The sequence below is a fragment of the Anolis sagrei genome, chromosome 2, assembly GCF_037176765.1.
Source record: "Anolis sagrei isolate rAnoSag1 chromosome 2, rAnoSag1.mat, whole genome shotgun sequence".
Taxonomy (NCBI): Eukaryota; Metazoa; Chordata; class Lepidosauria; order Squamata; family Dactyloidae; genus Anolis; species Anolis sagrei.
Window position 1 is genome coordinate 73,775,663 of NC_090022.1, and position 121,896 is coordinate 73,897,558.

A 121,896-nucleotide genomic window follows, 5' to 3' on the forward strand; every position below is an offset into this window, starting at 1 on the left:
ATTCCAGCTTGTCAATATCTCTCTTGAATTGTGGTGCCCAGAATTGGACACAATATTCCAGATGTGGTCTAACCAAAGCAGAATAGAGGGGTAGCATTACTTCCTTAGATCTAGACACTATGCTCCTATTGATGCAGGCCAAAATCCCATTGGCTTTTTTTGCCGCCACATCACATTGTTGGCTCATGTTTAACTTGTTGTCCACGAGGACTCCAAGATCTTTTTCACACGTACTGCTCTCGAGCCAGGCGTCCCCCATTCTGTATCTTTGCATTTCATTTTTTCTGCCAAAGTGGAGTATCTTGCATTTGTCACTGTTGAACTTCATTTTGTTAGTTTTGGCCCATCTCTCTAATCTGTCAAGATCGTTTTGAATTCTGCTCCTGTCCTCGGGACTATTGGCTATCCCTCCCAATTTGGTGTCGTCTGCAAACTTGATGATCATGCCTTCTAGCCCTTCATCTAAGTCATTAATAAAGATGTTGAACAGGACCGGGCCCAGGACGGAACCCTGCGGCACTCCACTTGTCACTTCTTTCCAAGATGAAGAGGAAGCATTAGTGAGCACTCTCTGTGTTTGTCCACTTAACCAATTACAGATCCACCTCACCGTAGTTTTGCCTAGCCCACATTGGACTAGTTTCCTTGCCAGAAGGTCATGGGGGACCTTGTTGAAGGCCTTACTGAAATCCAGGTACGCTACATCCACGGCATTCCCCGCATCTACCCAGCTTGTAGCTCTATCGAAGAAAGAGATCAGATTAGTCTGGCATGACTTGTTTTTGATAAATCCATGTTGACTATTAGCGATGACTGCATTTGTTTCTAAGTGTTTGCAGACCGCTTCCTTAACAATCTTTTCCAGAATCTTGCCCGGTATCGACGTGAGGCTGACCGGACGGTAGTTGTTTGGGTCATCCTTTTTTCCCTTGTTGAAGATTGGGAGCACATTGGCCCTCCTCCAATCTCCTGGAACTTCTCCCGTTCTCCAAGAACTCTCAAAGATGGTTGCCAATGGTTCCGAAATGACTTCCGCTAGTTCCTTCAATACTCTTGGGTGTAGTTGATCTGGCCCTGGGGACTTGAACTCATTAAGAGAGGCCAGGTATTCCTGGACGACTTCTTTCCCAATTTGGGGTTGGATGTCCTCCAATCCCTCATCCACTCCATCTTGCTGAGGTTGAAGACTCTCTTTTTGTGAGAAGACCGATGCAAAGAAGGCATTAAGTAGTTCTGCCTTCTTTGCATTGCACTTCCAAAAACAAAAAAATGAGTTTGCATTTTAGAACACATTCTTTGTTTGACTTTATTCTACTCCTGTCATCTCAGGAGTCATTCATTTCCAAGAGCAAACGAATGGAGTTGATGTGTTCTTGACCATGATTTCTTTAACCTAAAGTTTGGTACCAGAGGAACAATAATGTGGGAAGAGTATAAAAAAGTGACAGTTGACCATATTTCAGAAAACATTTTTATTCAAAATTAACATTATGAATATAAGAAATGAAACAACCAGGTCAAGTAAATCTTACACTGGTAAACAGAAATGTCTTCAGCCTGCTAGAGGCTGTGTGAACCATTTCTGCCAAAATGCATTAAGAAATTACTTTTTCTTTTGACAGACTCTATTTTTTCTTGTGATTGCCACATTGGTGGCCAAATTTATAGACTGATCCCTTTGGTTTTTTTTTTTTTACAAAGCAGGGATAGTTGTGACCTTTTCTGTTTTGAAGTTTCACACATTCTCAGCAAGGGATTCTGGAGGCAGCTGCTGCTTACCTTGCCTGCTGTATATTTCGGTAGAGCAGAATCCCACCCTTTTCCAACTAAGCCTTCATTGCTGCTGCAACTCATCACCAAAAGTTTGAAGAAAAGTAGCCTAGGAGCATTAAAAATGTAAAAAGAGCTTAACTGTTAGAAGATTGGTTAATTGAGCTATAACTTTATATGTTTTGTAATTTGTCACATGAAATGGGAATGCTATACTTGACATCTTCCTATAGAGTAACTCAATGTTTGCCACCTTCCTATAGAGTAACTCCTTCATATTCATTGGGGTTAAAGGCACAGACCCATGTGAAAGTGATAAAACTGCAAATAATTAAAACGTTTTTAACCTGAAAACATACCTCTCTAGAAATCCCTAGATCCTCCAGCACATCCTTCCACTAGATGTTGATGAGAGTTGCATTGAAGGACTTGTAAATGCCTAGAGAAGGAACTTCAGTCTAGACCTTCTAATGCAATTCTATGGTCAACCTCCAGCAAAATCATGCTGGAGGTCTCAGAGATTCCTAAAGAAGACATATTAATCAAATCCAGAAATACTCAAATCTGTAACAGTCAACCTGCAAATGTGGAGGGCCAACTGTATATATCTGGAGGGTTTTTTTCTGTGTCCCACCCAGCTGGGAAAAAGCATGTGAGAAGAAGTGGAAGTGGGCCTACTTGTCCTCTTCTTGGCTGTTGAACTTCAGATTGGCAACAACACTGATTTCTGTCCAGTGCCAAGTGAAGTCATAGATTGAGATCCTACTTCAGAGACTACAATGCACTCTTTTATGATGATGTAACAACTATGTCTCTGATATGATACACAACCCTTCTAGTGAATTGTGATGATGTGCATTGCAACACTACATCTGGCATCCCATTGCGTCAGACCCATAATGCAGTGGGACCTCTAGGGCAACCAATCCTGGCCACACTGCAAGCTCTGTGCAATAGTCGCAATGACATAACTCCAGTGCTGCTTCCTTCCCAGGAACAAAAAAGTTGTGCAAGGTGCAACTTTATGTGATCACACCTTGGTTTACAGTGATGTAACTTCCCAACAGGATGCCATCTGTGCCTTTTTATTGATGTTGTTGTAAGTTACTTTTAAATGCATGTGCACATGGTTTTAAAATGTCTTATTTTTAAATTGTTTTTGACGTTTAGAGTTATATGTTTTTTATCCTATCTATATTATTTGATGGTTTTAATTTAGAATTGTTTTTAAATTGTTTCTATGGGGCTGTACAATGCCTTGAGATCTGACAATAAGAAATCAATCAATCTATCCATGCATCCATCCATCATTCTTTTGATAAATAAATCAATTCAGCAAATCTTTGAGGGAGTTTTCTTCTGAACATCATATGAGGGTATTTTTTTCACTTGAAATTTTTCATAAAGGAAAACTGGGGGAATCCAGTGGCTTTGGGGTGTCCACATTTTCCTCGCTGAGGTTAGAATGTGTTCTGTTTATCAGAACACCTCACAGACACCTGGAATATTTAGATAACCTACCCATTGATAAACGGAATTACATTACTTATTAACTATTTACATTGCTGGGTCACCCTGAGACCTTGAACTAGATAACAATAATTTTCTGATTAAGGAGATTTTGAGTACCCGGACTTACCCCATGATATAGTGTGTACAATACAAACATCTTTATTTGTGTTGGTGGACATGGTTGCTCAGTGTAAAAGATTTCAGTTATATAAGACCATTGTTGCTGATAATTTTACCACATTTGCCTGCTTAGCAATATTTGACCTGGTGTTGGATTTTTAAAAAATACCAAATTTAATTATAATTATGCATTAATTCTACAGTGTAGCTACATCTGAATACTAACTTTTAATAGCAATTTGCAATTTGTAATCCTAATCTGCAGGAGGTGCACAGCAGTACTATTGTGGTTTGTGCTATTGGCTACTGGTCCATTGTGAGAAACGATTGTATCCAATAGGTACAAATATGGTGCTGTCCCCTGACATATTGAAGGAAAAAACTCTCTCTCCTTTTCAATGCTCTGACTTGGCCTTCCTTTAAGTGCAAAGTTATTAAAAAGGTCAATGAAAAGAGAACTGAGAGAGATTATGCAGATCAAATACTGTTGTTTTATCTATAGCAATTGCTGTATTTTTTGTTTTTACCAGGAGGTATTGTGAATTTATGATGTTGTGTTAATAGTTTATTATCTACTCATATGTTTTGTTTTGCACTTCTTGTATTTTGCATGTCACACCTTGAGTGTTTTGTGAGCCATCCAGAGTCCCTCTGAGAGATGGTGGCGAGATATAAATAAAAGATTATTATTATTATTATTATTCTGACACAAGAACACAGTATATCACAGCAAACGAAATCTATATGCTGGATTTCATATTACAAAACCACAAGTTGAACACTTCCCAAGCGTCTAGGACTGTGTGATGTATTTTCGAATGATGTGTGCAGATCCAAGTAAGGTGGCCTTTTGTAGTTGACAGATCATGATTTTGTCTATTGTTTCCAAATGCCAGCTGAGATCTTTTGGCATGGCATCCAGTGTGCCGATGACCACTGATACCACCTGTACTGGTTTATGCCAGAGCCTTTGCAGTTCAATTTTGAAGTCTTGATAATGGTTGAGTTTTTCCTATTGTTTTTCCTTAATGCGACTGTCACCCGGTATGGTGACATCAATAATCCAAACTTTTTTCCCACAATCGTGATTCCTGGCGCATTGTGTTCCATAACTTTGTCAGTCTGGATTCGAAAGTCCCACAGTATTTTTGTGTGTTCATTTTCCACTACCTTTGCAGGTTTATGATTCCACCAATTCTTTACTACTGGCAGGTGGTACTTGTGACATAAGTTCCAGTGAATCATTTGGGCCACAGAGTTGTGCCTTTGTTTGTAGTCTGTGTGATTTTCTTGCAACAGCTGAGGATATGATCTATGGTTTCATCAGCTTCCTTGCACAGCCTGCATTTTGGGTCATCAGCTGATTTTTCAATCCTGGCCTTCATGGCATTTGTTCTGATGGCTTCCTCCTGGGCTGCATGAATCAGGCCTTCTGTCTCCTTCTTCAGTGTTCCATTCGTGAGCCATATCCAGGTCTTCTCCTTATCAACTTTTCCTTCAATTTTGTCAAGGAACTGCCCATGAAATGCTTTGTTGTGCCAGCTGTCAGCTCTGGTTTGTAGTGCAGTTTTCTTGTACTGGTCTTTTGTCTGCTGTGCTTTGAGAAGTATTATTATTATCTGAACAAATAGAAATCTCGACATAAATATAAGGCATCTAATTTTTCTGATGAAGTGGAAATCAGTTTGAAAAGAATTCAGAGTAATTGCTTTGTGTGCACATTCCTCTTAATGAAAAATATATATCTGAATATTCATTAAGATTAATATGAAACAATGATGACTTTCTGCTAAGAAATAGTTCTAAGTGCTAAGAAATACCTTCACTGATGATTCAAACTGTGATTTCAGAAAAGGTGTTCTAATAATGATTTAAATCTATTCAGTCTAGATCAAATCAAATCAACCTGTAGCCTTTGGTGCTTGCTAGGACTACTCGCTTTTACAATTTTTCAGTTATAAGGATATTTTAAATTGGTCACTTATATTTTTAATATTGTTCATTGTTTTCTGAGATCTGAGCTGCTTTCAGCATTTTGAAAGAAAAAAAACTGGCATAGACAGAGAGATTTTATGTGTTTCCCTTTCAGGTATTCTTCCTCAGTATCCTTCTAGGATGCCTGGTGGGAATGGGACTTGGTGGTACTGTTCTGAAGTGACTCCGGTCCTTCCTGGAGGGTCATTCCCAGAAGATGTTATTGGGGGACACCTGCTTGGCCCCGCAGCCATTGTTCTGTAGGGTCTTGAGGGTGCAATACTGTCTCCTATGTTGTTTAACATCTACATCAAGCCACTGGGAGAGATTATCTGGAGTTTGGAGTTTGATGTCATCTGTATGCAGATGATGTTCAACTCTATCACTCCTTCCCTCCTGCTACTAAAGCGGCTGTTCAGGTCCTGAACCAGTGCTTGGCAGCTGTAATGGTCTGGGTGAGAGTGAACAAATTGAAATTGAATCCAGACAAGACAGAGGTCCTCTTGGTCAGTTGAAAGGCTGAAACATCTACTGGTACCCTTTATTACTATTATTGAACAAGAAGTTCAATTTTGAAAACTGGACCAGTGGGTTCTATCCATCTCAGTTGTTTCTTATTCCATATAGTTTGCATGACAGCTGGTGGCTCCCATATTAGCGGTGCATGGCATCTGGTCTGAGTTTTAGTTTATTGTTAAAGGAACTATCTAGGTGCTGAATTTTGGCATTCAGGCTAAAATTCAGGGTGGTTTCACTGCCCACCTGACATGGAAACCACCAGCTTCCACATTTCTCTCTGTGTCATTTATCCTGAAGGATCTCTGCTTAAAATGTGGTCACGAGGGTAGACAAAGTAACACCCCTTACGGCCGTGGCTCCCAACCATTTTTTGACCAGGGACCACTTTGACCAGGTACCACTCTCCAACATGAGTACCAAAAGGGTTATGAATCAGAGTTTGGCCAACTTTAGATTCAGTTTGGTTATTTGAGGTGTTGATCCAGAAACTTACATTGGGTAGACCACATCAGCTCTAGTTTCTGATACAGAACATATGCCATCCAGTAGTCACCACCTGCTTGCCCACAGAGAACCATATTTAATAATCTAGAGCTGATGTGGTCTAGCCAATGCAATTTTCTGAATCAGCACTTCAAATAAACGCAGAAACAGGCCTAAAAATGAAGACACCAAGAAAAAAAATGTTTTGGTTGGGCTGTGTTATTATCCATGGATTTTGTTAATGCTCGTGTAAAAAAAAGAAGAAGAAGAAGGGGAGGGGGCTGAGGCGGAAAAAAAGAAAAAGTGCAAGACCCCAGAAGCTGTCACTAATGGCAACAACAAAAACAACAACAACAACTTTGGGGGACTAAACAGGATTTTACCAAGGGATGCTTTCCCATTACAACTAATGTGTGGCAATGAATATAAAAATGATGACTACTACTACTACTACTACTACTACTACTTTGGAGGACTAAACAGGGTCTTACAAAGGGCTGCTTTTCAATTACAACTTATATGTGGTAATGGGAGCTACTACTACTACTACTAATAATAATAATAATAGTAACTTGTGCCATCTGCCTGATGACCACAGTTCAAAGTACTGGTTATGATCTATAAGGCCCCAGATAACTAAGGTCCAGGTGACCTGGTTGCCTGCTTGCTTGCTTGCTTCCTTGCTTGCTTGCTTGTGTGCTCATTAGTATTTATTTTTGTGAGCTTGCTTGGTGCTTTTTAGTGTTACACTGTTCTATTGGGCATAGCCCCAAACCCTTTGCCTGGGCACATGATCTTAAGTGATGTGAAAGTGAGTTGGAGACTTGATTGCAGAAAGAGCAAGCAGCCACTGTCTTGATATAGTGGCAACCCCAGTCCCTGGAGTTCAGTGTGCAGGAGCTAGGTAAGCAGGGAAGAAAAGCATGAGTTATTACAGTCACCTGCTGTGGTATGTTTGTTTTCTTGCTGGAGGATGTATGCAGCTATACCTGTAGAAAGTGCAAGCTGATGGCCCTCTTGAAAGAGAAAGCCCAACCACCTGAGGCCTGCGGCTTGAGACCACAGTCCCTCACATATTGATGGAGTTTTGCTTAAGCTCCCTTGCCAATTGGAAACCATTCTGTATATTCTGTCCTAACAGAAGAATCTTAGGCTAAGTACAGGGTACACATAAGAACACATAGTTTTTCATGGTCTAGACATTTAAAGACTTTGTTAAAACCTTTTCTTAAACTACCAATTCAATAATTTTTTTTAAATGATGGAAGCATGATAGCATGATGGAAGCATGATAGAGGGGATATGATAGCCATGTATAAATATGTGAGAGGAAGCCACAGGGAGGAGGGAGCAAGCTTGTTTTCTGCTTCCCTGTAGACTAGGACGCGGAACAATGGCTTCAAACTACAGGAGAGGAGATTCCATCTGAACATGAGGAAGAACTTCCTGACTGTGAGAGCTGTTCAGCAGTGGAACTCTCTGCCCCGGAGTATGGTGGAGGCTCCTTCTTTGGAAGCTTTTAAACAGAGGCTGGATGGCCTCCTGCTTCTTGTCAGGGGGTTGGACTGGATGGCCCATGAGGTCTCTTCCAACTCTTTGATTCTATGATTCTATGATTCTATGAGCTGAAGTGAATTACTAATGCAATTATTTTGTAGTGATGAATGACCTCCTGTAGCCCACTCAGTCGCTTAGCTTCCTATTCAAATCTTCAATCTTCTACACTCATCAAGAGGAAATGTCGTACTGTGAAAAAGCAAAACACATATTTATTTTCTGTGATCTCTGTTTGCACAAGTAAAAATGGGCTCTTGAAAGGCATCCCAAAATTGTGGGGACTTGCTCCACTGGACTGGGTTACAGTTTGCAACGTGGTCACTTGAAAGCAGTCAGGTGCTCAAGATACCATCAAGCTCTATGTATCTAACTTCAAAGGTTTGATTTAGGACCGTGTGGCATCCACTTTCCAAGAGGTTTTTAGGTTGTCTGACTATTCACAGAGACAGTGCTTCTGTGACCAAAGAAATCCAGCTCTAGTTTCTCTCACTAAATTTAGACAAGCAGACAAGATTAGGTGATCCAAAATAGGCCAGGGGAATTTAATCCAGACTCTTCCTTTCAGGGTCAGATTGTCACATTTAATTAAATGAACCTCTTTGAAGATCAGGGGGAAATTGCTGTATGTTAAGCAATATTCTTTATTTAAAAAAGAAAAGATTTAAAAACCAATGTTGAATGCTGTACATTGAAGAGTGAGGCTGAATTTGACCAGTATCTGCTTCCTCCCCCCTCCTCTCCTCCTTGTTGTTCTTCTTGTTGTTGTTCCTGCCAGTAGTACTATTAATTTTTTTTCTCCACAGCTAGTACCCAAAGTGGCTCACAGAAATTAAAATACATATATTTAACAGCATATAAGCAATTATCGAAAACGGTTTCCTTTAAGCCACTGGTTCTCAACCTGTGGGTCCCCAGGTGTTTTGGCCTACAGCTCCCAGAAATCCCAGACGGTTTACCAGTTGTTAGGGTTTCTGGGAGTTGAAGGCCAAAACATCTGGGGACCCACATGGTGAGAACCACTGCTTTAAACCTTCTTTTTGTGTTTTAATACTTTAATGGCCAATATTTTAATGTATTTTTATAATCTTGTTGTCTTATTTAATGTTAATTGTTTGTATTGTGATTGTTTGTTTGTCGGCATCTAATGACTGCCAGTTGTAAGCTGCCCTGGATCCCCCCTCGGGGGTTGAGAAGGACAGGATACAAATGTCCACAATAAATAAATAAATGGTGTTCTTTAATGCAGATGACAATTCCAAATAAGGAGCAGAGGCATATGCTAGGGATTAAAAGAATATTCAGAATATTCAATCAATCAGAAATGTGTTTCCTGAAAGCTGCAAAACTGCAACAGGAGGAATTTTTGTATCAAGAAACTTTGCATTTTGAGACATCTTTGATTTCCCCCTGTGTACAGAAATATGGTTTCTAACAGAAAAAAATGTGTTGAAAAAGCCTTGAACTGTTAATTCTCAGTCAGTTTTCAAGGACTTTCTTACATCAAGCAGAAAATGGCTAAAATTAAATTAACTATTTTTTCCTTTAAGAATGAAATTAGCCAAAATGTACATGTTCCGACTTCAAATTAAGCTTTGGGTTGCCATCATTTTCATTTCCAAGGAAATGATATCATCTATGTATGAGATTGCATAGCATCACATCCAGTTTTGTCTCTTTCAGTACAAGTTCATTGTGTTTTGTGTGTGAAATACATTGGCAATCATATATTTTTCATGACAGCAACAGGGAATATTTTAAAAATGTGTAAAGAACTTGAGGCATGTGTCAAAATATGCTTTGAACTATCCCATTTCATACATTCCCAGCTTCAAGGAAGCTAACTGTTATGGTTATCTTCCAAAAATGGTTCAAATGGGCTAGATTGTGTACAGAGACACACTTAGCTGAGTGACATACAGATTACCCATTCTGGGCTCTTGCATGAAAAAGCTGTGGATTCCAACCTTAAAACAAGGAAAGAAAAGAGACAGAGTAGGGCCCCTTCTACGAGGCTGAATAAAATCACACATCTGCTTTGAGCTGGAATATATGGCAGTGTGAACTCAAATAACCCAGTTCAAAGCAGATATTGTGGAATTTTCTGCCTTGATATTCTGAGTTATACAGCTGTGTGGAAGGGCCCCTCCCACCCTGGAAAGCACAGGTATCAGAGGATACACACTAAGCTGGTTGCTATATGGAAACAGAGCCTTCTTGGGAGGAAAGATCTTCTAATGAGTAAGCTCAATTGCCTCCTCCTCATTATTAAATTTGATTTCTGTCCTACCTTTCCAAGAGTTCAACGCAGCTAATGATCTTATATAATCAAGCTTCAAGACAAATACATAAATAAAAACTACAAATAGAAAACTGCTAAAATCACAAATTACAATTGTCTGTTAAAATACAGTGCAATCAATACTAGCTAGCAGCAAAGGCAAATTGAATATGGGATTATCTTCATTACAAATCAATTTTAACTTGTACTAAAAGAGACAAACTGTAGGAAACAACCTGACAAGAGTTACAAAACCAAGAAAGCTCTACTGTGCAAGGTAGCCACAACACAAACAGAAGAGCTTTCCTAAAGCGAGAGGTAATGGAGCCCTTAGTGGGTCTGCAGGAACTCAGGTACATATATTTCCATTTTGGCTGGAGGCAGTTAAGGGAGAATTAATCTTGTCTGCACTTTTCCTGTCTGCTTAGCTCTTGAATAATTAGGCCTATTTTGTGTTGGACCTTGGTCTAGATTTTGGCACTGTTTTCAGAATGCCCTTACCTGTAATATTGTTCATCCCTGTTGGCCTAGCCTCGGACTGTCTGGTCTTGCTTCCTGAACCTTGGTCTTCCTGACCTTGACCTTGGCACCAAAATAAAAAGAAGCACTTTCATATGATGCCATGTCATTCTATGGGAGCTTCCATTCTCAGCATTGTAGTATATGCTTGGAATTTGATTCATATTTACCTTTCCCTTCCTTCCCATATTTGGGGTGGGAATTAATTTTTTTTTATTAAATGAAGTTCCCCATATAGAATCCTATTGCGTGAGAGGCAAGATTATTTTCCGTATCACAGAATCTCCAGTGAATTGTTTTCTTTCAGTATTCTAAACTTTATTTTACACCATATTTGCATTCATGCACAAGGTGTCCCAAAAATAATTTCTTTAAACAATCTCTATGTGTTCTCTCATTTTTTCCCCCATTTTGTAGTAATGCAAATACGTACCTTTAAAATGTTTTCTATGAAAACTGTATTCGGCTTATACATCCAGTTGTGCTGAATGCCTATAATAGCAGTCATCCACATTTGCAAATCTGATCATTCATGGATATGATTAAAAATACTCCCTTTAATAATCTCTAGGTCCTCCAGTGTAACTCTTGAGTTACACTGTGCCAGCTTTCTTGAGTCAATAGATCCTCAATTCAATTCTATTGTGAAGAGCCAGTTGAAATTGACCATAAAGTCATGCTAGAAGACCTAGAAATTCCCAGAGAGATAATAATAATAATAATAATAATAATAATAATAATAAATGTTATGTATATACTGCTCTATCTCCCCTAGGGGACTCAGGGCAAATTCCATGTAACAAAATATACAGACACGTACAGAATAAGCATAACATAGGCATAAAAATTTATCAACACACGCATATATATATCAGAACCAATCCCTCATGATTCTTTCATGCAAATGAGCTGCAAAGGACCAAAATTCCAGAAATGACCAAGGCAATTTCAAAGGGCTGGGCTGGGCTAGTGCAAGGAAAAGGTGCATTTTTTTTGTTTTCGTTTTTCACTTTCACAGGGTCCTGTGCACCTAACTCTAGCAAATATGCAGGGTTGGCTATACTCTGAAGTCCAGTAGCAGCTGGTGGTTCCCATGTTTATTTATTTATTTATTTATTCACCACACTTGTACCCCCCCCCTTCTCACCCCAAAGGGGACTCAGAGCAGCCTGACAAAGACAACAATTCAATGACACACATATGCATATTGATAAACAAATGCATTAAAATCCAAAACAGTTAAAAAGTAAAACATTAAAACATCAATTACAATCACACAATCCAAGTTATACTGCAGGGCCGTTCCAAGTTGTCAGTTATGTTATTTGTAATTTCTTATTGCATTGCTCCAATTTACAGACCAAAAGTTTGGTCCCAAAGCCATGGTTTTAGTTTTTTCCAGAAGGTCAGGAGGGAAGGGGCCTATTTAATTTTTTAATGTTGGGGAATCCCCCCTAGATGTTAGACTGAGCTTTGAAGATACTAACTCACCTGGTGTATCTCTTTGTGAAATAGTGTTCAGCACTGTGGATAACTCCTTGAGAGTTCAGATAAAAACCTCAGAGTAGATTTACCACACCCCTAATATGTAAGACACTTACCTGCCTTTGTTAAGGGAATACTATCTTTTATGCTAACTTGCTTCCTTGAAACTAAAGACTTGCTTTATTTGTAATTGAATATTTAATTAGTTTGTGTGCAGGTAGTAATAACTGGGTGTATTTATGTACTTAACAAAACAATCCAAGAAATAACAAGGAAAGTGAACAAGCATCAACAAACAAAGGAAAATTATCAGTAAACATTGGGCTAGGAGCATGGAGTGTTTTATAGTCAAAGAACCCTTATTTTGGATGAAGTCTGTTTGTTTTCTATTACAGTAGACTTTTAGTGATTAGTTGGAGAAGAAGAGCCATAGTAGGGAGTGTCCTATCAGAATGCTTTCTGGCTGGGTGGAGGTTGGTGCTCCTGCGCACAGAGGTGGCCCTAGGTAATTTTCAATGGTAAGTATTTTGGTGCCCTCCCCCCTCAACCAATCACTGATATAAATTTTCTGTTAGTCATGGGAGTTCTGTGTGCCATATTTGATTCAATTCCATCATTGGTGGAGTTCAGAATGCTCTTTGATTTTAGGTGAACTATACATCCCAGTAACTACAACTCACATATGTCAAGGTCTATTTTCCCCAAGAGCGCCTCAAGAGCGCCCCTGGGCAAAATCAACTATACTGCAAATGCTTACTTTGTGTAATGGGTTGAGCCGTCCCTGCCTGTGCACGTTCATTTACATGTTCAATTAAGACAAACCAATCCTCCTGAAACATGTTATTTCTCACTTGTCCATTATATCATTTAGTTGTGTAAGTATGTTTTTCCATTAGCCAGATGTTCCAGCTTCTTTTTCACCAGTTGTTCAGCATAATTTCTCCTGATTTTCAGCATTTGGTTATCTGTATTCAGTGATCCTGTGGCATCTCCTGCAAGCCATTTTCACAGTGTCCTGCACTCAATTTACAAACAAATGTGTGGAAGCATATTATAGTTCTGCTGTCCTCGAGTGGAATTAGGTCTCAAGCAACAAATTGGTCCCAAACCAAGGCTGCAATATCATCACTGTAAACTTGATCAATGTGTTAAAGAGATGTTCTACATGACACACTTTATTGCAGACCTTCACAATTTGTTAAAGTTGTGAAAGATACTACTCAGGGTGAATTAAATCAATCTGCAATAGCTACTTTCCTTACTGTAATAGAAAATTAAGATTGAGGCAATAATTTAAAATGGAAATGGACGTGATTATTTTACTCAAACAGAAACATTGTCTTCAAAATGATGCAAATTACATTTCAACATTCTTTCTTGTGATTATTTTTGAGATGAACAGGAAAATTGAAGATAAGAAATATAATACACATACACACTAGTCTCAATGATGTTCATCCTGTTGAACCAATGACAACTTGGTAAGACAGCAGTTCCACATGTTCCAATGATTCTCAAAATACTGCATATAATTCTGGAACGAATTCCAAATTAAGGAAAAAACAGAGGGATACAAATTGGGTAATTCAGTGTGATCGTGAATGACTGATAACTTTAGGAGTTGGAAATTGAGTTCCTTGGGGCTGCAGTAGTGCAGCAGTTTAAACAGCTAGCTGCAGGAAATCTGCTGACTGGAGGATTAGAAGTTCAAAGTCACGCATCGGGTTGAGCTCCCACTGTTAGCCCTAGCTTCTGCCAACCTAGCAGTTTGAAAGCATGCAATGAAAGTAGATCAATTGGTACCACCTTGACAGGAAGGCAAAAAGGCACCCCATGAAGACATGCTGGCAAACATGATCTGAGATGTCTACAGACAACAGGCTCCTCAGCATGAAAAAATGGAATAGCAACACATCCCCAAGGCCAGAGTAGAGCATTGCCTTCAGACATTGCTCAACTCTGGCATTGGGGATGTGCTGCTGTGTATTGTATGTCATCATTGCTCACTATGTAAAATGCATTGAATATTTGCCTTATATCTGTATACTGTAATCTATTCTTATTCCCTCCAGGGAAATAAAGCAGAATATAAATAAAGAGTGTTGTTGTTGTTGTTGTCATTATTACATTTCTCAATCTACATGGTTAAAACTGCGTGGGATGGCAGAGAGGCTGGAAAGACAAGATAGCCCCCCACCTATGACTTTTTTGTTTTACTCACAATGAAATCTCCACCCGATCATTCCACCCGATGCATAGCAAGTATAATCAATCAACAGTATGACAATGTTTGGGAGGGAAACGAGGACTTGTTTTCATAAGAGTTACAGCACTATGATTTTATAGTAACTGCCATGTTTTAATCCTACGGATCCCGGGTATTTGCAGTTTTGGGAAAGAGTATTTAGAATTCACTCCTGGGGGCCAAGCCTGACTTCCCAAGGTACGAGCGCAACTGGTGCACAAGTTTTAATTGTGCAAATGCTCCCCTAAGCTACAAACCTTAGGATTCCATACCATGCAGCCAAGGCAGCTGAAATGGACTCATAGCACTATGAGTAAAACTACTGGAGAAAAGAAAAGTAGCTAAATGTATGGAATACAGTTACTCAGATATAAATTTCATGAAATTCTGAGACAATTCTGGATAGAGCCTTTGTGGTTCCAGCCCAGTTCACTTATCCAAACATATCTCACTCTATGAACCATCACAGAAATTAAGATCTTCTGGGGAGGCCCTGCTTTCGGTCCCACCTCTGTCACAGGCACAGTTGGTAGGGATGAGATGCTGGGCCTTCTCAGTGGTGGCTCCTCAGCTATGGAACTCCCTCTCCAGTAATATTCAATCAGTTCCTTCCCTGTTAACCTTCAGGAAAAAAAGTTAAAACATGGCTATGGGACCAAGGTTTTGGAGAATAACTGAAATGCAATAAATGAACAATGAATTTGTGCAGTGACCCTGGAACCTTGGAATGGCCCTGGACTACGACTTTGGATGACATGATTTGATAATTGATGTACCTGTTTTTATTTGTTTTTATTTTCTGTTTTTAATGTGTTTTTATCAATTATATGTTTCTAAGGCATCAAATTCTTGCCGTTATGTGAAGCCGCTCTGTGTCTCCCTCGTGATTGAGAAGGGCGGGGTACAAATACAATAAATAAATAAATAAATAAATATGTTTTAATTGTTTTGGCCTTCAACTCCCAGAAATCCTAACAGCTGGTAAACTGGCTGGGATTTCTGGGAGTTGTAGGCCAGAGACATCTGGGGACCCCAGGTTGAGAACCACTGGTCTACACAGTGGTTTCCAACCTTTGTTCTTCCAGATGTTATGCACTTCAGCTCCCACAATCCCCAACAGCTGGTAAACTGGATCTCAGAGTTGAAGTCCAAAAGACCTGGAGGAGCAGGGTTTGAGAAACACTGGTCAAGAATGTAGCCTCTGCGAAGTCCCTCCCAGGTTTCAGTCTGAGTTAGAGAGGAGCTCTCCGGGTGCTGAAAAGGTCGGCCTTCAGCACCTCGGACAGTTCCTTCGAAGTGCGGAGTTCTAAATGGAGCCCATTCCTTTCCCTGGGCAGGGGAGCTGCCAGCCTCCATCGTGGGCGGGATGGAGGGCATCTAGGGCGCCTCAAGGCGGGTCACGCCGTCCTAAAAGGGGCGAGATTCTTCGGGAGCCACGGGGGGACCACCAATGTGCCTTTTTCTCTCCGGGAAGTGAGTCCCATCCCTAACGAATCGTCGCCTGGCCAGTGCGGGGTTTTTGCGCGCCTCGCTGTGAGCGCAATCTTTGCCCGGCGAGTTGGGCAAACTTCCGCGGCGGCGCGCAGGGAAAGGAGCGCTCCTGGTGCGGGCGCGCGTTCTTCTTTTGCGCGCGCGCGCCCCCGCCTCGCTCTTTCCCTCCCTCCCTCCCTCCCTCCCTCCCTCCGCTGCTGTCCTGGGCGGCCGGTCCGGGGCGAGGCGAGGGGGGCTTGGTGACGCTCTCCCTTTCGGCCGCGGAGATTGGAAGGCGGCGCGGGGGCGGTCCCGCCGGGCCTTAATCTGCCCCTCCATTGGGGATTATGGGCTCACACTCTCGCAAGGGCCAGCCGGAGAGAGGGACGCCCGCCACCAAGGACGCACCAGCCAGGAAGGGGTTCGCCCAGCCCAGGAAAAACTCGGCCCGCCACCGACGCCGCCAGGTAAGCAGGCACGGACCCCCGCCCGGGTGGGAAGGAGGAACGAGAGCGGATCGGGCGGGCGGGCGGGCGGACGGTTTAGAAAGGAAGGGCTGGCGACCTCCGTGGCACCGCTTCCCGCCCTCTTTGCACCCTTCTTCCCCCCTTTTTTCCTTCCTATTCGCCCTCCTGGACCCCTTTTGCCGGAGGCCGTTCTCTCCTTTGCCCTCCTCTCTCGCCTTATTTGCGTCTTAATAATACCCGCGTGGGTCGGGCTAAGCGTGTCAGGAGTTTAGCTGGAGGAGAAACTCAGGATTGGACCGAGATGGCGACAAAAATAAAGAATGCCTTTGAATCTGCAAGGCTATTCAGTGCTAATCAAGGGGGCCAATTGCAACATTCACACTTGCCTCAAGCAGACCAGAGTTCTTTCTCCCACCCTGGACATTCCACAGAGATATAAACCCCACTTGCCTAGTTTCCCACAGACTGCTCAACTTCTGAGGATACCTGCCATAGATGTGGGTGAAAAGTCAGGAGAGAATGCTTCTGGAACGTGGCCATACAGCCAGGAAACCTCACAGCAACACAAAGTAGTCTTCATTCAATTTTGTTTTAAAAAGCATCTCCAATTTTTCTAATCCAAGGACTCCTTCTCTCCTCTTTTGAGAGGGAGCAGAGGAGAGGGTTCAGTCCATGGGGAAGACTTTCCTTTCTGGAGGAGATTGGAAGGCTGTCACTGACTTCTTTCACACTCTTCCCTTCCCTTCCCTTCTCTCCCCTTCCTACGCCATTGTACCACTTTGCTTTATTTTTGTTTCCTTGGGAACTTTTCTCACTTTTTCTTTGAAAAAGTTATAAATACCGCTTGAGCTCCCTGCTCTCATTATGTCAGAAGAGAACAGAGATTTTGAATAAAAATGGCTTCATTCCTCCCTTCCCATCATGGAGAGACCCTCCAACTGCCAGTTTTCAAGAGCAGGGATATGTTTCTGGCAATGCCTGTTTGTGGCCAGGGCCACAAGTGTTCAACATCTCAGAAGGGGACAGAATTTCTCTACATCAGTGACTAGCCAAGTGATTTGGTAAACTGGATTTTAGGGCTGGGGACTGAATCCCAAGATAGAAGACTCTCAACAGGTCACCCTCTAGTAAGGTCTTGTTCTAAGTGTGAATTAGGGGTCAGGTCAGGCTAGACTACAGGAGTCAATGAGACTCATGAAAGTGTTTTTTTGTCAAGAGAGAAAAGTGGGGAAAGTGGGATATAACAATATAATAAACAAGCAATCAATGTTGACTTACTTTCAAATAAAATGATATAATGGGTCCACCCTAGTTAGGACTAGTAACTACGATTGAGACCAGGGTGTCTTAGGGTTATCCTACCTACATAAAGGGCATCACTCCTGACATTGGGCAGGCACCTATCACCATATTTAAACATCTTTTTAAAGGATTCATCAGGGAGGTAGATGATGCTTCTTGTACTTCCAGTGTGTAGTTGACCCACAGTTATGCACTGTGGAAGCACGGCCTCTGTCTTTGGGCATCAAGTCACCACAGGCTCATAGAGGCATAAAACTGGAAGTTTGTGCCTATCTAGGCCAGGGAGAAGAGAGACAGCATGATGTATTGGTTTGGGCATTGGCTCAGGACCCTTGAAACCAGGGTTTGAATCATACAGAGCATTAGGGAATAATTTTCACTGTCTAAAATGCCAAAATATAATTTTAAAAACAACAATAAAGAGCACAGACTTGGTTTTGAGAAGTCTTTTTTTTTTGTTTTACATTCAAACGTGCAGGTGGAGTGTGATCTATTTAAAACAGTGGTTCCCAACCTTTTTTTGACCAGGAACCACTTTCACTAGGGACCACTCTCCAACATTAGTACCAGAAGGGTTATGAATCAGTTTTTGGTCAATGTTAGATTTGGTTTGGGGTGATGATTCAGAAAATTGCATTGGATAGACCACATCAGTTCTAGTTTCTGATACAGAACATATGCCATCCAGTAGTCACCATCTGCTCACCCACAGAAAACCATATTTAATAAGCCTTGGCACTATAAGAGGGTTTCATGAGTTGCTCTCGTTGAAATGGTGTAGTAGCAGACCATATTTTGCAGACCACTGGTGGTACATGAACCACAGGTTGGGAATTGCTGATTTAAAAGGAGTGTTGACCTAATGCTAATGCCTGAATCAGTCCAACCCATGACCCTGAGCAGGATCTTCAGTGCTTACTTCTTCACATCAGTCCTTTTCAAGTCAATGTTGTGCATGTATGAAACATATTTAATCTTATCCTTTGAGCATGAGGAGGAGACTAGCTGTTTGAGAAGTTGAGGGAGACTTTCAGTTTGGCTTATGTCTACGGTGCTCTTAGTAGAAGCAAAACAGGCAGTGCAAATCACAAATGTTTTGCCACTTGTAGTAAATGACAATCTTAAGCCCCTCTGAATTCTATATACAGAACCTGACTGGACTGGCAAATAAGTTTCACTTCAGTACTTGGAATGGGATAGTACCTGCCACTGCCAAGTGCTAGTTGGTGACTCTACTGTTTCTGTGGGGTGGTGAATCCACTCTGGGTTGGAGTCTGAATTTTTAAAAAGCTACTCAAAGTGATGAACATATTTGGGGGGTCATTTTCAGGACCTTGGATAGTTCATTTAATGTACAGACTAAAGCCCAGTACTGATTCTCATGCTGATTCATAACCCAAATGTGGAAGCCACCATTGCTTCCAACACACCTGAGAGTGACCAGTTAGTTTAAAGGAGGTAACTTGTCACATTCAGCTCTGTCTTTTATGAAATGGTCACTTCCCTCTTCCTAATGGTATTTGCAAGGTTCCTTTCATGAGGAAAGTTATTTCTGGGGTTCTCATGACCACAGAGAACTCCCTGGTTGATTGAGAGCCACATTTTTAGAATGCTAATAGCTGTCTGTGAATATTTATCTGAAATAACCAGGCTTGTATTTTTATTCAAGACTTCTAAACATCCTCTCCTCAATTCAAATACTAATAATTTCTTTATGAAATTGACTGTCTCAACTCTGTATTTATAATCCAACTTCTGCTGCAAGTCAGAGTTTGCCCATGTCTGTAGTAAATGGCTAAATAAATAAATATTTATTAAATAATTAAGTAACATGAGAGTAGATTCAAAATGTCTTTCATTAGAAAATTAGTTAAAGGATAATTCAGAAGTTTGATTTCATGTCCTTGTCCTGGAAATCATTTCATGCCCTTGTCCTGGCTGGGTGACCTCCACAGTTTTCTTTCAGAGTTACATTTTGGCAAATCTGAAAAATGGATTACACAACTGTTGAGAGTGGAACTTGGGATCTGTGAGGAAAGCTGGTCCTTTGAATACCAGAAAGGCAAACTATAATGGAGTATATATAGGAATAAATTTTACACTGTTTGTGACTGGGCTGTGTATGGTGGGTCAAGCTCCCTCTCATAAAGTCTTTTTGAAGGCTGTATAGCTCAGTGAATTGTCTTAAGTGCCATGAGATGTGCCGATTTAATGCTAAGACTACTTGATCCATATTTGAACATAATGCACTGCTTATAGTAAAATCTTTGAAAGTGCTGTCCATTGAGTGGTGAGTTATCAGGAGTTAAGAACTGTTCTTGCATTTGCTGGGCTTATATGCATTCAAACAAACCAAACACCACTTTTTCCAGCTTTAATTTTTAATTGGGCCAGGAAATGACATGTGTTTCCTAGCTCTGGAAACTGTTGCACAGCATATCAAATATCAGGACCTCCTGGTTTAGATATGAGCTGGGTAGAGCCTTAACATCCCTAGGATCCAGCATAGCATTTTCAAGTTTCTGCTGAGATATAAGAGCCTCCCCATCCCACCTTGTGTGCATTTTTAGTTGTTTGGCTTTCAAGACTGAAAAATCTTCCATTTCACCACCTTACTGTTTGTATGTGGCTCTGTCTCTGTCCTGGGCTGGGAGACTCTAGCTGTTACTATGGCTATGGGCAGTCTGCCATGCTCTCAGTCCCTGGGAAAGGGGTGGGGAGTCCTGCAGGAGAGCAGGCGAGGGGAGAGACTAGCTGTGGCAAGCAAGGGGACATGCCTATAGGAGAGTATTTATAGAGCTTAGCTTATTGATGCATTTTTGGTCGCAGCAGGAATCACATTGCATTCACTGGGGGTGGGCTGCTCAGCCCTACTACCAGAAAATCCCTATATCCCCACAGTCAGAATAAAGGTGTGCATGGACTCAATGGATGCACAGTCTAAGGAGTAAGTTTATTCTATGGACAGGAAGGGCAGGGAACTACAGCAAAATCAAATCTGTAACAACTTTGCCTCCAGATGTAATACATACAACTGAAATAATATAGCCTTTTCCTTCCGCTTCTTTAGAAGCCTACTTTAAAAAATGAAATATATTACTTCCTTTGTATAATGCAACATGGAGCAAGGAGAGGTCTGTTCCAAGTATCAGATGCTTCATGGTACCTTTTTTGCTGAAGTCGAGGGGTATTTTTTAAGTAAGGTCCGTTTTGTTGTAGACACTAATAGTTCACGCGCATACCGCAACGAGCGTGTGCGTCGTGTACCAGCATGCCTCGGGGACAACTGTGCTCAGTTTCCACTCTGAAGCTAACCTGTACGGTTCTGTTCTGTGCTTTAAAAATGTTTAAGACTATCAACTCACCCTCCGCATGTGAGGTTCGCTCAGTGATACGGTTTTAGTCAGCAAGGAACCTGCCTGCTGCAGAAATTCATCGACAGATTTGTGAAGTGTACGGTGATACTGTTATGAGTGAAAGCAAAGTGCGTAAGTGGGTACGACAATTCAAAGATGGCTGTGACAACGTCCATGATGAGGACCGCTCCAGTTGCCCTTCTTTGATTACAGACGATTTGATTTGATCTCACACTCAAATCTTTGGTTTTTGTAGTCCTCTGTTGGGAGTTTCAGGACCCAACAGGAGCACAGTTTCCTAAACTTTAGGTGTTCAGAAACAATGTTGTAAAGCACTGATCTCGACACATCAGGAAATTCGTTTGAGAGACCTGTTATTGTGAAGCGACTGTTCTCACGAATCCTCGCTTCAACTGAAGCCACCAAATCATCTGTAATCAAAGAAGGATGACCGGAGCAGTCCTCATCATGGACGTTGTCACGGCCATCTTTGAATTGTCGTACCCACTTACGCACTTTGCTTTCACTCATAACAGTATCACCGTACACTTCACAAATCTGTTGATGGATTTCTTCAGCAGGCAGGTTCCTTGCTGACAAAAACCGTATCACTGAGCGAACCTCACATGCGGAGAGTGAGTTGATAGTCTTAAACATTTTTAAAACACAGAACAGAACCGTACAGGTTAGCTACAGAGCAGAAACTGAGCACAGTTGTTCCCAAGGCATGCCGGTACATGACGCAAGCGCTCATTGCGGTATGCGCGCGAACTACTATTGTCTACAACAAAACGGACCTTACTTAAGAAATACCCGTCGTACATTCAGATGGGGATAGAATAGTGTGCTGTTTGCTTTCACTGTAAGGTCAGATCTGGATTTCCGTATGAGGCCGAAAAACACCCCTTTTTGAGCATGTGAATGGTTGTAAAGCTGTCTGACAATTCCCTTGCATTTGTGTACACATATGTGTGTGCATGTATCTGCATGTGTGTGCATGTGCCAGGTGTATGAATTTGAACAAAGCTTGAGTTGACTCCAGAAAGGGAATCTATGGGAAGGAGAGGACAAAATGAAGGCATTGACTCCTGAATAAGAATTCTGCCCCTCTATGAAATGTTTCTTCAGTCTCATTTTCTTGCATTTTAGTAACTTGAAAATGTCAGTGGAGAGTTAAGCAAAACAGGCTAGACATTCAAAGAAAGAGGACAAAGTTATCAAGACAATGTGAACATAGCAAATATAAGTTTTCAAGCTGTGATCAGTTTCATGTCTTGTTTCTTGTGATGTTCAATAATTTGGGGACTGCAAAAACATTCATAGGAGGTAATATTATTTATTTGGGAACATTGTTTTCATTACTCTCACCTATAATCCCATACCAACAACCTTAGGCGACTGATCTCTTTTTTCCTTTTCCTTTTTGCTGAATTTGATGTAATGAAGCGACAACCCAATACTTTCTCATTGGATTGAGATTGGAACAGCTAAAATTTATGTGGCAGAGCAAAAATGATGGTAATGATGAAGAGCCTATGTACGTGGTATGAGAAGGATGATTTTGTTTTGTCAGGAGAATAAGCAAACAAGCAACAAAAGGGGACCCTCATATATTCCAAGGAAAGGGTACAAATGTGAAACCTTTGATATCATGTAAGGTAGCCATGAGTTATATCAAGCATAGTAAACCAATGTCAGTTTATTCTGGCTCCCATATTAGGAGTTAAGGGAAATCTCCTGGAATAGTATTTGTGCCTTTGAAGATGTGTAACAGGCAGAAATTCAACCTTATATGGTAGGGGTGCCTAACCTGTTGAATTTCTAGTTTTTATTAATTTGTTAAGGTCACAGACACCCATTCAAGCCAAGTCTTGGTGCCTTCAGCATGCAAAAGGATGTAATTCATTTAAAGGGAAACTCCATCTACTGACCTACTCCTTTTCTGCCAAAGAAAGATCACTTTGTCACTTCTATCTAAGTGCGTCATTGGATTTATCCTAGGAACGTAAACACCCAGTCTTTCCTCAGGTTGTTAATGGGAACCCCTCTGTGGGCTCTAGTCTGAGTGCCAAGGCACTCTTTTATCTTCCAAAGACTAGTGTGACATGAATACTTAGAAACATTTGCCTGCTTTGTCCCCAGACAAGGATGCAGTTGTTTGCTCTAGGGAACAATCAAAGGTTCATGTTGGAGGATAGGCCGGTTACTAGTGATTCCCTACAGCTCTTCCTGTGCCTCATGTCATCTGATCTTCTCTAAAAGCCTCATGCTCATTCATTCATTCTCACATCATCCCTGCAGGCACTGATCCACATCCCCATTTCACTGGCAGGTACTGTAGAATAGTGGGATGGGCGGTGGCACAGCCAGGGCTAAGGACTTGGTATGCCCACTGTCTTTAAATGTGGCATTCTCATAGTCACAAGAAGCAAAATGGAGCTTTTTGATGTGGTTTGTTTCTGGCTCAGAAAGTGGGCATATTCTTTTCATTTGTTGTACACAGTTCACTAAGCTTCCCAAAAATGTACATGATCTTCTAGGGAGAATGGGCTGAAAATTTCACACTACAGAAAATATAGCCCTTTTGCTAGCCTCTTGAAGTAAAAACCAAAATCACAGGTAATCTAATCATGTTTATCAGGATCATTAAAGTGTTACAAAAGTTATGGATCAATGGGATGAATTTCTGAGATCTACAAAACTCTTTATTAAGCAAACAAAAAGTACAGCTGACTCTGTACTCCAGCCAAGTGCCTCGTCCAATTTCATTTTTTTTTATTTTCTTCTACCATCAACCCCTAATGAAGAGGTCTGAAATGCTCTAGTTAATACAAAACTTGTGTAACTCTTTAGTGGGCCTAACAAAAGACATTACCCATTTTTGGATTTTGTTCTACTTACGGATTTTTTTTTTGTTGTTCTTGATGATGCATGATCCTACTGGTATCATGGATGGATGCTTCCACACTTTGTTTTTGAGGTTGCTCCATTTTGTACAACTTTCTTTAAAACTTATTTTCACTTTTTGGAAGCTTTCCCCCTTTTTGGTATTTCTAAGGGCAAACACCAGCATGCTGTCCTCTGCTCATGTTTTCATGACAAGTGTGGCAACATAGTTCTACCTGGAAGAGCCAGATTTTGTGCTGCAGTGTGGAGCTACAGAAACAGGACTGAGTGGAATTTGTCTCCTGTCACCCCAAAATAATGGAGAAAAGAGTAAAAATATCTTCATTTTTTTTAAAAAATGAAGCATGGTTAGAATGTATTGTCTCTGATATAAATATATTTACATTTTAAAAAGAACTCCAAGGTCTGGGATAGACTTATCACCCTTGACCTGGCTCTCTTAGAAACTTGTCCAAATTAGTGACTATTAGTATGGCTTGTGGCAGCAACCTATTTTAACTTTTTGGTCTGTTCTGAATATTCTGTCAGTTATTTTCATTTGAAAATTCTCGGTTCTAGCATTAAACTGATTAAATTTTAATGCACTTCTTAGTTTTCTCAGTGCTGCTATCTTTCCAAATTGGCTTGACGAGATAATGAAAAGGATTCAAGTCCTATTGAGTGACTAATTATCCCACACAAATAATGATCAGTACTAGTATCCCATGGAGGGAAACCAGCTTTTAACAAGGGAGGCAAGTCGGGACCATATAAGGGAGAAATTAAGTCCATGTATATACTTTCCAGATTAATTCCCAAAGACTGTCCACACATCAGCCAGTGTGAGGATAGAGCACACTGGAGCTGCCACTTTCTTGCCAGCCACAAGCAGCTCCCTACCAGACACTTGCTGACCACATCATATTTGTGGCTGGGAGACAATGTCACCAGCAAGCCATTGGAGTTGTGGATCATGCCAGACACAGACCATTTCATTTGTCCACATTGCCAAAACATTCCTGGAAGCTCCAGAGTAAATCCCATCTCCTCTTCAGCCACATTAATGGGTGGGTGCAGCACTTCTGCTGTGAATCCAGCCGTGCTTTGTTTAGACTTCTCAGCAGCTGCAAGGTGAGTCCTCATTATTTGGACCATGTTGATATGATCTAAGAGAGCACCTTGTCATTTTAGGTAGGCTTAATGTATGTAGGACCAGTTTTGATTGACTACAATAGTTCATGCATTGTAGTCTTCCTGATTAGATTTCATATTGTTAAAAATCCATAAACAATTTGCAATCTTTCAAAAATTAGCTGATCCTTTTGAACCCAATTTAATATGGCCATTTAGCCTCACTCAGCAAACTTAACAATCCATTCTTTGATTGGAGCATCAGTCTGTTTTCAAATCTGAGCACACAATATTCTTACAGCAGTTGTCAGATATTGGAGTAATCAATTGCCAACCAAATTGTAAATGCGGCCATTGAGTCCCAAGAGTCTCACATCTGTAGACAATACTAATTCCTTCAACCATATAGAACAGTAGGCCTTGTAATACAATTTGATATCAAGGATTCCCAAGTTCTTCCTTTCTTAAGATCATACAATGTTTTAAATTTTATTCTCAGTCTTTTTGCCTGACAGGCAAATATGGAAACCTCTTTTGGCCATTGTAAAAAAAAAATACTATTTTTTTTATAATAGGGATCATTTGAAAGAGAAATGAAAGTCTTGGCAAAACATTTTATTTTCTTTCTGCAATTCTACCCAGAAGGGGAAAAAAATAACTTTCCCCATTTTTAAATCTATTTAATTTTATTTACAACCTTTTTCATGATTGTTTTGAAAAAATAAACTGTTGTTCTTTGTGATCATAAGTCATGAATATTTAATCCCTTTATTCACTTTAAAATTTGAAATAGCCGTTAGTTTATTGTTTTCTTAAGCCATCATATTTTTATTCAGCAACTTTGTTTTGTTACAATTCACTTTAAACTGAACAGCATGTCCCAAAAGATCTTTGTTTCTTCTGCTAGAGTCTTAATTGAGTCCAATAGCCTTTGAAGGTTTAAATTGCATGATTATCAAGTTTGCAGATGACACCAAATTGGAAGGGATAGCTAATATGCCAGAAGACAGCATCAGAATTCAAATGATCCTAACTGATTAGAAAGTTGGGCTAAAACTAACAAAATGAATGTCAACAAGGAGAAGTGTAGGATACTTCACTTAGGCAGAAAAAATGAAATGCAAAGATACAGGATGGATGATGCCTGCTTAACAACAACCCATGTGAAAAAGACATTGGAGTCTTTGTGAACAACAAGTTGAACATGAGCCAACAGTGTGATGCAGCAGCTGAAAAAGCCAATGGAATTTTGGGCTGCGTCTAAAGGAGCATAGTGTCTAGATCGAGGGAAGTCATGTTGCCCCTCTATTCTGCTTTGGTCAGACCTCACCTGGAATACTGTGTCCAATTCTGGGCACCACAGTTTAAAAGAGATATTGTCCAGAGGAAGGCAACTGAAATGATCAAAGGTATGGAGACCATGCCCTGTGAGGAGCATCTTAAAGAACTTGGGATGTTTAACCTGCCAAAGAGAAGGTTGAGAGGAGACATGATCACCATGTATAAATATGTGAAAGGAGGAAAGCAAAGGTTTGTTTTCTGCTGCCCTGGAAACTAGGACTCGGAGCAATGGTTTCAAATTACAGGAAAGAAGATTCTAGCTGAACATTAGGAAGAACTTCCTGACTGTAAGAGCTGTTCAGCAGTGGAACTCTCTGCCCTGGAGTGTGGTGGAAGCCCCTTCCTTGGAAGCTTTAAAACAGAGGCTGGATAGTCATCTGTCCGGGGTACTTTGTGCTTTTCCTGAATGGCAGGGGGTTGGACTAGATGGCCTATGTGGTCTCTTTCAACTCTATGATTCTATGATTCGAACTACTAGTTTTGTGCCTACATTTGAGTCCCTGTTGGACATATACGTAAATGGTGCATTTGCATTGAATTTGGCTTCTTTAAAAATAAGTCCTATATAGAAGGAGTATGCTTGGAAGTCCCTAAGGTGGAGGGCTAACTTTGCATCCTGGTGGAAAGGCCAGATTTCCTTACTGGCAGCATCCAAAACAATGCAGCTGGAGGCACATAAGCAATTCCAACATGGACTATTTTCTTTGGCGGATGCGTAAATAAATAAACCCCTTAGCTCACAAGATTGTTTTCAAAGCTGTGTTATGCCTGGCAAGGTGATGAAGCAATGCGTTTTCTGGTTATTCTACAGAAATGGGTGGCTTGTGGCCGTATGTGGAGGTGTCCCCTGCTGCGACCCCTCATTTCTTACCCAGATTTCCCGTCACCTCCATTTCATTCACCTCAGTTACACAGTGTCATAGCTCAGCAGGCAGTGCAGTTGAAATACATCTTCAGAGAGAACACTCATTATGAACATGCTTTCATTTTTTTTAAAAAAAACCCTTCTTTAGATTATTACAATGCTTGAAAGACAACGTTTATGTTGTTGTTGTTGTTGTTTTCTTTTTAGAGCCTCACTAAAGCCTTTTTGCAAACTCTGCTCAGTTAAGTTTTCTTCCCTGGCCTTGGGAGCTCCTTACCAACACCGCAGAAAGAGTTGCTTTTTAAGAGACGAAGGCATCATTTTAAAAACAGAACCAGAACACCAGCTAGGAGGAGAACTTGATACATGAATGGGGAAAAGGATGTTGGGCAAAACTTATTTCTGTATTTGGTTTGGTGATATAGACAGGAACATTGTGGAAGCATTTGGAATTTGGGGTAATTTCACATTACACAAGTATAGTGTAATGTGCTGCCTACAAATGTTAGAATTTGTGCTTGTGGGAGGGACATTTAGAATTCTCAGCCAGAGAACTCTAGTGCCTCACTAAACTGCAAATCCCAGGATTTCCACAGATCTGCTGTGATTGTGTTGAGTAGGGGCCAGAGATGTGGTTCCTGAACAGATTTCATTTAGATTAGTATCCATGACTCTTTTATCAGATGCTACTTCTGAGGGTAATGGTGATTTCCAGTCTTTTTCCAAATCCAGAACTCAAGGTGGCATAAGGCAGAAATAAAAAGAGATGCAGTAAAATAAATAAATTCAAATACAAATCATACAAAAGTTGAAAATATATTTTAAAATGTAGACAAAAAAAAACCCAGGGCAAATGTGTCAGGAGCTTGCAGTAGGGTTTACTTAAGCGGAGAGGGGGATGAGGACATTGTTCCTCTAAAAATAAGAATTCTGCTTTCCTGAGTGAAATTTTCTTCTACTAAATTTCTAGCATTGCAGAGAGTGAGACACTAAAAACTGTTCACATTTAGAAGTTTTAAAACATTCCCTTGGTAACTTTTCTGCCCCTTTTCTTTGGATGCCTAAATTGTATTTCAGAATGTTCAACTGAAGTTTTAAGTTCTACACTGCTAGAAATTTGAGGACTGAAGGAAACTTTCATTAGCAGGGAAGAGGTACTTATTTGGGGGTCAGTGCTCAGAAGTTGAACATGAGTATGATAATTCAGCAAAGAATACTGTTTTAGCCTGTATTAAGAGAAGAGTCAAGTCCCACAGCATGCTGTGCTAGTCAAGACCCATCTGGATTACTGTGTTTAGCTCTGGGCCCTTCATTTTAAGGAAGATATAGTTGAAGCAGGGTCAGAGAAGTTGAATCAGGGTCAGAGAAGGACCACAATGATGTAAGGCCTGTTCTCTACTGCCTCCATGAGTAGACCAAATATAATGGTTTGAAGTTATAAGAGAGTAGATTTTGATGAATCATTAGGAGTTTCTTGACAGTACGTGTCATTTGGAAAGGGAATCAATCACCTAGAGAGATGGTTTGGTATGTCTTCAAAAAAAGGTTGGACAGCTACTTGCTGGGGTTGATCTAGTTGGAGATCCCGGTCTGATAAGCATTTGACTTCTAAGTCATAGACTCACCATGGCCCTACATTATACAAAACCTATGTTGTTCATTCGTTCAGTCGTCTCCGACTCTTCGTGACCTCATGGACCAGCCCACGCCAGAGCTCCCTGTCGGCCATCACCACCCCCAGCTCCTTCAAGGCCAGTCCAGTCACTTCAAGGATGCCATCCATCCATCTTGCCCTTGGTTGGCCCCTCTTCCTTTTGCCTTCCACTTTCCCCAGCATAATTGTCTTCTCTAGGATTTCCTGTCTCCTCATGATGTGGCCAAAGTACTTCAACTTTGTCTCTAGTATCCTTCCCTCCAGTGAGCAGCCGGGCTTTATTTCCTGGAGGATGGACTGGTTGGATCTTCTCGCAGTCCAAGGCACTCTCACAACTTTCCTCCAGCACCACAGCTCAAAAGCATCGATCTTCCTTCGCTCAACCTTCTCTCAGCCTATGGAAGAACCCTAAATCAGAATAAGGAAACTGACAGAAACAGCCTAGGAAGAGGAACAGAATGAGTGCCCACAGAGACGACAGCAATCAGCAAACCTTGCAAAATCCAAGGGGCTATATTGCAGGGACTCATACTTCCTCAGACTGGAAGAACAATTTGGTCTGTAGTGAACAGTGAAAGAACACTGATTGATTCACCCCTAGGAACTGCCTGTCAGAAGGTGCTTCTAGGAAAATCTTAGTATTTTATCTCCTCTGTGTAATGTATTTCAGTGTATTTGTTTATTTCAAGGACATGTATGTGTATGCCATCAAATTGTTGCCTGTTGTAAGGTCACTCTGCGTCCCCTTTGGGGTGAGAAGGGTGGGATACAAATGCGGTAAATAAATATGTGGATCAACTTCTCTCTCTTTCATTTGGGTTTGGACTATATACTAGTAGTTTTAGGCTGTCCTTAATTTTCTGAAGAGATTTGTAACAGAGCTTCCCAGTTTTTCCCCATTATCTTCCAGCATTGCAGGAACTGTCATATGAGCCATAGTGGCTGTGTTCATCCTTTTACAAGCCGTGATTGCCGCACGCCACAATTAGTGAGCGGCTGTATTTTCTTCCCAGAGGCATCTGAGGACATGAGGATGGGGTTTGTGTTTTTCCAGATCGGAGTGACCACTTTGGCTCCTGTTAGTAGAGGAAGGAACTGGAGCAACGGTCCTGGGCAAATGCAGGGCCTTCGGCTGGCCTGGTATGTCAGTCTGGAAGTCACGCAACAACAAATGGTCATTAACAACAGAGAAGTTGAGAGTCAGCAGTCCAGGCCAAGATCTAATTGCCACTTTGTAGGGCATGTTGTTTCAATTGTCAGTTGGACACTGAATAGTCAGGAAGCATTTTGGGCCATGATTTATACTATAAAATTTGTATAGAAGCCTTCAGAGAGAAATCTGAGGCTCATTTGAATTCAAGCGTAGAAATCAGTGCAGTGGAAAATGAGGCATGTGAGACCATTAAAGCATACAAGATAGGAAGTCACCAAAAAGTTTTTGTATTATTTGAAAATTATAAATTGTCTTTCCCCAAACCCTCACATTTTCTTTAAGTGCATAAATGCAGGTGTGTAAACACAAAATGTTTTATTGGTATAAGATAACAAGATATCACAGTATTCTTTCCTTTTCTAGTGTCTACAAAATTATTAAAACGGAAAGCTGGATTCTCAGTTTCATCATGTATAGTTTTAAGAAAATACTGAATGTTCTGAAAAGTTTGAATAAAACCCTTTGATTTTCTTTGAGAGTTTGTATGAATCCCCCAACTTTTAGGGTTTATTCTTTCTTTTGTCTCTTCTACCGTACATCCAATCATTACACACGTTCATTGAATTCAGTTTCACTTATACATGAAGAGCATATTGGAAGACATAGCAATGCCTAGAGAAGCATTCTCTCTAAGGCCATCACAGTTCTATGGTCAACTTCCACCAGAAGTTCTACCAATGAGACATTTTCAATTTCTGTTGCCATTCACCCATACAAACTATTTGTTCACAACAGATAATAAGTGTGACTTCATTCTATGCATCTTATAAAGTCAAATTGATGAAAGCTTCTGTGATCAACATCTTTCTGTCAGTTAGCCTTAGAAACCTCTTTGCATTCCTATGTCCCAGTTTTAAAATCTGGGAGCATCCAATGAAGCTGGATAGTGGAGAGTTCCAGACACAAGGGGAAGTATTTATGTCTGTAATACATAGATAAATGTTGGGTTTTACTTCTTCAAAACATAATGATGGCTGCCAACTTGGACAGCTTTAAAAGGGGATTAGACCAATTCACAGAGGATAAAGCAATCACTGACCATTAGCCACAATGAGTGGATTTTACTTCTGGTATCAGAGGCAAACTTCTAAGCTCTGGGTAACATTAAGGGACTGATTAAACAGTATTCACACAGTTAGTACACAGAAAGCAGGGTCAGGGGTCTCTAATCTAAATCAAGGCCCCTATTGGGAAATCCTCTGTCTAATTCTATGACTCGATTTTAGATCAAGCTTCTGTATCTGTGTAAGCTCACAGCAGCCGCTCCCAGAAAAGACACAGGACGCCAATCCGTAATCAATCAGGAAACTTTTACTACTGGACGCATATACACAATGAAAGCCAGGATTGGCACATAGACGCAAGTCAACCCTTATATACCCTCCCCCACATTCGAATCCCCTCTTCCCGCCTGACAAAGATCCCGCGCAATATTCCCCGCCAAACCACCAACGGCCCCTCCCAAGGCCACCAGCTGCAATTCCTTATCAGTTCTCCATGTCAGGAATCCGGTTTTTTGCGCCAACATCCAAGGCCAGGAAACCGAGTCCTGACATAATGTCCCCCTCCACCTCTTCTTCTTCCTGGAAGGGAAACATACGTCACCATTATGTTCCTTCTTCGTCTAGCGGACCTTGGTATTTTTTCAACAAACTACAATGAAACGTTGGGTGTATTTTCCCCAATACCTTAGGCAGTTTCAGGGTATATGTCACTTCATTTACTTTGTCAGAAATCCTAAAAGGACCGATGTATTTGGGAGACAACTTCCGAGAGGGGGTATTTAGCTTAAGGTTTTTTGTGCTCAGCCACACTAAATCCCCTTCTTCCAATTTGTCACCTTCCCTCCTTTTCCGATCTGCAAACAACTTATATTTTCGTTGGGCCTCTCGTAGTGATTTTGCCACTCCCTCCCAGTTCGCTTTCATTTTGTCTGGCCATCCTTCCTTTCCCTCCAGTTCTTCCCCCCAACTCGGCAGTTTGGGTAAAGGGGTTACTTCCATGCCGTATACTACCTCAAATGGGGATTTCCCTGTGGATGCGTGACAGGCCCCATTGTACGCAATTTCTGCAAACGGGAGTAGATCGGCCCAGTCAGTTTGGCATTGGTTTGTGTATGTTCTTAGGAACATTCCCAAGGTCTGTTGTGTGCGCTCGACCCCCCCATTGGTCATGGGATGGAACGCCGAGCTCAAGGTCCTTTCCACCCCCATCAACTGCATGAATCCTTCCCAGAACCTAGCTGTAAATTGTACCCCTCGATCACTAATCACCTGGTCCGGGCAACCATGCAACCGGTAGATATGTTTGATAAACAATTCAGCCAATTTCTCTGCAGATGGCAATTTAGGCAGCGCTATGAAATGTGCTTGTTTTGAGAACAAATCCATCACTGTCCATATATAGCGCTGACCTCTGCTGACTGGGAGTTCACCCACAAAGTCCATAGCAATCACCCTCCAAGGTTTTGATGGCTCTGCCACCTTTTGCAATAACCCCGTTGGCTTTTGTGTGGTTGCCTTACTTTGTGCACACGCATTACATTTGGATACATACACTTTGGTGTCACCCCTCATCCCGGGCCACCAACACTGACGTGCCAACATTTTCAGGGTCTTCGTCACTCCCCAGTGTCCTGCTCCCTTGTTGCCATGGCATCTAATCATCATTTTTTCCCTTAGGTTGCCTGGGATATATAACTTCCTGTGCACAAATCCCAATCCATCCTTCCATTCCACCTTTTCCTTATTTCTTTCCAGCCACTCATCCTCCCTGCATGCTTGTCTTATCTCCTCCTCCCATCCCCCGTCCTTGCTCTCAACTCCCACCAGCCTTTGATTGCGCTCCGTTTGCGCTCGGGTTTGTACTGCCATGCCCCACTGCTGTTCTGAGAATATGCTCCCTTTTGGGCCTCGCCCCCTCCCTCCATCCTCCGGCATTCTTGACAACGTGTCTGCGACCACATTTTGGTTCCCCTTTTGGAAACGCAGCTTAAAATCAAATCTGCTGAAATACTGCCCCCATCTTATTTGCTTCGCTGACAATTGCCTGGGTGAAGTGAGGTATTGTAAGTTTTTATGGTCGGTCCACACTTCAAAGGGGATGCCGCTTCCTTCTAATAAGTGCCTCCATGTCTCTAGGGCCCTCACTACTGATAGAGCCTCTTTTTCCCACACCGGCCAGTTTCGTTCAGTTTCGCTGAACTTTTTTGAGATGAACCCGCATGGTTTCAACCTCCCTTCTGGGTCCCTTTGCATCAGGGCCGCCCCGTACGCCCAATCTGATGCGTCACAATGGATCACGAACGGTTTGGTTAAATCAGGGTGGATCAATACTGGTTCTTCAGTGAATCTGCGTTTCAGTTCTTCAAAAGCCCTTTGGCATTCAATTGACCAATCTAACTTTGCTCCCGGGGATCGTACCTTTACTGTTTCCCCCTTTCCCTTTGTCTTTAGCAGTTCAGTTAAGGGCACTGTTATCTGAGCAAATTCCTTTATGAAACCCCGGTAGAAATTTGCAAACCCGAGGAATGATTGCAACTGTTTGCGCGTTTGGGGAGGGCTCCACCCCCTGACATCCTCCACTTTTGCTGGATCCATTGCTATCCCTCCCTTGGATATTCGGTATCCCAGGAAGTCTATCTGTTCTTTATTGAACTCACATTTTGGCAGCTTTGCAAACAGTTTTGCCTCCCTCAATTTCTGGAGCACCTCTCTCACCAATTTGACATGAGATCGTCTATCACGGGTAAACACAATTACATCATCCACAAAGCAAAACACCCCGCGATACAATAGTGGGTGTAACACCTCATTAATCATTTGCATAAATGCTGATCCAGAGCCCTTTAAACCGAAGGGACAGACGGAGAATTCAAAATGGCCGAGTGCGCAGGTGAACGCCGTTTTCCACCTGTCCTCGGGCCTTATGCACAGTTTATGATAAGCTTCGATTAAGTCAATTTTCGTGAACACCCTTGCTTCCGACAGTCTCGATAGTAAGTCCTTAGTCAGTGGCATGGGGTAGTTGTTGGTGGTGCTCACTGCGTTCAGCCCCCTATAGTCCACGCACAGTCTCAACGAGCCGTCCTTTTTGTGCCTAAACAGCACTGGGGCTCCCAAGGGTGATTCGGAGGGCCTTATAAACCCTCGGGCCAAATTTTTATCAATATATTTCCTCAGTTCCTCCATCTCCTTGACCGACATGGGGTACAATCTACTCCTGGGCAACTTGGCGTCCTCATTGAGTTCAATCTTTACTTCGACCCTCCTAGGAGGGGGAAGCTGGTCCGCCTCCTTTTCGTCAAACACATCCTCAAAGTCTCTGTATTCAGGGGGAATTTCCTGCACCCCACCCGCCGTGTTTTCTTCCCCCTTGCAACAATTTCCTCTTTCTTCGCTCTGGAATGTTATGCTGCCTTCCCTCCAATTGATCTGTGGGTTGGCTTCCCTTAACCATGGCATCCCCAGTATTACATTGTAAGTAGCCATAGGGGATACGACAAAGGTTATGCTGCCTTCCCAGCTCCCCACTTTACATCTCACTTCTCCCACTTCAAACCGTGCCGAGGCCCCAGCCGCCACTGACCCATCTAGCTGCGAGAATGCTATGGGGCTCTGCAAGGGGGTTTTCTCACATTTCAGTTCGTCTGCTAACTCTGGGGCCATAATGTTTCTTGAGCAGCCGCAATCCATGAGAGCTTTGCAGCTGGCCCACTTCCCCTCCCCTTCTAGCCTGATCGGGAATACTAGCATTCCTGGGCTGTGACTCACCAGATCTCCCACCGGGGCCCTAGAAGGGGGGCTCTCCTCCTCTCTCTTCCCTGCAGCCGGTTTGAACTTTGGGAAATGGGACTCTCCCCCTTTCCTTTGTCTGCATTCGGCAGCCCGATGGCCCAGGCGACCGCATACATAACAACCGCCCCTCTGCTCCTTGGGCCCTCCGGTTGGGGCTTTTCCGACCGTGCTTCTCTCCGTTCTCCGACTCTCCTCCTTCGCCCTCGTCTGCTGCGGCGCCGCTCCTTGATGCCTCTTGACCTGTGCCAAGGTCGTCTCGATGCGGCCGGCCAGCTCAATCCATCCGCCTATCTCCTCCGGGTCGTCGCGATGAAGCGCCCAGGTCAGGATTTCCTTCCGCAAGCCCTCTTTGAAGATCTGGACCTTGGTGGTGTTGGACCACTCTGGGACCTTCTCCGCCCTCAACCGGAATTCCTCCACGTACTCAGATACGGAACGATGTCCTTGGGTTATCGTTTGCAGCTTTTCCCTCGCTCGGACCCTCTCGAGCGGATCCCTGAAGCGCGCCTCCATCGCAGCCAGGAATCGCCTTGTAGATCCCAAACATGGGTCGTGCCTGGCGTGGAGCTGGACGTACCACTCCGCTGCTCCCCCTCTCAGTGCTGCGCCCACTGCTCGCACTCTGCTTGCTTCCGATCCGAAGGTAAGGGCGTTATCTTCTAGATATCCCCTCACCATAGTCAGGAAGTATGCGAGGTTCCCGGCTTCTCCTCCGAACTCGATCCTCAGCTCCTCCCTCCTAGGTTGGTATGGAAGGAGCTGCCTTCCCCGGTTCTCCGCTCGCGGTGGCCCTCCCTGGAGCCTTCTCTGCTCCGGGGGCAATTCCTGACGCCCTGTGCCGCGCCCGGCTCCGGCCGGGGGCACCAGGAACGTCTGCTGGGGCGCCAGTCCCCGGGGTCGTTCCTCCTCCTCATCGCTCTCCGCAGCAGCCCTCCAGCTCGTCTGTGTTTTAGGACGTGCCCCGGGTCCCCGGTCACTCCTCTCCCCTGCGCTCCACGTCGATTCCCCTCGGGGTGGTGGTTCCTCTAACAGGGGGGTCAGCCTCTCCATCACCTTCGACATCACCGCGAGGGTAGTCTCCATTGATGCCATCTTTTCTTCCAGGAAATCCAATCTCTGCGGGGAGGGAAACTCTAGCCCACTGCTTTCTCTCGTTGCTGCCCCTGCCCCCTTCACTCGCCTCTGTGTGACTCCGTTGGGCTGGGCATATGCAGTCGATGAAGCCAAGGCATTCACTCTCTCCAGCTCCTCTTCTGCATTTTCGAAAGGGGAGGCTGGTTCTCCCCCCTCCGTTGGATCTTCCTCCCGTTGCATAGGGGTACCTCACCACAGCCGTGGGATGGTACCGAAGGAATCCTGGCTTAATGTAAGCTCACAGCAGCCGCTCCCAGAAAAGACACAGGACGCCAATCCGTAATCAATCAGGAAACTTTTACTACTGGACGCATATACACAATGAAAGCCAGGATTGGCACATAGACGCAAGTCAACCCTTATATACCCTCCCCCACATTCGAATCCCCTCTTCCCGCCTGACAAAGATCCCGCGCAATATTCCCCGCCAAACCACCAACGGCCCCTCCCAAGGCCACCAGCTGCAATTCCTTATCAGTTCTCCATGTCAGGAATCCGGTTTTTTGCGCCAACATCCAAGGCCAGGAAACCGAGTCCTGACAATCTGTTATTTGCATAATATGGGGGCTCATTTTGACATCAGAATTAAAATAGAAAACGTCTTCATCTTCCCATGAGACTGATTCTGAAATACTCATGGCATGTCAGGTTCAGTGCCAGGTGTTCCCAAACAACTTTTGGGGTTTACAACTCCCAGAACATACCACACAGCTTGGTCATGTCCAGGAAACTGTGGGATTGTGCGATTTATTGTCTGAAAAGGTAACATTTTCAAGTTCACAATTTACATTTTAGAAATTGAGCAAATGTTTTCAGTACAAGTTGTTCACTACATCATGCAGTGGTGTAGTGCAGTTTTTGTGCAATGTTTGAGCAGTTTTTATTTTGTGTAAAAATACCCCCAAGTTAAATATGACCATAGAAACATTTTTTGTATGCCCAGTTTACACGTACTGTAACAATATACATACAAGTATATTGGTTACTGATATTGACAAATTATTACGGTATGGTATGGTACCAGAGGTAGCCTATGGGAATAACATATTGAATTACTGCACTGGGTGACACCAACCTTAGTGACACTACAGACAACACAAGTATAGTGCTTTGATTCTGCTTTGACTGCTGTTTCTCGGTCCTGTGGCATCCAAGGAGGGACAATCAGAAATCTGAGCCAGAAAACTCTAATGTTTCAAAAAACTCACAGGATTCCATAGGATGTTTTCATGACAATGAAATAGGAATCAAAGTTCTATAACTGTGTAATGTGACAGGACCCTGAGTCTTAATAAAATATGACACGCAGAGTGCGACAATTAGTGAAAAAGTTTGGAAACTGAGACAAGAGGGAATACGTGTATATATCCCAGTTTGCCAAACATTTCTTTTCTTCTCCAAATGCACTTTATGAATTCTAGAGGGAAGATGGGAAGGAATGATTGCAAAATGGTTGGCAAGCCAGTTTTGGTCTGGAAGAGTGACAGGTGGGGAAAGGGTTAATCAATTCCACCAGCTGGCATTTCTGCCTCACATGCTCACTTCTTCAAGCTGCTTTTTCCCCTAAGCAAAGCAGCCCCTGGGGCCTGAGTGACATGCTTATGCCCAAAATGTGTGATTCTGCCCTAAAATGGAGATTTGAGGCATAGCATACTTTCTTCTTTCATATCTCTCGGTGACTCCACGTCAGCAGGCTGAAGACCTCTGCTTTGAGATTAGATTGATGCCCACAAATTTGTGCACGAGGTCACTGAATAAATCAAGAGAGAAGGAAAAAATCATCTTCATAATTTCCTTATTTGAGAGCAACCTCATTCAACACTCTCTCACTCTTGACTCCTACTTCATTTTCATGGAGATTATCTGAGAGTATGCCAAAGCGTTTCAAATTTTGTGGTCTCTCCCTTCTCTTCCATAACTTTTCATGTTGCCAGTTATGTTTAACAGGGAAGCTAGAAGCATGGATCACTTTAGGTCTGCTATGATGAGGCATCAGACTTTTCCAAAATTAAAGGTGAGAGAAGGACTAGCAGTGGACCAGAGAAACGAAATGTAACTCCCAAATTTTGGACTGAATATACCATGCTAGTAGGAGTGGGATTTGAAAGTTGTGGTCCAGATATATTTTCTCACTCCACACTGAACATCAGATTCTTATTCTGCCAGAGATGCACATGCTTCTGGTCATTTAATTTGCCTATCCAAGTTCCTTGTTTCTTATAACTAGTGATTTTATAATTTACCGGACCGTAGAATAATTTACTGGACCCTGGAATTTAACAAATTGCTAGACACTAATTCTGAGCTTGAAGTTACTGGAGACAACATGTATTTCCTTTTGCCTTTTACACTCTAACCTACTCTTCTCACTGAAACTTACTGGAAGACACCAGTACTGTGCCTGTAATTAGGCCAGAAATTCAATTCTGACACCTTCCTGTTCACAAAAGGGATATCAGGAAGCTCTCTCATGTATTATATGGTAAATTCTTATGAAGCCATATTTATAGGTGAAAAGATTAAAATATGAGAATAATCAGATAGGCATGTTTTGCAACATGTCAGGAATCCATGAGTGTACAATTGTAGAAAAAGATTTAGCCATCATTTCAAGGATGTATATCTTTTGGTCTTCAAAAAGTTGAATGTCGGTGTTGACTACCAACTCTTCTTTATGGAGGACTAGATTTCTATATGACATGCATTCAGAATTGGAAAATGGGACAAAGTTACAAGCAAAATTGGATTTCAAGAAGCAAAGTGGGATCCTTTATCACTTATGAGAAAATTCCTTAACATTTAGTAAACAGACAGGGCTGGACCATATGATGGAACTCAGAGTTTAGAAGAATAATTGAAAATGTGCTTGGGAGAAATGAAATCTGAAAGTGCAATGTGGATAGATAAATATTAGGTTTGGTCGTGTCAGGAGCGGCTTGAGAAATTGCAAGTCACTTCTGGTGTGAGAGAATTGGCCGTCTGCAAGGATGTTGCCCAGGGGACGCCCGGATGAATTGATGTTTTTATCATCCTTGTGGGAGGCTTCTCTCATGTCCCCGCATGAGGAGCTGGAGCTGATAGAGAGAGCTCATCCGCCTCTCCCCGGATTCGAACCTGCGACCTGTCGGCACAGGGGTTTAACCCACTGCGCCACCGGGGGCTCCATATTAGGTTAAGAATGATCTCTCATCCCCCAATAATATCACTTCTGTTTCTTAAGAGAGGGAACATATTCCCAAAATATCCGCCTGTGACAATATTCATCCTACCTACTCATTTATTTATCTTACTACAATTAAACCCTTTGAGATACTTCACATGATGACAGATTTACTCCAGGGTTATACAAAACAGAGACTTGGAAGAAAGGGCAAAGGGGTGTTGTAATTGCAAGGACCTCAGTCACAGAGAACTAATTGGTAGGATGTGCCTAAATGACTCAAGGAAGCAAGCCGCATGGCCACACGCACACTGGGAAGTTGTGACGATAGTCTTCTAGTGTAGAGTTATCCCTCTCTTCAATGCAAAGCTTTGCACTTGATTTTAGATACTTGAACATGCTATGGTCTTCTGGAGGAAATATATTAAATACTAGGGTTCTTTAACTGAACTGTGGACAAAGAGAAAGCAGACATTTTATTATTTTCTAGCAGTGAAAATAATAAAATTGATACTGTTCCCATGGGCATCAGATCTTGTCTGATCTTGGAAGCTAAATAGAATCAGGTCTGATTATTGCCTGGATGGTGCCCACCATCAAATATCTGAAATATTTATAATTTTGAAATATACAATGTAGTATATTTCAAAAGAAAGCAATAAAACCTCTGAGTAGTTTTTGGATAAGAAAAGTATATGAAATTAATGGGACTACCATAACTCAACAGGAAACTTGAGGGCACATGCAGAGAGAAAGGAAAGGAGGGAGGGAGGGAGGACAAAGTATTATTTGGCTTCAAATACCATTAGTATTTCTTTTTGCCTGAGATTATACTGGAGAGTGAGCCTGCTTCCAAATTACTGTTTTATTATATAATTTCCTTTCCTCATTCATGGCATTCTGACACTCATATTGTATTGAAACGTTTTTGTAGAGGAATACACTATGATCTGCAAGTATGTATAGGCATATTAGTATTCCAGCATTAGTATCTTATACTGTCCAACACCAGAAAATACCTGAAATAAAAAGAAAAAAACCTAAAACTCAACAATGCTTAGAAAAATTGCTTCAGAAACCTCAGTAACAATGAACCATAGCAAAAGATATGGAGGTTATTTTTTATTTTTTGGCTTATAGTTACTTTTAAAAGACATTGAACCAGAGAAGAGGATCGTATGTTTTCCTGATTAACTGATATGTTGTTGATTGATGTTGTTGATTTTGTTGTTGTATTTGTTGTGTTTTTAATTGCACTGACATTGTTGTGATAACCTGTACCATGTAAACTGCATTGAGTCGCCTGTTTGGGCTGAAAAATGCGGTATAGAAATAAAGCAAATAAGCAAATAATAATAAATGCGTCCATTTGTCTCCCTCTACTTTAAAATACAACGTTGACACAGTGTCTTCTCTTCCTCCAGTTGGAATTTTCCTACACTCTTAGCTATATTTTCTAATGGATTCCAAATTCCATTGAAGTATCAGAGTAAATATGACCCCTATGCAAGGGAATGAGGTCTTTCGGGCTGATTATCTAAACAGTTCCCCATGTCTTTTTGCAGTGATGCCAACTACCTGGAGTCAAGGCTGACATGAAGAGAACTTTTATTTCTTCCTTTAAAAAAAATCTCACTGAAGCATTTAATGTAGGACAAAGCTAAGAACCAGGACCCTTTGCAGAACAAGAGGTGATGGTTTAAATCCTTGTCTACTAGAAAATGGAGAACCCAGGAAGACAATAGCTCCCAGGATCTCACGGCTAGCAAGATTATTGAGCACACTAGCTGGGGGATTCTTGAAGCTGCTATCCTAAATATAACAATTCTAAGCTCTTAAAATATTAAAATAAACACTACCAATTGCACAGATATGTATGTATGCACTGAAATAGATTATATTTAAAATTCTGCAGTAAATTTGAATTCTGGAACTACTGTGATTTTCCTCTGCTTGTCTTAAAATGGTTTGTTGTGCATAGTTGCCTATAATGGTGGTTAGTTCCTCCACTGGAGTGGAATGGTGATGCCTATCCAGGGTTAAAACTGGACTTTAAAATTGCTATCAAAGGTGCTGAACATACCTAGGGAATAGGGTTCAGCACTGTGGGCAACTCCTCAAACTAAAACCTGGAGCAGAATCACTGTCCCACTAGCATGGAAGGAAAAGGAAAATACCTATGCAGGGCAATTAATCCTCCTTATCGGGACACTTTTAAACCCTAAAGTTATATATTCTTTAGGGTTAATAATCATTGTATCAAACAGAGGTTCATATAATTCAGCTTCCTGCTTTCCCCAGCGACCTAGCCGAACAAGCTAGCTCAAGCACAAGACATAACAAAAACAGGGAGAAAATATCCCTCACAATGCCCTTGTTCCTTACTGAATGACATTTAAGAATAAGAGACTGCATGCCTGTTCAAGGACCATCTTGCTGCTGTGGATGTATGAAGACCCCCTTATCCATGAACTCAATATCCACAATTTCCCTTACCCATGCTCCAAAAACTATTCCCTCACTTCCTTGTGAGTCTCACTAGGTCCTCCAATGTGATTCTATGGCATGCATCTGGCACTAGTATAGTCAAAACTTAGGATTTGCTATTATATGAAGTTTCAGGTATCCATTGGGGTGGGGTGTCTTGGAAAGTATACCATGTGGATACATAGGTTGAACTGTATTGAGCTGCTGAGAAGAAAATGGCATTGGTAGGGACATGATTTCCCTGTTGCTTCAGCACTGTGAGAGAGGAAATCTGTGTGAGTTGGTATTCTTTCTGTGCTACTCTTTGAAACCAAATCCCTCTTGGAGGCTGGGCCCAGATCAACATGGCTCCAGAAGATGAAAGAGTAATGTTATCATTGTATGGAGATCTTCCACTGGCTTTGCAATGCTATGGGAGCAGATTTGAATACTACCTGAGCAATATCTATCATGGTATGTGTTGGAAGCTGACCACCAAATCCTGCAGCATGACTCAAAGAAGTCACACTGAAGGGTCTAGAGCAGTGGTTCTCAACCTGGGGTCCCCAGGTGTTTTTGGCCTACAACTCCCAGAAATCCTAACAGCTGGTAAACTAGCTGGGATTCCTGAGAGTTGTAGGCCAAAAACATCTGGGGACCCCAGGTTGAGAACCACTGTGTTAAAGGCTCCTCCCTAAACTACAAACCCCAGAATAATACAGGAAGCAGCAACTGGATTTAAAGTGGATTCATTCCCTAGTGCAGTGGTTCCCCAGGTGTTTTGGCCTACAACCCCCAGAAATCCCAGCCACTTTACCAGCTGTTAGGATTTCTGGGAATTGAAGGCCAAAACATCTGGGGACCCACAGGTTGAGAACCACTGGTCTAGAGATTCATAGAAAAAAAGTTTTAAAATCTAATCCATGAATAACTAAATCTGCAAAAGTCAAAACTGCAGATGTCAAGGGATGATTGTACAGTATTTCTTGAACAGTGATAGTTATACCATTGTTAATTAATTTATTATTATTTATTTACTTAATTTCTATACCACTCTTCTCACCCCTCAGAGGACTAAGATTGGCATACAACATACACCTAGGCAAAAATGTAATGCCTCATTATACAAACCATATAAAACATAACATAAAATCACTAGAAACAATAGACATATAAATACAATTTAAAACCATTAAACATATTAAAACATAATAACCCCACACACAAATAACACATTGGGCCAATCCCTTAAGCATCCTATTAGGCCCTCCCCCTGTCATGATCTTAAGGTCTTCTTTGGCTCTCTTGGATGGTGCTGTGTGATCTTCCTGACAAACATCTTTGTGGGATGGTGCAAGATCTGAGTTATTTTGTCAGAGCCCTTGTTTTGAGATCCAATTCTAATATTTTACAATATCATTTTATAAATTTGTCACCCTTTAACAATATATTTGGTATACCGAACCAATATTCTGTTCTGTGCATTAATGGTTCATCCTACACACTTGATCCATAGCTACTTAATTTATTGCATTGTGTTGCATTGTGGAGCGTCCCATGTAATTTTCTTTAATTTTCTGCTAGAACATGGCCATAAAACTCAGAAACGACATAAGTGTCCAGCAAAGATGCTCACTGTTACAGCAGGCAGGTTCAAGGCAACAAACAACTGAACAGCAGATGTCTTATGCCTTTGCAAGTGCATGAAGCTGTCACATGTGACCATTGTATTACTGTGACAATCTAATCACCTCCCAACTCAAGGGAGCCTTTAGAGTGATTGTAACAATGCTTCCTCTAAAGGTGATTACACTAGTAGCTCATTGCTTCAAATTGCATTTGTAACAGTGCCAGTGGATTACATAATATACGGTAGACCAGAAATTTTACCTAATAAAGTGACCACTATAGCCTTCCTGTTAGCATCTTTGTTCTGCACTTCATTTTATTTGCATTAAATCTCTAGTGCTGGAAGGAACAGACTACAACAATGCATCTCATTGAGAAGCCCAGTTTTTGACATTAGATAACCTCAAATGCTGCAAATAAGACCAGGGGAAGCGTCATGAAATCTCCAGTGTGTGTAGTTATGGATACCTTTTCTTCTCACACGCTTTTGAGTTCCTGCTCAAGAAGATTTTGCGCAATCCCAGAAGTCTTAATTGAACTAACAATCTCTTTCCACCTGAAATTGTTTCTTTTTTTCCAGCAAAGATGCCCTCTAACTGTGAACTTACTTTGTGAAGGTTATGGAAGCTCTAATAGTTTCACTTCACTGCAGGGGCTTCTATCAAGGTGAGAAATTACTCATCACAAAGCATGATAGCATGGTGCAGCCTAAGACAAGTACAAAAGTGTCTTTCCAATCTCCCACATCTTTTTCCCTCCTGTGGTATTATCTTGTTTCTTTATGGCTCCCTATCTTGTGTGGTCCATTGTGCCACACTTGCCAATTTTCTTTTACCTCATGTACACATACACTGTGGGTTTTTTTTTCTGAACTCATGTGGCCTCCATCACACCCTGGCACTAACCTGCCACCAACTCATCGGCTCCCCTTTCCCCATATTTTGCACTCCCTGTTCAGTCTTATATGCCTGCAGGACATCTTCTCTCCTCACTTTCTTCTAAGCCCCTGATACATCACTGAGCCTCCTCCTTCTGCATTGTACTCCTTGATCTTGGAACTGAAAACTTGCTTGTGTGTCAATCACTATCAGCCCAATCCAGACATGCTTAATTCTCTAACAAGCAAGTTGTTAAATACAGTAATTGAGGCTTTTAAACTGAGGCTTTTAAATTGAGGCTTACTAAATAGTAGCCCTATGCAGTTCTTTGGGGGAGAAGGAAGGTGTTGTTGTTCTATGGTGGCAGTTCTTTCTCCCCTTCTACTAGCTCTGTATAGGAGAGATAGTGGGAAGAAGCCAGGAAGCAGAGATCATGTGTTCATACTGTGTGACCCCAAGGTTGATAGACTCTACTGTGGTGATCTAACTAGCATGTGCTTACTTGAGTCCCAATTGTGTAGGAAAGTCACAATATAAAAGTATAGTTAGATAGCTAGCAAGATAGATAGCTAGCAAGCTAGCTAGATAGCTAGCTTATTAGGGATCATTACAAACCTGTTTAAATGGCTTTGTTTAGCTTCCTGTCTCACTGCATGTGCTCCAAATGTGGCAGGTATAAATGATTAGTTACAGATCAATTAGATGCTAGGTAGAGAAAATGAGAACAAACAAATACAATAGACGCTCCACCTCACCCAAAGGCTCTTGTCTGAATCCTCCTTTCTGTTAGATAATGAAAGGGTGGAATTTTTTTTACTATTTTATCACTAGTAAATACTTGCAGCCATGCAATTGGAGCCCCACACTACTAAGCTGCAGGAATCCAATCTGGGTGATGTAGGAGTGGGTGAGGCAGGGGTGTGAGTCACTGCTTCCATTCTTTGTGCCACGTAGATGGCAGCCGGGCTACCTGACCATCAGCACGCAGCCAGTGCATGTCACTAAAGCTGGATTATCATGGGTAATAGCACTACATCCCAGGCTTCAGGAGTGGAAAATTAGCAGGAGCTCACAGCTAAATTGGAAAGAAATAGTAAGTAGTATTCGTGCTATTGGCATTTGGCCATGGGCTAGGCATTTAGCCTTAATAGCAGCTCCACGTGGCCCTTTTATTATGTTAGGTCTGCTATATATCATGTTTACTCTCCGGTGTAGTATATCAGGATACTGAAAAAAGCTGACCAGAAGAAAACCAACTCATTTCAGATGTGGTGGTGTAGAAGGATTCTGCAGATAACATGGACTGGTAAAAAGACAAATTGGTCCTAGAACAAATCAGGCCTGAACTCTCCCTAGAAACTGAGATGACTAAACTGAGGCCATCATACTTTGGCCATAGCATGAGAAGAATTGTTTCCCTTGGAAAAACAGTAATGCTTTGTAAGGTGGGTGGCAGTAGGAAAAGAGGAAGACTGCATTCCAGGTGGTTAGACTCAATCATGGAAGCCACAGCCCTGAGTCTGTAAGTCCTGAGTAGGGCTGTTGAGGATAAGCCATGATGTCTCAAAGTCATGTTGAAGGCAGTCAACATACATAGTTGGATATGTCCTTCTCCCACACAGGCCTCATCAGAAAGGCCATGCAAAGTGTCCTGCTTCATCTGGCTTTGCAGAGAAAAGAGATGGGCAGCAGGGCGAATCCATCACCCCGCGTCCAGTTCCATCTTGGTGATGCTTTCCCCATCACATGGGGAAAACATTGCCCTCCTGGCGAGGCCCCATGTTGTCTCATTTGGAGCCAGCACAACACAGGAAGGCTCCTGTGTTCTGGGAAAAGCATCCAATGACACTTCCACCCCAGTTGGGGCCTCGCCAGAAATCACACGATGTCGTTCCACCCACAAGACAAGGAGGAAGCATCCTAGGATGCTAAATTCCTCCCATCTGATGAGGTCAACCATAAAATAATAACATTTTTTTCATCATAAATAAATATAAATGCTGGGGCTTCTTTTTTTACTTTGTGTGGTGTGTTTATGAGCGAAGGCTGCATTAAAGTGGCTCAGATTCTGGAGCAGTTCCCAAACAGGACATGCTCCGTTATGCATATCCCTTTTATGCTTCCAATAACACGATAGGGCCTCCAGTCACTGGATCCTGAATGATTTACTCCATTGAAACCACTTACATCAGCAAATTGCTTGCTATCAAACTCAGCAGGCAAGAGATCCTAAATACAGTATTCTCTTGTTTCCTTTTGTGTATCCAGAGAAAAAGTCTTCCCACCTGCAGATTTGGGCTTTGGGTTTCTATTCCTTTGCTAGACCCTGAGAAAATGAAGAGAAAAAATCCATTGGCTTTTTATCTGAGAGCCTTTATTGTGACTTCAGCTTCTGGAATGATAATTGCATAATGCAATTCTGGCTGTGCAACCTAAAGCAAATTATTTCAGGTATTCATCTTAGAAATATCACCTACCGTAGTTCTTAGTGGGCACTTTCTGGAGGAGGAGAATACAGAAGATCTTTTTTCCCCTCCCCAAATGTGGAAACATTTGGAATTGTATATATGCAAGCAGTTTTGACTTTTCTGAGTACCTAATGTATGTGTGTATATGAGTGTATAACATATTTGTAGCCTACTGTGACCTCGCCATTCAAAGTCTCCAATCCAATGAATTGGAGCTGAATTATTCCCACACAATTTAATTCAAGCAAGGTTGTGCAGATAAACGTCTAACTGAATTAGGTCTTATGTTGCTGTAAACTGCTGCTTCATCTGTGCTTGTCATTACGGGATATACAAACTACTTTCTTTCGCAGTGGACATTTTGAAGGGGTGGATAGAAAGATCATAATGCATAATACAGCACTTCAATTCCACTTTAAGTGTCATGACTTAATCCTATAGAATCCTGGGATTTGCTATTTAAGGAGAAGCATTTAGAATTCTTGGCCCTAGTGCGTCACCAAAATATAGATCCTAAGATTCTGCAGGATCTTACCATGAATTAAGTGAAATCATTGTGCTCCAAAATTTGGAGTGTGAAAAGGACCCCAGGATTTGAATGTGACCTCATACTCACATTACTCTCATTTATACCTGGTTGTGTTTCAATGGGAACTTATTCACAGCACCTAAAGTGTGATTTCTTCCTTTCTTTCCACCCACACTTTTCAAATGAGTCTAATAATTATATCTAGGAATAGTAACGTCAATTAGTTTTGTACTGCCCCAGAACAGTAACATCACGGAGAGTAAGTGAAGCTAATTTAGAATGAAGGTAGTACCTTCATTCTAATTTCTGTGTTCCCTGAACCAGCTCTGCTCTGGGTATCTTGAAACAGTTGAGTGGGACAATAAATCAGTGTTTTTCAAAAATAATAAAAGCTAGCCATTATTTGATGAATTTTTAAAAGTACCTGAAAATCTCTTTCATTAAGAAACCTGTTCATCCCTAATATTCAATTCAGCCTTACTTGTCATAGCCATCCCTTTATAAATCCCATTTAACATCAGGAGAGGGGCAGATTAGGCCAGGAAATCATTATGATTCATCAGCTTCTGTAATAAATCCCCTCTTTAGATTTCACTGCTTTACTGCAGCTTGGAAGGCAATCATAAGGATCTGTACATAGTGTCATCAAATTCAAGAACTTTTTGAAACAGTTATGGATAGGAAAAATATTCATTACAGAGATGGGTTTGTATATTTAAAGGCATTTAAAAATCCTGTGTATTGAGCATCATAAATGACAGCTAGCATGGTGTAATCATCTGAGTGCTGGATTTGAGACCTCATCACATGGATGAGGTGCAGTGTTATGATTCACCAGCCTCCGTGATGAATTGGGGCAGCAGCGGGGCAATCCCAGCACCCTGGCCAGCAGCTGACACTTGCCCGTCACATATGGGGAAGCACCGCAGCATGGCTTAATCCCACGGTATCCCCAGTGTTTCTAATGGAACACAGGGAGGCTGCAAAGTTGGTCTGCCCCTACCATGCTGCTGTCCCAGTCCACCCACGGAGCCCCGCCGGAATCAGCCTACATCATCTGATGGGTAGTGTGGGGCTCTGTGAGTGAACTGGGGCAGAAGCATGGCAGGACACTTATTTTTTCACATGTGATAAGGCCATATGATTCAATAAGATATTGCTGCATGTCTTCAAGTTGTGTCTGACTTATGGCAACCTTAAAAGAAAACCTATCATGGGGAGTTCTGGAGCTAAGACTGTATGACTCACCCAAGGTGACCCTGTGAGTTTCTATAATTGAGAGGGGAACCAGACCCAGATCTCAAGAGTCATAGTTAAACATTCAAACTACTACACTATGCATGTTCAAATCCCTTAACCATGTAGAAACCTACTGGGTCATCTTTGGCAAGTCACTTTCTCAGCCTCAGAAGAAAGCAATGGCAAACTCTCTGTGAAACAAATCTTGGAGAGAAAGCTCTAGGATAGAGTTGTTATTGTGTTGACTTAAAGACACATATCAACAAAAAAGAGCAGCATAGAAGAAGCCCCAAAGGCCTGCAGACAGGGTTTGGTTGATAAATTATAATGCTTCAGTTCATTATATCCCTTGCCTCTTATTTACTATATCAACTATTAAAGAGTTTGTCTTTCTCTCCAACTTCTCTACCCAACCTTATTTAAATACATGGTATATCTCTTCATTTTCTCTTTCATCCCCTTTTCTCCTTCCTATGTCTAGCCCCTCTCATTCATGTTTTCTCTTTCCCACTTCCTTTGCCCTGTGTGATGTTTGTAGTAAAACCTGAGTTCACTAGGCCAAGGACAACACCATGTTGATATCTTTACAAAGGTTTCTCTGTACCCAACAGCTGGCTTTTTCTAGGTGGAAATCAAAGGAAGACATTAGCATTTTTGTGAACCAGGATTTAACAGGATGACCATCAGCATGATACTTTGGCATTTTTCACTTATGATTTGCACTTGAGTTGATGCAACTGGCAAACTTATGCAGTCAATGATGCCTCATTTGACTGAGAATATGGGATCCGCCACTTGTAGTGTAGAACTCGGCATTTTAGAGAAAATGAGTGTTTTAAATGTGACACTCATGAGAATTTTGCAGAAATTTATGAGATTCTTTCATCAGTACTGAAGTCCCATTATGTACAATAGCAAAACCAAGACCATTATCTGTGTTTATTGTTGGTTTTTCCTCTCAATAGCAGGGGGCAGGTTTATCACGGGAAGGCGGCAGATTGGCAATGCGATGTGCATGCATCATGCATCATGCTAATTTGCCATGTTTGTGCGAATAATGCCAGCAGGAATGGACAAACTCCAATTTTGAAGATAAAGCAAGAAGAAACTCTATGTTCAGCCTCTGCTGGATAGCTGATGGAAGTTGACCATAGAATCACCCAGAGGAACCTAGTGATTTCTAGAGAGAAAATATTAATACAATCTGAATATACAAATCTGCAAAAATTAAACCTGCAAATGTGGATGATACACATCCTGGTTAGATGTGTACCATCCAACAGTCCTACCTGGTTAGATTTGTTGCGGACTGGTGAAAGCTTCCCTCTCTAATCCTCAAGACTTTGTGTACCAGAAAAGTTCCTGGTTCAAGAATAGCAGTGGAGTTGGGAGTAGAGAAGATTCTATTTACACCATACACACTCACATAAAGTGATCACTTCATTCAGCTCAATTACACTTAAAATCCTGTGGGATTTATATAATTTCAGGCAGGCAGCATAGCTAATTCAGAAAATCAAGAATTTCCTTGGTAACTAACATCTGCTCAAAACTCATGAGAAAGAACAGGAAAGAGCAGAGTGATGGCCTCTATCATCTAGGGCTGACTGATTCCATGTTTTCAAAGATTTGTGTAGCTGTGATTCCCTCATTGAACATTTTTAATGGAATGTGTTCATGGAAATAACAAATTATCCTTTAAAATAAGGGGCCCCTGTCTACAACAGTGCAGTGAGAACAAACAGCAAGAGACCCAAAGACTTGGGTTAATAAGAGTTTAAGCAGCAGGCTACTGGGGATTATCTCTGTGCTATACACACCACAACAAACTGTGTGTTCCACAGCTCAGTGGGGGTGGAAGGCAGTCTGGATGCTTGGGTTCTATTTGTGGCTCCAGCTCTCAGTGTGTCCTGGGACCTATCCTGTAATCCAAGTTATTCAGTTTCTCCATTCGCCAACCAGGATAAGAAAATAATGTAGTCTCACTAGCGGAGAGAGGGTAAGAGCATGACAAGAGATGACCACTGCTACATTGAAATAATCAGCCAATCCGTATAGTAGTCTAGGCAAAATCCACCAGCAATGAACATCCCTTGTTCCTGAACGCTAAGGCAGGGGTGTTAAACTCATTTTCAATGATGGCCACATCTGCCTTATGGCCAATTTAATTGAAAATTTGTATAAATGCAATGATTTTGCCTTGGCATTGAAAGCCTTGTGGGCTGCATAAAATGACGTGGTGGCCTGGATTTGGTCTGTGGACCTTATATGTGATACACGTAATCTAAGGACAAAATCATCCTTTGTAAAAAGATATCCTTCCTGGCAACAATCAGAATTCTAACGTATTTCTGGCTCAAATCTACCTTTCCCAAATTAAATTGAGAATATGAAATGTTAGGACCGTTTTTGGTCAAGGGAGATGAATCTACATTAAGACTCCTCCAGGACATGCTCACATGAAGAAGTGACTCATATGTTATTGCTGTAATTATTTAACAGTGTCATATGCTAAAGAGTAAAGAACGCAAGCCAGCAATGAGCAGCAGAATGGAGTTAACTAAATTCCATGTTTTTTTCTGTTCCCTCCTGTTTTTTATGCATAAGATTACTTTTTTTAGTCAAAATTAAACATAATGAGGCACATCCCAAACATTGCATGAAGTAAAGGTAGTTTCTCTGTAGCAGCCCCACAACTGCGAACCTCCATGCCCAAGGAAGTTAGGCAGACTGCATCTCTTTTCAATTTTGAGGAGGCAAAAAAAAAAAACATATTCTGTTTCACATAGATTTTAATATTTGAAATTACTCTGTTTTAACTATTTTAAATTCTAATTTAGTGATGTTTTTAGACTAGATCTTAAATGTTTGAAGAGTATTTTAATCTGTTTTGTATATTTTAACATTATACTGTTTAAACTGCTTTTATTTGTCATGAGCTCTTTTGGGCTGAGAGATGATAGATAAACATAATATGTAAACAAATAAATACTGCAGCATTTTTAATTAGTTTTTGTACATGGAGTCAAGAGGTGTGTCACTTTTATTTTGCTTCAGGTAACAAAATCCTATGGATAAATGCTACTAATGCATGATTGGGAAATTAAGTATCAGAAAGACATTAACCAAAACATGTACTGAAAAAAAATCTAGTTTCACTTTTTAAAAATTGCTCTCAAACTAATTCCATTTTTCTCAGTGTAGCTGGGATCTGATGGCACTTTGTGCGTGGCTAAAATTATACCAATGCCCAAACACCATAAAGGAACCAGATCCAGTCTGATTTTGGGAGCTAATCAGGGCAAACTACCTCAAAGTTTGCCCTGATTGCAGAACTTCCTTTGAAGTTCTACAATAAATCAACAGGGAAATTTCAAGGCACACAATATTACACGGAAATCAGAATGGTATCGCAATCACTTAGCTTCCTCTGTTATTACCAAGTCAGAGAGTATGGGATGCTGGAAAAGAGTGCAGTTTATTTATGTTATTTATTCATTTACCGCATTTGTATACCGCCTTTCTCAGCCAGAGGCGACTCAAGGCATTTCACAGTCGGCAGCGGTTCGATGCCATAACAAATATCAAAATACAGTTATAACAATTATAAAAACAATTCAATATTTAAAATGTAATATAAAAAGCAAATATATTTGTAAAAACAAGATCTTCGGCCTCTCCTTACTAAAATCGTTGTCCAGTTACATCGTCAATCATTTCATATATTCACTTACATCTAATTATGCTCCAGTAGAAAAAGCTTGCTCGAAGAGCCAGATCTTAACAACTTTGTGGAATGTTAGAAGGGAGGGAGCCAATCTTATATCCCTGAGAAGGGCGTTCCATAGCTGACGGGCCACCACTGAGAAGGCCCTGTCTCTCGTCTCCGCCAAACACATTGGCAAAGAAGGCGGGATCGAGATTAGGGCCTCCCCAGACGATCTTAAAGTCCTAGATGATTCATAAGGAGAGATACGTACAGATAGGTAAGCCAGACCAGAAACGTTTAGGCTTTATAGGCTAAAGCCAGCACTTTGAATTGTGCCCAGTACCAGACTGGCAGCCAGTGGAGCTGGTGCAACAGAGGATTTGTGTGCTCCCTGAATGCCGCTCCCATTATCAACCCGGCTGCCTCTCGTTGGACAATTTGAAGCTTCCGGACAGTTTTCAAAGGCAACCCCATGTAGAGAGTGTTGCAGTGGTCTATGTGGGATGTAACCAGAGCATGGTCTACCATGGCCACGTCAGACTTCCCAAGGTACAGGCGCAGCTGGCACACAAGTTTTAATTGTGCAAATGCTCTCCCGGTCACTGCTGAGACCTGAGGTTCCAGGCTCAACGATGAGTCCAGGATCACACCCAAGCTGCGAACCTGCGCCTTCCGTGGGAGTGTAACACCATCTAGCACAGGCTGTAACCATATGCCCTGTTCGGCCTTAAGACTGACCAGGAGTACATCTGTCTTGCCTGGATTCAATTTCAATTTGTTAGCCCTCATCCAGACCATCACAGCAGCCAAGCACCAGTTCAGGACCTGAAAAGCTTCCTTAGTAGCAGTTCCCATTCTTTCTGGAAAAAGTGGGCACCAAATTGGCCAGGTAGGAATTTACCAGCCCCCACTGCTCTTTGGTCATGCCTCCCCTGATCAAACAATCAAAATTTGCTTTGCCATGAAGATTAAGGAGACTGGGAGGGGTTGTATTTACCAAAGCCAGCATCAGTGGCACAGGGCCCGGAGAGAATGAAGGTGCACAGAATCTCTGTAGGAACATCCTGTACTTCTGGAACAAATAAACCCCATTACAAATCAGTCTGTGTGGGATTGAAAACCATTTTTGGGAACCCTATAATACACTGTGACCCAGGCCATATCTGTCGGAGGTGGCTATCTTTGTGTTACCATCATTTGTTTGACCTAATCTCTAATATAGAGTGTGAAACAGAGCAGGAAGGCCTGGTAATAGGGTGGGAAAGAAATTAGTTGATTCACATTTCCCTACATAACTATTCATTTTGCACCTATTGAGATTGGCAATGGGACAGACTGGATCTCTGTACTTGCTGCGTGTTTCAACAAAGAAATAAATGTGCACAAAATGTATATGAACATTTGAAAAAATACATAATACATTTAAAAAATGTGAAGCTGGGTGCATTAATAAAAATGCACATAAAACTGCATTTTTAAAATAGATTCCCACTACATCAACTTTCCAGGAAAAAATAAGTATCTCGGACTCTTTTTCTGCAACATGTTTAAGATGTGAATGCCACTAGAGTTTGGACAAATATAATAAAAGTGAGTCTGTTAGATTTTTCACATCTTTATTAAGTAGACAGGGGCAGCTAGACTTCCACTGTCTTGCTGCCCTTAATTCTGTCACATGAAATTGTTGTTTTAGGTCACTTTTCCATCAGAATATGGCTGAGGAGAAAAATGTCTATAGTTATGTTGTTTGTGCCTACAAAGGGTTTCTCTTGCTCAAGCATATTTCACACCACTACACACATTATTGCTCATGTACACCCAAGAATAATATGTATTCTCCTTGACAACCTTCCACAAATCTCCTTTTAAAAGTAAAAAACATAGATCCCAAAGTACATGCATGCAACACAATAGCTCTCAGCAGGGGTTTCTTGCACAGAGAATCAGGATACCTTTCCATGTAAAACAAAACCTTATATGAAACACTCAGACTCTCAGAGACAGGACACCCACAGATATTCACATGCCCCTTTACATACAAGGTTAGTTTTATTTACTGTTCTGAAAGACCTTATCTCCATGCAAAGCAAACAGTTTTGCGGAAAGTCTGCCTTCCCATTCCATCAATTTTACTTAACTCACCCTGTTTCCCATTACCCACCTGATTAAAATAGTTTAAAAGTGTTTAAAAATCATTAATATCTTTTGTGACCATCTCATTTCCCCATTAATATTGCCAATCAGGTGCCTTGCTGAATTGCCTACTGGGAAAAATGCCAGCTTAGGAACAGAATGCCGTCCCTGCCAGCCACTGCCAGCTGTCAAGTAGAGCCCTGTCTCTGTGGATTTCAGAGTCAGGAAGGAGGCAGGAACCTTTTCTTGTGAATTAAATTAACTAAAGAGCAATGGAAATCAGGCTTAGCAGTGGCACTTGCTATTCAGAACCAGATTTTTCTCAAGTACCTGATAGTTTCTGATCTGCATGAAGAGGAAGAAAGTTATTACATCACAGGATGGTAAGGCGCCGGAGCTCAAGACTAAGAGATTTTGGTCTCCTAGGAGACAATATTTCCTACAGTCCAATTAACCATTTCATAATGGAAAGGAAAAATTGAGCAATCGCTGCTGCCCTTCAAAGAAGCCTGGTGAAGTTCTGGAGGAATTTAAGTGTATTCCCTATCAAACATACTCAACGAATACTTCACGTTCTTTGACACTACTACCTTGTAATGTGCTCTGTTCTGGGTAAGGTAGAATAAGATTCTCACATGTCCTCCTTCATTATTCAACCACTAAGGAAATGTGGCCTCCAAGTGTGCTCCTCACATTGTAACTCCCAGTTTCCCCATATTTTCAGTAATGTTTGGGAATGCTGGCAATTGTAATCTAGCAACAATCCGTCGGACTGCATTTTGTCCACTCTTGTACTAAAGTGATAAAAGATGAGTCATCTCCTTCATCTTATGTGTCCAGGTCTCTTAGGTATGTTGCAGATACACCAGGTCCTGCAGATAACTCTTGCAAGAAGTTCCCATCCATCCATCCCAATTTTTGATTGAGAAGCATAAAAAAATGTAAAAATGTACTGTTAAGGTTATGTTTTGACAAATGAGAAATGGTTGCAACTTACTGGGAAGTTTCATCAGATCTTCATTTGTTCTGGACTCAGCTCAAGGACATTGGCTCTGCACCGCTCTCTTGCTCCCTGCCAGTGTGGGGCATTTCTAATTTGCTTCATCATTCTGCAGTTATGTCACTGGTGAACTTTGCATCTCAGTTGCATCTAGATCATTAGATTTGACAGCTCATGGAAATCTAAATTATGGTAGAAAGCCTTTAAGAAATGAGGGAATACTTTTTTAATTAAAAAGTTTATAATACCCACAGTGGTAAAAAAATAAATCCTTACATCAGCATGGGTGGTAGACTTGTTCTCACTTGTTATTTTGAAATAACAAGTTACCATATTTTCCAGAAAGATCTTTTGATCCAGCAGTAATACAACATACTGTCAAAGCTGTTGTTTCTGATTTCAACATTCCATATCTACTTTAGTTGTTATTTCTGAGTTGAAGAACAATTCTTGAAAAAGTTGGAAAGTGTGTGTGTTCTGGAAAGATCACTAAGCCATTGGTGGGCAAGAGGTTTTCCATTCTTTTTCTGCTGAAACCACTGCCACCATTTGATGTCTCCATAATTGTGTTTTGGAAGTTAATAAACTTCTGCCATTGACAAAACCACACCAGAAGAATGTGGTTTTAATTTCACTTGTGGAAGAGAAAAGGCCACCCTGTCGCACAGACTGGCAAGATTCTGTGGTGGAAAATATAGAGTTGCCATCTCTGGATTTTATCACATGGATGAGGGACAGCAGGCTCATTCACCAACTTTCATAGTGAATCAGCAGAACCGCAAGGTAATCCCAGTGCCCTACACCCTGCTATGCAGTTGAGCCTTAAGCCCTGTCGGAAGTGAGCCTGCATCATCTGCTGGGTGACATGAGACTCCGCGGCTCAACTGGGGTGAAAGTGTCCTACGACGCTGCTGAAGACCTATCTAATGAGGTTAAGACAACTATAGTTGTCACCAAATTGCATTGGTAGAGGCAGTGGAAAACTAAGCAGTGGTCAAATCTGAGGGTTTGGTGCACAGCTGTCGTGCACTCCAGTGGATTCTGAGGGGTCCCGTACAGCCTGCCAGTCTGGGAGACTACCTACTACTAACATAGACAAAAGTAATTATGGGCTTGGCTATAGATTGAGTTTATCACTGATTAGTGCTACCATGTAATTTCTTTACTAAAATCCTCTGAGTGCTTTAAAGCATTGTGTCTGCAAGTTTTAATTTGCACACATGAAAAGCCAAAGTATTATGTTCATAGACGACAAGCAAGGTAGATGCTTGGAGAGAGATAACAGAGATATTTTCATGATCCTCACTGCCCTGTTTTTGGTGGCAAGTTTTCCCATTCAAGAAGCCAGATATGCTAGCTTTTCAAGAGGCTGAAGTGACTGAATAAGGGGCCACAGTGGCTCAGCGGGTTAAACCGCTAAGCTGCAGAACTTGCTGACCGGAATCTGAATCTGCAGGACAGGCTGAGCTCCCGTTATTAGTTCCTGCTTCTGCCAACCTAGCAGTTAAAAAAATGCAAATGTGAGATCAATAGTTACTGCTTTGGTAGAAAGGTAATGACACTCCATGTAGTCATGCTGGCCCCATAACCTGGGAGGCGTCTACGGAAAACGCCAGCTCTCCAGCTTAGAAATGGAGATGAGTACCACCCCCTTAGAGTTGGACTTGACTAGACTTAATGTCAAGGGGAAACCTTTACTTTTATGTATGACTGAATAAAACAAATACTAGATCAGTCTGAAAACAGTGTGGGTAAACCTGAGACTATTGGGGGGGGGGGGGATGCACTCCCAGCAATTGGTTTTGCTTACCTTTTGCATTTATTTTAGATTTCAACTTACATTGCATATTACTTCATGAAGAATTCATAGGGCACAAGATCTAAAGAACAGAATTTGAGGGTCCATTGAATTTTTTCATCTACTTTTTAACTTTGTCAGATGCCCCCCCCCCCCCCCCCATGGTCCTTTGGACCTCCAGTTGGAGTTAGGAGAAATTTGGGTTTAATGAAAGGAATATTGTGAAATAATATCAACTTTCAGTAAAGACAATATCTTTCTATATTTGTGTGTGTGTGTGTGAGCTCCAATTTTAGCCTAATATTAAACTAGCAAAACCATCTCTCTTTTTCGTATATAGGAATAGTGCAATACAGTCTTAACATCTCTGCAGATATTATCTTAGCATAATAAGTTAAAAGAATTTTGTCTCAAAGCAAAGTAAAACCTTGGATTATAGTAGAAAGCTGTTAGGAAACCTGTCTACATTTTTTCAGCTGCTCAAATCACACATGGGACCACCCTTGAAAAAGCAATTATGGTATTAACTGAGATTTGCTGAACAGTAAACGTGAATTCAAAAAAACAGTCATTTGAGTAACCTTGACACATTTGGAGGAGGAGGAGGAGGGGTAGAGCAATTGGTTGACATGCTAAGGGCTTGATTTAAAGAAAACCTTTTTTGGTACCATTTTGCCTGTAGTATCAAGAATATATTACAAAACCATTTTTTTCTGTTGCTCATTATGGCATTGTATTTGTTTCATGGAAAGGTGGTATGAATAAGGGGTTCCCATATGGTTGTATATTCCAGCATTAGTCAGATCTAGACCGGTTTGCTGTATTGTATGCTTTCAGACTACATCTATTGCCAAGTCCATTTTAGCATCCCATTACTTTATTTCTCGGGAATTTCAGTGTTCACTGCACCTATAGCCCAAAAGGATTGGATATCTTTATATTATGTGAGATGAAGAGCTAGTTGGCAATGCTTGACTGAATTTTACTATTGACCCATGCTCTGAAGGGGAGGGTATGCATCTCATCCCAGGTTAAACAAAAAAAGATAAAGAAAAAATGAATGATAGAATCATAGCTTTGGAAAAGACCCCAAGTACCATCCAGTCCTGCCATGCAGAAGCACACAATCAAAGCACTCAGGATAACCTCTGCTTAAAAAGCCCCAGATTCCACCACACTGTGGGGCTTTGTTCACTGTAACTTGTACAATACTTCTTAGCATGCATAAACGGGATTATGGTACTTTTTGTATGAAAATGAATGACTTGATGGGCACACACACATCATATAATTCAAAGTGCTCTTGCTACTGAAAAGTTCACTATGTAGAATCATATGTTTGTTTGGGATATCACTCTCCAGTAGCGAGGTCACTTGGAATTATGTGTTATGTGTGCTAGATTTTTTAAAAATATATAAATACAATGACTCAGAAAATTTGTTTAATAACTAGCCTGGAAGTTGCACTCCCAGTTCCTAGCAAGTCACTTGTAAAAGTTTGCTGAAGTGTTTATAGCTCCATTTATATATTTCAAAATATGAGTTCAGTTTTTCTTTACTGATGTGCTCATTTCAGTGTTTACACTCAAGGTACAAAATGAGTTTACTAGATTCCAGGAACAACTTTTAGCCCAGTTTGGTGGCAAGAAATAGGTAGGGCTAAGAGAATCAAATTCTTTACATTTACATTACGCTGAGAAAGAAAAGTTAATGGTAGTTTTCAATAATTTGCTATAGTGCCATTTGAGGTAAGAAGCTTTTCGATTATACTTTTAGAAAGAAAAGTAACCTCCCTAAGCATATGAGAAGAGAACATATTTTTCAGCACACCTTTCCAAAATATCCTGTTGTGATAGAAAGAGAAATAGCAAAGAGTTTCTTGTGCCTATTACTCCATGATATTTTACATTTCCCATGATGGCATATGCCATAGTTATATCTCATTTGGATTATTGCAATGCTGCCTTTGGAAACTAGAAGAAAATTTCAACGACAGCTGCAGCCAGATTGTTTAAAACAAATCTGAAGACCTGTCTTGTTTTAATGACGAATTTTAAACTTGCATCTTATGTTTAATCTTTGTTCTGTGTATTTTAATATGTATTTTGTAAAAATATGTTTTCATATATGTTTTTACATAATGTTTTTAGATGATTGTGTGTTTTAGTAATGTTGCAACTCACCTCAAGCCATGACAAGAGGTGGGTAAGAAATGAAAATATTACTACTACTACTACTACTACTACTATTACTATCTGGGTCTGGCTGTAGGGAATGATGCTATTCCTTCATTGCTAGAGATCCTTGGGTTGTTGTCCTGGTTCTAGACACAATTCAAAGTGCTGGTTGTGGCTTATAAAGTCCTACATGGCTCAAGTCCATGACAAGTCCATCTGAAAGACTGTATTTTCCTATACAGGAAAATTAAGATATTTTCCTGATATTAAGAAATCAAACTGCCAAATTATGAAATATATAAAATTATATGAAATGGAAACCATGGCTTTGCAAAACCTAGTGAGCCTGCACTTTTTGTCTCACAGTAACCTTTTGTATAAATTGTCTCTAAAATGTTGTCTTGTTGCAACATTCTGGAGAGCCAAAACCCCTTCCCCTAATTTCCATAATCCCCTCACAATGGACTGGGAGATGTGGTGGGGGAAATACTCAATGAATGTATGCCAGAGCTCCCGTTTCCTGTACCCATTGATGAGATCAGGGCTATCTGTGGAGAGAGATCCGGCACCCATGCCTCAAGCTAGCATCACCTATTGAGATGGGCAACATCCCCAAATATCCAAATACAATCCTATTGTATCAACCAGAGCCAACCCATTAAACCCATCAGGGACACATTACAGATTGCCACACTGCATTGCTTTCAGAGGTGGAACATTACATTATATGACTGATGAGTCAATCAGCAAACATATCCAACATGGTCCTGAACCACTCAGGACACAGATACTAGTTGGACCATTTTTTGACCAGTCAGAACTGGCACAGGTTTTTTGAATAGCTGTCAAATGAAATAAAAAGGCTCTGCATTCACAATTACTTTGTGTCAGTACAGGCAGTCCCTGAGTTACAAATATCCGACTTGCAAATGACAAAAAGGGGTGAGACAACAGGAAGTGAGAGAAATCTACCCTTAGTTAATTAAATGCATTTCTGGAAGAGTCACCATGGGGGAAAAAGGTGAAACTTTCTCACCAATCCTTGTTTCCACAAGTCTTTTTTTTTCAAAATCCAGTTATCACAGGGACAGAAAGTGAGTTGACATTTTCTGAACAGGGGTACAGACAGCAAAACAAACACCACAGGGGGGATAACCCTTCCTTATGCTATCCAAAGCTCATACACACACACACAAGCTTTGGATAGCACGGGGATATATTTGGCTAGAGTTACACTTAAAAAGTGTACCTGTTCTGACTTACATACAAATTCAACTTAAGAGCAAACCTACAGAACTTAGCTTGTTTGTAACTTGGGGACTGCCTGTACTTTGGAGTGCTTTCTGTGCTGACATTCCCCTTGGCCATCAAGAATAAACTGGTTTTGCCTTCTAACCTGTCTGTGTCTGATTTGGCCTTTTGGAATAGCTAGACACACCAGGTTTCCAAACCTGTGGTTCTTGTGCTACCTGAAATTGCACAACAATCTTTCGCATGTTTTGAGCTCTCTGAGAGCTGTCTCTCTGTCATGTCATTCTCGCAGGTCCATTTTGTGGGACATGAGAGAGATGTTTTGGGTGTCTGCTTCAATACTCTGAAAGCCCCTTTGTAGAGGAGTTAAACTCCTTTGGTAGACAGGGGAAGTCTTTTTTTATTGCTTTGGGAGCTCTTTGAGAATGGATTGCTCAATGCTGAAGGGTCATTGCAATGTGTTGTATTATCTGTAGATTATTTTTATCGTCATGATTTTACTTTTATTGGTAGTCTGATCTAGAAGCTAAGTCCTGTGAGAAGCAGCTTAGGGAGCTGGGTATGTTTAGAAGAGAAGGTTAAGAGGTGGTGTGATAACAATGTGCAAATATTTGAAAGGATGTTACATTGAAGATGAAGCAAGCTTGTTTTCTGCTGCTTCAAAGACTAGGTGAAAATTCATTTTCCATATTTAGAATCCGTTCTCCACCTCAACATTAGGAAAAACTTCCTAATAGTAAAAGCTGTTCGACTGCTATCTTAGATTTGGTGAAGTCTCCAACATAGGTTGGATGCCATCTGTCAGGTGCACTTTGATTGTGTGTTTCTGCATGGCAGAATGGAGTTGCACTGGATGGCTCTTGGGGTCTCTTCCAACTCTATGATTCTACTTTAACTTTTTAAATGATTTAAACCTTTGTCTGTATCTGTTTTAAATTTTTTAACTGCCTTGTGTCCCAGACTGGAAAAGTGTCAGATTATAAATGAAAACAACGACAACGTTAATCGACTTCTGCTATGTGACTATTGCATTTCTATGTGCCTTGTTTGGATCTGCTTGTTGTCAACCATTCAGCATTCCTTCTGGTTTCATGAAGATTGTTGGTCTAGGCCTCTACCATTTGGCAGTACTAAACATAGAGCTATTCTAAGATGTTTTGTTTATGACATTCAAAAGCAAGCCCTTTTACTTAAGCATTGAAAAACCCTGCTTTGCATTAAAAAATAAATCAGAACCCTTGGAAATCAGTGGGAGAAGATAAGGGGGCTGGAATTTGCCACTGGATGTTTATCACAAATCTTATGCTTTCAGAATTCATTAAAAAAAGTCAGCAGCTGCAATTCATTCAACAGTATTGTGGGCATGATTTATAGGAATAGATTGGTTTGTAATTGGAGCAATTTCTTGAGGGTTTGTTCATATTGATAAGTACAAAAAACATCTCCCAGGGTTCTGTCACATTGTGGCATCACATAAGGAAATGAAATTAATGGTAGAGATAGAGTCTGGCAATGACTCAGTGGGGAACAAAGAAAATCACAGTTGCATGCCATACTTAAACCTCTTTTGTAAGGACAGATACAGTGGTCACATATATGAGAATGACCCCCCATAATGAAAGAAGTCAATTTAACATGTAGGAACTATGTTTCCCAATAGTCGTATTGGACTCCAATCCCCTATCACCCCAAGCATATATGATCTTGCTGACCAGGAGTAATGGGAGATGAAGTACAACTACATTTGAAGGGAAGTAGCACAGGCAGGCTGCCCTCTAACCTGCTTCCTTTTGAAAAATAAATAGAATGTATGCCTGGATCAATAGGGCAAAGTAAATAGGGAGGCTGGAAAACAGTATACAGAAGAGATGCAGTCCTGAAGTGCACATTAGATCACAGACTACTGGCCTCCTTGCATACAACCTTTTGCTTTCTTTTACAATAAGTGCATAATTATTGTTCTCTTCTCTAGATAACTCTTTTGGATCACAACTCTTTCAGCCAGAATTACCAATGATGTTGGGGGGGATTGTTTCTATTGCTGATGTAGAAAGATGACATTTATGTCACGAGGATTTCTATACCTAAGCATACAGGCTAACCCTTACTTCCATCATAATTGATAAATGAGCAAAAGTGGTATGCAGGTACTTGGATCGCATTAGTAAAGCAATGGCCAATAAGAAGGCCATTGCAAAATGGCTCCGCCATGGAGGTGGACCTCAATACCCAAGGGGTATATTGCTGATCTGAACAGGACATACTTCAGCACAGAAGAGTCTAACTTACATCATACAAGGATGCCAAGAAAACAAATGATCTGCTCCTGGTTGTCATGGAATCTATAGCAAAGATTAGAACTAAACTTCAGTCAGTTACACATCAGTCCACATAAAGTGGTTTTTACATTGTTCCAAAAGCAACACTATTCTATTTAAAACAGGCCAGCAAATGCTCAAGAGTCCAGGGTGGGTGTTGGGGGAGAGAGAAAGCCAGAGGGAGTTGGTGTGGGAAAAAAAGAGTGAGTGGGAAGGTCCTCATTACTCTGGGCATGAGCTGCTGCCTATAAAGATGCTCTGTCTTAGAGAGCCACTTCCCAGATATCAGCAGGGAAGGGCTGTGAGCCCAAACAGAAGGGACTTTGTGCTGCCAGCCAACACGTCCGGCTCTCAGTGCTTTCAGAGCCTGGCAAACATCCTCTGCTGGGGACTTGCTTCCAGTCCCTCTGGCTTCCTTCACTGTGGTCAGTCTTCAATGTACCCATGCATTAATAGGAAAGAAAAGGACAACTCCCAGCTCCAGGTGGGCAAAAGTTTGGTTTCCCTGAGCATATAGTACAGGCTGCACAGCAGTAGCTGGTGAAGGACATGTTGATGTAAATAATGAGGCTTGGGTTCTTGCTTTTAGATATGGGGGGGGGGGTGAATTTCACTCCTACCCACTGACGCACAACTGATTAATCCCTCCTGGGACTGTCTCCCCCACTCCATTTTTAACCCAGTCCTTGGAAACCCCACAGCCCTGCATACCAATAAAAATGCAATTTTCCATGTGTGAAAATTCTTGATAAAATTACAGTATTCTCTCATGACATGTTGTTAGGGCAATGACAGCTAGCATAGTGTAATGATAAGAGTATTGGATTGGGAATCAGGAGAAGTGGGTTCAAATCCTTGCTTGATAATGAAACTCATTGGATGGCCCTGGGTCAGATCCTATTTATCAGAATTGTTGCATAGATGAAAGGAGGGTTGAAGACCATATTTGCTTTGAGTTTCTTGGAGGAAAAGTGCACTATAAAAGAAAAAGTATTTGCTGTTAACATTTGTTGTTAATTGTGTAGAAGTGCAAATAGTCCTGGAAGTTCCAGTTCTGCTATAAGAACACTTTTTTTTCGAAGCTCTTAGAGGTCTTCTACAAATGTCCTAAAACGTGGAAGGAACTGGGATAAAAGAGGGTGGTGGCTAAAAGGTGTTCAAGGAAAATGCGCCCTGATTCAGATTATTAGCTGAAAAACACATGTTAAAAATGTGCTTGAAACTCGATTTCAGCTGAAAAATGTGTATATTCGCATCACTGTATATCCCTGCAGTCAAGGAAAACATGTGACTTCGTTCTTATAAGCTGCTGTGTACTGCTCCAAAGCATGCATGCATTTTAAAATCCTGAAACAGTTGATCAAGGCTGTAAACAAATGGAAAAACGGACACACAGGTGGCTAAAGGGAAGCACAATTGGAAAGCTATTACAGTGAGAGCTCTCTGCAACTATTGTTTTGTTCCGATCTTTATGAAATTAAACAGGGCTTGAATTTACAGAAGGGTGAGGAGAGATAATAAGAAATCTGCTTGTGTGCATATTTAGGTATCTACATCAGTGCATATGAGATCCAGTACATCTTGGAGAATTAATTTTTTTTTAAAAAAGTCCCCCATCCATCACAGATTTCTAAAATCCACTACAAATGGAGTCAGGACAGCGGGGGATCATTTACCAGGACTGACAGCTCTGTGTTTGGACGTGCTGTCAGGTCCTGCAAATTTTTGCCTCACTTCCTTAACCCAGATTATGACACTGTCTCAAAGTGCCCTAAGATACTAATATTTTATAACTGGGGAGGAACTACATTCAACCTGAAAATTTGAATATCCTCTACTACTAGGAGGTTTGTAAGAGGAGGCTAGGTTGCTTCTCTTTTATCTCATATGTCTTCTCTTTAGCTGGATTGTTAAGCCTTGGCAATTTGTGAGATGTAACAAGATTTTTTGAGGCCTCAGATGGTATATTTAATATAACAGGATTATGCTAGTATTAATTCTGCTGATTATGCTAGTGTTAATTCTTCTGTGATTCATGGGGGGGGGGGGGTATCTGCTTATCTCATTACTTTCACTTCACTTCACTTCACTTTATTTCTTAATTAGTCGCTCTCCACCAAGGTGCGACTTAAAGTCTAAAATAGCATTTACACAATTTAAAAACATTCAACATAAAAACATTCAACAGTGACTATTTGGCAAATTAGCTCTGATTACTTAAATGCACAACCAAACAGCCAAGTCTTGAGTACCTTTACAAAAGGTCGCAACTCCGACATTGCTCTAATGTATGGAGGCAATGAATTCCACAGAATTGGAGCATAGGTCGAAAAGGCTCTACGCCTTGTAGCTTCCAGGTGTACCTCTCTAGGGCCCGGTATATATAGGAGATTTTTTTGGGTGGATTGAGGTGACCACTGATGGAGAAAAGGAATGAGGCAGTCCCTAAGATTTCCCCCATTTTCAGGGTGGCTGTTGCAGTATGCAGATATAACAAGATTTTTGACAGGGTTATCTTGCTTTGTCCCTCTAGAATTATGTGAATCTCTCAGACATCTTAACAGCTTATTCAGAGCTGACCCAAAAGCTCAAGAAGCAAAGAAAAAGAACTTCATAGAGGTTTCCTACCATGTAATGTTTGGGTTCTGCGTCCAGCCATGCCTACAACTTGGAGCCTATGTTCTATTACATCATGCAAGGATAGGCTAGGCTAGACTTAATAAGACATGTAACCACAGTCCGTCTAGGTAGTTAAAAGGCCAACTCTTGTCTAACCCTAAAATGGAGGCACCACACTGTTCTATACTATCCTCATGTTGGGAGAAATCACATTGGTTTAATTTCAGCTTGCAAAAAAAAAAACAAGGATCTCCCAGAGCAGGCAGTGACAATCTTTCTAAATAAGCACATTGGATTATTTCAGCAAAACCAAATTAGATGCAGAGTTCTGACTGAACTGACAATTGTGACAAGCCTAACGAGCAAGCTTTGGGCTCTATGTAGATTTACTTCAATGTCTGGATTTTTTCTAATGAGAAACAGGTAATGCCATTTTCCATGCTTATTTAGGGGCTTCTCATTCTGTTCCCAATGTGTTGCTTGCCTACAGTGAAATACATTCATTTTCCTTACTGCTGCCAGTTCCTTTTTGCCTGTCCTGAATTATTTTACTTTGTGTTAACATCACCGAGCTTCCACTAATGGCTGTTACTACTGTTGCTTCTGTCTTCAGTCATAGTAAGATAGGAAAATGTCATATACAATACTGAGTCAGTCTTGAAAGCTGCTATTCTCACGCCTTCTCAGACACCAAACCGAGCACTTTGGTTAGTTTTGGTTCACTGGTGATTGTGAGCTTTTCAGTGTTGTGGCTTGCTCTACTTATAGCAAGAGATTTAAGGACCTTAGTATATTTTAGCATGTTAAAAAGTGAAGGTTAAGAGATAACTTGGTTGTGATGAACAAGGGGAACTGTGATGAGCAAAGAGAAATGTGTAACAAGAGATAGTCACTCCAAACGGTGAAATCTAAACAGACTTAGAGCCCATCTGCACAGCAGCTAAAACACAGAAGTTACCGGGTTAAAAAGGAGGTGGCTACATGATGCTAGAATTAAATCCAAGCTACAATAGACAAAAAACACTGGGTAAAAAGGTGCCTTTTATCCCGATTTTGGCTGAAAAATGAGCATATTCACCTCACTGTATATCCCTGTACTCATGAAAAATATGTTATTTCCTCCCCCCCCCCCCACCCCACCCCCACCCCACCCCCACCCCGGCCCTCTGGAGGCTACTCTAGCACATGTCTGCTATTTTAAATGCCGAAACAGCTGATTAGCTGATTGGGCTGTGATATGGACACACAGCTGATTTAAAGGAAGTACAAATGGAGTACAATTAGAACCTCAGAAATTATTTTAAACTTTATAATATTGAAAAGAGCTTGAATAAACAATTGGATGGCCTGGAGAGAATGGTGACCTGCTTCTTAGGAAAGGAGTTCTGAAACAATGTGAGAGGGCTGACACTTTTCCTGCTAAAATGAGGATTTGTCTTTCTTAAAGAAAACTCAATAATGCTTTAAGATTACTTAAATTATGAAAATCCCATGATCACAAATAATGGTTAAGACTGACTGATGTATCATCATGTGCCACCCTCTGGTCTGAATTTTCCAGTGATAAAGCAAAAGCATCATCACAACCTTGTACAGTCAAAACCTTCTGCAGAGTGCTGTTCATATTGTACTGATTCTCTTTTCTGTTATACCACAGCTAACTCTTTTCTGTACTTGTCTGTTCCTGCTTGTCTGTTCCCGCTGGCTTACTTCTTATCAGTTGATTTATGCCCTAAAAAATCAAAGAAAGGGATGTGCCTGCGAACAAAAACTTGTCACCCTGCTGGATTCTGAATACAATGACCTGACTCTCAAATCTGGCAGGATGGAAACATTGGATCAGTAGTTTTCTGCCTAAACTATTGTTATCATTTTTTTGATATGTTGAAAGGAGGTTGCAATTAAGCCATCTGGAGAGAGTAACTGGCAGTATTGAATAACAAGTAAGCTTGGGATTGATTTTATTCTTTATTTTCTGGTTTATTTGCTTTCTATTCCACTGAAAAACAAAACAGGAACTTTTGCTTTGGCCACCACAAGGTGGTTCAGTACCACATCTCAGCTCTTGCTCTAGAGTGAAATGGAGAGGGGAATGTGTATGTGTATAAAATAGATGGGGAGAATTAGAAATAGAATAATTTAACAGCTTATGAAAGATATTTTTATACAGCTGGTAGCTCTTGAAGCATTTTCAATGATCTTGACACATTTCCTCAAACACTGCTGATTCTTTTGTCACCATAAGATAAGACAGGATTCTCAAAAGCACAGCCGGGCTTTTTGTATTCCCGGGTGCTCGATTCTGCAACAAAAAGCCATCTCTAGCTCTAGGGCAAGTGAAAAGGTTTATAGTGGTTAGTGAGAATACTAAAATAACATAAAATGGCCCTTTTCTATTTAAAGCAATGCAGTTGAGAACAGCATATTTAGAGTCGATTGGGGTAAACTGTAGAGGTGATTCAGATATTTGATTTGGATCAGGATCTTGTTAACAGCTTGTTTATTTTAACTTATGTTGTACTGTATGTGTATGTGTTTATCAAATGTTTTTGATATGGCCAATAGGCTAATCAATAAAACATACTACTACCAACTGGTGGTTAGTGAGACTTAGGGTTTGTGTGGCTAGACATTTAGCCAAAGTGCGGTGGAATCGGGTTAAAATGGGCTGCTTAAAACCCGATTCTGTCTGAAAAATGTGCACCTTTGCATGACTGTATATCACTGTAGTGATGAAAACACATGTTTTCCTTTCCATGTGTGGACTGCTACAGCGCATGTGAACATTTTAAAAGCCCAAAACAGCTGATCAGCTGATTGGGCTGTCAAAACATGGAGCCAAGGTCACCCAGGTGGCTCAAGGGAAGCACAAATAGAAAGCAATTACAATTCTCTGAAACTCTTTCCTTTAAACTTTATAATATTAAACAGAGCTTGAATTAACAACTGGGTGACAAGAGAGAGAAGAAATCTGCTTATGTTTACATTAAGATATTCACATGTGAACATATGAGGTCTAGCACATAATAGAGTGATTTTTTTTAAAAAAAACTTCCACCTGATGTTTCCCATTCACCCATCATCTTGATCTGCTTTAAAGGGAAAAGTGAGAATAGCAAGGGACCATTTCCTGGGACTGACAGGTCTGTGTGTGGACCTGCTGTCAAGTCCCAGTCTTTTTTCTTTTTTTTTGCCCCAGATTTAAAATGTACATTTTGGTGCTGCCTGGAAGCACACTAATAAGACCTGGTTCAAATTCCAATTCAGGCATGAACCAGGTCTGTGAACTCTGAAATGTTCAGTTCACAAATTAAACACGAAGGGGAAGTGACCCAAGCCTCTTCCCTGCTCCTAAGCTCAATCACTGCTGATTTTGATAGAATATTGGCAGGATGAACAATACATTTAGTGCAGGGTCACTCCGAGGCAGTGTCTAAAGGAAGCCATATGGACCAATAGACCAGAGATAGGCAGAAAAGTTTGGATACCGAGTGGAAGAGGAAGAATAGAACTTGAATAGAAGCAGGAAACAAATTCCAAGGGGAAGAAAAGGTAACAGGGTCTGTGACCAGCATACAACTGTTCTTTGTTCAAGATGAGGATGCTAGCAGGAAATTGGTTTTATGAAGTTGTGAAGGGCAGCATGTGTCCTTTGGGCTGCCATTATCTCAGTTGGAAAGAGAGAGAACAGTATCCCATGGAAGTAGGTGTGGAGAAGCTGAGCAGTCAGGAAGTCTGGGTTTGGTGTTCTAAAAGAGAGAAGGAATTGGGTTTGAAATGTCTTTTGACAGGAGAGCCTAATGTTCTTACAGAGTTGATCATCTTGCAACCAGAAATTATTCAAGAAACTTGACATGCTACCGATTTTCACATTCTTGGCTCTTTGGTCTCCAGATTCTCTGACTCAACCCTTCTGCCTTTTCTGTTTACTGTTTACTATGTGATTGACATAAACGTGAAGGCCAACTAGTCATGATGTCATGACTTTGTTTAGCATTGCTTACAGTGGAAGGTTATTAGCACACCTAAATTGGTTGGTACACTGTGTGCAAGGAGATCGGTATTAGGATTCTACTGAGAAACACTAGCAGGTGGAAGTGTGGGAAACAGGCCAGCCCAGAGCCAATGGACAAGGTGACCTGTGAAAACATAAAAGAGGAATCCCCCATGGTTTAGTAGATATCAGATGACCACTCATATAATCTCTTGCCCAGAGCTTGGATAAGATATATCGAGCACCAATCATGTTATTTTGTGAATTGAAGTCTGAAGAAGTCCAAGATGTTCTTCAGTTTTTGCTTTCCCCAAACCAGTATTAACAGTATGGATTATATTGTCTGTCCAGGGATAGTCAACAGTTTCCAGCAGGATCTGTTAAGATCCCACTTGGAAGCACTTAGATTATGATTGATTTTTATACTAGATTTTTATAGTTTTATCCTGCATTAGCTATTTAAGTGTGTAACTGAGTAATGTCTCTTGGCACAATCCTCCAAACCCACCTTAGTAGGCAGCAGTTGCATCAGGAAAAGGAGATCTGTTCACAATGGAATATATAAAGGTACAAGGAAGGCAATGTTTTCAGCTCCCTGCTGCCAATTAGTGGGACTGTGACAAGGAATTTCAAAAGTAGTCCTGCTTTGGTTGTTGAACCTTGCTCACTAGGAGGAAGAAGGAGATGTCATCCTCCATGAATCCCAGTCAACAGCTGAACATATCTCCTTTGACCAGTGTGGCTATTGGCTGTTAAGGTAGGTTTGGAGAGGCATTTACAAGTGTAACAGTAGTGCCATTTTCATGACTATGTAGTGTTGCTGAAGCATTTACAGATCCCTAAGTCTAGATCACAAATATAGAATGCTAGCCATTAATTAATTCACTTTATTTATACTACGCATTGCCTTTATAACTGGAGATCTCTGACAGTGTATAGTAAATTGTAGACATAAAATACAGTCAATAAACAGTAGTAAAATGCTACATACTGTAAAACCAAGTTAATGCCAACAGTACAGTTTAAAAACAATACAGCAATGGAAAAAGAGACAAAAAGTAAATCTAGTTAATGCCCTTTTGACTGAGTTATCCAAAATTTTATATTTAGGCCTTGAATACATACAACAGTGTCGGTGTTTCTCTTCCAGACTTTAAATGCTCTATTCTAAGTCTTTGATGTGTGCATTTTTAATTGGGACAAATATCTGATTGACCAATGTTTCTTTCCAGAAACTGCATCATTACAGAGACTGGCCTCTGCAGATTTGAACTTCACACATTGACCTGCTGCTTGTCTGAAAACTCAGTGTCTAAAAGATCAGCTGCTTGTTGAAAGGTTAAGAGTCTGCTCACTACAGAGTGCAGAGATGAACTCCACAGAGATCCCCATTCAAACTGAGATGGTAGAACTGGTGCCCAATGGAAAACATACAGTGATGAATTCTTCTGGTCCATCTATGGGAAATGACAGGTAAGCTGGTGCAGAACCAGAAGTCCTGGACTGTCTGACCAAGAGGCAGATTGTTGGACAGAAATTCCCTTAAAGCAATATTCTCTCCTCTTTGAAGACAATTGGGAACTGCAGCTACATTTATATCTTAGACACATGTTGAAAAACTTTGTTTCCTCTAATCACAAATCCCAGACTCTCTCATTTAGCAACTATGTTAGCAGAGGGGATTCTTCAGATTGCAGTCTGAAAAACTGGATGATGATGATGATGATGATGATGATGATGATGATGATGATTATTATAACTGTTTGTATTCTGCCCTATCTCCCCACAAGGGGATTCAGGGCAGATTCCAACATAACAATGCCAAACATTCAATGCCTTCATAAAACAAACAAATACTGCCATAAAATCCTAGGGAACCCCCACATATGAAAATAGCATTAAAACTTAACATCAAATTAAAGCCTAACATCAGTAAATTAAGCATAACATCAATAAATTAAACTACATCTAGTGAAACAAAATTATATAATAACATCAAATCTAAACAAACATCCACATTAATTTACAACAGCCAACTAGGGTTCACAAACAGTGTGGGTTGGTTGTGTAGTCAAACAATGGTAATTGGGCTGGCATGGACTAGGTGAGTCCAATTATTAAATAGTTCTCAACCAGGGCCCAGTAGTAATATCTCATTATCTACACCTCCTCCTCTCCATATGCTAGTGAGCATAAGTAGGTCTTCAGTTGTTTTTTGAAGGAGACGAGGGAGGGGCCCAGCTTTATTCTTGAGGGAGGTAATTCCAGCGGTGGGGGATAACCACGGAAAAGGCCCTCTTCTCTCGTTCCCACCAGCCATACTTGAGATAGTGGTGGGACCTAGAGCAGGGCCTCCTCCGCTGACTTAGACACTGCAGGCAACATATTAATGTGCTGCAACACGTTTTGGAAAGTTCTGCCTCAGGCCAAGCTGCATTGCATATTCAGAACCATCTAAAACTATTTTAGCATGTTATAAACTGTTTCATTTTAAAATTTCAGATTCTTTTAATATATAATTAAGATTTTTTTTAAATTGTCTTAAATTTATTTTATTGTAAGCCCTCTGAAATGTAAGGTTTAACAGTAGAGGAGAACGTGTGTGTGTGTAGAGATACTGCTATGTCTCCCATTACTTCTTCATGAAATTTGAACTCCTTGGACAAGTGCAGAACAAGTGTCCATTATTCTTGCTCATCTGTCCAGCCATAATTTAGTGTTCAGATGTATGAGTGCACCAAGCAGCTAAGTAATCTAAATTCCATTAACAAGTGGAGGAGAAGCAATGAATCTGAATAATGGGGGCATAGTTATAACTGAGATTGTGCAACTTCCTGTGGTTTTATTTATTTCTTACCTGCTGCCAGAGCAACTTCCTGTAAGGTGTAGCTGGACATGAAACTTCTGGGAAAGCTTCATTTGTTAGGATAATTTGTTGGTATTCAACGTGCATTCTATAACTGTGACAATTCGGTCATCACCCTATTTGTTGGTGCTATCTGGAATGTCTATGATGCGGAGTCTTGGAACATCTTTGGGACAAGTGACACATTTTCCTGAATCATTTTATCAACTGTTATATTTTTAATTCTCAAGACTTGCATTGTTGCAGCATATTATAGGAGGGATTATATCAAGAGAAATCCTTTCAGGAGGTCAGAAAAGTACGGCTTTTATTTCCAGCTGGGGCTCTGGAGTGGAGCTGTGTCCAAAAGCACCCAGAGCAAATGATAAAGGCGTTGACTATGGCTTGTATACCCTCCAATTGCAGCCAAACAAAGAAACATGCTTCTACATACATTGACATCATTCTCTGCGTCACTTTAGCATCATACGAATATCAAATTCTATCTTCCAACATACAAAAGGCATGTTCTGCATTTCTTTCTAGGAGCAGCATACAGTTTACAGCTTACATTCATCAATCAAGGGGCCTACTTTGACCTGTCATGAGGGAGATATAGGCTCCTCTCTTAGAAGTTAGACACTGGGCTCGGTACCAGTCTCTGGAATGTTCAGATAACATGTCCCCCTCTTCTGAAATGTTCAGCCCCCCTCTTGCTGTGCCTGGACAGCAGCTTGGATTTCTGATACAGAGAGAGCCTGATTTTTCTATACATTTCAATGCTTGTAAAGTACATACAATTTTTACATAAATATCTATTTTTCCAATATCTCCTCATCAGCATGTCAGTCAAAATATAAACAGATTTAGGGGAAAGGCTCTAAGATCATGGATATTCTGATTCTTCCCCATTGTTGACTAAGAAAACTGCAATATGAGGCATAGAAGAAATCAGTCTACATAGTTTTTTGTTCCTGTTCTGTAAATCAGAGTTGTTAGTTTTGCAATGGAGGCTGCTATTTGAAAGAGGTTATCCTTCTTTGTGGTCTTTTTCCAGATTTGACGAGAACCAGCCAGAGATGGAGGAGTTCCTTCCTCATGGAGCTGAAAAGAAACATACTCATTTCACAGATGTAAGTTTTGATGCACACAATTGAATATGGGCTTGGACATCCATCCAGAAATCTCTGGAGAGTATAGAACAAGATTGGGGAAATGGTCATCTACACACCCAATGCCCCCTGGACTCCAACTGGTATACCCTAGAAGTCCCCTGATGCCTTCCAACCTCCCACATATTTAAAAATGGAATTTCAGTATGATTTCAGATAGTTTTCTTCCTGCAAACCACATTAAAACACTTCAAACTGCCTTTAAACATGTCAGGTGCCTTTTTTCACCCTCCTAGAACCCTCAAACTCTCTGAAATTCTCATATTTGAGTGTGAAATGGCTTAAAATGATGGCTAACACAAAATCACTATTAATGTGCCCAGAAGCGGCCTGTGGGCAGTGGGCACAGAAGTGAAAATTAGGTGCTCCTTCATGTGCAATTGCCCACACCTAATATGGATCTTGATTATTTTAGCTGGGGAACTGCCAAAAAGTACAATGCAAATTCATTTGAAAGCAATGCTATAAATCCATTCCAGAAAGTTATCCTCCATCATTTGCTACCTTCTAGTATAGAAACAGGCAGTCAGTGAACCAGGTGTAAACTTATTTCTGATGGAGGTGTGCACCTTTTCCCTGTTGTCTTCAACATAGAAGCAAAATAAGGAGCACTATCTTTGGCAATGCTGGCTCTTTTCAGAGTAAGCTATAGAAAAACTTATTGAAATCCAGGATTTAAAACAATCTTCAAGTTGTTTTTAATTTATGGCAACCCTGGGGCTAATGCTCATGGTTTCTTCTACAATATATATATATATATATACTCTCTCCTATATATGCACTCTTCATCTCTCTTCCCTTACAGTTTGAAGGAAAGACCTCTTTTGGAATGTCTGTCTTCAATCTCAGCAATGCCATTATGGGAAGTGGGATCCTTGGTTTAGCCTATGCCATGGCCAACACTGGCATCCTTCTTTTTCTGTAAGTCTTGCTCCCAGTATCACAAGAATATATCTAGGCATTTCCTCCAGATACCTTGAAAAGTTGGTGTGGTCTTCTCTGGCACTGCCTTAAATGCACATTTGCAGATTGTTCTCAACTTATTGACTAATAAAACAGGGACCAATGTTACTGTTTTGATGCTCTGTTAGTGCTGTTTTAGATCAATGCTTCACCACCTTCCATTTGTCACTGGCTGTATTCCTGTTCAGTGTTTTGATTGGGACTCTGTTTATCCTGGTTTCATACATATTGGTGACAGATGGAAGCTCGCCTTACAATGAGAACAATTTGTTTTGCACACAGTTTTATATGATATATGAGGAGACCTATGAAGCCTGTTTTATGATCGTTTATTTATTTATTTATTTATTTATTTATTTATGCAATCAAGTGGTGTCCAAATTATTTTTACTATTTGCCATCAAGTTGACTTCACCTATGTACAGTATATATATGAATGAGATACCTCCAAGAGCCCCTTTCATCAATACTTCTGGCCATGTCTTGGATGCTCAGGTCTTATTTGGGGCCCTTCCAGACAGGCCCAAAATGCAGAACCTGTCTGGTTTTTACCTTAGGCATACAAATAACACCTCAGATAAAAGAAAATTAATGCAGAGTAACTCAGGTTTTCACAGTTTACTCTTAATTAATTAAACATCTCTAAAGATCTGGACCTTAAGCTAGGGTCTTTAGACATGAGGGCTTCTGCGGTCCTTGTGGTCTGTCCCCACAGCCATCCCACTTCTTTGGGCTCCCAAAAGCCCGGAGAAGCAGGATGGTGCCCTCTCCCCTTCCATTCTCCCATTTTGCCCCCAAAACTTACTGAAGGGGCCTGCAGGCAAAGTCGGTCCCTCTCTACAGTCCCCCTGAAGCAAGAAAACGATGTCAGGAGGTGGGGTGGGGGATAGGGAAATCACTCCTCCCCTCACACCTCCTGACATGCCATTTTCTCATGCCAGAAATCCTGTAGAGAGGGGTCTGCACTGCCCACAGACCCCTTGATAAATTTTGGGGGTGAACTGGGGTGTTAGAGAGGGGCTGGATGGCATCCTTAGTCAACCGTTGTTTGACCCAGAGTGCCATCTAGCCACCTCTCCCAGGAAAGCTCGAGGTTTGGGTTGGGGGTGGGGACCAGAACCCAAGAGGAAGTGGGTTTTTTAACCCACTTCCTCTAGGATTTAGCATAGTGTAGAAGGACCCTAAGTTTAATTGATTCGGTGTGTCTCCTCTACTTGGAGTTAACAAGAGAATTGAGGCTAAGATCAACAAAAACACAATCCAGAGATTTATGCCAATAGCACAAAACTGGAAAATGAATGTTGAGGTGTGATTTAACCTTCCTAAGGCTACAGACTCTGAACTTAAATTCACTGAAAAGGTAGACTGAGTGTCCCTGCTAATTGGTAAAAGTGGCCCCTGGGATAGAAAAGAGCTCTGCTGTGTATACAGTCAGCCTAGGAAAGGAAGAGACAAAGGAAAGCTTGTTAAATTTATACTGTGTGGGTAGCAGCAGGTAGGAGCTGGGGTAAATTGGGGTCTCCTGCTTAAGGACATGCAGGACTGTAGCCTTATTGATGATTTGGGAAGGAGAGGGAGTGGAGAGTCAACTGCAGTGCCATTCTTCCCCACCACAGCCATTGTGACACTGAGAGTACAAGGCTTGGAGAATAGAAAAAAAATGTCCCCTTTAGCGAAAGAAATCATAGCAGCAGACCACAGCTAGAGAATGGTTGTTGGGAAGTGAAGGGTGGAAAATTGTATCAGGACCATGGAATACTCTGTCTTCCATACCTACTTCGTATGCTGTTGGTGAGAAATACAGGAGTATTATTATTATTATTATTATTATTATTATTATTATATCCCGCTTTATCTCCCCCTAAGAGGACTCATTATTCATTCTGGGGTCATCCAAATGCTCTTGCAACAAGAGAAAAAAATAGTGCTTAATAAGCAGGAAAGAACAGCAGGGAGAAGTATATGGATACAAAAGGTCTTTGCAGATGTCTCTCAGCCTTCGTTGGGACTGGATAACATTGCCTTTTGAATGTGTGTACTCTTGTTAGGACTATTACACCTTTATTTTATTTGGCAGCTCTATGTGTATTATGGTCATCATTAGATGTCTGACTTTCCCCTTGTTTGTTATCAATTTCTCTTCTCCTAGCCTACCCTGATCTGAGATGTGGGAACCATTGAGAACTATGCAAACAAAGCAGCAGGCTGAGGCAACTTTCTCTAGCAGAAGCTCAGAGAAAACAGTCTGCTTTGAGGGGTCTTTTTGCCCCAATCAACCTCTAGAAAAAGAGCAGGGGAACCATCTCTGGGAAAAGAGAATAATTGAACAGCATATCAGCATCATTTCATTTGTTCCATCACACACCAAAACAAATCCGTAAATTCTCAGAAGAATCCAAGGAAACTGAGACACCTTATTACATAGTGCTGGTGGAATAAGAATGATTGTTAGTGTCTTCAGACATGTGTACGTTACCACAATTAAGTCACTCTCACCACACCCCTCTCATTACCATTCAGGCAAAGATCCTTCTACAGTCTCTTTCCGTGAAAATACCACATCAGCTCCAATAATTGCTAAATGGAGTTTCTGTGTTTAGCGGCATTATGCTTCTAAATAGCATAGCCTGGGCACAAATAAAGGAAATGTTATTGTTTTGCTGCCCTTTGAATGCTGGATTCCATGGAGATGAGTGACTTCTCTAAGGATACAAACTGATTATAAAACAGAAGTGGAGACTGACTGAAAACAATACTCCTCTTCCACAAACTAATGCCCCTTTGTCTTAAAGGGTTTTAAACAATAATAATCATCCCAAGACACAATTCTATGCAAAATTCTGGCACTCAACCTTAAACATCACAGTTTGATAAAACACAAAAGTGTTGTTGTTTTTAAATTTGGTGGCTTCCATGTTAGTTGATCTGTGGATCTACAGTGGTGCTTCATGTACACCAGGGATTCCCAAAGTGGTGTTACCGCCCCCTGGTGGGCACTGCAGCGATCGGGGAGGGGGGGAGGGAAATGGCCACAGGTGCATTAGAGGGCGATGAATAACTGTAAAGGGGTGGTGAAAGCATAAAAGAAAGAAGAGAAGATTTAGAAAAAATGATTTCCAGGGGTTAGGCCAAATAAGTTTCGGAACCTCTGAACACCCTACCCCAATTGAGTGCTCTCCATGTTTAATCACCATATGCCCTAGCATTCTCAGTGTAGACTGTGGTAATTGGGAGGTTCAGGGAGTTGTAGTCCAATGCTCTTAGAAGAGTCTCAAGCAAGAAATGAACAAACTCTAGTAAGCCACGTGTATTTATTTTCTTTTCATAACTTCACTTCCTTCCCACCCTACCACAATTACCTCTTAAGCATTTAGAATTCATCCCACATTTTAATTTTTGGTTTCTATTTTGACTAAACACAGAAAAAATATTGTATGCTTTCTGCCTCCTTCCTCCTCTTCCTCTGGCAGTTCCAAAGAAAACAAAGTGGCAAAACCCTAAGCTCTAAATAAATCAGGTTCAGACAGGAAGGCTATAAAACACACACAAAAGTAGTCAGGCTTTGAATTTGAGATTTGATGGAATCTGAGATTTGATGGAATAACTGGGGCGTTTTGTAATTCCAGGACATTAACAAGCCTCTGTTTGCTTTTGTCACATCAGGACTTTTCCTTCATATGTATTTTAGAATGTTCTCATTCAGCAGTAGTGGCCACAGGGAAAGTTGTGATCAATGTAATTATTTTGACTTTGACAGAGTTGCTATATGTGCATCTATTGTTGTATGCAGGAATGTCACTAGGTTCTAGAGATTTGGTCCTTAGGACACAAACCTGGATGTTTTGGTTTTGATAATTAATGCCTACATTATACATGGAGAAGGTCAGATATCAGTTTGATGCATTACTGGAATTAAATGAGTATGTGAATAGAAATCCAGAGCACCGTTGGTAACAGCTGACCTCTAGTTAGAGCACTCAGGACCAGGGCTTCCCAGTTCTCAGTGTCTATGCCACAGTTTTAATGGTTAGTTTTAAGCCCATCTTTAAATCTCTTTTGCTGCCCACCAGCAGCAAATTCAGAGTAAAGTAACTGGTTTAGGAGATGGTGATTGGGCATTCAGACAACGTGGGCAATCCAGTGAAGTTAATGGCAGAAGATCATTGCTTCAGTGCTGGTGGTCTTTGCTTCTTCCAGAATGCTGACATTTGTCTGCCTGTCTTTCAAGAGATTTGCAGGATTTTTTGGAGGCAACGCTGATGGAATTGTTCCATAAGTTGAGAGTGACATCTATAGATGGTCCACATTTCCCAGGTGTATAACACAGTTGGGAAGACAATAGGTTTATAAACAAGCATCTTGGTATCCCTAAGAATGTACCAATCCTCAAACACTCTCTGCTTCATTTGGAAAAATGCCGCTCAGGGAGATAGGGTGGAATACAAATAAAGATGATGGTGATGATGATGGTGATGATGATGATTATTATTATTTCCAAAATCAGCAGCAGGTTGTTGATCTCATCCATTTCTTTGCCCTCTCCACCATGCCATGTTCTCTGGACTCCATCTCTCAAGTCTATATGTTCTCAAGGCTTCAGCAGAAGAGTGTTGAAGTCTCGTGATGTTCAGTGAAACACAGTTCCTTAGCTGTAGTGATCTGCTGTGTCCTCCAGAAACCGCCTGAGGCTGACTCTCAGTTCTCATTTTTCAGACTGAGCTGTTTGGCTGTTAGGGAGAAGCTTGGTCTTACATGCTGCATCTACTCACCCGCTTGCCAAAAGCCTGGGGAGCAGGTCAGTGCTCAGTTGCCCCGAGGAGAGTTTTTGTTCTGTTGCTTGACTACACACAGGACGGGTCAGCTGGGGACAGTGCTGAGACATCCAGTCTGTCTCTCCTCAATCTGTCAAGCCACAGTCCCTTTAGCCAGAGCACAGCAGGCCTCATTCAAAACAAAAATTAGTATGGGACTGTTTCTGAGGTCTTCTGATGGAGATTAACCACATTAATCTCCCTTCACATGATGCCAGCTATTTTTGAGGAGCTCCTAATTTTGGAAAAGGACTATACTGGAAACTTGTTAGATATCCCCTATTTCAGAACATTCCTCACTCTAGATCTACCTGCAAAAGCATCCTTTCTTCTGTTCCTGATGGTTTAGAGCCACAACAGAAGCAAACAAGAAGGGGTTTTTTTTTGCCAGTGTGAAAACCCTACAGTGAAACAGGGCAACCTGAAATTGACATTGAGTCTGTGAACTCCTCCTCCCAATCCACATATGAAACATGATGGGAAGGAAGGACAGACAGAAAGAATAAGTGAAGGCTGAGGAAATGTGGACGACAGAAGTGATGCAGTTTGCATCAGTCAATGGAAACATTTTGGATTCAGACTCTGTAGTTCCCAAAATATCGTTTATTTGAGAAGAGTGGGCCTTGTTGTCATTCCACTGTATTCCCCTCCAATTGAGGAAGGTGTTTTTGTCCCATAATAGTGAATACCACTTCCCCAGGTGTCTGGAGTAGGGTTGTTACTGGTTATCTTGCCATATTTTTCAGACATTTATACTGAGATGGTACTCAAGAGTTTATTGGAACAGATCCTGGACGTTCAATTCATTTTTCTCCCCTCTGAAAGTGTGCATGTTTGGAGATCTGAGCAGTATCAGAAGGCTGGATCTCTTGCTCTAGAAAAGGAGGAATGAAGCATAATTCCTCTGTCAAGCCAGATTACTCAAGGGAACCAAGTGTTCTCCTTTTGAGTATAGCTTGATTTTTCCATTCATAATCATTCTGATTCTGGGATGAAAAATCAAGCACAAAAAGAATCCAAATTCCATCCTAGGATATAACAGCTTTGGATTTAGACATTTTCCTGACTTCTGAAATTGGCTGTCATACCCTGCTAGAGGGCTGAAGAGCGCCCAGAACTAGAAGGCTGAGATAGCCTGGAAATGGTACTTGGCCTCAGTGATATTCTCATATGATGTTCCATTGTCTTATACTTTGATTAGGCTTCGTACAGGAATCTTTCTTCCTTTACTCAGAATGAAAATGGAGAATAACGAAAACAAATGGGTGAAAATTGTTTAGCCTTGTTGGGAGAGAGCACTGTAGAAGTCCAAGAAACAGCCTCTTCTATGTCCACATCATAATCTTTCCTAAAAATATTTTGTATGTAAACCAAGCAACATAATTTACAGTGTGTTAAAATTCAATGATACCAGGGATCCTACCCCCTCTCCTAGTTATTTCAACAAGTTATAATGTATCTGATTGGCAGTCTTCTTGACTTATTGTCAAGAAGTCATGCAATTTCATCACTCTTTTTTCTAAAATCTGTGGAAAGCTGTGTACAAATTCCCCACCCCAAATCTTCATATGTGGTATAGGCTGTCTCCTCATCTGCAGGAAAAGTTCTATCTTCTCTGTGTGCCTGACAACTAAGCAAACTCCCTGGAGATGAGTGATTATTATGACATGGGCATGAAAGTCTTTCTCCCTTGATGATGAGAGACTGAAATTGAACCCAGCTAGATTGGAGTGGGAGACCTTAATAAATTACAATCTGACATGGGTGAAACAGAAATATACATTCTCCAGATATCTTTGCCTCTGTCAATCGGCTCTTCATGACCTTTTCTTCCCAGGACTAAGTTCTTTCAGTCCTGTGTCATAATAAGCTACACAGTAGTGTTAGCACGATAGGCTGCCCCAGGTACAACCTGGACCAATACAAATATGACGTTTAAAGGTCACTGCACATAGGATAAGATGTCATATCATTTAAATAGTTCTATTTTCAAATCGCTTCTCCAAGTGCCATTATGTACCCATTACAGCAACAGCCTTGTACCAGGGATATCAATAAAGGCAAGGCAATCCCGGCATTTACAGGAATAATAAAAAAATGGGACTGGGAAGAAACTCCCCAAAAAAATCCAATGAAGAAACACATGGATGCAAGCACCAGTTCATTTTTAGAGAGGTCATATTCTGATTCATAGTGAGGAGCTGTTTGAGGTCCTTTCTACAGTGCCATTTAATCCATATTATCAAAACAGATAATCCACATTATCTGATTTGAATTTAATTTAATTTAATTATATGAGTCTACACTGACATATAATCCAGTTCAAAGCAGATAATCTGGATTTTATATAGCAGTGTAGAAGGGGCCTGAGAGACTTTTTGGGATATATATCTCCAATATAAAGACATGAGACATCTCCTGTAGCACCCCCACCCCAAAAATGCTACATTTTCACTGGGGCATTGAAAAGGTTTCTAGGATGTCTCTGAAGAAGATATTGCTGTGTGTGAAAAAAAGAATTGGGAATATCTCTGCAACATTCCCACTCTCCTTTGACACAGAAATGGCTGCTTTGGGGGGGGGGGGGTTTGCCACTCTAACAAGTTGGGATTTTGTAGGTTTGAGCATTTCATGATGCAAACAGAATTCCATTGCTGCAACAACCCAAAAAGTGGGTTACAATTCATATGCTGGGCTAACGCCATCATAAATCACTAACAGTTTACCAGCCAACATATACAGGAATTTGAAGTGACTGCTGCTCACAGAAATGGACAGAGAAACAAAGAATGTCCATAAAGCACACTCCTTGGGAGAACCAAAAGAGGTATCTCATTTATGGTGGCATCATTTTAGGTCTGTCTTTCCAATTTCTCCTTAAACAAGGTTGGCCATTGCCTTCCCATTAGATGGAGAGAGAGAGTGGCTTACCTAAGATCACCAAATTGGTTTCTTAGAACTCTGGCTTTTTGGAACCTCATCACATGGGCAAAAAGCTCCATCCTAGGAAACTGTCAAGATGTTGCCAGGACAGATCCCATCATATGATGCAGGGCTACTTCCGCTAAGACTCCATCCAAGCTCCATGCACATTGTGTCTTGGCAGCATGCTAAGCAGCAGCTCCCAGCTCATTGAGTAAGCCTGGGACAGCGTGGGTCAAGCCAGGCACAGACGGGAAACCACATAGGAGCTTAGAGGGCAATGTGGGGTGCTGTCCAATGGTTTCCAACAGTGTCTAAGAGATTCGTCCCTCTGCCCAATGTATTCCCCTGCTGTCCCCTGGCTTAAGGACCTCCATGTGATGGGGTCCCTGGACTCCCAGTCCAACAATTAAACAAAGCATCTGGCCATTAACCTGCTCTTTGTATTCCCAAATCCCTGTCTGCCAGTGCTTGCCTCTTCTCTCATCATGTGCAGTCTGAGAAGAGAGAATTTGCAAGCACATGTAGAAACATGTGTAACACAAATGCACACCTACACATTTAATTAAGAACCTCCCTTTTTAGTTTAGACTAATTAGGCATTTCTAAGATGCTAAGTGAAAAATGAGGTAACAGCTGGCTGGAAAGCTTGTTAGGAGTATTGTCGAAGGCTTTCATGGCCGGACTCACTGGGTTGTTGTAGGTTTTTTCAGGCTATATGGCCATGTTCTAAAGGCATTTTCTCTTGACATTTCGCCTGCATCTATGGCAAGCATCCTCAGAGGTAGTGAGGTCTGTTGGAACTAAGAAAGTGGGTTTATATATCTGTGAAATTACCAGGGTGGGACAAAGGACTCTTGTCTTCTGAAGCTAGGTGTGAATGTTAGGAGTGTCTGTGAGCTGAAAGTACATTAAACCATTTATTATTGTAGTGGGGATGGATGGAATTGACCCAGGCATGTAGCCGGGGGGGGGGGGGCTTGAGGGGCTTCATCCCCCCCCCCGAAATTCTCATGGTGGTTCGCGAAAAGGCCTTACTGGTGCATTATTTAAACTGTTATGTTTATTCATATCATGATCTGATCACCCTACTCAATATATCCCATATGCGTTATGGGCGTTAGATACGATCGCACCTGAACGCCCCATCTCGTTGCGCCGTGACAGGCCATCTCCTTGGTTCACCGAGAAGCTGGCTGTGATGAAGCATACGAGAAGGGGGCTAGAGCGCAAATGGAGGAAATCTCAAGTTGTATCTGATCGAGCACGGGCTAAAGCCTCTCTTAAGGCATATTCCGTGGCTATACGGGTGGCCAGGAAATCATTCACGACCACCCGTATAGCATCTGCAGCAAATAGATCATCGGAGCTGTTCCGGGTCGTGGGGGAACTCCTCCACCCACCTGTGGTGGAGGAGGTCGCTGATGACCCTGCAGCTCGGTGTCGCGATTTCGCACACCATTTTGCAGGTAAAGTCGCCCAGATACGTCTTGAGCTCGACTCCAATTCCATCGTAGTGCCAGAAGAGGTGACGGAGGCACCTGCTTGTCCAACCTTGTGGGATTCTTTTAGGCTTGTTCTTCCTGAAACCGTAGAGGAGATTCTTGGGGCTGTGAGGGCGACCACCTCTTCTCTGGACCCATGCCCATCTTGGCTCATTAAATCAGCCAGAGGGGGGTTGCTTGACTGGTTTGTACCGATTATCAATGCATCGTTGGAGCAAGGGATTTTTCCATCTAACTTGAAGCAGGCTGTGGTTCGCCCACTCCTCAAAAAAGCTTCCCTTGACTCCACGGTGCTGAGTAACTACAGACCGATCTCCAACCTCCCCTTTCTGGGTAAGGTGCTAGAGCGGGTGGTCGCCTCCCAGCTCCAGAATTTCCTAGACAACACCAACTACCTAGATCAGTCACAGTCTGGTTTCAGGCCTGGTCATGGCACCGAGACAGCCTTGGTCGCCTTGGTGGATGACCTCCGCAGAGAGCTGGACAGGGGGAGTGTGACTCTGCTGGTTCTCTTGGACATCTCAGCGGCTTTCGATACCATCGATCATGGTATCCTTCTGGGTCGTCTCTCCGGGATGGGCCTTGGGGGCACGGTTCTGTCGTGGCTCCAGTCCTTCCTGGAGGGACGAACTCAGATGGTGAAGCTGGGAGACGCCTGCTCTGACCCCTGGCCTTTGACCTATGGGGTCCCGCAAGGCTCTATTTTGTCGCCCATGCTTTTTAACATCTACATGAAACCGCTGGGAGAGGTCATCCAGAGTTTTGGAGTTGGGTGCCATCTCTACGCGGATGACACACAACTCTACTACTCCTTTCCACCTAATTCCAAGGAGGCTTCTCAGGTGCTAGACGAGTGCCTGGCCGCTGTGTCGATCTGGATGAGGAAGAACAAGCTGAAGATCAATCCCGACAAGACAGAGGTCCTCCTGGTCGATCGTAAACCGGATCGGGGTATAGGGTGGTCACCTGTGTTGGACGGGGTTACACTCCCCCTAAAGCCACAGGTCCGCAGTTTGGGTGTCCTCTTGGATTCTTCGCTTACACTTGAGGCTCAGGTGTCGGCGGTATCCGGGAGGGCCTTTGCGCAACTGAGACTTGTGCGCCAACTGCGACCATACCTCGTGAAGGCTGATCTGGCCGGGGTGGTCCATGCCTTGGTCACCTCTAGAATGGACTGCAATGCGCTCTACGTGGGGCTGCCCTTGAAGACGGCTCGGAAACTTCAATTGGTCCAGCGGGCAGCAGCCAGGATGCTAACCGGGGCTCATTATCAAGAGAGGTCTACCCCTCTGTTTAAGGAGCTCCACTGGCTACCATTTATTTTCCGAGCCCAATTCAAGGTGCAGGTGCTTACCTACAAAGCCCTAAACGGTTTGGGACCACCCTACCTGCGTGACCGCATCTCCATCTACGAACCCACACGCTCGCTCCAGTCATCTGGGGAGGCCCTGCTCGTGATCCCACCCACATCGCAAGCGCGCTTGGTGGGGACACGGGACAGGGCCTTCTCTGTGGCAGCCCCCCGACTTTGGAACGCCCTTCCAAAAGATCTCCGACAGGCCCCTACTCTAGCTGTTTTCAGAAGGAATTTAAAAACTTGGCTATTCCGTTGTGCCTTCTCAGACTAGGAATCCCCACCCCAAGTCCTAGTAGCACCTTAGCATAACTAATCGTCGCTGCACACCGCACTTTTAATCCTACGTGCCTCCTGCCATTTCAGCACTTGTAACCTTTGTACCCCATTGCGCCGGCCGAACCAGTTTTTAATAATGTCTTGATGTACTGCCATTGTCGTTATTTTGCTTATTGTTTTGATTTGCTTTGCTATTGTTGTGTTATGTTTTCTATTGTATTGTGTTTTGAGGCTTCGGCCTGTGTAAGCCGCATCGAGTCCTTCGGGAGATGCTAGCGGGGTACAAATAAAGTTAATAATAATAATAAATAATAATAATAATAATAATATGCATGGGGGTATTGGGGTAATGATACAAAAGGTTTGCTAGGCTAGACCCTCTTTCACTCAGACTCAGCCCCCCCCCCCCCGAAACGAAATCCTGGCTACGGGCCTGAATTGACCACATGAGTCTCTGGCCAGTTCATGCTGTTAACTAATACAACTTAGCATGATTCTCACCCCTCTGATTTAATTTATGTTTCACATTTCTCCCAAAACTGGAAATATTTTGACATCTGTTTTTTATTTAGGACCCTTTGCAAGAATTATCCTAAAGGACACAAAGACTATCTTTAAAGGTCTTCATCACTTGCCATAAGACAGGACTGGGCAAAGCTCAGGTTCTGTGCTACATGCTACCTCTCAGACACTTTTTGAAGCCTTCAAGGGTGTCTACGCCCTCATTTCCCCCACCTCAAATAGACAAATGTGTAGTAGTTTGAACATTGCACCAGGAATCTGGGAGATTAGAATATGAATTCCTCCTTAGTCCTAGAAGCCACTGGGTCACACTGTTAGCATCATATGAAGGCAAGAGCAAATTTCCTCTGAATAAAACTTTCCAAGAAAACCCCTGTGATAAGGCTGCCAAAAATCATAAACAACTTAGAGGTACATAACAATAAACGGTGGAGGTGGGACCAAGCTTATTTGCCCGTTCACCATATTTTCAGGCATTTCCCCATCTGTAAGCCTTCCTTCAACCTTTCTTCAAACCATAAAGTCCATTGAATATTTAAGCATTAGGTCCCAATCTTAGAATGTAATAGACTGCCTGTTATGGCTCAATTTGGCATGAATTATAGTTCAACAGCACTTAGGAATCCATGGGTTTGAACCATTGAATGCTTTATTAAAGAAAATTCATGCAAAGACTTAACAGATGAGTATATTTCTAGCATAGTGGTGGTATTTATGGTTCAGTTACAAGATGCAATCATGATTTTTATGTGTATGTGTGTGTGTTTTAGTCATGTGCATATGTATGCATATACATCAAAAATAGACTGAGGCTAGAAATAGCTTATAAAGAGCTAAAAAAAAGTATGCGGCCAAGAAAAATAAAACAAGTAGTGTGACTATGGTTCAGACAGTGAACTTGAAGACCTGGGAAATGGGATCAGTGATATGTGTAGAGATTTGGATAGCTACTTCTGGACAAAAAGGAAATGAAATAAACACTGGGAAATGCTTCCATTAAGTTTGGCTTATGATAAGATTGCTGTCTTAAATATGCATGACAAATGGAATATTTCGCCATTGATACTCTCATCTGAAGTTAACAACACAATGAAGATTGTAGGTCAGCCACAATGAAAACTGGTGGGGGGGAGATCTGTTTATGGTTGCATAAAAAGGAAATTATAGTAAGTGATGCTTGTCCCATGACTATGTAAGAAGCAACACTTGCTGAAAACATGTCTTCTATACAGCCATTAAAGGGATAGGAGTCCTTTCCAGTTGGCAATGATTCATTGTTGTTGTTGTTGTTGTTGTTGTTGTTGCTGTTCTTTTCCTTCAAGTTGTTTCCCACTTATATTAACACCAAGGTGATCCCATCATGGGATTTTCTTGGCAATATTTATTCAGAGTGGTTAGCCCTTGTTATCTTTCCCAGTGGAGTAACATGAAGGGGTGGCAAAATGATACTGTTTGAGGCACCAGATCTAGGAATGTTACGTCATCTGGCATTCAGGAAGGGATCTGGCATCTCTTAAAAGGCAGCTGGGACACAATTATGCCTATAAACGTCATTCATTAGGGGAACTAAACTGTTGTTCTGGGCAACCCCTGAGCCAGTGGATTCAGTGCAGATCTGAATCGGAAGCACTCATTGAGTCTTGAATGACTCACAGACCAGAAGGAGAGGAACTAATGCTGGAAGAGTGGCATTACTAACTCAGCTGGACAGGGGGTTGTGATACCTTTAATGCTCCATGACAGGACTAAACCCTCACTCTAAGCAACATACAGCCTTCTCCTGTTGCCAGAGCATGATGCTTCTTTTCCCCTGTGTCCACGCACAGATCTTGCTCTATATTCTCTTGGCTTATGCCCCAGTACTCTATCCCTTGGATTTAATTTCTCACCTTTTGCAAATGAATTGTTACATAATAAAATGGTATTAGAGCAGTGAGCAAGGACCTCTTCCTACAAGATAGTAAAATCATTATAGGTACCATAACCTATTAAATGCTGTCCTTGTGCTGGATCTTCATGTCCATCATGCTGCCTTTCGCTTTCCGCACCCTGACCTGTGAGCTTACATAGTATCGAGGAAGAGGAGTAAACAACATAAACAGATGGCAGAGCCTCAATGTACTTTTTTAAAAAAAAAACACATTTGTTTTTCATCTGCTCCGTACAATCTAGGCAGTGTTTCTATTGTGGAAATGTACCTTTTCCCTTATATACTGCAAAGAGCGTTTGTTTTTGTTTTTAAAGGGGGGTGGATATTATTCCTTCCTCTAATGTAGGAGTGCAGCCCCCCCCCCCAAGCCCTCAGAATTGAAAATGTTCAACTGAAAGAAAACTTTAAAAATGAAAAAATCCAGTGTTTTCATGAAAAAAAATACTTCCCTCTCTCACAAGCTTCCAGTACAGTACAGTAGGAATTAACCAATTCCAGCCAATTCCACAACCAACATTGCATGACTTCCCATCACTCCAGGAAGCAAGCACGTGAGGGATGCCCCTTTAGTAGTTGCTCAACAACCTCCTTGCTGGGCCCCCCTGGTGTGTTGTTGTTGAGCTATAGCTAAAACCCTAAGCACACTCAACCAGCATGTGATCACCATATTGTGAAACTTTTTTTGTAATCACTCTCTCACATAAGTCCAATAAGCATTCAGATCTCACGAAGTAGCTTTGCTCTTTGGATGACAAGTGTTCTACTCCTCTGTTGGAGGCCCTCTGTTGGGGGTGCTTTGAAAGCAATTGTCCTGCTTTTTGACAGGGGGTTGGTCTGGATGGCCCACAAGGTCTCTTCCAACTCTATGATTCTATGATTTCTCCCTACATCTAACACTAAAGACAACCACCAAGACTAGCATTATGCAACATTTAGTCTTAGCATGAGGTTCCCAGGTGCAGACACAGATGTCTGTGTGTCTTCTTACAAGAAGATTGTCACTGCCGTACCTCTAGTTCAGCATTCCATAAATGGATGCCCCTCCAGAGCTGTTTATCTTTCCATTAATCAGAGATTGCAAAGCCTGATGGGAGTTGTAGCCTAATCTCCTGGAGGGCACCAAGGTGGGAAAGACTGTTCTAGCTTGTGTGAATATATGAATGCCCTTGATATTAAAGCTTGTGGGAGTACTACATCAAGGTCAAGGAGCTCGTGGGAGTTTTACATTGGTATGTGTTTCTGCTGGACCTGCAGAAAACTCTCAGAAGTTGAAGACCACAGCCATTCTATGTTAGAAGAGTTCTGTGATTCTATGAAAATTCTCTGTCCTGTTGGTTGGGATCAAAGCTTGAAAAGCTCCCCAGATGATAGTTTCCTCTTTTTCTTCTAGATTTCTCTTGACTGCTGTAGCACTGTTGTCCAGTTACTCCATCCACTTGCTGCTCAAATCCTCAGGAATTGTCGGTAAGTGTTGCAAACCTGTATAAAATACCATAATTGATTTAGACTCGTCTCACTTTTCTCCCATGGTATAATCTCAGGGCATTTCTCATAACTATCTTGCTGGAAATGAGTAGGCTTCACTTGGGGCCTCATCATAAAGGCCAGGCGAAGTGTCCTGCTTCACCTGGCATCTGGGAGAAAAGAGAAGGGCAGTAGGGTGAATCTGTCACATGCACACAGCTCCCTCTTAGTGGTGCTTTCTCCGTCACATGGGGAAAGTGTTGTCCTCCCGGCAAGGCCTTGTGCTGGCTCCATTGTAAAGCATCCAGCAATGTTAAATTCACCCTGTCTGATGAGGTCGATGCCAGATTGAGATGGGAGACTACCTGGGGATTCCACATATGCTCCTGAGTACCATGAAGGAACAAGCTGGGCATGAATAAACTAAATGAAGTAAAACTGTGGCCTTTTGCATCTTTGACCTCCTATGAATTTGTGAGGTTTATGATCAGAGAGTTGTTGCCCTTCCAGTTCTCACTCTAATTCTATCGCAAGTGTTACTCTGCTATAATCTATACATATAAAAATGCTCTGTGCATAATGAGTACCTTAAAAACAAAAGAACCAATTAACGAAATCACACCAAATTTGGCAACAAAACGTCTCACAACATAAGGAGGGACCCTCACTCAAAACATTACAATTTTGTCATTTGGGAGTTGTAGTTCCTGGGATTTATAGTTCACCTACAATCAAACAGCACTCTGAACTCCACCAATGATGGAATTGAACTAAACTTGGCACACAGGACTCCCTTGACCAACATAAAACTCTAGAAGGGTTTGGTGGGCATTGACCTTGAGTTTGGGAGTTGTAGTTCACCTACATCTAGAGAGCACTGTGAACTCAAACAATGATGGATCTGGACTAAACTTGGCACAAATATTCCATGTGCCCAAATATTAACATAGATGGAGTTTGGGGGAAATAGACATTGACATTTAGGAGTTGTAGTTACTGGGATTTATAGTTCACCTACAATCAAGGAGCATTCCGAGCCCCACGAACGATGGAATTGGGCCAAATATCCCACACAGAACCCCCATGACTGTTAGAAAATACTGTGTTTTCTCATGGTCTTTGGTGATGCTTCTGACCCCCCCCTGGTGACCCCCCCCCCGGTCTTGACTTCCCAGGTTGAGAAATGCTGTCTTAAGGCCACCCGGTCCAACTCCCTTCACCAGGGCAAGAAAACATAATCAAAGCCCTCCTGACAAAGGGTCATCCAGCCATTCACACACATACATATATGTATATGACAGATGCAGTATCAAAGATTTGAAAGTGGACCCTAAAGAAGTCGCCTAAGGGCTGAGAAGAGCGGTATACAAATAAAGTAAATAAATAAATAAATAAGGACAATGATATGTTGCATGTTCTGGAGTAGGCAAACCAGACAATCTCCACATCTACACTGGCAAAGAAACAGCAAGAAATACTGTTTACCCACAAGCAGAAAGAAATTACATATATTAGAAACCAACACTTTCTCATTACTTTATTTTCCAGATCACCAGACTGGGCCACAGCAACGCGTGGCAGGGGATCGCTAGTAACATATAAAAATGGATCCTATAGTGCCTGTCAATGTTTTCTCCTATATTATTTAGCAGTAGAATAGTTCTTTACTTGAACTTTTAGGGACTGTGAAGAATTCGGACTGCTGTCAATTCACTGTGCTTGATTTCTTAAAGTCACCTTCTAATAATCACTTTCATTCTTGCTGTGTTGCCTGAGATTTTGCCCAAGAGCGATGTGTCTTGTACAAATATGAGTCACTTATCCTCTCCCTCCCTCCCTCCCTCCTTTTCTCTCTCTCTTTTGTCCTTGTCTGTTAAATTGTGATGTCGTGTAAGGAATCCGCGCCTATGAACAGTTGGGCTACAGGGCATTTGGAACTCCAGGGAAATTGGCTGCTGCTGTTGCTATAACACTACAGAATATCGGAGGTAAGAAGGAAATGGAGACTGCGCCTCTGTTTTCTATCCTCTGTGAATGCCTCTTATCTATTCTCCTAAGATAGCAGGGCTGGGGATGAGGTAGTCCTCCCAGTGGTAGCTCCCATCATCCCTCAACATTTGTTGTGCTAATCAATGATGATGGGACTCGAAGTCCAACAAAATGTAGAGCTCTACATGATCACCACCTTTGTTGTCCGGGAGTGAATAATCAATGACACCAATAGGGACAGTGTTGCCAAGCAACTTTTCTTCTGATATTATGTCTCCCTCCCTCCTCAGCCATGTCAAGTTACCTGTACATTGTGAAATCTGAAGTGCCTCTGGTTATCCAGACCTTCCTCAACCTGGAGGAGAAAACAACGTGAGTGTCTCTTGGCTGGCTCATCTCCCATTTACCTCAGCATGATTATTTTTTCACCAGTAGACCATTGTGTTCATCACTGTACTCAGCAGAGGCTATGTTGTTTGGGGGTGACTATTTGTATCTGTACTTTCAGATGGATTCTAGGTCGGGGCTGTAGGTCTCCTGGACATCCAATAATAGGCCCTTATTAAGGGCCAGAGGGATGGGAAAATCTTGGAGCTGTGGCCCTCAAAATACTTATGCTAAGCTTTGCTAAGGCCTTTTTTCATCTCTTGCAAGCACCTTTCCCCACCTAGTTGATTGTTTCTCTCCCGCCCACACCTCCCCAGCTTTCTCCCTCCTTCCCAAGGGCTCAGCTCTAGTTCACATCTTTCTCTCGTAGCACAGAGATTTGTCTCCTGCTGGGCAGCCTGTCACAGGGATTAAGCCACTACTATTTTTGATTGACGCCAGTGCTGAATAAACCCTTTGCATAGGATTAAACCAGAGTGAACTTCCAATCCTTGCACGATGCATCATTTCCTCCACAGCGTCTGTCCTGGATGCAGCAGCTGTATTCGTGCTTCTGCTCACAACACATCTTCTGCTATGCAGCATTTGAGAAAAAGAGACCAAACCTTTCTGCTTATTGATGCATTAATATTTCTATTAGGCAGTGGCCATTTTCTAGAATAGAAAATGGGTTTGCAGTATTGCTCCTAAAAATACTTTGTGTCCACCTTAAACAAGGTGAGAACATGACTACTTGGATTCTTCTCACATTCTGTGTGATTGACATTCCATCTAATTCTACAACCAGCCATGTTTATTGTAGCTTTTGTCTAGGAAGGAGTCAATAATTCACTAAAATGGTAACTCTTGAGTACTAAGGATCAGGCATTCAGTACCTAATCCCATGACTACAGGGTCTGGAAATGCACATGACAGGAGGGCATTTAAGTGAATGTATATATGTATCTATATATGTATGTGGGTGACAGTGTATGTATGTTTGTGGCTGATTTCCTCCAGAGCGTCCTGTGTCCCCCACCAATGGTGGATGTTTTAATGCATTTGTTTATTTATTGATATGTATATGTATATTTGGCATCTAATTGTTGCCTTTGTAAGGCCTCTCTTCAGGGTTGAGAAGGGTGAGGTACAAGTGTGGTAAATAAATAAATAAATGCTTTGGAAAATAGTGTGCATTTGGAAAATATTGTAAAGCAGACTTTTCTCATTAGAATACATTAACTCCAGTTTCAGTTTATCATAAACTTTGAGGACACCCCCCCCCCCTTTGCACACAAACACAGAAACCTCTTTTATAGTGACTTATATCCAACTCACTCCTCCATGTCCCTTCTGAAATGATCTCTTTTAAGCCTTACAGCTATAGTCCAAAAATTAGCTTTTCCAAGTTTTGGTTCAAAGTGAGCAGGAGAGGCAATATAGGAGAATCATTGATACTATGTTACCCAGGGATATAGATGACCCGCAGGTTTGCAAGGCAAGCTTTTCAGATTCAGACTGAAGGGACTGTAAGACTCTATAGGCAAGAAAGGTCTACTGTCAGCCCCTACTTTCCCCCTTTGAAGATCCCACCTCCTAGCTTGTGCCACACTGAGGTGGTTTCTATTCTGCCCCTTCATGTTCAAAAACTCAGTGGTGCAGAAACCAAGACATTTTGAGAATCACCATTTTTGATTGTACAATGATTTTTTAAAATTATTGTATGCCTTAAAATAATTTTTAAATTTATGTTGGTCATAAGGCAAACAAATCCAAGGGTTTTCATGGCAAGATTTGTTAGGGAGGGGGAGGTTGTCATTGCTTAACCTCTGCAGCTGAGAGGGTGTGATTTTCCTAAAACCACTCACTGAGTTCCAATGGTTGAACAGGAAGTTCTAGTCCAACACTCAAACTGCTACACCACATTGGCTTTCAAGGAATTCTTTACCTTTTAAAACATTGTGCAATGTATACATTTTTTGCATGTGCATCTTAGTTGTAGGGATAGAGGTGTAAAAAATCCCAGTCTCTATTTTGTTTGCTTTCTCAATTCCACCTTCATTGTCTTCCCAGACTTGTTTTGTATCAGGTTGTTGCACTCTTATGTTTTTTCCTCAGACTGAAAATAATGAATTTTTAAAAACACATTTCCCCTCATTTGAGCCTAAATTGCACAATTTATCTAATTTATTCCACTGTTCCCATTGTCTAAAACATGTTTCTGCCTTTCCCCCCTAAATCTTTGACAATTTTAGCTTTTGCATTTTAAAGTTTGCACTTTCTTTTGGGTGCACCTTGCAAGGCTTGAAATATGCAGATGTTTTGAGGAAGGTGAAAGTATTTTGCAACAAGTCTCTGGAAAATGCTAATGCTAAGAAAATGCTAAGAAAATGCTATCTTGGATGACAGAATCAAGTCCAATGCAATTTCTTTTCTTCTGCAGATAGGGCATAACTCTCTGCCTAACTAAAACTATTTGCTCCATGGCTACCTCACAAAAAGATATGTGAAATAATGAAAAATAAAAGAACAAGGATCATCCTCAGTCATATATAGACCATATCACAGATTAAAACCAGGTTATATGTGGCAAAGGAACAGCAGAGTATGAAGAAGATGGAAAAAGTTGCTAATGAGAGATCTTGGCGCTTTGCTTTCACCAGCGCCTCTTAGGAAGAGCATGATTCTGCACCCTCCTCTCCTCCCACTGAGATCTGCAGCAATGAAATTAGCTGGAGATGAAGGAGGAATGTGGGAGATGGAGAAAGAAACTGGGTTATTTGAAAAAGAAATGAAAACGTAGGCTGACAGAGGATTAAATGGGACCGACCTTCTTGAATCAGGACAGTTAGAAGATATAGTAGAAGAGCAAGGAAGAAAGGAGGGGTCAAAATGAAGGGAGGAAGATCAGAAATACAAACCTCGCCTGCCCTGGTTCCCAAAGCAAACCATCTCATCTCGCTTACTCGAAGAGAAGCTGATTTTATGACAACTGACAAGGAGAACAGCTATGGGGCAGAAAGGTCCAGCATGATGAGTAGAAATTAGTGAGGCAGCCTATATCCAGAAAGGAAGACATATTGAATGTCATGCTGTACACAACTAGAAGTCCCTGGAGGGTCTCTGCGGTGAGCAGCTTTATTGATCTTCAAACCAAGGAGTTTAGTGCAAGCTGAGCCCCACTGAGATCCAAGGCATATCAAAGCTGTTTGACACTGATTTTCAAGAGAGTCCATGCAAAGGTCATTGTTTGTCTTTTCCACAGGCACTTCAGGGCTCAGCTTAGCCAGTTACCAGAAGTGTGTGCGGGAGCTAAAAACAATAGGCCATTTCATTTCCTCTAAAAACTCATAGAAACATACTTTTTGTTCCCACGTTGGGCCAAAGCTCAAGGTCAACAAGATTTTTACATTAGGGGCTTCCAGAGTATATCCTGCATTGTCCCTCACTGGCTAGAATTTATAGCAATGACTCAAGGGCTGACATCTAAGGCAACCAAATTTAGAGGCAGATCAGTACATCTGAACTTGTAAACATTAGATTTTTTGGACTTCAGCTCATAGAATTCCTCCATTCAACAGGGAATTGTCATCCTCTAAACATAATTTTCTCAGCTCTGTCTTAAGCAGGGCTCATACTGGAATTTGAAACATGGTTGCTAATAGGAAAATTATTTATTTATTTATTATTTATTTATTATTTACACTTGTTAACCGCCACTCTCAGCCCGGAAGCGACTCGTGGCGGTGTACATAACACAAAAAGACAACAATTTACAGTAGCATAAGACAATACACAACATATAAAAATCTGCTTCGTCTAGTTTAGGTCACAGCCAGTCTCATAGTCATAGTCCATTCCAGTGGTCATTCCAAAAACATATCCCTAGTTGAAGGCCTTTTCAAAGAGCCAGGTTTTCAGGCCCTTGCGGAAGGCCATGAGGGAAGGCGCCTGTCTGATTTCAACAGGGAGGGAGTTCCACAGCCGGGGGGCCACCACCGAGAAGGCCCGCTCCCTCGTCCCCGCCAGGCGTGCCTGTGAGGCAGGCGGGACCGAGAGAAGGGCCTCCCCGGATGTTAGTAGTGTTCAAGAGTTAGTTTGCAGATAGATCCTTACTTAAAGCCTATGTTCAAGGTCACAAAGAGAACAAATACTATCTAGAATGTAGATCAAGCTAATTGTAATTGCTCAAGAAACTAACAGGGTCCATCATCAGAACATTATTTTTATGTGACGTGATGTATACAGTTACAATATCTAGAAAAGTGAAATTATGTAATAAATTAGATGCTGAACAATAGTGGCATCTAATGGAATAATGCAATCAGCTTTAGAATATTGAGCTTGTTTGCAAAATGTCAAGTTTCCATATAATTTGGAATTGGGAGGAAAAACGTGATACAGAAACCAGGGGAGTGAAAGTTCCCAGGAAATGGTATTTCTGCAGCAAGGAAGGGAATAAGAAATAATAGCTTTGAAAACATGTTTAACTTGAAGACACTGAATTACTTTTCTTTCCTTAGCCACTCCTTATCCTCAAGCCCCATATACAGGTTGAGCATCTCTTATCCAGAATTATGAAATCCAAAATACACCAGAATCCAAAATTGTCCACATAGGTGGCTAAGATAATGACATCGTTGCTTTCTGATGGTTTAGTGTAAAGAAACTCTGCTTAATTCACAAAATTCTTTTATGAATTTTATGCTTAGACATTATTTCCATCTCCAACATAATTCATTATATATTATAGCAAATATTTCTAAATTTTAAAAAAATCCAAAATTGAAAACACTTTTAGTCCTATTGATTTTGGATAAGGGATACACAACCTGTACTGACCATTTGAAATACTACTTGGAGTCAGTTTTAGTTTTTGAGACCTTTCTGTTTGCTACCAACACATTTCCATTATATCCTTTATTATTGCATTTTCTGGATTCTACACTGTAGGGAAGATAATACAATTTCTCATTCCATTTTATTTTTGTTGAAGCTTTTAATCATATTATTTACAATTCTCAATTGAGTATTGATGCTAATAATTAGATAAATATATGTAATGCATAAATTTACAATTCTTGTGACTGCACTTTATCCTTTTTAAACATTCTATTTAACTGACTCCCTGCTGTCACTCCAGGATACCTAAATAAAGATTAGAAAACATACTTAACTATAAACTTGGTTTTGTTGGACATTTTCCATTTAACTTTCCAAACTCAAGTAGAAATATAAAAGCATTTATTTTAATTATCAAAGCCTGTTAAGAGCCAATACTTTGTTTTATTTTTTTCAAATACAATAAAAATGGTGTCCAATTGTTCTGAAAGTTCTGTATAAGTTTGTCTTTCAATATACATGAGGGTTTATCCATCTCTGTCAATTGAATCCATTTTAAGTAGCTAATCATCCACTGAATCATCAATTTCATTTTCTATATTAGAAAGAGCACTTAGGATATTCAACATAGGCTGGTTCTGATGTTTGTGTAGGTTAAGATGCAGCTTAAGGGAGATTTCCACAAAGTGCAACAAAGAAAGGCACATTACTATTCAATCAGAATAGTTTTCATTGATGAACTATATTATGCAATTGATAAATGTTCAGGTGGAAACTCGTAGACTTTTCCTCAGATCCTCAAACTATTAGGCAACATTCTGAAAAAGCACAGAAGTCTGAATCCTCATTTCCACTTGGTGCTACAGTCCAGGTTCAGGGGCAGTTTTTTCTACTTTGGAGAAACCTAGGTGCTTATGGTTTAATGTATAGTTTTAAACATATTTATTTATTTATTTATTTATTTACGATATTTCTATCCTGCCTTTCTTGAACCTGAAGGTGACTCAAGGCAGCTTACAACCCAGCAGCCATTCAATGCCATAACTATATACAGTATAAAATTTAAAGATTGAAATAGATTTATCAAATCATACAATAAAACCATTTTAAAACATATAAAAACCAATTTCTTCACTGTTTATCATGTTGTCCAAAAAACATCGTCTGAGCCATTCCATAATTCAGTTCCATATGAATCTGGATTTAATTCTTGTACTGCATTCCCAAAGGCTTGTTCAAAAAGCCAGGTTTTTGCTTTCCTGTAGAGGGTCAGGAGAGAGGGGGATTATCTAATATCTCTACGGTGGGAGCTCCACAGCTGAGGGGCCACCACTGAGAATGTCCTGTCTCTCATCCCCGACAACCATGTCTGTAAAGAAGGTGGGACCAAGAGCAGGGCCTCCCTGGGAGTTATCTTGTTTACATACAAGGGTAAAACAGCATTAAAGTAACAACACAATTAAATCCAGTCAGAATGTTACTTTAAAACAGATTTTTTTAAAACAGCACAGCCTCAAAAAAATACCTTTTTGTTGTTAGCAATCATTTCCCAAAGACTTGATGGAGCACAAAGGTCTTCACCAGTCACCAAAGAGACAGCAAAGAAGGAGCCGTCCTAGCTTTATTATGGACAGGTCCAAATCTTGGGGCAGCCACATAGAAAGCCCCCTTCCATGTTCACATTAAACATGCCTGTGAAGGTGGCAGGACAGAGAGAGAAGAAGTGCCTCCCCTGAAGATGTTGGGGCTGGGCAGGCTGATATGGGAAAGTACATTTCTTCAGATAGCTTGGACCTGAGCCATGCAGGGCTGTATTGATGCCTCATTCAGTGTTACATTTTCTAACCAAACTCTGTTTATATATAACCTCCTTCAAAATCCTGCAGATAATCTAACGTTGGCCTGTGTCATTTTAGGGACTGGTACATGAACGGCAATTACCTGGTGATCATGGTTTCCATCTCCATCATCCTCCCTTTGGCTCTCATGAAACAACTTGGTATGTCTTCCTAGGCAATGGGTGGGGAATCTAAGCATAACTTTATGATCTTATCTCACCTGCTATTTGAAAGTGATAAATGACTGAGTTTGGTCAACTGGGAAAGATCCAAACAGACTACTTGGAAGGGTGTTTTCTGTTTTTAATTTTGCTAAAACATGAAAAACATCTGTTTTTTTCATAAATACTGCAATGTCTTTCTCCAGTCCCATGTGTTTCTAGGGCAATTGATGGAAGAACTTTGTTTAGGGCTGTGGAACCATCAATTGGTTCCACAGTTGGTTCCTCTGTAAAGGGAGAAGACTAAAACCACAGCTCTTCATGATCAAAATATTCTCCACTATATTCAGGAAAGTGTACCTGAAAAACTGTTCCAAAAGCACCATTACTCCACTGAAGTTGGTACATATCAAGAAATTCAGCAGTGGATAGAAAGAATTAATGACAAATACCTTTACTCCATGGCAGTATCTTGGATCAGTGATTTCTAAACTTTGATCCTCCAGGTTTTTTGGATTTCAACTCCCAGCTGACTTGGCCAACAGTCAGACATTGTGGGAGCTGAATTCTAAAACATCTGGAAGACCGACATTTGGAAACCACTACCTTAGGTTCTGCCTTTGGATTGTGTTCAAAATCTGAGATTCAGGGCTCATAGGATCACTTCACACCTAAAAGGTAGAGAGATAAACACTATCCAGGGACTTTTCTGAAACTTCCTGTTTTCTCTTTTGCCAGGTTACCTTGGTTATGCAAGTGGTTTTTCTCTCAGCTGCATGGTCTTCTTCCTTATTTCGGTGAGTTGTTGAATAGTGAAATATTCTTTATGACACTTTTTGTAATAACTTACATTACCTAAGCCAAGAAGGTCACTATGTAGCCTGGGGATCACAATAATGTCTCAGACTAACCTCCCAAGGGAATGGGCAATTTTTGGTAGGTACATATTGAAAAGGGGGGCCTCGGAATCCTGAAAGCTATATGCCAAAAAGAGAAACATTTTGATGTTCTCTGATTTGTGAAAGTGCAAAAAAACAGAGTTACAGTTAAACAGCAAGAAGACAAAAATAATGAATGCAGAAGATTTCCATAACTTTTAAGTGGACAGTAAAGACATTGAAATGGTTAAGGATTTCCTATACCTTAGCAAAGTCATTAACTAAAATGGAGACTGCAGTCAAGAAATCAGAAGATGACTAAGACCTGGAAATTCTAGCTATGAAGGAGCTAGACAAGATTCCCAAATGTAAATTTCATGGGAAGATCAACTCATTACAATCATGGAGCAAATGAAGAGTTCTACTAATACCATGGACTGCTAAAATACTCTAAATGAATTTGTTTTATAGCAAATCAAGGCTGAATGTTCATTAGAAATGAAAATGGCTAAACCGAATCAGTTGTACTTAGGACATTTCATGCAATTATCTGACTCCTTGGAATAAAGCTGAGGAAAATAGAAAGTAGTAGGAAAAGCTAGAAACTGTCCCATAGGTGGATACAACCAGTCAAGGAAATTTTGGCTTTGAGTTTTCAAGAGCTTAACAGAGCAGTTGATTATCAGTTGCAACTTAAAGAGCTGGGCATGTTTATCTTGAAGAAGAGAAGGCTGAGAGGAGATATGATGGCCATGTATAAATATGTGAGGGGAAGTCATAGGGAGGAGGGAGCAAGCCTGTTACTTGCTGCCCTGGAGACTAGGATGCGGAGCAATGGCTTCAAACAATTAGGAAGAATTTCCTAACTGTGAGAGCTGTTCAGCAGTGGAACTCTCTGCCCTGGAGTGTGGTGGATGCTCTTTCTTTGGAGGCTTTTAAAAAGAAGCTGGATGCCCATCTGTCAGAGGTACTTTGAATGTGATTTTCCTGTTTCTTGGCAGGGGGTTGGACTGGATGGCCTGCGAAGTCTCTTCCAACTCAATGATTCTATGATTCAGGGCTCATAGGATCATTATACAGTGATCCCTTGGTATGTTCTGTACATTAGTTCCAGGACCTCATCCCCTTCACCCATGCTAATATCAAAATCAGAGGATGCTCAAGTCTCATTATATACAATTGTGAAGTAAAATGGAGTCCTTTATATCCAATGGCAAAATGAAGGTTTGCTTTGGGGACTGACTGGAGGGCAGGGATAGTTTCAAACATGGGTTGTTGGATTAGAATGCAGAACCCAAAGATATAAGGGGACAACTGTAATGTTAGCTTCATGGCAAAATCAAGGTGGGGAGAAATTACGCTCTCCTAAGCTTCTTGGAAGAAGATTGTGACTTTAAAAAGTAATATCACTAGAATAAATAAAAAGAGAGTTCTTGCTGACATGACATAGTTATTTTGCTACTAGAACTGAGCTTTAATAAAGCGAAACCCATGAATCTGCACTTGAAATCTCTCCTGTTCTGGTCTGTATTCATAATTTATTTAGTTATTTATTTACAGTATTTGTATACCGTTTTTCTCACCCCATGGGGGACTCAAAGCGGTTTACACATAAGTAATGGCAAAAATTCAATGCCAGTACAAACAATTACAATTATACCCTACAGTTAGACATAAATTAAATTTAAAAATACATCCATGAGCAATAAAACAATCATTAAAACAATAAAACAGTGTCATCCGTCAAATCGCTGTTCCAGTCATTGTCAGTCAGCCAGGCAAGGGGCAATGTCTGGATGCTCCTGCTGTGCTAAACCTGGATGGCTGTGGCCATATCTACACTGCCATATAAAATCCAGATTATCTGCTTTGAACTGGGTTATATTAGTCTACAATTCCATATAACCCAGTTCAAAGCAGATAAGCTGGATTTTAAATGACAGTGTAGATGGGGCCTGTGTTTTGCACGTGTTGTTGGGCTGTCACAGTGAATAGCAAGGGAGCTGCCCCGCAGCCCTTTCAGTAACCGCCAGAGAAAGGCATGTAACAGCATTCTCTCCTTGTCAGCAACACTGATCTATTTTTGGGCAATGAAGTTGCATGCAAGTATGTAGAGTGACAGGAGGAGGCTAGAACCCCAAATGGTGGCTGCTCAGACAGACAATTAACTGGGAAGGGGGTGCAAGTCTGAGAACAGATGGGATACCTGTTACCTCCGACTGTTTCCCCAAGTTGTTATGAGGTTCCAAGGCAGGATTGGTTCTAAATTTAGATAAAGTAAACAGTATCCTATGGATTTCACTTTGAATATCACGTTGCTTGAAAATGTCCTCTTTTTCATGCTTAATGATTGCTTTTGCATCATTTTCCTGACATCTCATAAGAACAATACCCCAAGGGAATCAAACAAGAAAATCTTCCTTTTTGCAACTCTCACAGTCTTATAAATATGTGTAGCTGTGTTATTTTGCAGAATACAAGCCAGGGGCATTACTTACTTACTTACTTACTTAGGCGATCCCTCGTTGGACGAGTAAGATGGTCTTCCATTATGGATTTCCTTGTGGGTCCGTATGTGGCTGTGGAGCCCTATTCTTGCTCTGCATCTTCTTCCGCAGTGAGGGCATTGGTTTCCAGGTGGAAGGCGTTCCCGGTCGGGGTTGGCTTGACGCGCCTTCCTCCTGGCACGTTTCTCTCTTTCACCCTCCACTCGTGCCTCCTCGAATTCTGCAGCACTGCTGGTCACAGCTGTCCTCCAGCTGGAGCGCTCAAGGGCCAGGGCTTCCCAGTTCTCAGTGTCTATGCCAGAGTTTTTAAGGTTGGCTTTCAGCCCATCTTTAAATCTCTTTTCCTGTCCACCAACGTTCCGTTTTCCGTTCTTAAGTTCGGAGTAGAGCAACTGCTTTGGGAGACGGTGGTCAGGCATCCGGACAACGTGGTCGGCCCAGCGGAGTTGATGTTGGAGGACCATCGCTTCAATGCTGGTGGTCTTTGCTTCTTCCAGCACACTGACGTTTGTCCGCTTGTCTTCCCAGGAGATTTGCAGGATTTTCCGGAGGCAGCGCTGATGGAATCATTCCAGGAGTTGCATATGACGTCTGTAGACTGTCCACGTCTCACAGGCATATAGCAGGGTTGGGAGGACAATGGCTTTATAGACAAGCACCTTGGTCTCCCTACGGATGTCCCGGTCCTCAAACACTCTCTGCTTCATTCTGGAAAATGCTGCACTTGCAGAGCTCAGGCGGTGTTGTATTTCGGCGTCGATGTTGACTTTGGTGGAGAGGTGGCTGCCAAGGTAGCGGAAATGGTCCACATTTTCTAATGTTACACCATTAAGCTGTATTACTGGCATTGGAGAGGGATTGGCTTGTGACTGCTGGAACAGCACCTTGGTTTTCTCAATGTTCAGTGACAGGCCGAGCTTCTCGTATGCTTCTGCGAAGGTGTTTAGAGTGGCTTGTAGATCTTCTTCTGAATGCGCACAGACGACATTGTCATCAGCATACTGGAGTTCTATAACAGATGTTGTTGTAACCTTGGTTTTGGCTTTCAGTCTGCTGAGGTTGAATAGCTTGCCATCTGTCCGATAGATTATTTCCACTCCGGTGGGAAGCTTCCCATCAACAAGGTGAAGTATCATAGCGATGAAGATGGAGAATAGAGTTGGGGTGATAACACATCCCTGTTTGACACCAGATTCCACCTTAAATGGGTCACTTTGGGAGCCACTGCTGTCCAAAACTGTTGCCATCATGTCATCATGGAGGAGCCGCAGGATGTTCACAAATTTGTTAGGGCACCCGATTTTGTGGAGGATGGTCCAGAGAGCGCTGCGATTCACTGTGTCAAATGCCTTTGCAAGGTCGATGAATGCCATGTACAGGGGTTGGTTTTGTTCCCTGCATTTTTCTTGGAGTTGTCGTGCAGTGAAGATCATGTCCACGGTTCCTCTGGAGGGGCGGAAGCCGTTCTGGGATTCTGGGAGGGTGTCTTCTGAGAGGGGCAGAAGGCGGTTTGCAAGGATTCTTGCGAGGATTTTCCCAGCGGAGGTTAGAAGGGAGATACCTCGATAGTTTCCGCAGTCTGTTCTTTCCCCTTTTTTGAAGAGGGTGATGATGGTGGCGTCCTTGAAATCTGCTGGGATTTTCTCGGTCACCCACACTTTTTCTATGAGCTGGTGGAGTTGGTGTGTTAGCTCAGGTCCTCCCTCTTTAAAGATTTCAGCAGGGATCCCATCTGGTCCACTGGCTTTGTTATTCTTCTGTTGGCTGATGGCATTGCTGACTTCTTCCAAACTAGGCAGTGCTGCAAGCTCATCCCTGGTTTGTTGTTGTGGGATTTGTGAGAGGACCTCTTCGGCCACATTGGAGCTGCGGTTCAGGAGGCTTTGGTAGTGTTCTTTCCAACGTAGTGCAATTGAGTTTTGGTCCTTCAGGAGTTTGGTTCCATCTGATGAGCGTAGAGGCTGTATGCCATGGTTTCTTGGTCCATAGATTACCTTTGTGGCTTTGAAGAATCCCTGAGCATTATGGGTATCTGCCAGGTGTTGGATTTCTTTGGCCTTCTTTGTCCACCAGATGTTCTTGAGTTCTCTTGTCCTTCTTTGGACCTCAGCTTTTGCACTAGCATAGATCTTTTTCTTAGCAGCACAGTTGATGTCTCTCTGCCATGCTTGGAAGGCTTTCCTTTTCTTGTCAATTAGCTGTTGGATCTCGATGTCATTTTCATCAAACCAGTCTTGATGTTTCTTGGCTTGGTATCCAATAGTTTCTTCGCAGGCTTGGATGATGGAGGTCTTCAGTTTGTTCCAATGTTCCTCAACATTTTCGGGGTGTTCTGTGGGTAGATGGTCCTTGAGTGCTGTTTGGAGATGGGCTCGTCTGGAGGGCTCCTGAAGGGCTTGGGTGTTCATTTTGCGCCTTGTCTTCCTTCCTTGGAGTCTGCGCTTGGGGGCAATCTTGATAGCCATCGAGGATCGAATTAGCCTGTGGTCAGTCCAGCAGTCGTCAGCACCTATCATGGCTCTTGTGAGGAGCACGTCACGGCGGTCTCTGGCGCGTGTGATTACATAGTCTAAGAGGTGCCAATGCTTTGACCGGGGGTGCTTCCATGATGTCTTGAACTTGTTTTTCTGGCGGAAGAGCGTGTTGGTGATGACAAGGTTGTGCTCCGCACATTTGGTGAGAAGCAGGATGCCATTTGAGTTGCTGTTTCCAACCCCGTCTTTTCCAATGGTCCCTGGCCACAGGTCGAAGTCTCGCCCGACTCTTGCATTGAAGTCCCCCAGGAGGATGATTTTGTCCTTCTTAGGTATCCCCGATAGGACGGTGTCCAGCTGACAGTAGAATTTCTCCTTGATGTCTTCATCAGCATCTAGCGTTGGTGCATAGGCACTTATGATGATTGCCCGTTGGTTTTTGGCAAGATTGATTCGGAGGGTTGAGAGTCGTTCGTTGATGCCAGTGGGTGCTTCGGACAGATGTTTCATCAGATCATTTCTGATGGCGAAGCCAACTCCGTGCATTCTTTGGTCTTTTTCGGGCAGTCCCTTCCAGAAGAAGGTGTAGCCTCCTTTTTCTTCCTTCAGCTGTCCCTCTCCTGCTCTCCGGGTCTCCTGAAGGGCTGCTATGTCGATGTTGAAGCATCCCAGCTCCCTTGCAATGATGGCAGTTCTGCGTTCGGGGCGTTCACTGCCACTGTTGTCCATCAGAGTCCGTACGTTCCACGTACCGAAGTTCATTTTTCTTTTTGGCCGCAGGGTGGTGACCCCACTGGACGCGGCAGTCCAGTCAGGGATGAGTGAGGCAGACTATGTTTGGGGCACCTTTTCTAGCCCCCTCCCCATGTGGGGTGAGCAGAGTGGGTCCTCAATAGGGCTGCTCAGTCGCGGATACAGCTGCCGAACTACTCAACTGCCTCGGACCTTGAGGTAGAACGACTGAGTCCGTACCCACCGCCCATGTGCCAGTCTGTGACTAGGGGCTTCCAGATTTCACAGTCCTGCCCCCGTCGCCACTCGCTGATCGCCATGGGACTTTGGTTGGTTGGTTTTTATTTTCTTTGGAAGACGCCTGTGCGTGGATTTTTTTTAATGTGTGGAGGTCAGTGCACAAGTGATCAACACACAGACTTCACAGAGTGAGGTTCCACTGGTGATGTAGTTTAACACAATGACCGTGGCTTCTCAGTCTGTTGCAGCCTTCTTCCGCCTTCGCAGCCGTTGTAACATGTACCATGTTATTCTCCGCCTGCTCCGCCGTTGAGGTCTTTGGGTCTTCAGACTGTGCTTGGTCTGGAACCTCCCCCGCAGCCACTCCTGGGAGTGCACGACTCCAGTTGTTGTGCCTACAGGTTCATCGGAACACGCAAGCCCCCTCACCACGACAAGGTGACAGTCCATCGAGGGGGCCAGGGGCATTAGGGCAAGTCCATTCTGATGTGCTACTTGTATTCCCTACTGACAAGGGTTGCAACCAGACATGAGGTATGAAAAGTACATTGCTTTGTGATACCAAAACCTTAGCGCCTAGGGTCTTCACTCGCCTAATTTTTACTCAGATTAGTTATATTTTTCCTTAGATTGACAGTCGTCCAGAACTGACTACAGGGCTGTACTGATGGTATCTTGTGTCCACTTTAGGTCATTTACAAAAGGTTCCAGATTCCCTGCCCACTTCCAGACAGAGACAATGGCACAAGCAACATGAATTATACTCCGGTCAGCACAAGCAGCTATCAGAATGACCACACAGTCATGGAGGAAACCAATGAAGAGATCTGCTCCGCAAGTTTGTTCACACTCAACTCTCAGGTTGGTGGAGTGGGTTCATTATCTGACTAACTTCAATAATAAATACTTTAATGTGTACTAATATGCTACAGGTTTATATCAAACTTAGTAAATTCTTAAATACAAACTCTACTTATATGTTTAGAACTACAGTACTTATCACTCCTTACCATCAGGCTTGTTGACTGGGGTTGATGAGCATTGTAAACAAAAGCATAGGGAAGGACATAAGCTTGCCTATGCCTGCTTGTCCTTGACAGTTACCTTGTATCTCAGTTAAATGATTCTTTGGTTATGGAGCCAACGCAAGGGCTAGACACAGTACAGCCTGTAGACATGACACCAAATCTGTGTGATGGAAGTGGACCAGACTGACAGAGATGTAACATAATAACAAAAGAGCCATGCTAAATTGGCCCACAGATCATTACAATATGAAAACACAATTCAAGCATTACATCTGCAATATCGCAGCACCTTCCCCCTTGTGTTCTAGTGTGTAGTAGTAAGAATGCAGTAAGTACAGAATAGATAACATAGGAATATGATGGCTTCAGAAGGCTGGGAGGAAGAAATTTTTAAAGGGGAGAACTCAGGGAGGGAGGATTGAAGGAGAAATCAATAGAATGAAAAATTGGTTGACAAATTAATAGCATGTGCACAAATTGTTTTAGTGAGGGGTTGGAAAGATAAAAAAATGGACACTGACTAATTGGCATAAGTATATAGTTAAAATGTTAAATGTGGAAATTACAAATTGCAAATGGAACAATATAGATAAAATTGAAAAGGTTACAATAACTAAGAGGATGTGGGACCCAGTTAGGAATTATTTAGAGAATGTGTTAAGATGTGGAATGGAAAAATTAAGGTTGAGATTGATATTTCAAATGTAACTTCTGTAGTTTGCTGTATAAATTGCATGTACAAGGAGGGGAGGGTGGAAGTGGGATAAGTACAATCAAACAACAAGGGAGGGAGGACGTGATTTTGATTGCAAGGGATGAAATTTAAGGGGCTAGAAAAGCCAAAGGAGAGCTGAATGAAGCTAGGAGCAGTATCAAACTGGGAATGTGAGGCAAATGCTTCCTGACCACCCTACAGGCAGTTGTAAGAGTGACTACAAAAGTGTGGTTGTTGTTGCTATTATCTTTATTTACATTCCATCTTTTTCCTCTGAGGCAAGGATCAAAGTGGCTTACAAATTAAAGCAAGTACAATGTAGTTAAAATGCCTTAAAGCAGCATTAAAATTGAATACAATTACCATATAAATAATGCTAAAAACAATTAAAAATGCTGAAAAGCAGTTTTTAAAAATACAGTTAAAACAGTACAGCACAGTCCCTAAACTCTTTCTTCAAAAGCCTTTAATTCTCAAAAGTATGTCAGAAATAAAAGTCTTTGCCTACCGATGGAAGGCAGTGATTATATGAATACACAATTCTACTCAAACGAGAGCTCAGTTTCCACTAGTAATACTTGCCTCCATCCCTTCTGCTCATGGAAGTTGCTAATACATGTAATCTTGATTGATTTCATTGGTACAGGCAGTGCTTCGGTTAACAAAGACCCCAATATTTCACTTTACTATGTATTCATAGTTGTGTCCATGTTATTGCTTGGGGCCCATTCACACTGCATAATTATAACAGTATTATTTCCCTTTATTCTCATGGTTCTGTCCTTTGGAATCCTGGGGTTTGTCATTTGGAAAGGTTCCAGAGGAACTCTCTGGCTGAGAATTGTAGCACTATAATTCTGCAGTGTGAATGAACCATTGTGACAAATCTTCTGATTATGGGTGTCTCCATATTTATGGTCCTCAGGAAGCAGACATTCAGATTTATCTGCTTGGTAGAACTTGGTAGAGTTTGCTAGAACATATCTTTTGGGAGCTCATTGTCAATTTCATGATATGCCAAAGTGGACGTAGTGAAGGAGAATATTCATTAATGTGAGGTGTTTCCAATTGGTATTTCTCCAGCTCAGTGCTTCTTGTAGAAGTTGAAAGGCTGCAAACCTACAGCCTTGGGATGGGGTTGTGGGGGCAAGAAAGAGAAATTAACTCAACAGTTCCCTAATATCTATCCTCTTCTGTCTTACAGACAGCTTACACCATTCCTATCATGGCATTTGCTTTTGTGTGTCACCCTGAGGTCCTGCCTATTTACACTGAACTGAAAGAGTAAGTATTTGAGCATATGCTAAAATATGACACTGAGACAGGATAAGAGAAGGTGAATGAAACTGGGAGGGACAATGGAATAACCTATATGCACCTGCCTTGTGTGCTTCATATATCAGGTGAATTTTAATGGATTTTCTGTATAACATTGCATTTCCAAGCCAAGAAATAGATGGCTTATTTGATTGGTTCTCTAGAATAAGGAGCCATTGTGGCATTTTATAGTGTTACTTCTAAGGCTTTTTTCTTTGTGTTACTGGCATGCCCATTCTCAGTACTCAGGGTAATTGATACTTGCTAAGGGCCACAGCTGGTACTATGTTATCAACTGTTGTGGCCTTGCATAATTTGACTTCACAGACTGGATTGGGATGCTTTCCAATCTTGGCTCTTTTTGTTATATATTTATTTCTGACTTGAATGAATGTGAAGGAAAAGAGATTTCAGCAAACAAGGACATGTGCTTTAAAAGTGTCAAGAATGCTTCTCCTCACTGTGTTTCTGCATGTCTTCTTCAGTCCATCCAAGAAGAAAATGCAGTGCATCTCCAACATCTCCATCACTGTCATGTATGTCATGTATTTCCTGGCTGCTCTTTTTGGCTACCTCACTTTCTATGGTAAGTCCTTACCACTAGGATCAAATGACAGAAAGATGAGTGGGGAACACTGGGGTGATCACAAAGAGCCACTGAAACCACATGCTTCTGTCCTTGGAGCATAGCACTCACCCACTGATACAGATTTGCAAGGATACTGTGCAGATGCCCAAACCATTTGTTAGTGATCACCATTATAAAAATGTCAGTAAGTTCTTCTACATTATAAAGAGCCTTTCCAATAGTCATACAATATAGCCTCTAAAGGATTGCCTACACTGATAAAAAAATGTACTCACTTCATAGTTGCTGAAATCCAGACACACAATGCTGTGGACAATTAGCTTGCAATGCAATTATTTGCACTTTAATCTGGTTCAAAAAGCCTTGCCTCATTATTTCCAGAAAACCTGGAATTTTTGGCATGTGACCAGTCCTTCAAGCATCACTATGGAGTAAGGGGGAGAAGACAGCAGGGGGTGAAACTTTTTGGAGGGAGGTGATAACCTGATCATTGGTTCTTTCCCAGTATGAATTTTCAATTTGCTGACATGGTCGACATTATTTTGTTTAAGAAAGCATATCAGTATTAGTGCATTCATGCTTAACAGGGAAAACATACATTTGCACGCATGACAAGGTTGGGGAGAATATGGAGCAGCCATTTTCGTGCGAAAAATAATAGATATGCAAAAGTTTAGAGATATGAATTGCTTTCTTACACCCAAGTGAGTTCACCAGGGAGAAACATGTTATGGCTCTGTCACCATGATGTGTGTGATGTAGGTGGTGTTAATGGGGAAACTGTGGACTGTGAAATGTGGTATGAAACAGGGTTTTTTGTCAGTATAGACAAGTCCTAAGAGATCCCATATCATCCTTTTCCCAAGATGATTACATCATGGAGATCATTTACTACAAATTGTTCATAATAATTTAATATTCTACTAATCCTATGCAAGTACACTTGGAAGCAAGTGTGTATGCATTTAATATGATTTACTCCTATACTAATGTGTATAGGATCCAGACCTTAGAATCTAATTATTTTTGGACCTTATCTCCAATGGCCACATTGGCTGGGGATTCCATGAGATGTTGTCCAAAAAAGTAACCTTTTCAAACTCTTTATACCATTGCAACCTATACCATCTCTGTACCATTAACCTCTATACCATTGCATCCTCACATTTTGGTGCAAGAATATAGCATGTACAACCTGCTTTTCTAAGGAGTGATTGAGTGATACAAACATGTTCCATGCTGATGCCTAATCAGTAATGATGTTGCATTCTTGTCTGCTCCTTCTAGGCCAGGTGGAATCAGAGCTGCTACACACCTACAGCAGAGTTGACCCATTTGATGTGCTGATCCTATGTGTGCGGGTGGCTGTGTTGACAGCAGTGACATTGACGGTGCCCATTGTTCTCTTCCCGGTATGTTCCTTGCTCAGCAAACTGATGGACAAAGAGTTAATGAAGAAAGGGTAGGGGTTTCCCTATGCTGCATACCAAAAAACCAATCTAACACATAGTCCAATTCTGGACTGTATACCACTCTAACTGGGAACTTAGCGAGAAAATAAATATCAACAGAGTTCAGTCTGGTAAAGGTAAGTATTTTCCCCTGACATTAAGTCCAGTCGTGTCCGACTCTGGGGTGTGGTGCTCATCTCCATTTCTAAGCTGAAGAACCAGCGTTGTCCATAGACACCTCCTAGGTCATGTGGCTGGCATGACTGCAAGGAGCACCATTACCTATTGATCTACTCACATTTGCATGTTTTCGAACTCCTAGGTTGGCAGAAGCTGGGGCTAACAGCAGGTGCTCACTCCGCTCCCCGGATTTGAACCTGCAACCTTTCAGTCAACAAGTTCAGCAGCTCAGTGCTTTAACCCACTGCATCACCAGGGGCTCTGGTCTATATACCATTAATATCGGGGTCACTTCAAATTTCCACAAGAATTATATACCTTGTTTGCAGAAGGAAATAAGAAACAAATGTAAACACTAAAGCTTGGGGAATTTATGTTTTTAACTATTCCCTGAATCCCCAGTGGCCAGGTTTACAACAGTTTTAAGAACTGTTGTAAAAAAAATTAAACACTTTTCTAAGCTCTGCTAAACAGCTGCAGAAAATCAAGTTGGAGAATAAAGCATTAATGTTGTATGATTACTGTAGCAGAACTACCAGTGTCATGGTAAGGAAATTCATCCTTGTCCTGCTTATTTAGCCATTCCTGTGCATAAGTAGAATGGGCTTGATTCAACTGCACAGGATGTACGTATGTACTGCTTAACTCAGTGTGTCAACCAAAGGAAAGAAGATGTTGTGCCAAGCAAGTTCCAGGCAGCCACCACAGTGCTAGTGTAAGGTACATGTAGGGCTCCCATTTTAATCATAAACATGGATCGTCTGCCATGATTTTCCCACTGATTGTGAAACAGAGCATTGGCTGAGGCATGGAGAAAAGAAGTCAAGAGTTTATCAAGAGGCAGCTTGGAAATGAGCACTAGAATTTGATATTAAACCAGAAGATTGTGTTTAACTAGTGGAGCAAGGGGACAAGTTAGGCTTGAACTAAAGTATGTTTGATTGAGAGTTATAATCTATTCCTGAAGGGGGTGAATCTGACAGTAGTCTCTCCTTCTGTCTGCCAGGTGCGCCGTGCAATTCAGCAGATGCTCTTCCAAGACAAGGAATTCTGCTGGATCCGACATACTATCATTGCGGTTGTACTGTTGACATCAATTAACCTGCTTGTCATTTTTGCCCCTTCTATCCTGGGCATCTTTGGCCTGATTGGTGAGTCTTCCCTTTATTTGCCATCTTCTTTCTCGTGACACTTTAGCTTTCCTATACATAAACCCATGTTTGTTTTAGAATTGATGATCGTTTCTTAGTTCCTTAGATATTTCCCAACACAGGTTTATGTTGACTCCATTTGGCTTTCCCCCCTTCTTTCCTGTCCTTTTCTGATTTTTTGCTTTTGATGAAGGATGACTATAGGGTTACAAAAATGGAACAGTTTGGAATCTTCAAGTAAAATTGTTGGATAGAATAGTAGATCTATATGTGTCATGAGTAAATCAATCATGTGTCTGGACCTCATTAGGGATGTGAGGCAAGGGCAGGGGTCCTGCCAACACAGCTTGTTGATGTTGTTTCCTAGGAAAAACCACTGAGGAAGGGCTGTGGGATGGGCATGTGTATCTTCCCTTTCTAGACTTCCCATAAACACACATGTTCTGTTGATCTCTTCAGGTGCCACTTCGGCTCCCTGCCTAATATTCATCTTCCCGGCAATATTCTACATCCGGATCATGCCCAATGAGACGGAGCCACCAAAATCCCCTCCCAAGATAGTGGTACGTAAAATCTAAAAATACAGCCTGACCACATGAATGTACATGCACACAGTCTTGTGGTGTGTGTGTGTTGTGTGACTCCATGCTACTTCCAATGGATGTTGACCCTATCACAGGGTTTTTCTTGGTAAGATTTGTTCAGAGAGAGCTAGCCATTACCTTACTCTAAGGCTGAGGGAGTGTAAATTGTCCAAAGCAACCCACTAGGTTTCCAAGGATGAGTAGGTATTTGAACACTTTTTAGATTCATAGTCCAACATTCACACTGTCTGTCACACATATATACATTGTTAATTTGTGAGAGAGTCAAAAGAGACTATAGTGAGCAATTATCTAAAGCAATAGCCAAAGAGTGTCCATTGATGCCTATTTTTAATGCCAATTGCATTTTTGAACTGTAAGGCCTCTTCCACAGAGCTGTATAAAATCCACATTGAACTGGATTATATGGCAGTGTGGACTCAGATAATCCAGTTCAAAGCAAATATTGTGGATTATCTGTCTTGATATTCTGGTTTATAAGGCTGTGTGGAAGGACCCTTAGTTACTATTGCACCAGGGCTACAGTGTGTATGGTTCACAGTTGCAGAGCGTAGATGAGTGGTGTCAAATTTCTGGTCCTCCAGGTGTTTTTGACTTCAGCCCCCAGAATTCCTGACCATTGGACAAGCTGGCTAGGGCTTCTAGAAGTTGGAGGCCCAAACATCTGGAGGGGCAGAAGTTTGACACCTCTGGCATAGAACAAATTATTCCTCCCAATACATGGACAGTAGCTAACAGTAAGGAATCGTTGGCATGGTCATGTAGTCTTGGCATATGTTTTGTCATGTCTGGGTAGCACATCCAAAACCTATACCAAATATGAAATCTGGATTATTATTATTATTATTATTATTATTATGTTTATTTATACCCTGCTTTTTCTCTCCATAAGGGACTCAAAGTGGATTGTACACATACATGCTTCATGCATTTCTGGGAGACCATTTTCTTTTAGGAGTGAAATGCCTTCAAGTCATGGATTGAACTAAAAATTGGCAGACTGCCAGGGAACAGTGAACATTTCTTGGAGAGGCAGTAAGACTAGGCATTCCCATGGTTGTGTTTGTGACCATCTCTTTACCCCATTTCTTCTCTTCACAGGCAGCCCTCTTTGCGTGCCTTGGTGTGCTGTTCATGATCATGAGCCTCAGCTTTATCATCATTGACTGGGCCACTGGAGGTGGGAAGAGTGGAGGCAGCCACTAACAAGGCAGGGCCTGGAGCCTTGTGACGTGGATCAACGCCTTGGGAAACTAAGCTGGCTTGGATACCTTTCCTGCCCCCCTCCATGTCCAATAGTACTGTAATGTAATTTAGTCCCTTGCTCCATTCTGAGCTGGGGTGCTGTTTCGTTACTTGGTCTTTACATCCATGCTGAGCCAGGGGATGCTGCAGGCTGGACCTGACCAGAAACCTGTTTCTAACTCTTTGAAGCATTTGATTTTATCTCCAGGTCTGGGATGGGTCAGACCAATGGGCAATGAACACATAAACTGGGGAAACTGTCCGTTTCTGAGGGGTTGAGCGGGGGGAGGGGGGAGCTGCCATGAGAAGCACATCCAGCCCTGTATATCAAATATGGCTGTCCACACTGAGGGGGCTGGGGAATCAGCAGCAGAAGATGATGGGAAGGGCGGCTAAAGAACCTAGGTACAGAGAGCTCACCTGAGGTTCACAGCTGGCTGGAAGAAATGACAGGTTTCCCTAGCAGAGGCAAAAAGTATGAAGTGAATACATTTTGGAAAGGAATATTATTATGGAATGTTATTTGGGAATATATAATATTAATATATTTTGAAATCATATTCCAGGCCTTTTATGACTTTGACTATAGGGCTTCCGTCCCTCTCAGATGTCATTCCTCAGCCTTTATTTCTTGGTGGATTTTCTCTCTCAAACTTGGTTTTTCTTCTGCAAGAGCCTCAAAAGCCTTATGATCAATGGTCCTCTCTCAGGACAGTTCATTGTTTTGTGTAATAACAAGGTGAATCTTGCCAGTTTCCATATGTGGACCACACTCTGCTTCTACTCCGACCCAGAGGTCTGGTGCCAGGAAATGGTGTAGGTGTAGCCACCTTTTTGAGCTACCATTTGAGGATTGTGCTACCTTCCCTAGGCCCTTTGTCAGAATTCAGTTTTCCTTAGACAACTGAAGTCAGCTGGACAGATACAGTAATATTTTGGATACATGGATTGGTGAAAGCAGGAGATTTGCTGATGAACATGGTTTTTCCTTCTTTGGGGAGAATGGAGCTTGAATTTGGGTTAGAGAATTGGCCTGTTTTTGGTGACATAAGATTCCTCTCAATTCATTTCATTGGAAATGTTGAAGTGTAGATTCCTACCATTATGAGGCTTTTGTGTCCAAGGCTCTTACATCCTGAACATTTATGCTACCAATTATCCAATCCTTTCATCTGAGAGATCATTCCCTCCTAGCTTATAAATATATCAGAGTGGTCTCTGTCCCCATCTACTAGCAGAGGCTATACTTACTGGGAAATGTAGCCTTTCCACTAAAGTGGTCCACCAGTCTAACTACTTGCAAGAATTTAACTGCTGCTAATTTTAATGGTTTTAAAATAATTTTCATTTGTTTGTACATACTTATATTACTTTTTCCTTCTGTTTATTCCATGAGATTCCAATGGAATTGTATTTATGTAGCTGCCTTCATGAAATTGGTTTTTCCTTGGCATAATTTACATAGGAATAGCTGGATATTCAGTACAACTGTGAGCAATTTAGAAAGAAATAATTAATATTTTCTATTTCTTCTCTCTAATCTTGTCATTTTTTTAAAGAAACTGAGGAAAAATTATTGTCCCCCCATCCCCATCAGAGATGAACTCTAAGATCCACATTGATGTGCAGCACTCTGAAATGTTTAAGCCTCTTCTTCCTAGATCTACCCACAAATTGGGAAGAGGAAACATATGTAAGAAGCTATTGGGTGTGTAGAAAAAGCATGATGAAGCCTAAACCAGGGCGAACAGCATGTTTTGGCCCCTGGGACTCCCTCCAAGGGTTTCTAAGGCAGCCAGAATTAGAAAAAACTAACCAGAAGTGAGCTGGAGACCATGCCTGCTATGGAAGCAAGAATCCTTTTTTTTTTAAAAGGTTCAATAGTATAAGGAAGCTTTGCAATTTATTTAAAAGTGAATTCCTGAATCTCCTGGAGGCTTTCGGGAGAGGTAATCCCCCATTTTTCCTCCAGGAAAAGAGGGGGAGAATCTAGGCCTTCTGGAGAGATGAGGGCCATTAAAACATCCTTGGTGACTATATTGGAGCCAGAACCATGCTGTCTCTGCTCCTGGACTAAGTAAGGAAGATTGAGAGGGTTAAGTTGCCCAATGATTTTCAATGGTTGTCTATTAATACGTTTTCTCCTCCAGGTCAGACTATTTGACCATGTAGCCCAATTATGTTGATTTTGACTCCTTTCCGGGATCTCCAGTAGAGGAAAATATCTCCTGTTACTTAGAGGGAATCTAGCCAATAGATGGAAGTGGAGGGGTCTTCTGTATGCACAACAAGTATAGCTCTGCTCCTCAGCTCCAGTCTCTGTCCAGTCATGGGCTGTGATTTCCCAGCACAAGTAAAGGTGGAAGGCATGATTGATGCATTGTTACAAAACGGAGAGCCATTTGATCCTCTTCAAACTCAAGAGTGATAGAGAAAAAGAAGCAAGTGATTCTGAGTTCAATTGTGAAAATGAAGTCTCGGAAATTGTTGTATTTCCTCCATGGAAAAAAAGACAATAGCTTTGGCCAGCAAAGCTAGGAACAGAATAGTTAATCTGCCTCCTTCTGTACATCTTCAAAACATGCTCTGGAGGGCTGAGAAAACATTTGGAACAGGTTTTCAGGTGACACAGAGGGCTGGTGGGGAGGAAGAAAAGCAATCCCATCAATGCAGAGCTGGTTGTAATGCTGGCAAAATCACCATATTTGCCTCCCATTACACTAAAGAACTTTCCCCATACCTTCCATGTAAAAGTAGTTCCATGGATTTAACAGGAAAGGAAAAAAAATGTCTTCATTGTGGGTGATGCTGGAGAGATTAAACTCACTTCTGTTTTGAATCCTTAAGCAGAGATACCCCATCAAAATATTGTGAAAATTTCGAAGTGCACTTTTCTCTAGGGATTACCAAAATCTTATTCTTAAGACATATATAAAATAATATATTGTATAAATTGAGGATTTCATTGCTTGTTGTGTACCAGCAAAACCTCTTTGAACCATATCTGAGCAAGAAATTTGGTCTTCCAGGAGACAAGCCAAGTTGATATTCAGCATGAATATTCTCTTTCAATAAGTACAGATGGTAAGATTGGTAGCTTAAAATATTTAATGGATACAACTAGAAAGTAGACTTCTTGTTGTTAAGCTCTCAGAGTGGGTGGTTGTACTTCCTTGTTCCAAGCCTAATTAAGAGCAGGATCCTTAAGTGACTGATACAGTAAATCAACTATATTTCTGGAATAAAGTCTCAGAAATGAAGGGAAGGTCCACAATACTGTAGAAAGCCTGAGATTTAAACACTCGGACCTCAATTTTATTATTGCAGTACAATTCTCGCATCTATGGGGGATACGTTTCTGGCAATAGTTAACCCTACTGAAATAAATGACTTCTGCTGGAAGTAATTACAGAATTGCCTCAGAGGACAAAGAAAATTCCTAGAGAGACAACCTGTCTCAGAATTCGTTGAGTCTTTCAGGCCAATCTGTGGTATCTTCCAGCAGAAGTATAGTATTGCCTGGAGAACCTAGAAAATTCCTAGCGATTACATATTTTGTCAGATATGGATAGATGAAGCCATTGCTTTGCCAGTTCATATGGCCATGCATAACAGCTGGACCCCATGTGGGTTTCTATGTACAAAAACAACCTCTAATTTTCCATGCACAGGGAAGTTCTCCCTCCTGTACTGAACTGCACATTTGGGACAACTGTGGATCACAGCATTGCTGAAAAGTAGCGTTTGGCCAGTTTTTGTGATACACAGGAGCGATCTATATAACATGCTGCAATAACTGCTGTGTTTTGCACAGATATATCCTAGCATTACATGAAACTACACTGCACCCTGCTGTAACTTGTGGGTATAACTGCACCTTAAAAGGCTAATATTACTTCATTCGGTCATATTCAAAAATTGCGCAGCAGGGAAACGTTTTTGTTTTTTTAAAATACTCTGAGGAACATAGTTGGAGAGATTTTGTAGCATTTTGGGGCTATGTGAAAAGAAAGACATTTCAAGGTTGATGAACCAAGTTTATGCTTCTTCCCAGATAGCCTCAAATATGCCAATAGAGTTTTTTTGTGTCCTTTTATGCTGAAAGAAGGCTAACACCACTGTCACATTGATGGCAGTGAAGTCACACACTGAAGAGCGTTTTCACTCAGAGATCGAATGCCCCACCATCCTGTGTCTAATGCCCTGCCCTCCTGCACCAATCCTCAAAGAGGTCCCATTGAACTCAACAGCCTTGGCATAACATCCTTTCCTTTAAAAAGGCAGTGGTATCTGGCCTACATCACACTGTGACATTTTGCTCTAGGAATACTGCAATTTTTTTTTAAAGCAGTGTGATAAATGTCTGTGGTTTTCAACCACTGTTATGGAAGTAAATTTTCTTTAAATGAAAACACATACTTCCATGTAAATTGGTTCAGGGATCTAAGCTGAAAAGTTAAAAAAAGAAGCATTTCATACTATCTTGAGCTAATCTAGCCTGACTTGTAGTCCACAGATTTCTTGCAATCTTCCCCATTATGTCTGACATCTTCTACTCTTTTTTGCCAAAAGCCAAGAAGAAAGATTCTTTTTTTAAAAAAAAATCTTTTTATTCAGAAATTGCACCTTACGAATTTCAAAACTGAGGTGGGTAGGGAGGGAGGGAGGGGAACAAATAAATCAAGGTGAATATTTTTACAGGGGTTGCGAGAATAATTTTAAAGTCCACAAATGATTGTTTCTAGAGTTTAATAACTATAATGGGCATAAAATAAATATGTATTTTTGTACTGGGGTGGTGGCTCATCAATTTGCTTTTTATAAATACTGTATATAAGAGTAGATCTTTTTTAATGTATTTGTTGTTGCGCCCAGTAACTCTGTATAGTGTATATATTTTATGTTTCACAGTGAATAGGGAATGGGTGCCAGAAGACCTATCTGAGCTGGGGAGGAAACATACTGCCAACTTTGCAACTCAGGGTATTTGGGCTGTTTCTACAGTCTGGTGTCCAGCTAAAAAGAAAAAGAAATGGAGAGAGGAGACTTCATTTGCTGATCAAAAATGGGGACTAGAATTAGCTTCTTATTGCCATCCAGCTGATTTCAGCAAGATTTTACTGATTGTGGCATGGATCTAACAGAAGCACAGGCAAGCAATCCCAACACATTGTGTGTGGGCCTAAAACTGCAAGCCTCACAGACCATGGGGAGCTTCTGGTTTTTGGAAGAACAACTGCAATGGCTCCCAGCCAGGAGTAAGGTGTAGCATGAGGAAGGGGAGTATAGGTACAGACTGTGAGTTGTTTATGTCTTTTTCCACCAATCACAATAGAATTGGGCAGCCTTTAGATCACATGGAATTTCAAGAATGCTTTGGGGCATGTGGAGGTTGAGGAATGTGGTAACATATCATAAAGAATCTGGGAGAAGTGATCCAGCCTCCCATGATGAAAAATGGAAGAAAGGAGAGAAGGGACCTTAAACTCACTATTTTGGCGGTTTGTTTGTTTTTTACAGTCTATCAAGCAGCATTTTAAATGCCATGAAAAAAAATCATCCACAGTTATCCTGTGGATAATTGTTTGCCACTTTGCAATTTGTTTGGTTATTAGTTCAGTGTGGGGCAACCCTATTTATTAACTGTCTGCAGATTAGACTGTGGACTTAAGAACAGTTTCAAGCATACGAGGCATTTTCTTTGTGAAGCCTGCTACAGTGTCTGCACTGATAAAACAAAGAGGTAATATAAAGGGCCAGGAAAATGAAAGGGAAGCAACCGTGCTGGATTCCAGGACTTGCTAGGAGTATAGCAAGTGCCGGCTGGGCTTGAATGAGGAAATTGCCTCCTCAAATAAAAACTTTGCCTCTATGAATTTTTCCTACAGTCTCTAAATTTCTAGCACTGCAGAGAATGTGACTTTGAAAATTATTCACATCTAGAAATTTCATCTAGGAATTTTCCTACCCCTTGCCCCTGGATGCCTAAATTCTATTTCTAAATGTTCGGTAGTTTTAGGTTACTGCAGAGCCATTGTGGCACAGTGGTTTGGGTGTTGGTCTAGCACCCTGGAGAGCAGAGTCCCCTCCTGACTATGGAAGCCAACTGGGCAGTGTTGGGCAAATTACACTCTTGGCCTCAGAGGAAGGCAATAGCCAAAACTCTTCTGAATAAATCTTGTCAAGAAAATCCCATAACAAGATTGCCATAAATGGGAAATTACTCAAAAGCACACACCAACAACCATCAGTGCTGGGAGCTAGAGGACTGAAAAAAATGTTACAAGGAGGTAGAATTTTTCTCTGGGACAGGCAATGCCCCCATTTGCCACTTCCTCTACTGCACTTATAGCTAAATCCATGACCTGAGCCCTTTATGTAAGTCTCTCCTCTTCTCTTCTTGGAGCTTCTTAGCAGGTGGCAAAGTATTTTATGTTCTTTATCTCAAATAACAGGTGGAGTTTACTGCCCAGCTCAGGGAGGTCCTTGTGAGTGTCTCATTCCTTTGTCTGACAGAGAAACCTCTATAAGGAAACTTGTCTTGATGTATGATCATAGGAATGTATTCCTGAAGAAGAAAGATGTATTGCTTTGGGTTTCCCTCCTGCTTCTCCTTAATTTGGGACCCTTCCCCAAGAGATTGAGAGGGGTACGGGTGTCCTTTCCGCCCTCGCCCTGCATCCCAAGTCAGTCTGTGAAGAGAAGATCGGTCTGTCTAGAGAAGTTCTATTTCTGTAACATGTACTAGGGGTCAGTTTTAAATTATATGTTGAAATTAGATCTATATTTGGAAATGAAATAAATCTTTTTAAAATAACAATAAAGAAAATGTGAAACCTCAGCCAGTACTGTGCCTGTGTATCTGTGACTGCAAATGTGAATTTAGCAAGGCTGATTGAGATTCATCCACACAAAGGCAAGCAACATTACAAGCTAAAGTAATCAGAAACACACATTCTGTTTCCAGGCTTCTTGCATCAAAAATAAAGACTCAGTTCACTCGGACTCAGTTCCTGGAAGCATGTTTGGGATTGTAGCCAACCTTTCATTGCTTGTGAAATAGATGTATACCAAGGCAGCAGAGCTTGGGAAATTTCTCTTTCACACTCCTGCTCCCAGAATCCCCAACCAATATGACTATCTGCCTGCCACTTCCAGAGCATGCTTCATGCAATTACATTGAATGATTCTTAACAAATATACAATATATTTTAAGTATAACTCAAATAATTCAATGGATTTCTGTCACTAAAGTCATTTTTCTCTCTGAAAGTATTTCTGATCCATGTCCTCTGAAGCACTTGGTTTCTTGATTCTAGGTGTATATATCCCTCCACGCCCCACAATTCTGGCTCTTGTAGCTTGAGTAAAAAACAGTTTCCAAAAACTCTAAGTTAAACAATACAGATGAGACTCTGTGTTATATATGAGCACAGAATGACCTTGGATAACCTAAAACAAAAAAGAGTCCAGAGCCATGACAATGTGTGCAAGTACAAATTTCAAATATATTTGGCAAATAGTAGATTCAATATTATTAGAGTGCAAACTGTTCTCATTGAAATCGTAAATTTCATTTGTTCTCATTCTCACAGCTCTGTGTATATTTACTTAATTCGGCCCAAGAAAGTTCTGCTATAGTCCCTACAAGTAATAATATTTATCGCCTATAAAGTGCTCTGGTGGTGTGTATGAGTTACATTAAGAGTAGGAAGCCTTTAAAAATCACCCAGGAGGCACCTTGACATCCAGTTATTAGAATTAAACTAGTAATCTGGTTTAGGCTGGCATCCTGTTAGTGGCACATGCACACATCCATTTCCTTTAAAGCAGCAAATTCCATTTATGGGGCACTGTGGAAATTGCTATTCCTTTCCTCTCTCCATAGTACCAAAAAAAACCCCACCCCCAGACTTACCCTACAGTTTCTGAAGTCCTTTGCTTAGCCATTTCCTGCTTCATAGGGAGCAGGCAGGATTGCAAAAACAGTGCTGCATGGTATGGCTATAGGGACATAACCAGATGCATAATTGTTATGACAGAGCTAAGACTTCAGGGGATCCCAGCAGAACTCAGCAGTACTGTAATTATTCTGCAACTGGCAACAGGAACATGGCCAGATGCTTCTCTCATCCTGCCCACTACATACAATGACTATTCTGTACTTTGGGAGGGGGGGGGGTGTTCAGATGCTACATGGTAACTCTGGGAGGGATGGTATATGGCTCTGCCTGGTGTAGAACTACATGTGGACCTACTATGCTATGCTGAGCCATTCAAGATCTCAACCTTGGGGCTTTGTCAGTCACAGAGAGGAACTATTCCATGTCAATCACACAAGCAGTTACAGTAGATACATACTGGGGTGAGCACCCT

General features: G+C 41.5%; 1 protein-coding gene across 1 annotated transcript; it reads left to right on the forward strand.

The window, feature by feature from the left end:
• The first annotated feature begins 16,208 nt into the window (after positions 1 to 16,208).
• On the forward strand, positions 16,209 to 120,361 carry SLC38A3 (solute carrier family 38 member 3). The gene is made up of 16 exons (XM_060765752.2): positions 16,209 to 16,399; positions 70,678 to 70,918; positions 73,348 to 73,423; positions 74,268 to 74,383; positions 89,139 to 89,212; positions 91,108 to 91,200; positions 91,492 to 91,573; positions 98,326 to 98,408; positions 99,147 to 99,205; positions 105,930 to 106,100; positions 108,187 to 108,266; positions 108,785 to 108,885; positions 110,176 to 110,300; positions 111,526 to 111,670; positions 112,130 to 112,233; positions 113,377 to 120,361. Exons 2-16 carry the CDS (start codon positions 70,815 to 70,817, stop codon positions 113,479 to 113,481), a joined length of 1,518 nt encoding a protein of 505 aa, XP_060621735.1. The 5' UTR covers positions 16,209 to 16,399; positions 70,678 to 70,814; the 3' UTR covers positions 113,482 to 120,361.
• The last annotated feature ends 1,535 nt before the right edge of the window (positions 120,362 to 121,896 follow it).

Bases quoted from the DNA above. Each gene is read 5' to 3' on its own strand.
- SLC38A3 (XM_060765752.2), top strand. From the start codon at position 70,815: ATGAACTCCACAGAGATCCCCATTCAAACTGAGATGGTAGAACTGGTG. The intron at 91,201-91,491 runs GTAAGAAGGAAA...CTCCCTCCTCAG, and splicing joins AACACTACAGAATATCGGAG to CCATGTCAAGTTACCTGTAC. The intron at 110,301-111,525 runs GTATGTTCCTTG...TCTGTCTGCCAG, and splicing joins TGCCCATTGTTCTCTTCCCG to GTGCGCCGTGCAATTCAGCA.